Source organism: Phocoena phocoena, chromosome 4, assembly GCF_963924675.1.
Source record: "Phocoena phocoena chromosome 4, mPhoPho1.1, whole genome shotgun sequence".
Classification (NCBI taxonomy): Eukaryota; Metazoa; Chordata; class Mammalia; order Artiodactyla; family Phocoenidae; genus Phocoena; species Phocoena phocoena.
Window position 1 is genome coordinate 17,334,395 of NC_089222.1, and position 126,990 is coordinate 17,461,384.

The 126,990-nt window shown below is 40.5% G+C and overlaps 2 protein-coding genes and 1 non-coding gene across 7 annotated transcripts; 1 reads left to right on the plus strand and 2 right to left on the minus strand.

The window, feature by feature from the left end:
- Positions 1-18,407: 18,407 nt before the first annotated feature.
- Positions 18,408-22,648, minus strand: ANAPC13 (anaphase promoting complex subunit 13). Its single transcript, XM_065876790.1, has 2 exons — positions 22,529-22,648; positions 18,408-18,547 (listed from the first exon to the last, which is right to left on the minus strand). Exons 1-2 carry the CDS (start codon positions 22,625-22,627, stop codon positions 18,422-18,424), a joined length of 225 nt encoding a protein of 74 aa, XP_065732862.1. The 5' UTR covers positions 22,628-22,648; the 3' UTR covers positions 18,408-18,421.
- Positions 22,649-32,335: 9,687 nt separating this feature from the next.
- On the plus strand, positions 32,336-107,991 carry CEP63 (centrosomal protein 63). Of its 5 annotated transcripts, XM_065876209.1 has the most exons (14): positions 32,337-32,398; positions 33,336-33,513; positions 50,391-50,486; positions 51,334-51,456; positions 56,855-56,968; positions 85,830-86,063; positions 86,339-86,478; positions 87,324-87,461; positions 97,607-97,721; positions 98,598-98,795; positions 100,499-100,585; positions 104,449-104,654; positions 105,431-105,710; positions 107,488-107,646. In XM_065876209.1, the coding sequence occupies exons 1-14, from the start codon at positions 32,355-32,357 to the stop codon at positions 107,644-107,646; spliced, it is 2,112 nt and encodes a 703-aa protein (XP_065732281.1). In that variant the 5' UTR covers positions 32,337-32,354. The 5 variants fall into 5 exon arrangements, with proteins under 5 accessions (XP_065732285.1, XP_065732281.1, XP_065732284.1 ...); XM_065876208.1 differs by lacking the exon at positions 87,324-87,461 and having other exon boundaries at positions 32,355-32,398; XM_065876212.1 differs by lacking the exons at positions 104,449-104,654; positions 105,431-105,710 and having other exon boundaries at positions 107,488-107,991.
- On the minus strand, positions 49,925-50,115 carry LOC136122960 (U2 spliceosomal RNA). Its single transcript, XR_010655851.1, has one exon. It is a non-coding gene; the product is annotated as a U2 spliceosomal RNA (small nuclear RNA).
- Positions 107,992-126,990: the final 18,999 nt, after the last annotated feature.

Here is a 126,990-nt window from a genome sequence, read left to right on the forward strand (position 1 = left end):
AAGTGGTCAGCCCGCTATGCTTTCCAGTGAGGCCTCTGACTTCCACGTTAACTCTCTTATTATGCAGCATCAGGCTGCAGACCAAAGCGGATTCAGAGAGTTGACGCCAAAGCTTCTCAATGATCAAGCCAGGACCTTGCAGAGTTTTGCAGTACCTTCATTCATCTTCCCTAGTTATTGTATCTTCTCCGACTTTCTGTTGACTGCTAGGGTCAGAAGAGTCATTTGAGATTCATGTTTCCCACCCAGTGAAGGGATCTCAGTGCCAACAGCCTTGTCAGGAAGCCATCCATCCTTGACTGGATTGCTCCTCTGATAAGGAGGTCACCTCCATCTGAAGGAGTTGGTCCCTTTGTTGCACAACTTTAATTATTAGAAAACTCATCTACCTGCTGAATGGACACTAACACCCATCGACATGGTATTTGAAGACTTATTCTGTAGTATTAGAATCTTCTCTTCTCCGGATTACATCACCAGTTCCTCAGCTGCTCTCCTTGGTGAAATTTCCAGATCCTTCCAAGCACTCAGATGCACTTGTATCAGTTAGGATACAAGTTTGTTACCCTTTTGGTAACAAATGACTGAAAATCCAAATCAAATAGATTTAAGCCCCAAAGAGAAATTATTGGCTCAACTAACTGAAAAGTCCAGGAAATGCTCCAGGACTGCCATGGTCCAGGGGCTGGTTTTCTCCCTGTCTAGCTGACAGGTTCAGCCTTCCTTTGTGTTTGGTTCATTCTAGCACCCCATGTGATGGCCTTCAGAGCTCCAGGCTCCAGAGTTTACAAGTGATGCTCTGACTGGCTGGTCCTGATCACAGTCCGGCAGGTAGAGAAGGGGTAGGAATCCATGGCACTAGGAACAGGTGCACTGACCATGGAGGAGAGGTGGTCTCCCAGAAGAGAAGTGATGTACAGCTACCTGGTAAAAAGAGTGAATAGATGCTTTGGGGACAAAACAATAGCACTCCAACTAAACCACAGATTTTAAAGTAACCAGGAGGGGCTATGGGGATATATATATGCATATGGCTGATTCACTCTGGTGTACAACAGAAACTAACATAGCATTGTGAAGCAATTATACTCCAATAAAGATCTATTAAAAAAAAAAGTAACCAATATGTTCCACTTCATCTGCTTGGGGTACAATTGAGGTCATATCTCTCTTTGCAGTATTCCAATTAAACATCTTGTGCCCCCAATCTCAACTCATGTTTTCTCTCTTCCTGGCGTCTACCCTGCCAGGGTAAACTGAGAAGTGTCCAAGTTGTTAACTTGTGTTTGTTGCATCCTGCCTCACGGTGGAGAAGAACCCAGACCTGTCCCAGAAGCCAGGAATCAGGCATCACAGCTGATGCCTCTGATGTCCCTGGAGACCTCTGCTGCTGTTGGGACCCTCACCACAGAAGGATGTCACACCACTGGTCACAGGTGAAAATCAGTGGCCAGCTGGGACTGAGTCTCCTATTCGGGTGCAGCCTCTGGCAGAGGCGGAGGGTCTGCAGGTGGGGATGGAGGCTGACTTCCCTTTCCTCCCCCTTCCCACACCCTCATCTGAGGCTCATATTTTGGTGTCCTCAACAAAGTATGGCCTGAACTCTAAGCATGTACGTAAACAATTCTTTAATGGTTGAGGGCTTTTGAGGATGGAGAATTACTACTCCTGCACTTTGTTTAATGGTTCATTCATCAATCTTCCAAATTTATCAAATGATTAACATTCCATTAATTTTAAATGTTCCATATTTCTCTACATATTCACACAGCACTTACACAATTATAAGTCAAAACTCATTGACTTACAAATTAAATTTTCCCAGTCATTTTTTCCCACTGATGGAAAATTATTTAATTTTCTAAACACTTAGCATATTCTAAAATTACAAATTCATTATATTAGACTTTCTTAAATACTTTAAGAAGGAATAACACTCCAAATATCAGTCATCATAAAACTGATTATTAGATTTCTATTAAAATCATTTACAAAAGTGCTAGTACCTAGATTTAATTATTATTATTTGTTCTTATCCTAATTCTTACTCTTATTCTAATATCTCATTGAAGTTCTCTTCCTAGGGTTTACAATGGTTTTAAAGGTTTTATTTTAAAATAGAAACCATCTATGTTTCTAACTTTCTCATTGTAAATAGACTGCTTGTACCAAAGGACGCTTCTAGCAAATTCAGCTTCAAACTTGGTAAAGTCCAATTTACTTCACAATGTTAATATATCTTACATCTGGGGAGTGGCAGTGGGAGGAAAAAGGAGAAACTTTAAATTTTACTGTATATACTTGTGTATCGTTGGAATTTTTAATCAAGCATTTACAATTTGTAATAATAAATGCAATTCTAAGCGCTCTGAATAATAAAAACTAAACAAACCATGGTAAACACTGTTAATACTTTTTGTGGTTTCTTCTAGTCTTTTATTTCTCTGAGGCATCTATTCCATTTTGCACAATTAGAATCATAATTCATATTTGATTTTTTTCATCCTACTTTTAATTTTAACTTAACATCATGTCAAAAGCACTTCCTCACCTTAGATATTTTTGGGAAACAAAGGGATTGTAACAGCTGCATGATACTCTATCATGAGGACGCACCATAATTCATTGAGTCATCCTCCTATTGTTGGCAAAAAATTGCTTCAAATCTGGGACGTACAGGAAAGAGCATCCCATTTTTCTTATTTTCCAGATGAGAACACTGCATTCCCCGAAGCTAGTAACTTGTCCAAGCACAGCCAGCTGGCCAGAGGCTCTGCTGGGACCTGGCACTCCTAGGCCCAGCCCTCTTCCCTGGCTGTCACCACACGCTGCCACCTGGGCCTCTGCAAGGCACTTTCTGGAACCTAACTGTAGGGCACTGCCTACATTCTTTCTAAATTACATTTTCTCATTTGGGGCCCGTTATTCTTGCCTGTCAAGCTCATTTTTTATCTTCTGTCATATAACCATTAGGTAATGAGGGACACCATAGCCAACATTGGAAATTATGGCTTTTCCCTCTATCAAGATGTGCTTCCTGAATCATCTCTGTGCCAACGAAGGGGGACTATTGTCATCACTTTTATCAGATAATTCCAATAGTCACCAGCAATTATGGGGAAGGGTGCTAATGAGCTTACCTCTGTCCATGTTTCTCAGGGATCTCCTGGGTTCTCACCTTCTGTGATCAATACACCAGCAGATGCCTGAGCTCTGCCTAAGGGCCGATGCTCACAAGGTGGAAGAGGAGTAATAATTGGGCGGGAAAAGAGGGGAGGAGGGAACTAACATCCGTGGCCGGCTCCTTGTCCAGCTCTGGGTACCAGGGTGTGGATGCCACAAGCATCACAGGAGGGGGACCGTGGAGGACGGGACAGGTGTGTCTGGGGGGAAGCAGGTGAACCAGGGTAGCTCCCTTTTACTCAGTCTCATTTTGAGGCTGTATTATTCAGTTCTACATGGAGGAACTCAGCATGGTACAGGAGACTGCTCTAGGAGGGCTGAGCCTTATTCTGCTTCTTCCTTCACATGGTATGAAACACATTTTATCCAAGCTTTACAGACGAGTCTTTGACATCAGTGTCTGTCATCACTAGAACCACTTTTTGAGTCACCTAATGTTGTATTTTTCCAGGATTCCATGCTCCCTCCCACCTAATTTCTTGGAGATATGGCCCCGTTAAAAATCCGTCTTTGGAAATGTAGTGGCTTGGGCTTATCCTGAATTAATATTTTTTGTGTGTATTGCTTTTCAGAAAATGCTTAATTCGTGTGAATGTGATTGGCAGGCGCCACAGAATGTGATCGTTTCTATTTATGGTTGATGTTAATCCCTTGACCTTATGGTAGCTTAAATTTCTGGTACAGATTCCTTTTCCACGATGTTATAGCTCCTTCCTGGACTGCTGTAATTGTGTCATTTATCAATGTGAAAAATGGACTTTGAAATGTAATAGTCCAGAGCTAATATGGGGAGCAGCAAGGGAATTTAGTATGCTTAGAGAAGAGCTGTTTCCATGGAAACTAATTCCTTTGAGCAAGGTCCCTGGGTCCCCTGGCTGCAGGGTGATTTGTGTGTCCAGGTGATACGACCTGGATTCCAGGCTTAGCTCTGACATGAATCACCAAGTGAGGTAGGCAAGTCCCTTAACCTCTCTGGGACTTAATGTGCTTATCTGTGACTTGAAGAAGGCAGACAAGTTCAGTGTTTACTAGACTTTGGAGTATTAGGGACTGGTAATATATCTTTTAAAAGTTTTTATTTTGGAATCATTTTAGATTCATAGAGAATTTGCAGTGATAATACAGAGAGTTCCCACACCTTTCACCCAGCTTCCCCTAATGTTAACGCATTACTAACCACAGCATATTTAAGAAATTAACACAGGTACAATATTATGGACTAATCTACAGACTTTATTTGGATTTTTCTAGTTTTTTCACTAATATCTTTTTCTCGCCCAGGATCTGATCCAGAATTCCACTTTGCATTTGGTTTTCATGTCTCCTTAGTCTCCTCTGATCTGAGGCCATTTCTCAGTCTTTGTTTATCACACCTCATCAGTTTTAATGAGTACCGGCCAGCTATATTGTAGGACGTCCCAACCAGTAATGCTTTTAGAAAGCAAAACAAAATTGGAGGACCAGTTCAGGGCTGGAAAAGTTAGACAAGAGTGGTGTATGAGTGAGGTCTCTATGTTGCAAGTGACAGGCTCTCATTGGCTCTGATTCTGCCATCAGCCCATTCTCGAACCAGAGGGAAAAGATAAATGGTTTTCTGCTTCACATGTGAGGATGTGTTGCCCAGAGTTGTGGCCGCCATCTTGTGACCAGAGCAGAGCAAGCTGACAGCTGAGGAGGACACAAGAACCTTAACAATGGACAGGAACCTGGGTTCTGGATGATGTCATTTAGCTGTGGAATTAACCAACCTTGGATCTGGGTTGGTTATATGAAATAATAAATCCCCTTGATTTAGCTTCTGTTAGTTGAGTCTCGTATTACTTCCAGCCAAAAGCATACTAAATAACACACAGATATTGCAGGTTTCCTTGTTGGATATAGGATATTACCGTGATACAGGCTTGTCTGTGGACATGCATTTGACAGCACAATACAAACCTGAGTTCAATATATTCTGATTCATAGTTTTTTTTAATCAGAGTTATTGTTGAAAAATCCAGCTTCACGTAGGCATTTTGGCAAAAACAGAAGTGATGCTCTTCAATTTTACATAACATAGAACATCTAAGTAATAGCTCTAATGTTTCTGGTGGTTTGTCCCCATGAAGGCTGGAAGCAAGCCATTGGTGACAGGCCAGGGAGGGGACAGGAAAGGGTCTGCAGGGTGTTCCTCACTCAGAACACGCCCAATACTTAAGCTTCTGCTCATCCAATGGGTACAATCTGGAGTCGGTCAGAAAGGGACACCTTGCCTGGAGAACACTTTCTCATGACAAATAATTGGGCACCCTGGGCTGAGATGATCTCGTCTAAGGCCCTTTCAAATCAGTCAGGCTAGTACTGCGTGCTGTAATGGTGTGGAGACCACCATGCCAACAGCAGTGGGGACCTTTCAGTGTAATTATCCGTGAGATAATGAAAAGCTGAGTGATAAAGGGTTTTTTTTAATACCATTTTTATAAAAGGATAAAAAGTGATTTTTAAAATCCTATTTAAACCCCCTTTTTAGAATCACTGGGATTAAAAAACAACAGTAACAGTGTAATTATCACTGAGAAAACAAACACCAGCCCATGATTTCCCATTAAGGAGTCATCATTTCAAGAGCTAAAGGAATGACAATTTGGAAATGCATTGGCTTCTCCCATCTTTATGTCCTATACACTCACTTTTGTAATGATGTATATAAATAGTTTTTGCTTGCCCTCTAAGCTTTTAAAAATTAAAGCAGTTTCTACTCCTTCCCTCCATCCCACACACACTTTCTCACGAGCAGACACATACTTATGTGAATACACTCAGACCTCTTGTGGATCCACATATTTTGGGCATGTACATGAAACCATTTTTGGGGGTTTAATCCATGAATCATAAACAGAAGATTCTCATTAAGAACGGGCAGTGGCTTCTTCAAGCTTGCACAGTACTTATGGTATTATGTACTCTCAACACTTTATGGGACTCTCAGAGATTCACAGCAGACTCTGCATCGTAATATTAACTCAGATACGGTATTAAGCCCAAGAGGCAAAAATCTGATACAGTAGCAGCCCTTTATTCAGGGCCTGGCATAGAGTACGTTGTTAAAAATATTTGCTGAGAAAATGAATGATATTCCACCCCCCCCCCGCCATTTTTCACAACTAAATAAGGGAAATAGGGGTGTCAGGATAGAAAGTTATAAGGCAGAGCTTTAGGGAAAAACCAGTGACTTCAGGATAAATAGCAGCTATTCCTGGATTACTCACTGAAACAATTTTTAAGTTTCTATATAAATTTCAACATGGCTGTGGACAGTTGGGCAGATTCGTCACTTTCCTGTGAATGAAATTTCATCTTTAGTGTAAAACTGGCTCTGTTTCTTGAGCCCATGTTTTGGGGGTAGCTGCTGCTCTCTGCAGCCCACACAAAGCCATCAGGGCCTGGCTCTCAAACTGCTGAGAGGCCAACACTTTCCTTCTTGGCCTCAAATTAGTTTCACTGAAACCCTATCTTTATGTGGGTCAGGGCTTCCTTTTTCCTTAAAAACTTTTTTTTCCCGTTTTGAAAACAAACAAAAAAAACACTCTCCTATTTCCAGAAATTCCTTGCAATTCTTTATTTCCTGTTGGCTTCTTCAGGGGCATTTTTTGCTAATGAAGTTTCAAGACGATTTCTTGAAACTGTTATAAAGTTATGTAACTTTGCTCATTTAAAACGATCTTCTTTGCTAAATTCTTAACTGTTGAGTCTCTCTTTTCAGAACGGAGACTCGCTCTTAACTATTGATGGTCACGACGGTGAAACTAGGGAGGATTTTATACCATATTGATCTCAGTTGTGAAGAATATGAAGTTAAGCTTTTTTTCCCCTTTTCTGCAACTGCCCTCTGCTCTGTAACAGTTGTATTGCCTACTATTTTAACCCTGCTGATTCACACTATTTCACCAAAACCCACTTTTGGACTCCAGGGTCAACCATGGGCTTGTTTCTGGGGTCCTGGGACATGCTGTCCAGAAGACAACCTTGTACCAGGAAGCAGGACATGGGGCCCAGCCCCCAATTCTGCCTTGGTTTCCCTGTCTGCAAAGCACAGAGCCCGCAGTGAGTGTCTTTACGGTTCCTTCAGTCTCAGGCGTGCGTCTGTCTAGAGATTCTGCCAGGCATTCTCTTTCTAAAGGTCTCAGAGAAGAAAATTCTAGAGTTCATGGGTTCTTTTTTTAATTTTATTTTTAATTGAAGTATAGCTGATTTACAATGTTTCAGGTGTACAGCAAAGTGATACTTATGTGTATATATATATATATATATATATATTCTTTTTCAGATTCTTTCCATTGTAGGTTATTACAAGATATTGAATATAGTTCCCTGTGCTATACAGTAGGACCTTGTTGTTTATATCATGAGTTCTTTTCTTTAATTTTTTCTGCCTGTTAGCTCTAAAAATTTCTTCCTTCCATCATATAGATCTTTTCCCATTCAGTCAAGATCCACATCTTCAGCCACAGGGATAGCTGGCATTTGTGTGCCGATGGATGTAGAACAGTTGACTTTTCTTCATAAATGTTGACTACCGTAATTATTCATTTGTTTCAGAATAACGATTACAGGTGGGATGGCCTGGTGCGAGGAGGATGGGCTGGGTTGGGAAGACCGCCCTCCGACCTTGGCTCTCTGAATTTCCTGACCCCCTGTGTCTTTGGGGACCTGGCCACCCTGGCCGCAGTGCTGTTGTGAGGCTGAATTGAGACGATGCGGAGGGGGCCGTCCTCAGGCTCTGCGATTTTGGGGCCGCCCGTCTCCCGCTGAGGCAAGGATCGGCTGTGCACCGCCACCCTTCAGGAGCGGCTTTAGACCCGGTGCAATGCTTGGTGGAACGCGGGGGGCTATAAATAATAAAAGGAATAAGGTGAAGACAGAGACTCCGAGAGAATCTGGCTCGCTGTGATTCCGTTGGGGTGCCGGGCAGGGAGCGTTTATTCGGAGCACCGCCGCTCCCTCCTGTGCTTCCCCCGCAACCCCGGGTAAAAAACAAACAGAAAAACTTTCCCGAACTTTCCCATTCCTCCGTGGCCTGGCTGCGAACGCTGAAATTCCAACCCGTGTTTGTTTTCACCCGCGGGCCCGTTTCCATGGTTACCCAGATTCCAGGCGCTGGCCCAGAGCCCACCACAACGCATCCCCCAAAGTCTCCTTGACAGAGGAGAACCAGAGCGAAGAAGGGCCCTCTCCTTCTCCCCGCAGCCCTGCCTCACCCCCGGTCATGTGTGATGTGCGTGTTATAGGTGGCTCTGTTCAGCATCAGTTTTGGGGGGTAAGCACGATATAACAATTTCCTTCTCTTCTCGTTTCCTCTTTGAAGCTGAGGAATTACTTTCTTATACCAAACATTACACCCTTGGCAAACACTCCAGATGGTTCTCATTAAAATTCCAATTCCTTTTTTTGCAATTCCTTTTCCCCCCATTCTTCTCACATTGCTATCTCAAAAATAAACACCAGGTGGAAGACTGATGAAGGGTCCTGTGGCCATGAAGGAGCCCCCAGGTCCTCTTCTTACCAGTGGCCACCTCTACCCTTCATGGGGTTGGCTGGCATAAATACACACCTGGGGTGGGGCACATTTCATGTTAAAGGTGCCCTTGGCTTTGGTCTCTGTAGGAAGAGGGGCAGAGAGACAGCTAGGTCCCTGCTCCCCACTAGGCCCTGGTCCAGACTCTGCCTGCAGAGGGACTGGGGAGGGGGCTGCTGACCACCCCAATTAGTGTACACTGAGACCTCTGCAGCCTACTCAAGACACAGGAGTGAGACACACTCGCTTTAAGAAGCCAGGGGGAAGGATTGCCAATGCTTTTTGGCCATAATTGAAGCCGAGCAAGCCACAGGCTTTGCTCACACATCTGGAAAAATTTGCTTGCGCAGGAAAAGTGTGTATGTGTCCAAGGATGTGTATTTGATGTGTTTTTATTTCCAACTTTATGAGAAAAATTTTAAAATAGTTGAAAAAATAATACAATGATACCCATATCCCTCCACCTAGATCCAACAAGTATTACATTTTGTCATATTTGCTTTCTCTCTCTCTCTCTCTCTCTCACTGCGTCTTTCTAGATAGATGGAGAGATGATAGATAGATCAATCTCTATGTCAAATGTCTAGGTATTTGGAAGTTGGAATCTTGCCCCTGTATTGTTTTATAATATCTTATGTATTATAATTATGTAATATATGAGTACATTCTTATTGTAAAATATTCATATGTTCAAATAAAACAGAAGATTAGAGAGTAGAAGCAAAAGCCCTGTGCTGGTCCCTCCTCACCCTTCAGGGTAGTTTGGTTTGTGTCCTTCTTGACCTTTGTCTGATTTTTGCAGACATATGCATGTTTAAATAGAAACATATACTTTTGTTATATGTGTTTTTTGTTTTTGTTTTTGTTTTTGTTTTGCGGTACGTGGGCCTCTCTCTGTTGTGGCCTCTCCCGTTGCGGAGCACAGGCTCCGGACGCGCAGGCTCAGCGGCCATGGCTCACGGGCCCAGCCGCTCCACGGCATGTAGGATCTTCCTGGACCGGGGCATGAACCCATGTCCCCTGCATCAGCAGGCGGACTCTCAACCACTGCGCCACCAGGGAAGCCCAGCACTTTCTTTATGACATTGTAATAATCGTTTATGATGCTTCTCTCACCAACTGGTATTTCTCAATGTGGTCACCATCAATATTTTAGAATAATTCTTTACTGAAGTATATTTAACAGCTCTGCCCAAAATACCACTAAATACAGCAGTAGCCTTTGACACCTCCCTTCCCCACCACCCCAGTCACTGTAACACCAAAATTTCTCACATGTTTCCAAACATACCAGCTCTGCCTCTTAGTTGGAAGGAAGTGAGAGAGGGAAGGAAAAACCGGGATTGAATCAGGAATGAAAGGATATCATCACTAAGGGACTTTCCCAATTCCCCTTTTCATCTCTAGATGTCCAAAACCAGCCTGTCTTTCAAAGGCTATCTTTTCTGCAAAGCTTTTCTAAATTCCCTCAGCTCTAGACCTATTCCTCTTCTGCCTTCCTTCTTTCATGCCATTATCTTTATATCTCCATCCATCCATCCATCCACCCCTCCCTGTGTCTATCTATCCAGAAAGTATTTACTGAGCACTTATAGTACACCAAGCACACTGACCACTTTCTTCTTAGATTATGACTCTTTGCCTAAGTGTCTTATCTGATCTGTTGTAATCTCAGGTAAAATTCCACATGTGATTTACTTCTGCATATCCCAGGGTGCTTCGCACAGAGCTGGTGTTCCTGCTGAACGTCAGTAGAATGAGTTACTGAATTCTGACACAAGTTTTAATGTACGTTCCAAATCTTTATTCAAAGGCAGTGGAAATACTTTTTTTAAAAGCAATGCCGGGCTTCCCTGGTGGCGCAGTGGTTGAGAATCTGCCTGCTGATGCAGGGGACACGGGTTCGAGCCCTGGTCTGGGAAGATCCCACATGCCGCGGAGCAACTAGGCCCGTGAGCCACAACTACTGAGCCTGCGCATCTGGAGCCTGTGCTCCTCAACAAGAGAGGCCGCGACAGTGAGAGGCCCGCGCACCGCGATGAAGAGTGGCCCCCACTCGCCGCAATTGGAGAAAGCCCTCGCACAGAAACGAAGACCCAACACAGCCAAAAATAAATAAATAAATTTATAAAAAAAAAAAAAAAAAAAAAAAGCAATGCCATTCTGATTTTCACAATATCTACATTATAATTTTCAAAAGTTACCCATAACCCCAACACTATCCTTTTCCAGAAGAAGATAGAGTAAGATGTGACAATTTCCTTCTTGGCCAGTCTAATCTTGTTCCAAGAGGCAACCACTGCCAATAATTTGCTGTCTTTCCATCCAGACTTATAAAAACATGTTTATGTACATTCACATACAGATATACCTACATGTACATTTATTATGTTTAAATTAGCACATATGTTAAGAGCTCTATGAAACATGAATTTTAGAATAAATTGTGAATTTATGAAGTAAATAAAGATGTCTAATGTAAATGTATACAGTTCTTTATAACTACAAAACAGTTTTGAATTTATTGTACTCATTTTATTCCCTAACCCTGTGATGTAGGCTCAGAGAGGTTGACAGGCAGGCTCCTGGTCACACAGCTGGTAAGTAATAGAGCTAGAACTTGAACCCAGGTGTTTTGCCTTCTAATTCATTGCTAGTTCTATTATATAAAATAATCCCCGAGGCTTTGGGGGGAATAATTATCTACATAATAAAATGGATTATTCTTTGCTTTACTTCTGAGTATCAGTGTAGAATTATTTTGGAAACGCTTATTTTATTATATTGAAAACAAATAAAAGCTAATGTTTATCAAGTGCTTCCCACGTGCCAGAAACTGTTCTAAGTACTTTACTTGCATTGTCTCATTTAGTCCTCCAATAAGCCATCACGTAAGCAATATTGTCAACCCAATTTCCAATATGGAAACTCAGGTTCAGAAAGGTAAATAACTTATTTGAGGATGGGCACCAGATGTGCTACGCTGGCTTTTTTTTTTTTTTTTCTACGCTGGGTTTGCAACCTAGGTCTTTCTGCCTCCAAAGTCTGTACTTTTAGCCCCTATACTTTGCAGCAGCCTATATACGCTTTACTTATATGTAATTTCATATAAGTAACTATTATGTAAAATAAAACAAGATGCAAATGTGATGTGAGTTCTACTTTAAAGGAATTTGCAACATGAAAGAAGAAAGATAAGTCTAATGTATAGAGGAAGATATTTAGATAAATGCTTGAATAAGAGAAAGGGAGAAAAATAGCAAGAAAGAGAAATAGGAACATACACAGAGAAAGACTGATTCCTTGATTGATTTTAGAGAAAGACTGAAACCTGGTGAAAGAGGCAGGAAGCAGTCAACGGGGGGAGGGGGGACCAGAGCCACAGCCCTTCCACTCCTGTCTTGAGTCCAGTCCATCAGGAACCCTCCAGTCCGGCCTGGGGCTCATTTTTCTTGTACTCCTGAAGCCTCTGCTGCCTGTACTCCCTGGCTAAGAGCTTGGATTTGTCAGCACTGAATCTCTTAGAGGACAGCCCTGGCTGAACAGCAGCTGTAAGTGGGGCAGAAGGAGTATCTCCCAACATCTGCATAGCCCTGGGAGTTGAGAGCCTGAGCTGGGAGGAGAGTGGCTGGGAAGGCGAAAGCCAGGAAGATGGGCCTGAAGAGAAGGGCCTCACCAGGCAGGCCTGTTCCCATCTGTGTGGGCTGAGCTGGGGTAGGCTGCGGAGGGTCTTACTGGATGACAGATGTAAGGGTGTCCCCACTGGCAAAGAGGCAGGGAAGCTGCCACCTCACTCTTCCTCAAGCAGACCTTACAGTTAGACTGCCTGCCTGTTAGAGTGAGCACCAATCTGTGAGCACGGTGGTGGGGGCAACGGGTAGTGCTTGAGACTGAGCTGCATGGGCAGAGGTGTCAGGAGAATGGAGGCAGTACCATGGCAAGGGCGGAGGAAAACCTCTTTGGCCTTGGGTGGTGGCGCGACGATAAAGGGGAGCTGAGTCACTAGGGGAGGCGTGGAATCACTGGGATGGGTTTATGCATCAACCTCCCTCACTTCCTTTCCAGTCATTTGGCTGTTTTCACATTCTCCGCCCTTTGCCAACTCCTCACCTCCCCCATTAAACCTGGTTTGTGTGCGCTGTGTGTGTATGAGTCTTTGGGTGTATTCACACACAGTTGGCTCTAGGTAAGAATATTAGCTAAAGACAGAGGAAATTGTGACTGATGACTTTGACCTATAAAAGCAGCTTTTTCATATGGCTCAACACAGAAGGGTAAACTAAATAAAAACCTAGGTAGAACTCGTCATGAAGGAATGTGTTGACCGTGTTTCCCAGCTCTGTAGTTGTGCTTCTCCTCTTACTTGGTCAGAGGCTATATCGTGAGCCAGCTACATTGCTGTACCCAGGGCGACAGAGTGCACATCCATATAGTAGTTGGCTGAGCTCCAGATGAAACTTGGGCAAGAACACGCCTGGGATTGGGTGATCATCTCTCTTCAGGTTCTCTTAGCCATCCACAAAAATCTGTCTTGCTGCACTTCTAGGATTTCTATACATACCCCTCACCCCAGGGTCAGCTATCAGGCAGCAAGAATGACAGAGGAGCTCAGGAAACAATTTCAGCAACTGCACTTGTAGGATTTGCTGAGGAGCCAGAATACATTTCAGGACTCCGCAGCAAGCCTGGAGGTCTGCACCAGCTTTTCTCTTCCTTTTCCCGGACCTTCCTGCTTTTCTGTCACCCCAAAGGCCGATACTCATGGTGTCTTGAATTCTCACTAACAAGGTGGAACCCCTACAGATGACTGCCAAGGACCAGCTACAGAATTTACAGAGCCCAGTACAAAATGAAAATGTGGGCTACTTGTTCAAAAATGATTACTGGTTTCAACAGAGCCACAGCAGGGCCTTCTGCGTGCAGGGCCTGTATGTCTGCACAGGTTGTGTGCTCACGAAGCCAGTCCTGGTTGGCTCAGGTGCAGAGGCCAAGGCCAGGAAGGCCACAGACGTGAAGTCCTCTCAAGAGATGGCACAGCTGCTTTTCCCCGCCAGCCCCTAACCTCCCCCAGTACTTCCCAGAGGAGCCCCTGGATGAGGTGCAGAGTGGCAATGGACTGGGGGATGAATTTAACCGTGGCAGGGCCACATCAAGGAGGAAGATTTGGGAAACAAACAGTCTTTCTAGAGTCTAATAGATCATTCCAGGATGGTACCTAACATCTCCAAATAACTTAACACAAAGAGCTGGGAAACGGCATAGTAAAGAGTCCCCAGGCCGGACTATGTCTATAAGCTGGGGTCACAGGTGGGCAAAACCCCTGATTCTGGCTACCTTTTTCTGTAACCCAAATTCTGAACTCCCCGCACCTTCCATGTGCCCTCTTGGCCCCCCACAGAGTGGGAGTGAGAAGCCCACTAGGTGAGCTGTCCAGTCCGTGTGTGGCCAGCCAAAATTCCGGGGACTCACACAAACCCTTACCCAACACACTGGGAATCCAGATATGCAGAATCGCTCCCAAGCAAAACACCACATTTATTCAGGACCTTGAGTTAGAGTTTACTTAAAGTTCCGCCAGCAATTCTGACTTTCTTAAAGGAATTGAGCGCCTCCTGCTGGGTACTAAGTAGCATTGACATCAAACTGTCAAAGCACCAAAATCTGAAAACACATCTTAGGGATTTGACCTTGTACACAAACCAGTGACAACAACATGACTCATGGTGGTAAAATTATGAGTTATATGAATTATATATAGGTTTGGTAATAGGTTGAATTTTTAAATGTTTCATGACTCCTAGGTTCCTAGCAAAAATTTTTCAGTTTTTTTAAATCTCAATTGTAAAAGAAGGTAAACATTTGGAAGTTCTAAATGATCCAATAGGATTTTCTTCCCATTTCAGAATGCAGTGGTCACAGAAGGTTTTTCAGGGGACATCACGTGGTCCAGGAAGAGGACACAGATTTTAGGATCAGACAGCCTAGGATGGAACCCATTTACTATTTGAGTGACTTTAACTTGGAATGAATTATTCAATTTTAAGCTGCCATCACTTGATCAATGAGGACAATAATATCCACCTTAAAAAGTGGACATGAGGGCTGGAGTTCACGCGTCTAAAACACAAAGAAGCACTCAATTAACTGTATTATTGTTACTATATTATTAAGAAGTGGGTTTAAGTTGGACTTCAAAGGATGGGCAGCTCCTGGACCAGATTCTCCGTTGCTAGAGGACAGAAGCTGCACCCAGAGTCGTGTGTCTGGCTCAGAGAATTTCCCCCTTGGTCACAGGTTAGCACTCACACTGGGCACCCGAGTCTCTTTTGAACCACACAACCACCATCCGGGGTGCTGGCTTCCTGACACACACCTCTCACCTGGCACTTGTGGGCAATGACCTCTAAGGTATTCCAAGTCCCTCTACTGCCACCCCCATATTGCTGGTTCAAGCCATCATCATCCCTCACTTGAGCCAAGGCAAAGCTCTTCTGTCTTTCCACTTCTGTTCTTACCTGCTCAAACCCAGAGTGACTTAGGTTAAAAAAAAAAAAGGTTAAAAAAAATAAAACCTGATTAGGCCACTCCTCTACCTCCTTCTGCCTCCCCACCCACCTTGTTCGGGATGCCAGCTCCACCTCTGAGCTTTATGCAATTTGCTCTTGGCCATCAATCCTCACCCCCTAATTCTTCCCCTGGCTACTCCTACCCATCCATCAGGTGTTGGCCCACAAACTCAAGGAGGCTCCATTCTGCTGTGCTGCAGCAGAAATTAGATCTGTGGTCCCTGAGGCATCCTTTCCTCTTTCAGGGTCTCACAAGCATTTAGGATGTCCATAAATGAGCTTGAAAATGGGCGAGGACCTCTACTCTCCACTCCATCTGCGTTTCTGCTGCTATCCTCACCGTCAACTCTGAGGGGCCCTTGAAGGAGGTGGTTCCAGCGCTAGGGTGTCTTTGCCCAAGCTGGGAGACTCAGGTTGACTTCAGGTATCCTTTGGGGCACCCCCAAACCACGAGCTTCTGAAGTTCACTATCTCCCTGGGTATCACCAGCCACTGGGGCACAGACTTCCACTACTCCTAAGAGGATCCTCCTCTTCCTCCCTCCCCTGCTCCCCTAAAGGGGGTAGGGTTGGTTTTGAGCACATGCTCTCTGCTGTGAACAGGAAGCACTAAGGACCTGGCTGCTTCCTTGGACAATGGAAAAAATTCAAATACAATATATTTGAAATTATGTGCTATAAAAGCTACTTATCACAAAGTTTTGCTGTGATTATCTAATCTAAATCAGGTCCCCAGTCATACTCCCTATACCCTGCAGTAGTCACTGCTGGGGCCCAGATCCCCTTTGCCCCGTCTGTCTGTGCACCCATTCCCTGACTGTGTTGGCTGCCAGGAGATACACTGTTCCCTGGAGAGCCCTGGCCCCTGGCAATGCCTGGTTATGCCCTCCCTGGGGGACAGAGGGAGGGCAGAGCCAATGGCTGACCACCACATACTCAACACGAAGGCCTAGGATCTTGCTTCAAGGTGGGAAGACTCTTGGTAACATCGTGCTCTGCAGCTCCTGTGGGACCAGGCAGAGGCCAGACTCCAGCTGAAGCCACATCTTTGCTCAGGTTCTTCCCCTGCCCTACCCTGCTTCCCTCACAGATTTCTCCTGAGCGCACAATCTCAATAAATTCCTTGCACAAGAAACTGCTTCAGGTTTTGCTTCCAGGAACCTAAGGGGCATCTTCTATTTTTTCTTCCTAGCATGTGTCACAATTTAAAATCAGAGATTTGTATGCCTATTGGTTTAATGCTTGTTTCCCTCACTAAATGAAGGCAGAAGCCATACTTATTTTGTTCACTGCCATATTCTCAGCAACAAGTGAGGCGCCTCCCATAGAGGAGAGCAACACACATGCTTTGAACTCAAAAGTTACGGGAACAAAGGCGCAGGAACCAGCTGGAAAGCTACAGGGACACAGCCTCTGAGCCTCCCTCTGCAGACACTTTCCTCCTTGGGTATTCTGGCACATAAGGTTGAAAAGGCACCCTACAATGGCAGCCTAGCATCTCTTGTGCCCATGATCCTCAAGCCAGTCCCAGATGGGCAGATTCCAAAGCTGCAGTTGACAATTTGGCCCAGAATTTGTCACCTAATTCCTCACATGAGCTATGGCTGTCACCACATCACAGGTCACAAACTTGGCATGGGGGCAGTTCTCAGATAAGGGTCACAAGCCAAGCAGATAAACCAACAGCTGCCTGTCTTACAAGCCTAATTCTGATTCAGCTGAAATCCAGACAGCTTTCATATTTCACTGTTCCACCAATACCCCTGGGAAAGGCTGGGTCCACAAGCATGGGTGGATTCATATGAACATCTCCTAATATCCAGATGTCAGTGTTTTACGTATTATACACCACAAATAAAGTTGTAGTAAAGCCCTCATTTAACTAGAACATGGAAGAACTGTGGAATTTTACTTTAATTTTTTGAAAAGCTTTGTTCTCTTTCGGTATGTTTTTTTTGCACATCGTAATTCTCTTTTCTACTGGGTTGTCTGTCTTCAGTTATTGAGGGACTGCTGACTTGGGGTCTTTATTCTGAGATAAATGACTTCTAGGCAAGTCACTGATCCACAGGGAGATCAGCCTGGGTGTGTCTGGATGTCAGGTGAGTTGTTACAACCATGTTTCTGATCGAAACCCTAAAATCGGCTCATTTGTTTTGTGGTACACTTCCTACTCCTAAAAGGTATGTAAATAAAATGACCCAGTTAAAAAAACGACGAGAAGAGAAATTTCAATTATTCAGTGTTGCCAGTTTTTCAGTGAGGGATACAGATGTAAAAGCCAGGGCCTCTTCCCACAGAATTTACAATCTGGGGAGAGAATAAAAGAGATACCACATAAAACAGGCAAAGAATTCTAGGAGATAATGTCCATCAAGGCGTTTTCCAAAATACAAGTTATTTCACAAATGTGCAACTAAATATTGATTCCATGGTGCTTCAGTTATATCTGGAAAGGCTTTGAGAAAATAAGAAATCCTGTTACTGGATAAAACTAACGGTCTATCTCGCCTTTCTAGCGGCACCAAAGGAAGCTGTAGGGAGATCAGGGGTTAACGGTCAAGATAGCTTTTAATTTGTAAATTTATCCAAAGTTTGAAAATCTCATGGGGAATCTTAGGAATCCCAGTAGTCAGTGAATGGGCCATCTATACGTCCATTACATCTACAGACTCCACACACACCCACTCAGATGATTCTCAGAATGGGGGTACATGAGAAGTTAATTCTCATGTCTGGCTTTGTTGTTCTTCGCCTTTCCCTCTCATATCTTCAATCACCTGTGTCACAGGACATATATAAGTAGTTGGGAAGTGTTAAACTCTGACAGTAAAGCAAAATCAGAGTTAAAGGCAAATGTTTAATCAATCATGCTCAAATACTAGCTAGTCAATGAAGAACTTTAGGTTCAAAGGGCCAGATATTCTGCAATCCCAAGAAATCGCAATCAGCTTCTGGTTCGGGTTGAGTATTTTCACACTGCATTTTGTGGCCACAAAATTAGTTGTACATTTTTGAGCACTGATCTAACACTGAAAGACTCAAATTAGGAGGCTGAAAGAAAACATTTTGTATCTGTGTATTTAAAAAAAATCTGTGGATGAACAAGGAGCCAGGCGTCAGTTTCCAATGGGGGGAACGTTCTCATGGAGGTACTGTAAGGCCAAGTCAGTCCACTTCATTTCTTGTTCTTTAACAGATTCTGTGGTGCCGCCATTGTCCTGTTCAGGTTCAGGAAGCTCATTCTGAAAAGGTACAATGGACATTCAGGACGATGTCACACTCTATGTTAACAAACCCCTTAAAACTCAAAAGCACTTGGAATTAAAACCTGTGAGTTCCTAGAAACAGGCAGCATAGAAGCATATCCTATGGAAATAGCTAGAAAATAAAAAATGTGAGGAAACATCACAAGCCTCGCTCAAACGTGCCTCATCCGTCTCCAGCCGGGAGTGATGGCATTATGACTCTGGTACTTGTGTGGCAGGCAGCGTGGCAGAAGGCTCAGGACACAGGCTTCTGGGAGCCACTGGGATCCAAGGCCATGACTCCACCATTTGTTGGGTTACTCAGGCAAGGTATTCAGACCCTTGCAGCCTTTGCTTCCTCTTAGGCAACGAGAGAAAAAAGTAGTCACCATCTCACAGGACTGCTGTGAGGGCTAAATGAGGAAATGCAGGTCAGGTGCCCAGCACTGCATGGGGTATCCAGTGCAAGGACTAACTGTCATCCTTACTAGTGGCTAGGAACACTGAAAAGAGCCAGTACTATATCTTTTTTGGGGAAGGCTGCTTTATAGAATACCACATTTGCTGGCATGTTCCTTAAGCACAAGAAAGGTATTCAACAACGATCCTGTATCCAATGTGCCTATATTATAATGGAGGTAGGAGCACTGAAAATGTAACACAATAGATGAGGCTTCCCCCTAGTGGTGGAGCAGGGCAACATAAAACAACATAGCCTACCCGCAACTTTCTTAAAATGGTAAGCCATGGGCCACACTTAGTGTAGAATCTGGGGAATTTTTTTATATATTTCGAGCTTTACTGAGATTTAATTTACATATAACATTGTGTAAGTTTAAAATGTACAATGTGATGATTTGATACACATATATATTGTGAAATGATTACTGCAATAAGGTTAACACATCCATCACCTTGCACAGTTCACCATTTTTTGGCGTGTGGTGAGAAGTTTTTGATAGTTTCCTTGTATTTTAAATTTAAATTTATTACTACTGGAACTCTGTTTCGTACGAATTCACTGATACCAATATATTTCTTTTCAGTTATCTGAATTTAGACTTTTTTTGCTGTACATGGGGCTCTCACTGCTGTGGCCTCTCCCGTTGCGGAGCACAGGCCCCGGACGCACAGGCTCACCGGCCATGGCTCACGGGCCCAGCTGCTCCGCGGCATGTGGGATCCTCCTGGACCGGGGCACGAACCCGCTTCCCCTGCATCGGCAGGCAGACTCTCAACCACTGCGCCACCATGGAAGCCCGACTTTTTTTTAAGGGTAGCAAACTGTTATTCAATATCTAGACTTATGATTTCCCACTGGACTCCAATATGCAGTATATGAATATAATAACTTTTTTCCTTCAAAGTGATGTTCAATGTGACTAAAATGACTTAATTACAATATGTACAAGTATGTTTGAATCACATCTTGCTCTACAAATACTCAGATTCAAACATACTTGTACAAATTGAAAGGAACTACCATTTTCTCTAAAGCAATAATGCAAAGAGAAAGTTTTGTTTCAGTAACTACTTACAGCTGGCAAACCATAAACAAGTCCTTGGTTAATCAATTATTTAATTCAGATATTATTTAATTTCATCTTGTTCTAAAATAACACGTTTTTCATTTGGTCACTATTGTCTCTTGCAATGAATGCCAACATATAAAATTGCATATATGCCTGGAAAACAAACACAAAGTATCATAAAGTATCGTGAACATAACAATCATCTATTGTGGGGTACTGCAAAAATGGCCACAATTCTTTGTAGCCACTCCTATGAAAAGGCACTGTCTATTTCCCCAATCTTGCATTGGGACTGATCATGTGACTTCTTGGCCTAGGCTCCATGAAGCCTTACAGTTTCCTCTCATGCTGCTCTTAGAACCCTAAAATGATTGTGAAGTCTGGGCTAATCTGCAGGATCATGAGACTGTGGCCTAGTCAGCTCATCATCCCAGCCTCCAGCCAGCCTGCTGGCCGACTGCAAAACACCACCAAGTCCAGCAGAGATCAACCGAGCTGGCAAAGATCACAAGACTCTCTCAGCTGAATGACAAAATCATGACATAAATAACGGCTGTTTTAAGCCACTATGTTTTGGGGTTATTTGTTAGGCAGCAACAAAAGCTAATGACACAAACATTGCCTTAGAATCACAAGTCCTGGGAAAAAACACAGATTAGCAACAGGGCCAGGCTACAACTTGGAAGTCAGCATGGAAATCTTCCTCTCACTCAACCCCTTCCACACAAATGGTCCCCAAATCCTGCTATTAGTATGTCCAGAATTCAGCAATTCCCTTCCACTTTCTTGCTTTTGTTTAGGTCCTCCTCCCTTGTCTAGACACTGCGTTAGCTTTCTAATTGGTCTCTTTGCTCTGTCACTGGCCCCTTTCTCCTTGACACACGTTCTCTAACAATGTTGCTAAACTGATTTTCTAATATATTTGAGCGTGGCAGATCTCTACTTTGAAGACCACTCACTCCTGGATATCCTCAGGATGAGGGCTAAGCATGGCATCAAGTGCTCCTCTCAAAATTGGGTCCAAGACCAACTTTTCTCCCTACCTTTTATGAGAAGTATATCCTCCATCCACAATGAATTGCCTCACCATCTCCCAAAGCAGTTTAAAACTCTGAGCCTTTGCACATCTGTCCCCTCTGCTGGTTGGCCCCTGTCTACCCTCACTAAACCTCTTTTCCTCCCTATGACCAGCTCAAATGTGATTTATCTCTCTGAAGTCCTTCCTGATGCCCACCAGGCAATCAGCCACTTCTTACACTACATAGCTGTTCACAACCCTCACTTAGAACACTTACTATTACAATTATTTATTGATATATGTTGCCTCTCTAGACTCCGAGGGGCAGAAACTGTACTTATGTTTACCAAGTCTTAAGGCACATAGTAGGCTTCAAGAATTGCTTGCGGAATGAAAGAACCACCACCGGACAGGATCTGGAGCCTCACAGACTTCGGTGTGAAGTCCAACTTATTGGCTACCAACCTTTGGGCAAGTTCCCCTCTTTGATTCTGTTTCCTTCCTATACAGTGGGCAGAACACAACCACCCTTGAAGGGTGTCTTAAGGATACAGATAATGTATGTCAGATTTCAACCTTGGTCTATGACACAAAACAGGTATTCAATAAATGGAACTATAATTCTCATTATGCTCTTTTGACTATTTTTCTAAACTTGAACTAAGCTGTTACTTGTTATTTGCTATGTTTATTATTCACTGAACATATTACCTCTTATTCTTAGATGAAAATGTAAATGGCAGCAGCACATGGTCTGCCTGCAAGCTCTATTTTATTAATGGCTCTTTGCAATTGGCAAGCTCTAAAGAAAGACAGTCTCTGTTCTCCTTGCTAGTCCTCTGTGACATAAATAGGATTTTTAATAAATATTTATTCAAGCAAAATGTTTAGGTCACTTATTACGTTAGGTTTAACAAACTCATTGCGGGAGAATTTTCCAGAGGTCAGGAAAGAAAAGAGTGTGATGGTCTAAATGCAAAAGAAGAAAAGCCAGTTCTCTTCCAAATATTTTCCAGGGAACCTAGAATAGGTATGTGTTCCAAAAATGTGAGTTTCTAAAAATGTCAACTGACAAACCACAGGTAGAGAAGAGATAAAGTGCATATGCCACTGCTTCTTATTCCTCCTCATTGTGTGCATTAAACTTTCATCATCCGGTTTACTAGCTTTGGTGTGGTAGACAGAACATGGCTCAGAAGACCTGGGTTCTAGTTCTGGAATGATCCCCTAACTGAGCTGGTCACGTCAGCCCTCTGAACCACATTTCTCTTCAAAGTCAAGCTAAATGTTCTCCAGAAGCTTCTAGAGTTAGAGGACTCCACAGCTTTGATTTCTTTGCCTTACTAGTTTGTCTTGATATCCTACCCCTACTAGGGTCTACCAGATCATACCTTTAACCTATCACCCTCAGCACAAATTACAGCCTACCAGTGGTATTGCAACATCCTCATAAGGCAGCTTGTCTTCTCGCCAAGCATCGTCAATCAAATCCAAGATCCTTCCATCTCTCTGTACCTCACTGTCCATTCTCCTGCAGCTTTGATCTTGCCAGATCTGTAAGCCAAAAAGATTATTTCTTAAACATGAAGACTGAGGAGATGATGTAATCTAGCAGTAGGGTTCTCCAGGCTTTTTAGCCTGGATGTGAATTGTGGCATGATATCACCCTGGGAAAGACTCATCTCATCTGGGTCAGGTTGCAGTTTATTTATAAGACCATAGTCCCTCCCAGCTGATTTTCCCGGTCACACACAGATTCCACCTTTCTGTAAAGTTTTCTCAGATCACTCCAGCTTCAGCACACATTCTGCCCTTGACCGGTTCCTTCTTGTCCTTATGATCCACTAAACAAGTTAGGTCGGCTTTATGACTGATTGCTCAGGCATTACTGTTTCCAATTGCTGTGTGTAAAATTTGTATCAATGACTCAGCATAGCCTTCCCCAATCTGGCCTCAATCTTTTCCCACCTGTCCCTCTTCCAAACACCTCTAACCCTGTCACACTTTCCAACCTTTGCACTTAAAGGTCTCTTTGCCCCATCACTAATAACTACTCTTCCTTCCAAACTCAAAGTTCGGCGTCAGCTCATCGGGGTCAATATCCCATTTCCAGAATTAGGCGCTAAGGTGCCTTCACTCTTCAGGAGCTGGAAGGGTGGATAGCATAACGCGTGCAATGACCAGGACACGGCCACCATCCCAAGCACTTTGCCACACTTGCCAGAACAAGCCATTACCACTTTCCTGAACAAAATTTTTTTTTTACACGTGTGACTATCCCAATGCTTGGAATGCACGATCTTGTTCCTTTTTTCCCTACCTAACCCTCAGTCAGTCTAAAAACTTAGCGCCCAGGTCGCCTCCTGCAGGAACTTTCTCTAAGCGCCAAGGAGAACGCGGTCCCCGCCCCTCCGCGGGCCCCATAGTTCCCTGGGCGCAGTGAATGGTCCCCATCGGGAGCTTGTTACTTTGCCCGTCACAGGGTCTTCCCAGACAGGCAGTGCGTACGTTCCCCCGGGCAGGGCAGTTTTATCCATCTCTGTTTTAGAGCTCTGCAAACGTGTAGTTACAGCAGCAAAGCTAGAACTCCTTTTCCCGCGCTAAAAATGACCCTCGCAGGCCACCGCCATCCGTACAGGTGTGGGAGGCGGCCCCACAGCCGCGGCTTCCGGCCCGAGGCAGGATATACCAAATGCGGCAGCGGGGGAGGCCCAGGACCGCCGCGCAAGTCCCTTTCCACCCCTCCCAAGGGGCGGTGAGGAGGGTGGTTATAAGGATGAGGTTAAGAGAACGGCCTCGGCCAAGAGGAGCAGCATAAGTCCGAACGCGCTTCCGCTTCTCCAAGACCTAGGCTAGGGGCGCGGGAAACCCTTACCAGCACCCGGCCCAGCGCGGCGCCCGCCTCCAGCGGACCACCCTCTCAGTGTCACGTGATCAGCACGGTCTTCTCTCCGATCCCCAGATATGGGTGAGCCCATTTGCAGGCGCGGAGGGGGAGTCAGGGAGGATGTTGCTTCAATTACAAGTGAGGGGGCAGTGGGCGGAACGAACGTGCAGACGACTGTGGCTGGACGTTAGGTTGGCGGTGACGCGCGTGCGCGCCCCCGGCCGGAGGTAACGGCGGGAAGCTTCGGGGGCGCGCTCGCGGAATCCCCATAACCGCATGTGGGAACGTCGGACGAGAGAGGCGCGGCAGTGTCCACAGGCAGCTCTGGCTGCGGTGGGGCCGCGGCCAGTGCGATCGTATGGCCTGGGGCCGGCTTCCTCAGCAGCCCGCTGGCCTCCAGGCTCGCCCGCGCCGGCCCGGGCCCGCCCCGGCGCCCCACCCATCGGCCTCGCAGCGGACGCTCTGCGGACCCGCGAAGCCAGATATGGCCTCCCCCAGCGCACTGTTCGGCCCAGCCACGTGGTCAGCCCTTCCCCGGAGGCCGGGCCGGCGGGAGGGCTGCGGGGTGGGCGAGCTGCTCATCTTCCCCGAGCGGAGTCGGCCGCGGGCCAGTCTTCCACTTCAGGGGAGAGACCCCCGGCCCAGCCCTCCCGCGTGGGCCGCCTCATCTGGTTAGCTTCCTAACATTGTTGAGACTTAGGTCTTTGATGGCAGGTGATAGCGGTTCATTTATGGGTGAGAAGTTTAGCAAGTTGTAAAAAGTGAGTTGACTTAAAAACCTTAATGTTAGTACATTAGGTACTGAAATGTGGCAGAAATCATGAAGGACTGAAGTTGGGGGACCCTGAACTTTTGGATTGCTCCATTCAAATCAGGGATGGGAAATAGATAATGAAGTAAGGGAATAAAAGGAACGGGTTCTTAGAATACTTTAATCATGAAGGTATTTGAAGGCAGTAAATCTCGGCTCATAATGTGTTGTTTTGTTTTTTTAATGACTTACAACATCAGGGTAAAGATGAGCTTGCTCTCAGCGACTAGTCATCGTTTACAGTTAACAGCACTCTTACTTGCAGAGTAGTTTTCCTTCAGCCTTACAGACGATTCTTAAGCCAGTCTTAAAATTTTTTTTCTTCCTTTAATAAAAGCAGTATTGTAGGATTTGTGCCCTTTACTTATACAGTTCCCCACATGCTTGCATTTAATTTTATTTTCAAGATACGAAGAGGAAATCATAAGGATCGTTAACTACATGTTACCTTCAAATATTTTTATTTATATTGATCATAGCTGTAGCTTAATGATATAACAAAGGGTATGTATTTTCTTATTTGGAATGCAGTATCATCTTTAGGTTGATTTTTATCCTGAGCTTCTTGCCTTTTGACTATATCATTACCAGTGATCAGTATGGTAAGAATGACTGAAATTAAAGTGGGTTAGATATTTATAAACATTCAGTTACACTGCTCTTTAAAATGTATTCAGGTTTTAACAATTATTTGTAGTTATTGTATATGTTAATTGTACTGATGCCACTTGTCTCCCATTAAAAGGTAGAACACCTTTGCTTGTTCCTTCCTGTTCTCACTTATACAGTAGTGGTGGCAGATGGTGACAGCGTCAGTGGTCCACTTTATCAGAGCTTCCTACTTTTAAACATATGTCAATTTGATTTGAAATTCAGCTAAAGCCAACATTGACCTGGGCTTCAGGAATTGAATTTTCGGTTTTTATGTTACTTTGGGTTTTTGTTCTTCAAGAACTAAGTTTGTGTTTTCAGTTTTACAAAACCACAGTATTGTCATCACATCTATGAAAATTAATAAAAATCCCATAATGTCAATATTCAGTCTGGGTTCAGGTTTCCCCACTTGTCCCATACATGTATTTTTATAAGTAGCTTGTTTGGATCAAAATCTCGTAGAGATCCACGTGTTGCATTGAGTTGATAACACTTTTTCAGTCTTTTTTAATATAGCAGTTTCATTGCCTCTCTTTTTTCCCTTAACATTCTAGATTTAGTTGATTGCATCCACATGGTATCCTTTAACTTGTACATCTATTCCCTTTATTCCCTCTAAACTGGTAGTAAGGTCTAGAAATGCACTGTCCAATATAGTAGCTATCAGCCATTGGTGGCTATTTAAATGAATTAAAATGAAATAAAGCTAAAAATTTCAGTTCCCTAGTTGCATTGGCAACATTTCAAGGGCCCAATAGTTTGGTGTATATGTAAAATATTTCCATAATTGCATAAAGTTCTGTTGAAGAGCACTGGTCTAGAAGATTGATCAGATTCAACCTTGACTTTTTTTGTGGGGGTGAGGGCAGGGCAAAATTTCATGAGTGGTGCAAAACACTCCAGAGAGGCACATGATGTCTGAGTTTTCTCTCTGTGATTTTAAAATCGAGCATCGTAGTGGGTTCAGGTGTTGTCAGCCCAGTCCATCCATCATGAAATTCTCCATGAGCCTTTCACTTAATGGTGAGATCCTTTCATGGATTTAGGTTGCCTGTATCCACTATTGCATCGATGGTTGCAATACGGTGATTTTCTGATTCTGTCATTCCTCAGCATTTATTAGCTGGAAATTTTTTATGAATAAGAACTTTTTACTTCACCAGCTATTTGACTACCCCACCAGCTATTTGAAATACAGTTTGTATAGGAAAGGCAAGAAAAATGCTTAATTCTTTCCCTCTATTTTCAGAGCACAGTAATAAGTTGGTGGCCTGGCAACCTCAAAGGTAACCATGAGGGTTTTGCCTTTTTTTTTTTTTTATCATCATGAAATTATAGACTTAAATATATTTAAACTGTTTCAACCTACTGCAGTCTTTTTGTTGGGGGGGTACTCAAGTTGTCCTGTTGTTGGCGAGTGGCAGCCTATTTAAGTTGGCTTCTGTCCACTTTGATATGACCAGTAATCTTTGAGAGTTTCCTTATTTTCTGGTAAAACATGTTCCTGGCTCATTTAAACATTTCTGGCCACCAAGAAGTCCTGGTTCCTTTCAGTGGGAGATGGTGTTTAGAGACCAGTCTGGGTACTGAAGGTACTCTTGCTACTAGATTGGTCACTGGTTTTAGGATTTACAGTGGCCAAAATTAGGAAATATGTACATTTTTTAAAAAGAGAAGTATCCAGAATTCACAGTGATATTTCCAATTTAATTTCATAGTTTTTTTAAACACTTGATTTTATATTTGTATCTTTTTCTCATTTGCCTATTAACATACTTTTTCTGTATTATATATAATGCTTTCAAATTAATGATACCAATTTTACTATTAACAATATGATTCCTGAGTGATGTTTAGGGATTCTCTGTAGTACGTTTTTGTCCTTAGTATATATCCCAGTTGGAATATGTACAGTAAAATTGTTGCATTTTAAAACCAATGAAACAATTTGTTATATGGTAAGGGTGCCAACTTGATATCTAATTGATAGTTGATTTATTTCATTTTGTTTCCAATATTTTTGTTTGTTTGTTTTTGCGGTACGCGGGCCTCTCACTGTTGTGGCCTCTCCCGTTGCAGAGCACAGGCTCCGGACGCGCAGGCTCAGCGGCCATGGCTTACGGGCCCAGCCGCTCCGCGGCATGTGGGATCTTCCCGGACCGGGGCAGGAACCCATGTCCGCTGCATCGGCAGGCGGACTCTCAACCACTGCGCCACCAGGGAAGCCCCTGTTTCCAATATTTTTCAATACTGCTTTTTTTTTTTCCAACTGGATTTCTTTCATTATATTATAAAACATTAGCATAGTGCCTATAAAACAAATAGCTGTTAAGGTATACATCCAGACAAGTTTAGCTTCCTGTTTTCTCTACCCTATTTCCCATCCTTACAGGTGTCATATTTACCAGCTTTGAGCTTGTCCTTCCAGAAGAACAAATACACTATATATGTTATATATTTATATATAATTATATATCCTTAATATATTCTGAAATTTATATTATACATAACATATATAATATATAATTTATATTTATGCAATATATATAATATATATCTATAATTTTCTCCCTTTCGTAGGTAAAAAGTAGGGTTTGCATATACTGTTTTCTATCTTGCTTTTTTCATCTAATATTATGTGCCCTGTAGATCCCACCATAGAAGTATGTAGAGATCGTTTTCCCTTTTCACAGCTTCATAGTATTATACCATTGGTGGATGAATATTCAACTAGTTCCCTGTCAATAGGCATTTGTGTTGTTTCCTACTCTTGCAAATAGTCCTGCAGTGTATATCCTGCTGCATGTATGGTTTTGTATTCTTGGCAACATATGTTTGGGATAGATTCCTAGAAGTGGCATTGTTGGATCAAAGGGTAAATGCATATATTTCAGTTGCTAAGTATTGCCAAAATTTCCTCTATAGTAGTTGTACCGTTTTGCATTCCTACCTACAGTGTATGTGAATGCCTGTTCCCATAGCCTTGTCATCAGAGTGCATTTTCAAACTTAATTTTTCATTAATCTAATACAGAAGAAAGGGTAACTCAGTGTAGTTTAAATTTGTTTCTCTTATTGTAAACAAGGTTGAGCATGTTTTCATATGTTTAAGGTCATTTGCATTTCTTTTTATGAGAACTCTTTGTTCATACCTTCTGCACATTTTTCTATAGATTTTTATTTTTCCTTCAGTTTTTAGAAGCTCTTTATGTATTTGGTTAATTAACCCCTTGTGATAAAACTTTCAAGTAATGTTGTCATCTATCTTTCAGCTTTGCTTACAGCATTTTTCCCATGTAAAAGTGTAGTTTTGTCTCCTAAGATTTCTTAGTCTTAGCCCCTTATTCTTTCTGGATTTTGAGTCATAGTTTGAACAGTGTTTTAAAATTTCATTTTTATTTTGGAAAATTTCTTTGATACTTTATCTGATAATTTTTTCCCTTAAATTTAAGCAGGAACCTTTCTGGGCAGTCATAAATGATATTGATTATTTACTGGAGCAGGCACAGTTTATCAGTCATAGTATATCTGTCATAGCCATAAATCTTTGTAATCACAGTAACACCAAGGCAGGTAAGGGACAAAGCATTGTTATCTTCCTTTAAATGAGACTTGATGAGTAGGCATATTCCTTCTCTTAGTACACATATCTAACCAGAGTTTTTATTTTCTTCCTGTGTCCATTTTGTGAGTAATTTGATCTTGGGTGCATACTCTGGATATTTTTCCTGATCTGTAAAATAAAGAGATTAAATTGGAGTCCTTTGGGTTCTTTCTAGCTCTTAAATTCCAATATGTTAATGAATATCAAAGATTTGCCCATTACTAGATACCCTCTTTGTTTTTTTTATTTTGGTTGTGCTGGGTCTTCGCTGCAGCACGTGGGCTTCTCTAGTTGTGGTGTGCAGGCTTTAGTTGCCCTGCAGTTTGTGGGATCTTAGTTTTCCGACCAGGGATTGAACCCGCATCCCCTGCATTGGAAGGCGGATTCTTAACCACTGGACCACCAGGGAAGTCCCTAGGTAACCTCTTTGGATTCTTTTTTCCTAAGGTTTAAAGTATGTTTTCCCTGCTTCCCAGACTTGGTGAAAAAGCCTGTATTTCCTTTAACCATTTTATTCTAGATTTCACTGATTTAAAGTAGCCTTCATTCGAAACGAGAGTTTTAAATATAACCTCTGTTCGTTGATATCTTGGTCTAACTGCAGAAATGACTAAGAGTGTCCTGTACCAATTGTAGAGCTACACAATTTCCATTTAACTACATTAACATTTCATGTTAGTGGCAAGGAGTAGCAGATTATCAAACAGTAATTGCTTAAATTTGTATTTATTTGGATAAAGAATAAATTTTATATACTTACCACATGGCACAGGCAAAAAAGAAAGCAAGTGGTGTAGTGCACGGAGCTGAATGAGGGTCAGGTTGGTTAGGAAATGAGTCAGTGATATAGCTATGAGAAACTCGGATGAGAAAAGTCCACAGAAGATCTGAATCCTTGATATTTACCTGATCCTCAGGAATGAGAAATGATGGTGTTGGTCAGCTGCTCGAGGAGATGGTGAAAGTATTGTTAAAAGATCATTATATATTAGTAAGATTATTTTCCACAGAGAATGTTACTGGTTCTTCCCCACCCCATCCCCACCTTTTTTTTTTTTTTTGCGTTACGCGGGCCTCTCACTGTTGTGGCCTCTCCCGTTGCGGAGCACAGGCTCCAGACGCGCAGGCTCAGCGGCCATGGCTCACGAGCCCAGCCGCTTCGCGGCACGTGGGATCTTCCCGGACCGGGGCACGAACCCATGTCCCCTGAATTGGCAGGCGGACTCTCAACCACTGCGCCACCAGGGGAGCCCCTCCCACCTTTTTTTTTTAAAAAACAGAGATCTCCTTAACTAAGTCTTAGACCATGATTTTAATTTCTGAAATGGCTATTTTCCCCTATGTGGACTATTTTCACTGTTGTGCTACTGCCACCTGGTGGCCATGGTGGTGACATCATAATTAAGTTTGTATATATTTTCCTGTGTCCAGACTTTTCAATTTGGTTTGATTTTGTTTATGCCAAGAACACATTATTAAATAAAAAGAAGATATGCTGATGTATTTTAAGATCTGGAATACTGTAAAATATATAAAGATTGCACATTGGCTGGAACTTAGGAGTCACATTGCCTAGGTTTGAATCCTAGGACTGTGGTTTGTAGTTTACCATAATCAAGTTATTTAACCTTCTGAGCCTCAGTTTCCTCAAAGTAATAGTAGTTATGTTTTAAAATTGTTATGAAGATTGAATCTGACAATATAGACAGGCAGAAGAGTTGAGCATTCAATGACTTAGCTTCTATTATAAATATTCCTAATTACTAAATAATATCATCCAGAAAATATATTAATGTATGTTACTAAATCTGTTTCTAATATATATTACTAAATGTATTTTTTAAGAATAACATGACCTAAAGGAGTATAATTTTACTAATGATAGTTTTGAATAACTGTAGTAGCTCTGTCCTTAGGAAGAGCACTTTCCTACGTATTTAATAAATATCCATGTAGAGTTGTCAGGAGCATGGTGCAGAATATATGTAATTGGCTATAAGAATCCCATTAAAAAGCTGGAAGAAACCTTGGAGATTATATAGATCATGCTTCTTACTTTATAGAGGCAAAAACTGAAGTCCAAGGACACAAAGCTACTTAGTTGCAGAGCAGGACTTTATCCTGGGTTTCCATATACATGGTACTGTGTGAACTGTGTACTGCCTCTCAGTTCCTTAGAGTGGATCAAAACACAGAATCTGCGTCCTCTTGTAATTGACTGTGTCATTGTTTGAAAGAAAGTGGAATAGACCATGAAAACATTTTTCTTTAGGTTTTTATTTTGTCTAATGTTGGTGTAATACAAAGGATAAACCAGCTGGAAAGAAATCCTCTCTGCCATATGTGTGCGTGAACAGTTATTTAGTACTCCTGTTAGTAACTTTAGAAATAGATGCAAATAACATGTAGTGGTTGTATTTTGCAGTCTTCTCATTCTCCTGTGTCTGTTTTATCTCCCTTCCCTTCTTTCTCTGCTAGACTCTTCTCTGTAGTTCTCCAGCTATGACCAGTTTGCATAGGGGGATAGGTGAAAAGGGAGGGGAATTGAGATACATTCAGCCAAAAGCATTCAGCACAGGCCAGGCTGAAATGCTACTCTAAGCCCTGGAGCTGCAGGTGTGAAAAAAACTGGTTTTCTACCCTTGACGGTTGAATAGTAGGGGAAAAAGGTGTGCAAAAGGACATTTCCAGGGTGGTGTAACTCCTATGAAAGAACCTGTTAAGGACTGGGAACAATGAAGTGCAGAGGAGGGAGGGCCCATGTAGCTGCCTCTTAGGTGAGGGAGGGTGTTCTAGGAGCTTCATGGGCCTGTCATCTAGCCGGTGAGTAGGATCTCCCGTGATGGGCCAAGAAGTTGAAGCGCAGGGCATTTAACCTTTTTACAATATCTCTTTAAAAGAAGCTACACGTTTCCTCTGACCTCTCAATTTGTTAGTGTCACCGTTCCTCTGTTGCTAGCACCCCATCTCCACCCAGGCCCACTCTTACATGAGGAAGTAGGGACGTGACAGTGAGGTATTTGATTTCAGTCGTGCAGGGGGAGTGTCAGTAGCAATTCAGATCATTTTAAATTGTTTTGTTTTAGTCTGAAATGTATTTGGTTCTAGTATTTCTTGAAGAGATATTCCTTGACTGCTTCTACAGTCATCTTAAGAAGTGCTGCATTTTCTCATTGTTATTTGTATGCTTTCATTCACATTCTTAAGTTTGTAAGTTGGAATGTTAGAACATAAAAAATGAATTTTCTCCTGACAGAGTTCTTTGCTTTCCCAGTTGCCAAAACAAAGGGGATTTGGCGATGGAGGCTTTGTTGGAAGGAATACAAAATCGGGGACATGATGGGTAAGTTTGCTTTGACCTTAAGCTTCTCACTGAGTTGAAAAAGCATGTCTGAGTTATGCCTCTGACCATTTTGTGCTTTGGGTACAGAAGCAGAAGTGTGACCAAAATATAAGCTGATCCATGTCGTGTTTGTGGACAGTCTCTCTCCTTGGGGTGTTTCCCTCATCTCAGCAGTGTGAAGCTGGATGCTTACTATCATCCCAGTTAAATTTTCTGCTTTTAAAAAGCAAAAGGCTATAGAGGTTTTGTGACACTAAGAACAAATGCTTTTTTTTTTTTAAAGTATTAAACCTTAGGAGTTATCTCTCTGTGGCCATTCCCGGAAATCTCTGAATCCAATACATCTGTGTCCACTTCTGTTTCTACCTTTGTAACATTTGGCATCTCCAGAAACATTGAAGGACATCAGTAAGTTTACAACAATAAGATAGGATGCGGTAAGTTTCTAATAATAAGTTGGAAAGAAATAGTTGGAATAAATTTGGCTCAAGGATGGAGGTTCTTAAAACAGCTCTTAAAATTGTATTGTCATTTTCCCAATAGCCTACTTGTTTCCAAAGCTTTTTATTTTGTTTGACTAGCTGAGAATGTGACATATGCTTGCCTGGATTCTTCCTGAAAGCTTCCCTAAAATGTTACAGGAGAGCTAGTTGTTGGTTGTGGAAGTCTCACTCACAAACCAGACTTCAAACATAAACCTTGCGTTTGACTAGTTGACTTAGGCTTTAGGTCGGCTACTGGAGGAAGACAAACTTCCGTGGAATAAGTGATCATCTTATGTGAGCATTAAAAGGAAAAGCTCAGAGATCCTGTTCTCTGCTTCTGATTATTTGTTCCACATCAGGTAGCTTTACATCTGCTATATTTTTACATGTGAAAGATGAAAAGCCACTTGGAGATATGTTCTATGTTCTTAAGGGTCTGTCCTTATTTATAGGGGATTTTTGACATCCTGTGAAGCAGAACTACAGGAGCTCATGAAACAGATTGACATAATGGTAGCTCATAAAAAATCTGAGTGGGAAGGACAGACACATGTTCTAGAAACTTGCTTGGACAACCGTGAACGGGAACTTAAGGCTCTCAGGAGTCAGGTGGATATGAAACACAAAGAGGTAAAGCAGATGATTTGCTACTCTTTTTGATATTTTCACCTTACCTTTTATAATAAATGTTTCTTAAATATTTGTTGAAGAAAGCATTTTAAAAATTTTGAGTTCAATTTATTTAAAACAAAACAAAACACAGTTCACCCATTTCTCCCATCCCCTGATCCAAGCCTTGTCTCTTGCAGCCACCAATCTGTTCTCTATATCTATGAGCTTATTTTTTGTTTGTTTCTGTAGATTCTACATGTAAGGGAGATCATACAATATTTGTCTTTCTTTGTCTGAATTATTTCAGTTAGCATAATGCCTTCAAGGTCTATCCATGCTGTGGCATATGGCAACTTTTTTTTAATGGCTGAATAATATTCTTTATATATGTGTATGTGTACCACAGTTTCTTTTTTTTTTTTAATAAATTTATTTATTTTATTTTTGGCTGTGTTGGGTCTTTGTTTCTGTGCGAGGGCTTTCTCTAGTTGTGGCAAGCGGGAGCCACTCTTCATCACGGTGTGCGGGCCTCTCACTGTTGCGGCCTCTCTTGTTGTGGAGCACAGGCTCCAGACGCGCAGGCTCAGTAGTGGCTCACGGGCCCAGTTGCTCCATGGCATGTGGGATCTTCCCAGACCAGGGCTCAAACCTGTGTCCCCTGCACTGGCAGGCAGACTCTGAACCACTGCGCCACCAGGGAAGCCCCCCACAGTTTCCTTATCCATTCATTCATCAGTAGATACTTAGGTTGTTTCTAAGTATCTTTGTTATTGTAAATGAAGCTGCAGTGAACAGGCGGGTGCATATATCTTTTTGAATTAATTTTTTTTTGTTTTCTTCAGATAAATACCCAGAGTGGAATTACTGGATCATATGGTAGTTCTATTTTTAATTTTTTGAGGCATCTCCATACTATTTTCCATAATGGTTGCACCAACTTAACATTCTCAACCAAGTGTACAAGGGTTCCCTTTTGTCCACACCCTTGCCAACACTTGTTATTTGTTGTCTTTTTGATACTAGCCATTCTGCAAGGTGTGAGTTGATATCTCTGTGGTTTTGATATGCATTTCCCTGATGATTAGTGATGTTGACCATCTTTTTCATGTACCTGTTGGTCATCTGTATGTCTTCTTTGGAAAAATGTCTGTTTGGATCTTCTGTCCATTTTTTCAGTGGATAGTTTGTTTTTTTGCTATTGAATTGTAAAAGTTCTTTGTATATTTTGGATATCAGCCCCTTGTCAGATACATGATGTGCAGTTATTTTCTCCCATTCAGTAAGTTGCCTTTTCATGTTGTTGATGATTTACTTTGCTGTGTAGAAGCTTTTTAGCTTGATGTAGTCCCACTTATGTAGTTTTGCTTTTGCTGCTTTTACTTTTTTTGCTTTTGCTTTTGGTGCAGATTCAAAATATCATCACTAAGACATATATCAAGGAGCTTACTGCCTATGTTTTCTTCTAGGAGTTTTATGGTTTCAGGTCTTATGTTCAAGTCTTTAATCCATTTTGAGTTAATTTTTGTGAATGGTGTAAGATAGTAGTCCAGCTTCATTCACTTGCGTGTGGCTGTCCAGTTTTCCCAACATCATTTATTGAAGAAACTGTCCTTTCCCCATCATATATTCTTGGTTTATTTGTCATAAATTAATTGACCATATATGTGTGGGTTTATTTCTGCGATCTCTATTCTCTGTTCTGTTCTATCGATCTAAGTCTCTGTTTTTATGCCAATACAGTACCATTTGTATGTAATAATAGCCTTATAATATACTTTGAAGTTAGGGAGTGTGGTGCCTCCAGCTTTGTTCTTCTTTCTCAAGATTGCTTTGGCTATTCAGTTCCATGCAAGTTTTAGGATTTTTTGTTTTATTTGTATGAGAAATGCCATTGGAATTTTGATAGGGATTGCACTGAATCTGTAGATTGCTTTGGATAGTATGGCAGTTTTAACAATATTGATTCTCTCAATCCATGAGCATAGAATATCTTTCCACTTATTTGTGTCTTTTTCAGTTTCTTTCATTAATGTCTCGTAGTTTTCAGTATACAGATCTTTCACCTCCTTGGTTAAATTTATTCCTAGGTATTTTATTCTTTTTGATGCAGTTGTATATGGGATTGTTTTCTTAATTTCTCTTTTTGATAGTTATTATTTAAAAAATAGATTTTTGTGTATTCATATCATATCCAGTAACTTTATTGAATTCATTTATTAGTTCTGTTAGTTTGTGATAGAGTCTTTAGGGTTTCCTAGCTATTTTCATGTGATCTGCAAACAGTGAGTTTTACTTCTGCCTTTTCAATTTGGATGCCTTTTATTTCTTTTTCTTGCCTAACTATTCTGGCTGGTATTTCCAATACTATGTTGAATAAAAGTGGTAAGAGTGGACATCCTTGTCCTGTTCCTGACCTTAGAGGAAAAGCTTTGAGCTTTTCAACATTGAGTATGATTTAGCTGTAGGCTTGTCATATATGACCTTAACTATGTTGAGGTATGTTTCCTCTATACCTGCTTTTTTGAGAGATTTGAGATTTTATTATAAATGGATTTACATTTTGTCAAATGCTTTTTATGCATCTGTTGAGATGATCATATGATTTTTGTCTTCATTTTGTTAATGAAGTGTATCACACTGACTGATTTACAGATATTGGACCATCCCTGTATCCTCAGAATAAATTTCACTTCATGATTGTATATGATCCTTTCAATGTGTTGCTGAATTCAGTTTGATAATATTTTGTTGAGAATTTTTGCATCTATGTTCATCAGGGATATTAGCCTGTAAAAAGAAATTTTTTTTGTTTGGTGGCACTCTTGTCTGGTTTTGGTATCAGGCTAATACTGGCCTCATAAAATGTGTTTTGAAAAGATTCCCCCTCTTATATTTTTTGGAAGAATTTGAAAAAGCTTGATATTAATTCTTCTTTGAATGTTTGGTGGAATTCACCAGTGAAGCCATTTGGTCCTGGACTTTCGTTTGTTGAGAGTTTTTGTTTAATGAATTGATCTGCTTGCTGGTAAGTGGTCTGTTCAGATTTTCTATTTCGTCATGATTCAGTCTTAGTAGCTTATACGTTTGTCAGAGTTTATCCACTTCTTCTAGTTTGTCCAGTTTGTTGGCATGTAATTTTTCATAGTAGTCTGTATGATCCTTTGTATTTCTGTGGTGTCGCTTGTAATATCTCCTCTTTCATTTCTGACTTACTTGAGTCTTTATATTTTCTTGGTGAGTCTAGCTGAGGTTTTGTCAATTTTATTTCTCTTTTCACAGAACTAACTCTTAGTTTCATTGATCTTTTCTGTTGTCTTTTTAGTCTCTATTTCATTTATTTCTGCCCTAATTTACTAACTTTGGGCTTTTTTTGTTCTTTTTCTAGTTCCTTAAGGTGTAGTTAGGTTGTTTGTCTGAGGCTTTTCTTGTTTCTAGAGGTAGGTGTTTATCACTATGCACTTCCCTCATAGAACTGTTTTTGCCGCATTCTGTAAATTTTGGCATGTTACCTTTCCATTTTGTTTTTCTCAAGGTATTTTTTAATTTCTCTTTTGATTTCTTCTTTGCCCGTTGGTTATTCAGTAGCATGTTGTTTAATCTCCACATATTTGTGTATTTCCTATTTTTCTTCGTGTAATTTCTCATTTCATGCCATTGTGGTTGGAAAAGATGCTTGATATGATTGCAGTCTTCTTAAATTTATTAAGACTTGATCTGTGGCCTAACATATGATCTATCTTGGAAGATGTTCCATATACACTTGAAAAGAATATGTATTCTGTTGCTTTTGGATAGAATAGTCTATATATATGTGTTAAGTCCATCTGGTTTAACATGTTGTTTAAGGCTGATGTCTCCTTATTGATTTTCTGTCTGGATGATCTTTCCATTGATGTAAGTGGGATATTAAAGTTCCCTACTGTTATTGTATTGCTGTCTATGTCTCCCTTTAGGTCTGTTAATAATTGTGCTACATGTTTAGGTGCTCCTATGTTGGCTGCATAAAGATTTACAAATGTTATATCCTCTAATTGGATTAACCCCTTTATCATTATGTAATGTCTTCTTTGTCTCTTATTAAAGCATTTGTATTAAAGTCTTTTTTGTGTGTGTGTGATATAAGTGTAGCTACTCCATCTTTCTTTTCCGTTTCCATTTGCATGGAATCTCTTTTACCATCCCTTCACTTTCAGTCTGTGTCCTTATATCGAAATTGTATCTATTACAGGCAGCATATATAGGTGTGTCTTGCTGTTTATTCCTTCAGCCACTCTATGTCTTTTTGTTGGAGAATTTAGTCCATTTACATTTAAAGTTATTATTGATGGGTATGTACTTATTGCCATTTTGTTAATTGTTTTCTAGCAGTTTTTGCAGTTTCTCTCTGTTCCTTTTTTCTTCTCTTGCTCTCTTCCTTTGTGGTTTGATGACTTTCTTTAGTGGTATGCTTATGTTCCTTTCTTTTTCTCTTTTGTGTATTTATTCTAGGTTTTTGCTTTGTGGTTGACGTGAGTCTTACACTTAACAACTTATATCTATAACAGTCTGTTTTAAGCTGATAGCATCTTAAGTTTGATCCTATTCTAAAGCTCAACACTTACTCTCATGTTTTATGTTTTTGATGTCACATTTTATGTATTTTTACCTTGTGTATCTTTTAGCTAATTATTGTAATCATAGTTCTGTCTTTTAACCTTTATACTAGCTTTATTAGTGATTAATCCACTACCTTCACTATATATTTATTTTTCTGGTGAGATTTATCCTTTCATATGTGTTCTTGTTACTAATTAGCATCCTTTCTTTCAGCTTAAAGAAGTTCCTTTAAAATTTGTTGTCAGGCCAGTTTAGTTTAGTGGTGGTGAATTCCTTTAACTTTTGCTTCTCTGGAAAACTTGTTATCTCTTCTTCAATTCTGAATGAAAACTTTGCTCGGTAGAGTATTCTTGGTTGGAAGTTTTCTTCTTTCAGCACTTTGAATGTATCGTGCTTTCTGGCCTGCAACGTTTGTGCTGAAAAATCTGCTGATAGTTTTATGAGGGTTCCCTTGTATAGAACTAGTTGTTTTTCTTCTGCTTCTTTTAAGATTCTCTCCTTGTCTTTAACTTTTGACATTTTAATTATAATGTGTCTTGGTGTGGGTCTCTTTGGTAGCATCTTTTTTAGGACTCTCAGGGCTTCCTGGATCTGAACGTCTGTTTCCTTCCCCAAGTTAGGGAAGTTTTCAGCCATTATATTTTCAAATAAGTTTTCTGCCCCTTTCTCTCTTCTTCTGGGAGCCCTATGAAGTAAATGTTAGTCTGTTTGATGTTGTTCCATAAATTCCTTTTTTCATTCTTTTTTCTTTCTGCTGCTCTGGTTGGGTAAGTTCCACTGCCTTGTCCTTGAGTTGACTGATATTTTCTTCTGCTTCATCTAGTCTGCTGTTGAACCCCTCTAGTGTATGTTTTTCAGTTCAGTTAATACATTCTTTGGCTCTGTGACTTCTATTTGGTACTTTCTTATATTTTTTCATCTCTTTGTTGAAGTTCTCACTGTGTTCATCTATTCTTCTCCCCATCTTTATGACCATTACTTTGAACTCTTTATCAGGTAAATTACTGATCTCCATTTCGTTAAGATTTTTTCTGAGGTTTATCTTGTTCTTTCATTTGGAACATATTCCTCTGTTTCTTCAGTGTGCTTGACTCTCTGTTGGTTTCTGTACAGTAGATGAAACAACCACTTCTTCCGGTCTTGACTGAGTGGCCTTGTGTAGGAGATGAACCTTGTTATTCAACCCTGCCTCAGCTCCTGGTTTTCTCTTAAACCTCTGTGCTTGTCCAGGCAGCCTATTATATTTTTAGTAGCTCCCAGTAGTTGAGGATGTGTCAAGGCCTGTCACTGTCCCAGAGTGGAGGATCTCAGCACCTAGATTCAGGCTGACTGGAATCTGGACCCTCAGGCAGCAGCTTTTAAAGTATGCAAATATATATAGTTCTGAGGGGCTGTGAGGGTAGGCCACATTGGTCCTCGGAGCCAGGTGATCTGGAGGTGTCCACTATGTGGGGTCCAGATGAACTATTTTCTGGGTGATACTGATGGGTTGGAGCAAGGCAGAGGGAGAGTGCCTAGATGGCGTCCACAGCCTGTGTTTCTTGATAGCAACTCCGTAGGCCACTGAATGTGAGCCAAACCTGAAGCCTGCTCCTCAGGCCGAAGGTCCAAGACAAGTAAAGAGGACTCTTTCACAGAGACCCTAGGGAGTGTGCCTCATTCTGCTTTCTGTGCAGTGCCTTGGGGTTGGTAGCCTGCCAAGAACTATCCCTCTGATTGCCATAGTCTTGTGGGATCCAGGAATGCAAATCCCTCCAGTCACCTAGAGCTAGGTAATTGAGGGGCGGCCCCTGGGCACCAGCCACGTGTATAGCTACCCTCCAGGAGACACTGGTGCACTAGAGGCAGCAGAGTGTGAGAGCAAAGGTAGTACCTGCCTCCAAGGTCTTTGGAAAGGATTACAGTCAACCCCAAGATGCATGCCTAATCAGAAGCTTGCCCCTCAGTTAGCAGTCAGGATGATCAGTTAATAGTCTCCCTTCGCACAAAGATTGAGCTCCTGGGTCTGTTGCCTTTGCTGTGCCCTTGGGGTTGTAACTGTTTAAGAACTCTTTCTCCTTGGGCTACAGCCCTGTAGGACCCATGAGTATAAGCCCCACTGACTACCAGAGCCAGTTGATGTAGAGGTGTTCCCTAGCATCAGTCACAAAAATCCAGGCACCAGACAGGGGCATGAGCTCCTTTCTGGGTGACACCAATTACTACAGTTCCTTGGGACCCAGAACACAAGCTCCCCTGGCCTCCAGAGCCAGGTAACCAAGAATCATATCCTGGGTAGCAGCTGTAAAAGTCAGGACACCTGTTGTGTGTTAAAGCTCCCTGCTGAGAGATACTGGTGCTCTGGAGCACAGCAAAGGTAGTGCCTGCCAGTCTTTGTTCCCAGAGTGTTCCAGCAGGCTCCTAGATGTGTGTGTTGAACTAGATTCCTGCCCCTCTGATGGAGGTTTTAATATAAGCAGGTGAGCCTTATTCACTTTAAGTCTAGGCATGATTGGCTGCCTCTGAGCTGGACTCTGGGGTGGGTGAGTCCAAGCACATGAGCCCTCTAAGAGGTGTTTCTCATCACTATCATTTTGTGGGTCTTGGGACACAAGACCCATTGGTTTTCAAAAATTAGATGTTTTGGGGGCTTATCTGTCAAGTGCATGTCTTAAAAGCTGGGGTGTCCAATGTGGGGTTTGAATCCTTTGCTCCTCAGGGAGTTTTGAGTTCCCTTCTGGTTGTTAGTTGCTAAATCAGGGGTGAGGTTTATGGTGAGATTGTGTCCCCATCTCCCCTACAGGCTTTTGTATGGTTTTCTTCTCTTTTACCCAGTGTGTAGTCATCACGCAGCCAGCCTTTAGGTTCTTTTTTTGAGAAGAAATTGTTCCATATTTAGCTGTAGATCCAGTGAGTCTGTCGGAGGAGGTGAGTTCAGTATCTTCCTACACTGCCATCTTGAACTGGTGATACTGTCTTTTTCATAATGCAAAGAAAGCATTTGTGTGTCAAATTCTGATGGTTTCTTTCAGAAGAAGAATCGTTGGTGAAAATGCATAAGAGTATTAATATTTATTTCAAGGATCATGTTACCTTGGTCACATGTAATACATACAATAACTTCTTTAAGAAAATGTGAAGGGTGTCACATGATCCTTGTAACCTTCATTCTATTACATGCCTATGTTAATAATCACCGAGTTTAGCGAACATTGTTTTTGGCCTCATTGTATGACTAGTGTAAAAAGTTAAGCCCCAAATTCAATAATTGGCTTCTTTTGGTTAGGTTTAAAATAAAATTCAGAAAACTCTTCTTAAAAAATTTATATTTGTGGGCTTCCCTGGTGGCACAGTGGTTGAGAGTCCGCCTGCTGATGCAGGGGACACGGGTTTGTGCCCTGGTCCGGGAGGATACCACATGCCGCCGAGCGGCTGGGCCCGTGGGCCGTGGCCACTGGGCCTGCGCGCCCGGAGCCTGTGCTCCGCAACGGGAGAGGTAAGAGGCCCGCGTCCCAGCAAAAAAAAAAAAAAATTTATATTTGCACTTGTTAACAGGGAAAAAGAAAGAAAAGAGGAAAATAAATATTATTTGTGATCTCATCACCCAATGTTATTGCTGATTTGGGGGAAAAGTTTAATAACATTTGCTAATTGATTTCTCTTTTTTTTTTTTGTGGTATGCGGGCCTCTCACTGTTGTGGCCTCTCCCGTTGCGGAGCACAGGCTCCGGATGCGCAGGCTCAGCGGCCATGGCTCATGGGCCCAGCCGCTCCAAGGGATGTGGGATCTTCTCGGATGCATCGGCAGGCAGACTCTCAACCACTGCGCCACCAGGGAAGCCCTGATGATTTCTCTTAATTTAGCTGGTACAGGGAAAAGAACATTTAATATTGAAAGGGAAGCAGAAAGCATATATAAGTGCAAGAATTGCCCCTAAATTTCTGGCATCAGTGTTGATCTCAGAAGGATTGGAAGAGTTGTAGGGAAACACTGGTCCCAAGCCCCACTTGGATGGGCTTTCCTACCAGTAGGATCACCAGTGCTGTCATTCAGCTTCTTCAGGGGTGCTTCTGTGAGTGGTAGATTCTGTTGATGATACTCACTTATCAAGAATATTTTAGAAATGTTTCATGTCACAAGGAAAGAGTTAGGCTTCATAAAGTGTTTTTTTCCTTGTCAAGAGAATCTCTCAATTGGCCATGCACACATTGGGTCAAAGCAGTACAGTTGACCCTTGAACAACGTGGGGGTTGGGGGCATCAACCCCTAATGCACTCGAAAATCCACATATAACTTTACAGTCAATCTTCCTTATCTGAGATTCCACATCCATGAATTCATGTAGTACTATAGTATTTATTGAAAAAAAATCCATATATAAGTGGACTCATGCAGTTCAACCATGTTGTTCAAGGGTCAACCATACATAGTAACATTGGCCGTGTTAGATTTAGATTCAGTGTTCTGAGAATGCCACTTGCTAAACTGGAATTTATTTTAAAATTTGGGTAGACTTTTGAGAATGTATTTTAAAATTACACCTCATGGGACTTCCCTGGTGGCGCAGTGGTTAAGAATATGCCTGCCAATGCAGGGGACATGGATTTGAGCCCTGGTCCGGGAAGATCCCACATGCCGCGGAGCAACCAAGCCCGTGTGCCACAACTGCTGAAGCCCGCGTGCCTAGAGCCTGTGCTCCGCAACAAGAGAAGCCACCGCAATGAGAAGCCTACACACCACACGAAGATTAGCCCCCGCTCGCTGCAACTAGAGAAAGCCCACGTGCAGCAGTGAAGACCCAATGCAGCCAAAAATAAATAAATAAAATTTTAAAAATTAAAAAAAATAAAATTAGACCTCATGAAAAGATATAGAAGGTGGGTAAAAAAGTGCATGGAATGATAATCATATTTGATTTTTTAAAAATCGTAATTTAGGTAGGGTCAGTGCTCCTTGGTAAATTACTTTAGTTACTACTTCTTTATTTCTCCTGGGGCAAAACAAAAGTAGTTCTGTTTAGAAAGTTAAGGTGATAGTGCTTTCCTAGTTAAAAAACACTGTACAGTTGACCCTTGAACAACCTGTGAATTAGGGACACTGATCCCCGATGCAGTTGAAAATCTACATATAACTTTACAGTTGGCCCTTGTATCTGTATCTGTTCTGAATCTGCAGATTCAACCAACTTTGGGTGGTATAGTACAGTAGTACATATTTATCGAAAAAAATCCATGTATAAGTGGATCTGCACAGTTCAAACCGTCAGCTATATATGTGGATATCTAAGTTGTTTACTTCGTTAGAAACCCATTAAAGAAATTCCTGTGTGTGTGATCATGAGAATATTCATGCCGAGGCTGTTGAAACTTACTGCTGCAGCTTAGTTTTGATGTCAAGGGCATTACTGCACTACATGCAGTAATAAAGCTACTCATTTTATTGCACTTCACTCTGTAATGCTTTGCCGATATTGTATTTTTTTACAAATTGAAGTTTTGTGGCAACCTTGTGTTGAACAAGTCTGTTGTACCTTTTTTCTAATAGCATTTGCTCACTTCATGTCTCTGAGTCACATTTTGGTGATTCTTGCAATATTTCAAATCCTCTACCAACATATAGATTATGACTCACTGAAGGCTCTGATGATGGTTAGCATTTTTTTCTTTAGCAATAAAGTGTTTTTAAATTAAGATATATACATTTTTTTAATACTCTTGCACACTTAGTTGACTACAGTACAGTGTAAACATAACATTTATATGCACTGTGAAACCAAAAAAATTCATGTGACTCATTTTATCACAGTATTTGCTTCATTGTGATCTGGAAGGAACCTGCAGTATCTCTGAAGTATGCCTGTACTTAATACCATAAAGAGGAATTAAAGAGATTGAGTAGATAGGTTCCTTGGTAAAGATTTGAAGATTACAGGTTTGGCCTGGGGACATAAAAGATGTTTAGAAATGTAGCTGTCAATGATTTGCTGCTTCATTGATTGGGTTGCTGGAAGTTGATTAAATTTCTAGAGGTAAAGTGTTTTTACCAAATACTAATTATAGGAATCTGTTCCATGGAGTTTGTCTGTGAAATTGTAATTTTACTGTGTTATTGGTAATAATATGTTTATAATCTACTTTGAAAAGCACATGATAGAAGAACTAGAATATAGAGCTTTAAGTTTTCGTCAGTTCTATTTGTTTGAAAGTTTCAGGCCTAGAAGCAGTTAGTCCTATGGTATAAACCAGTGCTACTGAAATGACAGGTCCATGGTGAGATGAAAGGATTGCACCAGGATGTAAAGTAGTACATTGCATCCTTCACTTCACAGAAAGTTTTGCTGTATAAAAATGTCAGTTGCACTAAACAGTGTGTTTTGTAACATAGTTGATTACATTCTGCTTCAAGGTTCTTATCTCACACTGGATTGCTATTGTGACCAGCTCCAACCCATCTGCAGATCATACTTGGAGGAGTACTAGTATAAACAACTTGTTTCATAAGTGAATGATCTGTTTTCTGATTACATTGTTGGGATTGGATTGGTTTTAATGGACGTTTCTGCTGCTGTTACCTTCTAATGCCCTACAGAGCAGGTAGAGCTAATGAAACAAGTAAGGAATCTGGAGTCCTGGCTGTGCCTTTTCTCAGCTGAGTGGCCTTGGACAAATAATTTAACCTCTCTGAGTCCATTTCATCATGTGTAAAATTAGGATATAATCCCTATGTTCCCGTGTTGTTGTGAAGATTGAGTTACTGTTTTAAGAAACCACTTTGAAAACTCTAAATTGTAGTTAAAACGATATCATCCATACTGACAGTTTTCAAACCTCTCTTCCATTTCTCTAATGCCATCTCTTGCTCTCAGTAATTAAGCTCTTTCTTCCTCCTCTTTTTCTTTAAGAAATTTAGATATTGTTGTGTGCCCACTAAGAACCAGACTCTGGTAAATAAATGAAATTAAACAATCTTTTTTTCACATTTTATATTTATGCTTGCCTTACATAGTAAATGAAAAGAAAAATGGTTCTACAAAGCTCGTAAGAAAAAACAGTGATCATCTGCCCTAGTCCTCTGAACCTAGGGTTCTTGCTTCTCTGAGGCAGTCATTTCAGTGTCTTTTACTCTTTTTTTGTTATTCTCTTCATATTTCTATATAACATTTTATGGCAATCTTCTTAATTTTCAGTTTTAACTATTTATCTAATAACTTGCTGCTATGAAAATTAAGGGCTTTGCTCTCATATACAATTTCCATCCCCTCATCCCGCCAGAATTGTATATCTTAATTTTTCGTTATGTCAGTGTTTAGTGTTTATATCATTAAGATGGTAATTATTATTTACAACTGAGTCAGATAGCATAATAATAATCAAGCTTATTTCTTGTGCAATGTTTTTGTTTTCTGGGGAATTAGTAACTGTCTCATTTTTATTTGCTTTTTTGAAAAGTACCTTCTCAATGATAGGAAGAATTGATAATGCCAATATCTAGATTTGCCATGGATCTCTTTCTTTTATTGCTTCTACTTTTTTTCACTTTTGTTGTCTTATCTCCTTGTATGTGTAGGGTTACTTTCTGAGTGGGTTATCAAGCACTGTATTTGTAAAATTATTTGAAGAAATAGTTTAAGACACAGAATAGTGTTTTTTTTTTTTTCCTTTGGAGAAAGTTTAGGTTGTTTTTTCCAAGTTCCTGGAATCCCTAGCACTTTGGAGATGCCTGGGGACAGATGTTAGCACTCTCTTAAGATCATCTTAAACTGATTTCAGAGATTCAGATGTCTGCAGTTGATTGGCAATTTCAAGAAGGCCTGTTCTACATCTGGCCCATTCTTACTCCTAGGGTACAGCCTTTCAGGGTACCAACTCAAAGCAAGGATGGGTTCAGAGCTGTCTTGGGCACAAAATCTTTTATTCTCTTAGTCCCTTGAAGTTATCAAAACTCCCATTCGGCCTCTTATCCTTTCAGCTGCCTTCTCTAGTTTCAGTTAATACTTGCCCCAAACTCTGGGCTCACCTCCCTCCACCTCTAGCCTAGCCCAGATGCTGACGTGGTAATTCTTCCCTATCATGTTAGCGCTTGACTTCAGGCACAGTTTTTAAGAAATCTTACTTATATAGTTGTCCTCAGTGTATGGACTGGCCCAGAATACCTAGTCTGCCATTACCAAATGTTAAAGTCTGAAAGATTCACATTTAACTAAAAACATCCTAAGTGAAATTTACTACTAAATTCTACAGCCAATCAAACTTTCAACCAGATGTGAAAAGAGAATAAAGGTATTTTCAGACATGTAAAATCTCAAAAGAATGTTCTACCAAAATGAGAAGTAAACTTACAAAGAAGATGACAGAATTTTTTAAAAAAGCAAAAAGCAGAAAAGCACAGAAAGCCTCCAGAATAATGGTGAAGGGAGTTCCCAAGATGACAGCAATACAGGTAGTCTAGAGTAACTTACCAATATTTGAGAATGGCAAGCTCCAGGAAGGATGTTTTCACAGGAAGAAAGAAAGTAAAAGAAAGAAAAGGAAAGGAAATTGCAAAGGCTATGTTTACTGTGTTCAAGGAGATAAAAGATAAGATTGAGCATTTCTTATCTTTTGAAAAAAATTGGAAACTATTAAAAGATGAGTGGAAATCATAATGTTGAAAAATAGAATAAACAAAATTAAGACCTTTAAGATTAAGAGATAATTGGTGAACTGGAAAATATGACAGAAGAAAATGTTTGGAATAAAGCACAGACAGAATGATAGAAAATATAGAAGAGAGGTTAAGAGAAAAGAGGATACAGTGAGAAGGTCAAATATGAGTGTTTTGGGGGTCCCTGAAGGAGAAAACAAAGTGAGAATGGGCTAAAGCAATATTTGAAGATAAATTGACCGAGATTTTGCCAAAAGTGAGGAAGGCCATTTACTTAAGAAATCTGAAAACCTCAAGCAAGATAAACAGAAAGAAATATTTACCTAGGTTGAAAACTAAAGACAAAGAGGACATCTGAAAAGTTATCAAAGAAAACAAAATAAAACAAAACCAGATATCTACCAAGAAAAAAAGGTGATCTACGAACAGCTTCTAACAGCTGACTTGTCAGCTAAAACAGTGAAAGCCAGAAGACAATAGAATGATGTCCACAAAGAAATGACTTTCTTCCCTGCCAAACCAGAAATAAATTCTATACCCAGAATAAAGGTGAAATCAAGACATTTTCAGATCAACAAAGATTGAGAGAATTTGTCACTAGGAGACCTGCACCAAGGAAATACTACAAGAATGTTCTTCAGGCAGAAGGAAAGTGACCCCAGATGGAAGCTCAAGAGATAAAGGAAGAAACGAAAGGCGACAGTAAATATGTGGGTAAATCTAAACGAATATTTACTGTATATAACAACAAGAGCCTTCATTTGAACATATATGTGGAATTATGATGGCATTTCAGTCAAGTTGGTGGGGGGGTAAATGGAATTAAAGTATTTCTGTAGTCCTTGGGTTGTCTGGGAATTGGTAAAACTAATGTTAATGTTAGCTAATGTTAATCTAATTAACGTTAGTTAAGTTTAGTGTTAATTAGTTAAGTTTTAATCTTGAGAGAACCATTAAAAGTATATAGTAATATGTTAATAGAGTATATGTCTTCTAAGCCAACAGAAGGAGAAAAATGAAGTAAGAAGTTATCAGCCCCAAAGAAGGCAAGAAAGGAGAGAAAAAGGAACATAGGAACGTAGAGCTTATTAAGTACAAATAGCACTTAGTAAGACAATAGATATAAATCGAAAGAGGTCCCGTAAATGTAAATATACTAAATGACTTAATTAAAAGATAAAAATTGTCCAACTGGGTAAAGATAATTGAACTCAATTATTTGATGTTTATAAAGATACAGCAAAGTTGAAAGTAAAATGTAAAAAATATATACCATACAAACACTTTGAATAGAGAGATGGTGTAGCTAAACTGTACTTGAAGCAGAAGCAGTGAACGTTACCAAAGGTGAAGAGAAACACTTCATAATGATAAAATATGAAACCTCCGTATATGTAACTGTAGCAGATATTCTTATTGGCCTGTATCACATCCTCCTTGCCCCCTCATTTCACCTGGATATTACATACAGCTCACTGTGTACTGCCAGCATCTCACTACACTGTGCTTCTCTTTCTGGAAACTTAAAAGCTGCTCAGGTGAAACCTGGGATTGTGGGGGCAGTTAACACTCCTGGGGCAAGCCTCAAGCAGTGGAGGGACTGGAATCGGTGGATAAACTCTCCAACTTCCCATCCCTTAGAGGGACAATTCTGAAACACATTCTGTTTGTTTCCTTGGTGAGTTCCCTGTGGGAGCGGCTCCAGCACTTACTGCAGAAATCAGCTCAGTAACACACTTTATTGGCTTTCTTTCCTTCTCTGGATCTCTCTCTTCATTTCCTTACTGTGTTTCCTGGGATCACCTCCATTACCTAACTGCCCTAAAATCTACACTTTTGGGAGAACTCAAATTAAGACAAAAAAAAATCTGAATTTGTAAGTTTCTAATTAATTTTAAATTTCTCTCTGTTTCTCTTATCTGTATGCAAAGAGTGGCAGAACTACAAGGAGGAATAGATGAAGCCACAATTGTAGTTGGGGATTTTAACCCAATTTTCTTAGTAACTGATGGAACAAGAGACAGATATCAGTAAGGATGTAGATTTGAGCACCGTGATCAACAAACTTGACCTAATTTATATATACAGAACATTGCACAAGAGAACTGTGGTGTACTTTTTTTCTAGCACAAGCAACTCTTTCCAAAATCTTGACACAACTCAGAGTCTTGAAATAATGGGGTATGTTCTTTGAACATAGTGGAAACAAGTTACGAAAAGATACCTAAATACTAAAAACCCTTTGACATACTTTTGTAAATGTTTTTCTCAGTTTATTGATTTTTAATTTTAATGGAATTTTTTCAAATATAGAAGTTTCATATTTTGCAGAGTCAAATCTGTCATTCTCAAATGACTCATTAGTTTTAAGCTCAGTTTCTCTCTATCCAGGAATTCAGTAAATACTCATTTAAATAAAAAAAATTAAGTAGTTTTTTCTATTTTATTGGCTATATTTAATCATTCCTCTGGTTTGAACTTCAGAATCACTTTTTTGTTCCAAAAAAGAATTCTAGAATTTTTAATTGCAATTGCATTAACTCCTTGTTCTTATAAGAATTTTATTTTTGCATTTTTTTATTCAGGTATAATTGAGATATAACATTATATTAGTTTAGTTATACAATGTAATGATTCGATATTTGTATATATTGTGAAATGATCACCACAGTAAGTCTAGTAACATCTGTCACCATACATAGTCACAAAATTTTTTTTTCTTGTGATGAGAACTTTTAAGATCTACAGTTTTTTTATTTTCAAATTACCATTCTGTATTGTGATTGAGATTACTACTTACTGTTCCCAGTTCTTCCTTTCCCTTCTAGCTATTAGTAGATGAAATGCTAACTGGTTATTGAGAGATGTAGAGAAATGCTGATGGATATTGATGGAAGTGAGGGCTGGGCATGAGCTAGCAGTGGCTGGCATCAAACCACTGGAAAATGGGTTAGGATAACATGCTCACTCTGGCTGGTGAAACTGGTTTTCTTTGAAGTGGGGTAAATGGTAAAGCAGGTACAAGTCTCCTGCTATCTTTCTGTCTGATGTTACTATTCTGTACTTTGATTTATAGAATTTATTCTTGAAGTCTTATAGATTTTGTTCCATATTTTTAGATTCCAAGGTTCTTGTAACTTTATCTCTCTTAATTTTTTGTGAGGTTTTTTTTTTTTTTTTTTTTTTTTCTTTCTTTTCTGGTCCCCGTAAGGGGAGGTGCACCGTCCCTGGAGATACTGCAATACCAGGCCGATGCGTGGAGCGGACGGAGCAAGCTCCTATTCCAACTCCCAGCTCCAAAAATCCATTTAATATATTGTCCTCGGATAGAGGACGTATCAGATATTAAACTGATAAGAACAGATACTACACTTGATCTTAGCCAAAAGGCCGAGAAGCGATGTGAGGTTTTTTTTGATAAAAAGGGTTGGGGAGAATAAATGAGACAGAGGAAGTTTCCCTCTAAACCTAGCAATTCTAGAACAATTGCTCATTTTCCATTTTTTGGCATTGTTATGGATTATTAAATAATTAGATATTTGACTTCCTGAGAAATTGTACAGTTGAGAATGTGTATTCACAGATAAGTGCAAAGGTTATTTCCTATTTTTGTGTTTCAGGGTTATTGTTTCAATGCTAATAGTAAATGAAAAATGCTACCACCTCTCTGCTTTTAGGTTGGAATGTTGCGTCAGCAGGTTGAAGAACATGAAAAAGTCAAGCAAGAGATGGCCATAGAGTATAAGCTGGAGTTAAAGAAACTACATGAAGAAGTAAGATTTTAATTCTGTTATGTGTTGTATAATTCTGTCTCTTCAACCCATGAGAATTTTGTTAACGAGCCAGTTTCTACTTCATAGAGTGGATGTATGTATACTAAGGGAGGTGCAGGGGTGGAAATCTATTTCTCTGTTCTTAAACCCAGGTAAAGAATCTTGCCTGTTTATATGTTTGATACTACCTACAACAGCGATTCTAAAATGTGTTTGTTGGTTGAGTACCTGAAAGAAATCGAGCTATTTTTGTATAATACCATGAAATACTGATACCAAAAGCTTATATTAAATGTTTTAATTTTTAAGTTGAATCAGTTACTAGATTTTAAATAATGGAGGATCCAAAGGTTTCAGAAGCATTTTGGGATAGATAAGGAAAGTAAGAAAATTCTATCAGTTAACTCAATTTTATTCTTCAGATTGGGAAAAAACTGCTTTTATTTTCATTTAATTCCACAGTACTCCTCTCTTGCTTACTTACTCAGTGTTCCGCAGGAGAATGGTTCAAGAACCACAGGCCTAGAGAAGAGAGACAGGGTTTTTATTTGCTGCTTTTATTGTGGGGGTGGGTTTAGGGGCCCCTAAGTGCAAGGCGATTGTACATTGTAAGAAAAATTAAACTTCTGTTTATAAAATATTTTCCCTTTATTTTTCTTTGACTCAATATATTTCTTTTCTGGTGTTTATTTTTTATATGTAGTTTTGAGTTGTTATTTTATCTGACATGCTGTCTATTTTCAGGGATACTAGTTAGCTCTATGCGTGCTTTCATAATGCCAGTTTGTTGTATCAGCACTGTTTACACATTCTTAAATTTTAAGTCTAGAAATAACTGTGTCTACAGTTAGGCAGACTGAAGAGAAGCTATGAAAAGCTACAGAGAAAGCATGTAAGAGACTTCAGAGGAAATGCCAGAAATCACAGGGAAGATCGGTCTGAAATTGAGAGATTAACTGGAAAAATAGAGGTATGTTCATAGTACTGATTTGCTCATAGTGATTGTCAGCCTTCATGTAGGAAAATGCTGTTTCTAATAGTGCTATTTCCTGAAACCAATTTTCTCTCATCTCCAGGACTACTACTGAGCTGTTGCAAAGGTGGGAGGGTGATCCACTGTGCATCCTGTCACCAGGATGGTTACTAGCTATCAGTAACTCTCAACAGGGCAGTACCCTCCTTTGAGGGCATTGGAAATGTATGGAGACATTGTTTCGGTTGTCAGAATGGCTGGGAGTGAAACTGGTGTGTAGGGCACAGGGACCAGGGACACTAAACATGGCTGGGACTTTTCCACACAGGAAGGAGTATTGAACCCAAAATGCCAATATTGAGGAACATTGACTACCAGTTACTAGCTGTCCTCCATGGGCAGTGTCCTTGTCTTATTTATCACCTAACAGAGTAGGGGCTTAGTAAGTGTTGAAGGTACTAAGTGTTGAAGCTTTTTTGTACGGAGTACTCTGCATATCAGATTGTTTATTGTCAGTTCCCATTTAGATATGGTAAGTCACTTACCTCCCCCTTTGCTGACTTTGTTTTTATTGAGACTGAATAACTCCATTATTATTATTATTAATTTTTCATTATTATTGTATATATTGATTCCCTAGAGGAGTTAAGGGAGTGGTGGATTAACACCACCAAGAGTAGATGAAAGAGCAGCACGAGGCTCACTTTCTCCCCTTGGATCCCCTCTGTCTGTGCTCTTGGTTCTCAGCGGTACCTAAGGGTCACCCAGGGCCCTCTTGAGGCTCTCAGAGATTTTGATCCAGTTGTATGGCATGCAAGCTAGGACTCTGCATTTTATCTAGCTTCCCTAGCCAATGCTAATTTGAGAAACATTGTTCAACATCTTTGTGTGATTACTTACAATTTTTCTACTCAGTGACCTGTCACCCACAAATGCCAGTATATTATTACTACCTAGAATTTTAATTTCTGCATTTAATATTTTTTATATCTCAATATTTTTATACATTTGAAGAGCTTAGAATGAGATACTGCTTTCCCTCCAGCCCTCTTCAGTGAAATCTGGGTCTTTTTTGAAAAACCCCTCATGTTCTTGTTCCCCATTACCACTTCCTGATGATTGTCTTTTCTTTGTACCTCAGAAACTCCATCTTATTCTTTTTTAACATCCTTATTAGAGTATAATTGCTTTACAATGGTGTGTTAGTTTCTGCTTTGTAACAAAGTGAATCAGTTATACATATACATATGTCCCCATATCTCTTGCCTCTTGTGTCTCCCTCCCTCCCACCCTCCGTATCCCACCCCTCTAGGTGGTCACAAAGCACCAAGCTGATCTCCCTGTGCTGTGCGGCTGCTTCCCACTAACTATTTTACGTTTGGTAATGTATATATGTGCATGCCACTCTCTCACTTTGTCCCAGCTTACCCTTCCCCCTCCCCGTATCCTCAAGTTCATTCTCTAGTAGGTCTGCACCTTTATTCCTGTCTGGCCCCTAGGTTCTTCTGACCATTTTTTTTTTTTTTAGATTCCATATATATGTGTTAGCATACGGTATTTGTTTTTCTCTTTCTGACTTACTTCACTCTGTATGACAGACTCTAGGTCCATCCACCTCATTACAGATAATTCAATTTCGTTTCTTTTTATGGCTAATATTCCATTGTATATATGTGCCACATCTTCTTTATCCATTCATCCAGTGATGGACACTTAGGTTGCTTCCATGTCCTGGCTATTGTAAATAGAGCTGCAATGAACATTGTGGTACGTGACTCTTTTTGAATTATGGTTTTCTCAGGGTATGTGCCCAGTAGTGGGATTGCTGTGTCGTATGGTAGTTCTATTTTTAGTTTTTTAAGGAACCTCCATACTGTTCTCCATAGTGGCTGTATCAATTTACATTCCCACCAACAAGAAAATCCATCTTTGATTTTCATGTCATCAGCATATACCACCAACCAGTGTACATACAGCCAGAGTTAGTCATCTTCTGATCCCTGGTTACTCCCCTGTTCAAAGACTTCAGCTCCCAGTTCACTGTCATTCTCTCCAACCTTGCTTTTATCATAATTCTTGAGGATTTCAGTATCCACAGTGATGCTGATAATACTGTGGTCTTTGAGTTCCTTGGTGTTCTTTCCTCCACAGATATTTTGATCTCCTATCTGTCTCTTCTCCCTTTTCCCATTGTCCTACCTTAGGTGTTATCATTACCAATACTTGCAACCCTCCTAGAATCACATTTTTAAGCATCGCATTCTCCAACTACCATCCCTGTCTTTTCAGCTCTCTCCCTCTGGCTCCTGATGCTCAATACTCACCTGACCCCCCATCCCTTAAAGTGCTTGGATCCTGCCACTTGTCACTGCTTTCTCTCTACCTTGTGTCCTCAGTTACAAGTCCTTACCCAGCTTCCATCCCATGGTTACACTCCTTATATTCCCCTTCAATTCTGTGCTCTCTCTTACTTCATCGCCTTTGCTTGGCAAAACTGTAACTCTCGGTAAATCCAGCTTTCTCCCCACTTTCTACCTGTCATGTGTGACAGAACATGGCTGGAGAAAAATATAATCGTGCTGACTGGCCTCATTTTAAATTCATGGTCACTCACCTCAAATGGGTCCTCATGCTGCCCAGAATCATATATTTCCCCTCGCTCTCCTACTTTCCATAATGACTGTTTCATACTTTCTCTTTTTTTGAATTTTCAACACTTTTCCCCACATCCTCACTTTTGGATGATGATCTTTCTTTCTATTTCATTGAGAAAGTAGAAGATAATTTTCACAAACTTCCAACCTTGTGTCTACCTGCCTATTTGCAACTGCACCCATATACTCTGCCTTCCTGCTGGAGGGACTGTCCATGCCCTCCCTATTCCCTACCCACATCACTCTAGAAATGCTCCTCTCTTCTGCATCATCAGGTTTTTCCTCCCTACTAGATATTTTCCACCAACATGCAAACTTCCCCCCTCTTAAATATCCTTTCTTGACCTCTCTCTTCATCCTCTGGATACTGCCCCATTTTTCTTCTTCATTTTATAACTAAACTACTTTAAGTACCTATACTTGTCTCCAGTTCCTTTACTTCCATTTTTCTTACACCCACTCAGTAAGGCTTTTGCCCCCTCTCTCTGCAGAAGCTATTTGCATGGAGGTCACCAGTGACTTCCCCATTACTCAAGCGTGTGGTCAGCCCTCATCTTCCCCATCCTGTCTGCAGCACTGGACCCAGCTGGTCTCCGTCCTCCTTACACCTCTTTCTGGATTTGGCTTGGAGAACGATTGCACTTTCCTGGGTTTTCTCCTAACTTGTTTGCCACTCTTTCTCAGTCTCTTTTGTTCCCCAACCTTTTAGCATTGGAACACCTTACGGTTGTGTCATTGGACTCTTCTTTTTTCTGTCTAGGCCCACTCCCTTGGTGATATCATTCAGTCTCATAGTTTTAAGCATTGTGTATATGTTGATAATTCCCACATTTGTATATCTAGTCCTGACCTCTCCTTTTTGCTACAGAATAATTTCCAACCTCCTGTTTCACATCTCCAATGTCTAAAGCTGTCTCAAACTTGACATGTCCAAAATAAAGGTCCTGATTTTTTTGTCTCCTATCTTCCAGCACCATTTCTGTTTCAGTTAATGGCAACTCCATGCCTCAGATTGCTCAAGCCTAAAAACCTTGGAGTCACCCTTGATTTCTCTTTTCCCAGCACAATAGCCAGAATGATTCTGTTTTAATGTAAGTTAAATCATGTCCTCTCCTGTACATAAACCTTCCAGTAGCTTCTCTTAAAAGACAAAGTTATCATAATGACTATGTAGTCTCACCGCCTGTTAACTCTGACCTTTCCCTTCCATTTTTTCCTTTTACTCACTCATTCCAGCCACACCAACCTCCTTGCTCATCCTTGAACATACCAGGATGCTTCCACTTCAAGGCCTTGTACTTGCTGTTCCCTCTTCCCAGAACAGTATAACTTCATCCCTGTCTCCCTTGGTGTTTACTTAAATGTTACTCAATGTGGCCACTCCTTTTTAAAATTGCAGCCCCCAACTCTGAGCACTTCATGCTCTATTTTCCCCAAAACAGGTACAGTTGGCTTTCTGTATCTGTGGGTTCCGCATCCATGGATTCAACCAACCATGGATCTAAAATATTCTGGGGAAAAAAATACCAGAAAGTTCCAGAAAGCAAACCTTGAATCTGTCATGCACAAGCAACTATTTTCACAGCATTTACATTGTATTTACAACTATTTACATAGCATTTACATTGTATTAGGTATTATAAGTAATCTAGAAATGATTTCAAGTATATGGGAGGATGTGCATTGGTTATATGCAAATGATACACCATTTTATATAAGGGACGTGAGCATCTGTGGATTTTAGAATCTGCAGAGGCCTGGAACTAGTCCCCCACAGATACTGAGGGGTGACTGTATTACTATCTACTGTACTGTACAATGAATGTGTTGCCTATCTCCCTCCAATTGAGTGGGGCTAGAATTTTTGTGTTGTTACATAGTGTATCCCCAGCACCTAGAACAGTACCTGGCATGTATATGGTAGAAATAATGAATAAGTGAGTATCAGCTGGTGAACAGTAATTACCCTAAGCTAGCATGAGACTTCTGGAGTTAAGGCTCCTGGAGGACAGTGATGGAAAGACTGAGTTTCCTTTCTCTTTGGTTTGCCTCATTTTCATAAATACTGGGCTCATTTTCTTGATCATGCAACTTGAAGTTACTATTGATCCATCATTGATTTTGAACTGTTTGGCTTTGGGTTACAGATATCTGTTAAAATTTAATACAGATATTTCTTGTTATTCATGTCTTTGCAGTTCTGTTGAGATAATAAAAATTTGGATATCAAAGGATACTGTGTTAACTGAATCTATTTGGTTCCTGAGTTTTAGACAGTGATAAGAATTGGGCTACCCAGGGATTTACCTGAAAATTCATATCAAGAATATCCCAAATTGGATATCAAGAATTTGGGCAGTGAGGGGTATCTGTAATCATATTTTGAAATTTTCATTATCTTAGCATCAGTTTTCTGAAAAATCACTAAAAAAAATTATTAGCAGCCCTTAGGTGGCAGCAGATCTTTGAAAATCATGAATCCAGTATTTAGTGTCTGTATTTCATACTCTTCACCATTAGGGTGTTAAATTTAGAAAGACAGATCTCCAGAGGCACAGTATGTAAGGAATTTAGTATTACTCTATAGTTCTATCAGCTAAGTGAGTAATGGGGCTCCTGCTGTGGAGAAAGGTGCATGTGTACCCAGGGACCTGGGGAACAATTAAAGTAAAAGTGAATCTGGAAAGTAGTGACAGCAAGGGGACGCACTTAGAAGTTAAGTACCTTAATTGCTTCTTCAGGAATTTCGTCAGAAATCACTGGACTGGGAGAAGCAGCGCTTGATTTATCAGCAACAGGTATCTTCTCTGGAGGCTCAAAGGAAGGCTCTGGCTGAACAATCAGAGATAATTCAGGTAAGTTTAAGACATTTTGGGATAATGAGAGGCAGAGAGGTTTTGATTAAGTTTGAGCTGGCTTAATGCAGTGCGCATGTGCTCACCGTGTCCACCCACGTCCCCACTCCCTCTTGCTCCCTTGCTTGCTGCTTTTCTCAGCGGTCCCTAACTCCTCACTCGTGCTCTTTCTTGCTCTCTCACTCTGTCACTGTCTTACGTCCTCATGCTCACTCCACACTCACATTTGTTTCACTCTCCTAATCTTGGTCTCTCCCTCTCTCCTTTTCTCTTTCTACCTCTGCTCTCTTTGTCTCCCTTTCCATTTCTTTCTGGCTCTGGCTTACTTATTCTGGCTGTTTCTGGCTCTTGCCTTGGTTCCACTTCTGTCTGTGCCTTGTTCCATCTCTGATAGTTCGGGGTGCCTTGGCTGAGGTCCCTCAGCCAGGGAGCTTCGGCCAGTCCACCTGTTTGGACACAAATATTGAAAGATTTACACTAACTAAAAGCAGTATCTTTGTGGCAACAGAAACACTTCTTAGGACACTACTAGAAACTGTTTTTTAATGAAAAAGCAATGGCTTAAACAAAACAAAAAATTAGCTACCTAATTTAGGAACTTTCTTCTTAGAACGTATTCAGTTTGTTTGCTTTTTCAATTAAAAACCAAGATCAAAAGGGAAATGAGAATAGAGGGTAGTGAATATTTGTGACCATCTTCTGTGTGCTAGACACTGTCTCAGTGCTTCCTCTAAATGTAGTTATCTAGAATATATAGTTATATGTTATCTGTTTAATACCATGATAATTTGTCAAGGTTGGTAGTTATCTCAGTTTTATAGAAGAGAGAATTACTGGAGAAGTTAAGAGAGCTAGAGAGAAGCTCTAAAAAAATTTTTTAAAGAAACAATCTGTATTATTTGCTGCTCTAAGTTTCAGTAATATATTGGCTTTTAATCATCCCCCCTGAAATATCAGCAGGCTAGTAAACTACCACAAATGGCTCTGCTGTTAGTGAGTCTACTCAGAATGGCAAGAGGGGCCCACAACAATCTCAAGGAACAAAATTATTTACTAGACTGCAGCAAGCTATGCAGCCAGAGTGGGCCAGTAAAATCCTGGATGTCTAGACCAGCGTTTTTTGGCCTGAATGCTAAAGCACTGTATAAACATAAATAGCTGTAAGATATTGTAGGCCTCAGATTGGCAAAATAGAAAATTGAGTCCTGGTTTTTAAGTTCTCAATTATTCATCTATGTAGTATGCTTATTGTTGATTGTAGATCCTTTTTTCAAATTACTATTGTGATTACTCAGCATAATTAAAGCGTCATTGTTAGTAAAAATGAGATTTTTATGTACCATAATTTAGCTGGGGCTAGAGTAAGATGCCTTTAAAAAGCCAACGTTTGTTTTCCCTACTTAAAGGTATTTGAATTATTCTTCTGATAGTTTTCTTTAAACTAAAACTGCTCTGATTAAGTAAAAAATGTTACTTATATTTCTTTCTCCCTTGTGGTCCTCATTTAAAATTTTTTTAAAAAATGAATTTCTGTATACTCATTACCCAGCAATAATAGTTATCATTTTGCCAATCTTTTAAAAAATTGTGGTAAAAAGCATTAAAGCTTACCATCTTAACCATTTTAAAGAGTACAGTAGTGTTAACTATATGCCCCTTGTTGTGTAACAAATCTCTAGAACTTTTTCAGCTTTCAAGACTAAGACTCTTTGAGCAACAATTCATTTTGCCAATTTTGTTTCATCCTTCCCTACTTTTTACTTTTGGCTGGAATATTACAGAGCAAATCACAGACATTGTCTTATTTCCCAACAGATAGGACTTAAAAAAAATAGACATACCAGAGTCACATTAACAGACTAAATAACTTCTTAAATAATTTAATATCTAGTCTGTTCAAATTTCCTGAGTTGTGTGAAATAATGTGTTGGACTCCAGTTAAGGTTGAAACATTGCATTTTGTTGATATGTGAATCACCATTGAACAATAAAGGTAGAAAGTCTTGCAGATTGGATAAATGGATATCAACATCCACACTTCCCCTCAATTTAAAAAAAATTTTGATGTAAAGTTTTTTCTTCTGTATTTTTTAACATCTAAAAGTGGAGTTCAGGGAATTCCCTGGTGGTCCAGTGTTTAGGACTGAGTGATTTCACTGCTGTGGGCCCAGGTTCAATCCCTGGTCGGGGAACTAAGATCCCTGAAGCCACATAACCAAAAAAAAAAAAGTGGAGTTCAGAATAACTTCTCACTCTTTGAGTCATATATTTGCTTGATTTTTTTCTTTTAGTCAGCTATTAAAATGACATAATACATGTTCATTTTAGAAAAATGAGAAAATGTAGATGAAATGAGAATTAAATAAAATTACTCATAATTCCATCCTTTAGAGATTTACCATGGTTAACATTTGCATGTAAGTTTCTTCTGACTTTTTCTGTGCTTGTATGCTGTGTACATTGCATTCATGTACATTTGGTAGGAAAAACACTGTATGTGTGTGTATGGGAAGAGAGGAATAGTCCAAACTTAAAAAATTCCTAAGAATGGCAAAATGTTGATAATTGTTGAAGCTAGGTGATGAATATGTAGGGGTTCATCATCTTACTCTTTCCATATTGTATACGTTTGAAATTTTCCATAAAACATAATGTGAAAATGTAAATTTTATGCTTACAATGTGACAGGCAGTATGCTAAGCACTTTATAATGCAATATTTTATTTAATTTTCACAAGTTAAAAATTTTCCTTTTTAAATACATGTCAACAAATGTGAGTCATAATGATTGTATAGAAGTTCAATCTACCATTAAATGTCTTCATTTATATAACTAATCTTTTGTTGTGGAACATTTAGTTTTTTTATTTTTTCACTCTTATAAGTAGTGCATGGGTGAACATCCTTATTTAAATATTTAGGAGTATATGTCCATTTATTTTCTTAGGAAATGACCCTAGAAGTGAGATTGCTGCATCAGAGTAGTCATACATTCTTAAAGATTTTAATATATATTGTCAAAGTACTCTTCAAAGGTGCATTGATACACACTTTCACCAGCAGTGTTTGGGAATGTCCATTTCCTCACACTTTCTCAATATTGTCCATTTCCTCCCACTCTCAGTATTGGGCACTATTATTTATTTTATTATTTTTTAAAATTTCTCCTACTTTTAGGCTTGTCTTTGTCAATCTGATAGGTGGAAAAAATGGTATCTGATTATTTGTTTTAATTTGTATTTCTTTAATTATGAATGAGATTGAGCATTTTTTTCATCTACTTATGGCTATTTCCATTCTTTTGTAAATTATTTATGTTCTTTTCTTTGCTCTTTTTTTTCTGGTTATTTTATTTATCTGTTGTAATTTTAATCAGTAGAGATAATATTTTAAACTTTGTTAATTAGAATACTTTCTATAAACTCAGTATATTTTTTCTTTCAGAACAATAAAATAAAAATGACTAAATGTACAAAGCACTAATGACTCTGACATATTGTGTGGAAGAATGTATAGCAGTTCAAGTCACAATACACTGATTTTCAAAAACCAATATATTTTTTTCTATTTCAGTCAAGCATTAGAGCCTGAGACCCAGAAGAGGTCATAATGAAACCTTATCCAACCAAATCAGAACTAAAAAAAAAAAAATTTTAAACCAGTAATGCACTTTTGTAGCCTCTTAGCACAGTTACCAAATGCTGCTTACATACGTTCAACATCTAGCTTATTGGCATGATTTTTTATAAAAATGAGAAAATTTTGCAGATATATGATTAGAAGGTACACAGATTACATTACATTAAACACAAAGGCAGTGTGGTCCTTGTAGGAGAAATCAAGTCAGTACCCCCTGGTAGAAATGTTCTATAAAAATGTGTCACATTGAAGCATCAGTGTTTTCAGCCAATTATCTGTCCCTGATGTATTTCCTTGGAGTATATGATCTGTCAGGACTTCAGATATCCAAAATATCTGACTGAATTTAGGTACATCTGGAAAGCAGCTGAATGGGTTTCTCCAATAGTCTGACATCACAGAAAGTGGGTTGAGAAATCCCTCTCTTTACCTGAAGACGTGCTTGTTCTACTTTAGGCGTCAACAGCTCACAGAAGAAAAGAAAAAAAAACAATCAAAACTTCCCCTCCCACACAATCCCACACAAGCTAAACAAAAACTACCCCCTCCCCCCATAAAACCCCAGCACCAAAGTGTCAATCATTCCTGGGAAATAGAACATACCCCTTGGATTCTCTGATTTATTAACTGTTCAAACTTGAAGGACAGAAATGACCTTATGTCCTTGTGGGGAGGAAGGAAGACATGTTAATAATGACTGTAGAGCCATTGAGATAGTGCATTATCTATTACACAATCAACTTAGAGCCCTGTCCTCCAACAGAGGTGGCCACAACTTCATTTAAATTCTTTGCTCATTTTTTTAAGGATATTTATATTTTATAAATATAAATATTTATATTTATATTTTGAAAGAGCTCTTCCTACATTAAATATATTAACTCTTTGCTGTTTCATTGCAATTGTGTGTGTTTTCCCAGTTTACCTTAATTCTGCTTAGTAATTTTTATGGAAATACAATTGTTTTATAAACAGTTGTTTAGAGTGGCTTAATTCTATTAGTTTTTTTCTTTAAGGTTTTTATCTTGGTTGTCATACTATAAATCCTGACTAAGCCAAGATTTCTTCTATGCTTTGTAATTTCTTCTTAAGATATTTGATCTGAAAATTATTTTGGTATAAGGAATTTGGTAGGAATCTATATTTGTCTTTTTCCAAATGGTTATCCACATAATTTGTTGACTGTTACATTTTGAGAACTTTACAGAATGATTCTAAAATTCATATGGAAGGATAAATGAATGGTACTAGGCAACATTTTTAAAAAGAGTAAAGGTGATGTTTCTTTTATCAAATATTAAAATGTATTAAATTTAAAAGTACAGTTGTTAAACAACATGACAATTATTAGATGCAAAGACAGAATGATGGTTATTATAAGCATAGGAAAAGATCAGTATAGTCACTAAAACATAAGGTCTTTTCTGTTTAGAGGTCAAAGAATCACTTGCTCCTTTCCCTCCTGCTCAAATAGTATAAGAGTGAAAAGGAAACATTCAGGGAAATCTTAGAGAACATAAGAACATTTGAAAAAAAAATTAAAAGTATTAAGCCAACACAGAGTGTAAAATATTTAGCTTATTCATAGTATGTGAGAAAAGTAAAGGCTGCATTGTATATGTTTTCGTTTTGAAATATTTAGATGAGCTATGTGATATTGTTCAAGTTAGTTTTAGATCCTCTGTTCAATTATATATGTGTATTTATAGGTTTGAATATATGTTATATTTTTAAAAGCACCATTTTCCTTATGAGGAAAAGATGATCCTAACTCAGATATTAATCTGTTGTCTTGGTAGAATTATCACAGAGTTAATTGAATTGGCTCAGACCTACTGTTTAAAAGTTTATGGTGACAGAGACACAACAGTGATAAGAAGGTCTTACTGGGAGCTGTACTGTTAATGGGCTGGCTCTTCAAGCTGCTACTTAGTGGAAATACTGCAGAGCTGTGGCCTGCACTGACACATTTGGAGTTGACTCTGATGGGGAGCCTAGTAAAAATTGATGCCTCAGTGGCCATAACTTCATGTTGAGATCCTTTGGAAAATAAAAAACCCTGTTGCTTTGTATCATATTCTTTTCAGTAATCTCACTATATGGAAAAGTTATTTTCTTGAAGTCCCAGGATTACATACCACAAAGTCAGGGGAGGATTTGTGTTCAACCCCCAATCCCCAGCCCTTCCAAACTATTTTCACACTTTCGCTGCCCACCCTCGGTTTTTGTTTTTATCTCCATGGCATAAATTTCTTTCTTAACTATTTCTTTACTTTTAACCACCTCTGTTGTGATTTATGTTGTTGAAATAATTCTACCCACTCCACTAGAATAGTTAGGATGCTATATATTATATTAGTAAGAGGAAACTCTGGTTTCTGTTTCAAAAAATTAGTGGCAGTGGTTAGTGGGAAAAAAAAGGTTTAAAAATATATTAGCCTTACGATACCTCTAACACCAGATATTTAAGAGAAATAATATTATTTTATAACGTTTACATTTTTATTTCTGACTCTCTTCATATTGGAAAGAGGTAGTCTTGAGATATTGTAGTGTAGCTTTGTCCAATAGAAATGAGTCACCTATGTATAAAATTTTCTAGCAGTCACATTAAAAAAGTAAAAAGAAACAAAATTAATATATTCTGTTTATCTGAGTTTGTCAAAAATATTATTACATTCTCGTTTTTAAAAAATTGAGTCTTTGAAATTCAGTATGTACTTCACGCTTTGAGTACATCTCAATTTGGACTAACCACGATGCAGGTGCTCAGTGGCTACATGTGGCTAGTGACTGCTGTATTGGCCTAGTGTATTCATTCTAGTTAATGAAAATTTAGAATTTGTTCTTGCAATAATTATGTAATTTTCACTATGCTTAAAAATGGTGTATTTGTATGTGATTGAAATATTGAATAATTAAAGATAGTCTATGCCTGCCCACAGCAGTCATGGCCAGGCTTTACAGTCAGCTGGCCTGGGGACCAATCCCACCTACCAGTATGCCTGCAGTAATTGTGGTCCAACCAAAACAGGAGGGCACACCCACACAGGGGATACCCCCAGAGCCCTTGCCTGAAGATGTAGCTGATATACCTCATACATAGAAACAAACATAGAGTTAGGCAAACACAGAGGAGACAAAGGAATATCTTCCAAATGAAAGCTAAGACCAAACCTCAGGGAAAGAAAACTATATGAAGCAGAGATAAGCAATTTAACAGATAAAGAGTTCAAAGTAATAGTCATAAAGAGTCTCCAGACTTGGGACAAGAGTGGATGAACTCAGTAAGAGCTCAAAGTGATAGAAAATATAAAGATCTAGTCAGAACTGAAGAATACAATAACTGAAATGAAAAATGCACTAGAGAGGATCAAAAGCAGATTAGAGAATGTAAGAGAATGGATCAGCAATCTGGAAGACAGGGTAGTAGAAATTATCCAATCAAAACAGCAAAAAGAACAAAGGATTTAAAAAAATGAGGATAGTTTAAGGGATCCCTGAGATAACATCAAGCATACTATCATTGGCATTATAGGGGTCCTGGAAGGAGAAGAGAGAGAGAAAGGGTCAGAAAGCCTATCTGAAGAAATAATGACTGAAAACTTCCGTAACCTGGTGAAGGAAACAGGCATGAAAGTCCAGGAAGCCCAGGAGTTCCAAACAAGATGAATCCAAAGAGGCTCACATAAAGACACAATATAATTAGATGTTAAAAGTTAAAAATAAAGAGAATCTTAAAAGCATCAACATGTGTGCGGACGCACACACACACAGGAGCTAGTTACGTAAAAAGGAATCCCCCATAGGTTGTCAGCTGATTTTTAAGCAGAAACTTTACAGGCCAGAAGGGACTGGCATGATATATTCAAAGTGCTGAAAGAAAAAAACTTAACATCCAAGAGTACTCTAACTGACAAGGTTAGAGCTTCGAAGGCTCAGAGGAGAGTACAGCAGCTGGCTTGTGGCAGCGAGAACAGAGAGAGAGCAACCCAGACAATCCTGGCCACCTCACTGCTCCCCAGCTGGAGACATGTATCTGGTGGTGCACATGGGGGCTGGGTGCTGAAACTTGGGCTTCAGAGGACAGACTTGGGGAGAGGACTGGGGTTGGCTGCATGGAGATAGCCTGAAGGGGCTGGAGTGTTGGCCAGGCCACAACTGGGAGTGTATGCAGGACAGAGCCCAGGTCCACTTTAGAAGCCCCATGGTTAACATGCATGCAAAGGGATACGTGGGGCCCCACAGTGGGAGCCTCATTTTCAGTGCGCTTGCAGTGGGTATGGCTCTGCTTCTATGAGCTCTGGGAGTGTGCAGTTGCGGGAGGGTTGCCCACATACGGAAGCCCACACACGGAAGCGGGGCTGGAATTTGAGCAGATCCCCAGGGGCCACATGACTTTAGAAGCAGGGCTGAAATCTGAGCCATGTCTGGTGGCTTTGCAACTTAAGTGGATTTATGCTGAGGTGCCTTTGTAAGCTCATTGTTATCAGGACATCAGAGCAGATTACTGTGCTCCTGTGGTTGGGGTGGGTCTGGAGTTAGCAGCTGTGGGCTTTGTGGGCAGGCACTCGTGGAGCCAGGGCCAGGGTCTGCACTGATACTGTAGCTCCCATGGTGGGTCCAGGTGCACAACTACTCGTGACTATGGTGGGTCCCAGTGCCTGATATAAGTAGATCTGTGCCAGTGGATCTGTGCTGGTGACTTTGTGAGCACAGTGCCTGAGGACACCTGGTCCTACATTCCCACAGCTGAGGTGGGCCTGAAGGCAGTGTCAACAACAGTGTACTTTGTGAGCATGCACAATGGGTGATGGACAACACCACAGAGCATACTTCCTGGTGGACAGCTCGGGTGGAGGAATACTCAGTGACTCCTCTCCCAGTGGAAGTTCTCCAGTCCCACCTACCCCACACTGAAGCTCACAAATAGATCTGGGGGCTTCTACTCCAACAACTGGGGAGAGACCCTGTTCCTGACAGGGCTTTGACAACCACAGAGCAAAGAGGAGATGGCCCCGCTCAACATCCAGTGCAGGCTCTGGTCACTACAACAGCAATCACACCCTGTATCAAGGGGATAACAGCCAGCACACCCTGAGGAAAGACATGGCAGGCACCCATTCTAAAAAAAAACCCTTGCACCAAAAATATTAGACTCTCGCAGGCCACACAGGGATGCTCTCATATAAAAACAGCCCTTCAAGACCACAGTAGATAACTATTTCTCCTAAATTTATAGAGTCAGAGAAATATAAGGATAATGGAGAAGCAGAGGAACCACTCCCAATTAAAAGAACAAGAGAAATCCCCTGAAAGAATAAACAATGAAACAGATCTCTCCAATCTACCAGACCCCAAGTTCAAAAAGGAGGTGATAAAAATACTGAAGGAATTAAGAAAGGCTATCAATAGAAATGTAGATCACTGTAACAAGGTACTAGAAACTATAAAGAGGAGCCAATTAAAATTAGAAAACTCATTTGCCAAGATGAGAGCTGAACTAAAGGCAATAAATAGCAAACTAAATAATGCAGAAAAATGAATAAGTGATCTGAAAGATAGAATAATGGAAATCACCCAATCAGAACAGCAGACAGAAAGACAAATGAAAAAAAAATGAAAGCAATGTATGAGACCTATGGGGTAATATAAAGCATCCCGACCAATGCATAATACAGATCCCAGAAGGAGAAGAAAGAGAAAAGGGGATCGAAAGTTTATTTGAAAAAATTATGGCTGAAAACTTTCCAAATGGAAAAGAAACAAGAATCTATAGGGAAGAGAAAATCACAATTGGAAAGCAAATCACTTAAATAAGCCAGTACATAGGTTAAAATTTTTTAGTGTGTGTGAAAGTGATGATAACTACAATGAACAGCAGAAGGATAAACATGAAGATATAAAAGAGGACATCAGAATCATAAGGTGTCGGGGAGGGGAGTAAGAAAATGTAGATTTTTGTTTTTTCAAGAATGTGTTTAAGCCTATATGACTATCAGTCTAAAGCAAGTATATATAGTAGTGGGTTAACTACTTGAAAAACGGGTAACAACAAATAAAAAGCATACAGTAGATTCATAAAAACCAAACAGAAGAGAACTCAAGTATAATACAAAAGAAAACCATCAAACCACAAAAGGAAAAACAAAAAGAGAGGAACAAAGAAGAAATACAAAATCAACTGGAAAATAAGTTTTAAGATGGCAGTAAGTACATATCAATCAATAATTACTTTAAATGTTAGTGAACTAAATAGTCCAGTCAAAAGACAGAGTGTCAGACTGGATAATAAAACAAGAGCCTACAGTATGCTGCCTACAAAAGACCCACTTTAGGGTGAAGGACGCACATAGATTGAAAGTGAGAGGATGGAAGAAGATATTTCATGCAAACAGAATGACAAGAAAGCAGAGGTAACAATACTCAGACAAAATTTAAAGGTCATAAAGATACTATATAATGAGAAAAAGATAAATACAAGAAGTTATTACACTCGTTAACATATATGCACCCAATATAGGAGCACCTAAATACATAAATACTAACAGACATAAAGGGAGAAATTGACAGGAATGTAATAATAGTAGGAGACTTTAACACCCCACTTATATCAATGGACAAGTCTTCCAGACAGAAAATCAATAAGGCAACAGAGACCCTAATTGACACAATAGAACAGTTAGACTTAATTGACATTTTCAGGACATTTCATTCAAAAAAAAAAAAAAAAAAAAGACTTAAAATACAAACTTTTCAACTGCACATGTAACATTCTCTAGGATAGACCACATACTAGGATGCAAAACAAGCCTCAGCAAATTTAAGAGAATAGAAGTTATTTCAAGCATCTTTTCTGATCACAATGGCATGAAACTAGAAATCAACCACAGAAAGAGAAACAAGAAAAAGAAAAAACGATTATGTGGAGACTAAACAACATGCTACTAAAAAAACACTGGGTCAATGATGAAATCAAAGAGGAAATTTAAAAATACCTTGAGACAAATGAAAATGAAAACACAAACATGTGAAATCCTTGGGATGCAGCAAAAGCAGTTCTTAGAGGGAAGTTCATAGTGATACAGGCCTTCCTCAAAAAATGAGAAAAATCTCAAATAAACAACCTAACCTACCACCTAATAGAATTAGAAAAAGAAGAACAAACAAAACCTAAAGTCAAAAGGAAGGAAATAATAAAGATCAGAGAGGAAATAAATAAAATAGAGATTAAAAAAACAATAGAAAAATAATAAAACCAAGAGCTGGTTTTCTGAAAGGGTAAACAAAATCAATAGACCTCTTGCCAGGCTCACCAAGAAGAAAAGAGAGAGGACCCAAATAAATAATATAATGTAAGAAATGAAGGAGGAGAAATAACCAATACTGCAGAAATACCAAAAAAAACCCCATAAGGTAATACTGTGAACAATTATATGCTAACACATTAGACCACCTAGAAGAAATGGACAAGGTTCTAGAAACATACAGCCCACCAAAACTGAATCAAGAAGAAATAGATAATTTGAAAACCCTGATCACTAGAAGTGAAATAGAATCTGTAATAAGCAAAAAAACAAAAACACCCTGCAAACAAATGTCCAGGACTGGATGCCTTCAATGGGGAATCTACCAGACATACAAAGAAGAACTTATATAGATTTTTCTCAAACTATTCCAAAATAGAGGAGGCAACACTCCCAATGTCATTCTGTGAAGCCATTATCACCCCAATACCAAAACCAAAGACAGTACCAAAAAGAAAATTACAGGCCAATATCTTTGATGAATATAGATGCAGATATTCTCAATAAAGTATTAGCAAGCTGAATCCACCAACACATAAAGAAGGTGATACACCACAGTCATGTTGGATTCATCCCAGGGTCACAAGGATGGTTCAGCATATGCAAATCAATCAATGTGATACACCACATCAACAAAAGAGAAGACAAAAAACACAGAATCATCTCAATAGGTGCAGAAAAAGCATTTGATAAAATTCAATACCCATTCATGATAAGGACTCTTACCAAAGTGGGTATAGAAGGAACATATTTCTATATAATAAAAGCTATTTATGACAAACCCACAGCCAATATAATACTCAATGGTGAAAAGCTGAAAGCCTTCCTGCCAAAATCTGGAACAAGATAAGGATGCCCACTGTCACCACTTCTATTCAATATAGTACTGGAAGTCGTAGTCAAAGCAGTCAGACAAGAAAAAGAAATAAAAGATATTCAAATTGGGAGGGAAGAGGTAAAATTGTCATTATATGCAGATGACACAATACTATATATAGAAAGCCCTAAAGACTCCATACAAAAACTACTAGAACTGATAAATTCAGCAAGGTAGCAGGGTACAAGATTAGCATACAGAAACTTGCCACGTTTCTTTACACAAACAATGAAATATCAGAAAGGGAAAGTAAAAAAAAAAAAAAAATCCCTTTAAAAATTGTATCCAAAAAAATAAAATACTTACAGATAAACCTGACCAAGGAAATGAATGACTTATTTTCTGAGAACTATAAAACTTTGATAAAGGAAATTGAAGGTGATCCAAAAAATGGGAAGGTATCCCAGGCTCTTGGATTGGAAGAATTAATATTGTTAAAATGGCCATACTACCCAAAGCAGTCTACAGATTTAATGCTATCTCTATCAAATTACCCGTGACATTTTTCACAGAACTAGAACAAATAGTCCTAAAATATATGTGGAACCATAAAAGACCCAGAATTGCCAAAGCAGTGTTGAGGGAAAAGAACAAAGCTGGAGCCATAACCCTCCCAGACTTCAGGCAATACTACAAAACTACAGTAATCAAAACAGTGTGGGGCTTCCCTGGTGGCGCAGTTGGTTTATAGTCCACCTGCTGATGCAGGGGACGTGGGTTCGTGCCCCGGTCCAGGAGGGTCCCACGTGCTGCGGAGTGGCTGGGACCGTGAGCCATGGCCACTGAGCCTGCACATCCGGAGCGCTCCGCAACGGGAGAGGCCACAGCAGTGGGAGGCCCGTGTACCGCCAAAAAACAAGAGTGTGGTATTGGCACAAAAAAGGACATATGGATCAATGGAACAGAATAGAGAACCCAGAAATAAACCTCACACACCCACAATCAGTTAATCTTTGTTAAAGGAGGCAAGAATATACAGTGGAGAAAAGACAGTCTCTTCAGCAGCTGGTGTTGGGAAAGTTGGGCAGCTGCAGGTAAATCAATGAAGTTAGAATACCCCCTCACACCATACACAAAAGTAAACTCACAGTGGCTTAAAGATTTAAATATAAGAAAATGACACCATAAAATGCCTAGAAGAGAACATAGGCAAAACATTATCTGACATAAATCGTAGCAGTGTTTGCTTAGGTCAGCCTCCCAAGGCAGTAGATAAAATAAAAAATAATCAAATGGGACCTAATCAAACTCAGAAGCTTTTGCACAGCTAAGGAAATGATAAACAAAATGAAAAGACAACCTATAGATGGGGAGAAAATATTTGCAAACAATGTAATCAGCAAGGCCTTAGTTTTAAATATATAGAAACAGCTCATAAAACTCAGTAACAAAAAGGCAACATAATCCAAAAATGGGCAGATGACATAAATAGACATTTCTCCAGAGGCCAATAAGCACATGAAAAGGTGCTCAACATTGCTAATTATTAGAGAAATGCAAATAAAAACTACAGTGAGGTATTACCTCACACTGGTCAGAATGGCCATCATTAAAAGGTCTACAAATAATAAATGCTGGAGAGGATGTGGAGAAAAAGGGACCTTCCTACACTGTTGGCAGGAATGTAAATTGGTGCAGCCACTATGGAAAGCAGTATGGAGGTTTCCTTAAATACTAAAAATAGAGTTACCATATGACCCAGCTATCCCACTCCTGGGCATATATCAGGAGATAACTCTAATTCAAAAAGACACATACCCCAAATGTTCATAGCAGCACTATTTACAACAGCCAAGACATGGAAGCAACCTAAGTGTCCATTGGCAGATGAACGGCTAAAGAAGATATGGTATATATATACAATGGAATGATATAATGCCATTTGCAGCAGCATGCCATTTGCAGCAACATGGATGGACCTAGAGATTATCATACTAAGTGAAGTCAGACAGAAGAAGACAAATATCACATGGTATCACTTATATGTGGAATCTAAAATATGATACAAGTGAACTTATTTACAAAACAGAAACAGACATAGAAAACAAACTTATGGTCACCAAATGGGAAAGCAGGGGTGAGGGGAGGGATAAATTAGGGTTTTGGGATTGGTAGCTGGAAGCTACTGTGTATAAAATAAACAGCAAGGACCTACTGTACATCACAGTGAACTCTATTCAATATTGTGTAATAAATTATAATGGAAAAGAATATGAGAAACTATATATATATATATATATATACACACACACATATATATATATATGTATAACCAAATCACCTTGCTGTACACCAGAAGCTAAGACAACATTGTAAATTAACTATCTTCATTAAAAAAAATTGAAAAAGTAATAAAATAATAAAATTAGGTAAGTGATACACAAAATAAACGTAAAATATGCCATCAAAAACAAAATAGGGAGTAAAAATTTAGTGCTTTTAAATGCACTCAAATTTAAGCAACCATTAAGTTAAAATAGGTAAGTTGTTACATATGAACCTCATGGTAACCACAAACCAAAAACCTGTAACAGATACACAAAAAATAAAGACAAAGGAATCCAAACATAACACTAAAGAAAGTCATCAAATTCCAAGGGAAGAGACCATGAGAAGAAGAAAGGAATGGAGAAGAAGTACAAAACAACCAGGAATTAACAAAGTGGCAATTAGTACATACCTATCGATAGTTACTTTAAATGTAAATGGACTAAGTGTTCCAAAAAACAAAGGGTGGCTGAATGGATAAAAAAGGAAGAGATTCGGGGCTTCCCTGGTGGCACAGTGGTTGAGAGTCCGCCTGCCGACGCAGGGGACGCGGGTTCGTGCCCCGGTCCGGGAGGATCCCACATGCCGCGGAGCGGCTGGGCCCGTGAGCCATGGCCGCTGGGCCTGCGCGTCTGGAGCCTGTGCTCCGCAATGGGAGGGGCCGCAACGCTGAGAAGCCCGCGTACCGCCAAAAAAAAAAAAAAAAGGAAGAGATTCACCTACAAGATCTCACTTCAAATCTAAAGTCTTACACAGACTGAAAGTGAAGGGATGTAAAAATATATTCCATGCAAATGGAAACTGGAGCAGCAATACTAATATCATACAAAATAGACTTTTTTTAATAGGTTAATTTATTCATTAATGAAAAATTTAATGTTTATTAGGCATAATAGGAGAAAGTGTTATAGAGGTGGATATAACTCAATCCCATTAAAAAATTTGAATGTACATTTTATTATTTATTTATTTTATTAGTCATCGGTTTTATGCACATCCTTGTATACATGTCAATCCCAGTAGCCCAATTCATCACACCCTCACCCCCACACCCCCTGCGCCTTTCTGACTTTCGTGACCATACGTTTGTTCTCTACATCTGTGTCTCAATTTCTGCCCTGCAAACTGGTTCATCTGTACCATTTTTCTAGGTTCCACATATATGTGTTAATATACGATATTTGTTTTTCTCTTTCTGACTTACTTCACTCTGTATGAGTCTCTAGATCCATCCACGTCTCAGCAAGTGACCCAATTTCGTTCCTTTTTATGGCTGAGTAATATTTGCTTGATCTGTCAATGGGCGTTTAGGTTGCTACCGTGACCTGGCTATTGTAAATACTGCTGCAGTGAACATTGAGGTGCACGTGTCTTTTTGAATTATGGTTTTCTCTGGGTATATGCCCAGTACTGGGATTGCTGGATCATATGGTAATTCTACTTTTAGTTTTTTAAGGAACCTCCATACTGTTCTTCATAGTGGCTGTATCAATTTACATTCCCACCAACAGTGCAAGAGGGTTCCCTTTTCTCCACACCCTCTCCAGCATTTGTTGTTTGTAGATTTTCTGATGATGCCCATTCTAACTGGTGTGAGGTGATACCTCATAGTCTGATTTGCATTTCTCTAATAATTAGTGATGTGGGGCAGCTTTTCATGTGCTTCTTGGCCATCTGTATGTCTTCTTTGGAGAAATGTCTATTTAGGTCTTCTGTCTAGTTTTGGATTGGGTTGTTTGTTTTTTTAATGTTGAGCTGCATGAGCTGTTTATATATTTTGGAGATTAATCCTATGTCCGATGATTTGTTTGCAAATATTTCTCCCATTCTGAGGGTTGTTTTTTCATCTTGTTTATGGTTTCCTTTGCTGTGCAAAAGCTTTTAAGTTTCATTAGGTCCCATTTGTTTCTTTTTGTTTTTATTTCCATTACTCTAGGAGGTGGATCAAAAAAGATCGTGCTGTGATTTATATCAAAGAGTGTTCTTCCTATGTTTTTGTCTAAGAGTTTTATAGTGTCTGGTCTTACATTTAGGTCTCTAATCCATTTTGAGTTTATTTTTGTGTATGGTGTTAAGGAGTTTTCTAATTTCATTCTTTTACATGTAGCTGTCCAGTTTTCCCAGCACCACTTATTGAAGAGACTGTCTTTTCTCCATTATATATCCTTGCCTCCTTTGTCATAGATTAGTTGACCATAGGTGCATGGGTTTATCTCTGAGCTTTCTATCTTGTTCCATTGATCTATGTTTCTGTTTTTGTGCCAGTACCATATTGTCTTGATTACTGTAGCTTTCTAGTATAGTCTGAAGTCAGAGAGTCTGATTCCTCCAGCTCTGTTTTTTTCCCTCAAGACTCCTTTGGCTATTCGGGGTCTTTTGTGACTCCATACAAATTTTAAGATATTTTGTTCTAGTTCCGTAAAATGTGCCATTGATAATTTGATAGGATTGCATTGAATCTGTAGATTACTTTGGGTAGTATAGTAATTTTCACAATATTAATTCTTCCAATCCAAGAACATGGTATATCTCTCCATCTGTTGGTATCATCTTTAATTTCTTTCATCAGTGTCTTATAGTTTTCTGCATACAGGTCTTTTGTCTCCCTAGGTAGGTTTATTCCTAGGTATTTTATTCTTTTTGTTGCAGTGGTAAATGGGAGTGTTTCCTTAATTTCTTGTTCAGATTTTTCATCATTAGTGTATAGGAATGCAAGATATTTCTGTGCATTAATTTTGTATCCTATAACTTTACCAAATTCATTGATTAGCTCTAGTAGTTTTCTGGTGGCATCTTTAGGGTTCTCTATGTGTAGTATCATGTCGTCTGCAAACAGTGACAGTTTTACTTCTTCTTTTCCAATTTGTATTCCTTTTCGTTCTTTTTCTTCTCTTAATGCTGTGGCTAGGACTTCCAAAACTATGTTGAATAATAGTGGTGAGAGTGGACATCCTTGTCTCATTCCTGATCTCAGAGGAAATGCTTTCAGTTTTTTTCCATTGAGAATGATGTTTGCTGTGGGTTTGTAGTATATGGCCTTTATTATGTTGAGGTAGGTTCCCTCTATGCCCACTTTCTGGTGAGTTTTTATTATAAATGGGTGTTGAATTTTGTCAAAAGCTTTTTCTGCATCTATTGAGATGATCATATGGTTTTTATTCTTCAGTTTGTTAATGTGGTGTATCACATTGATTGATTTGCGTTTATTGAAGAATCCTTGCATCCCTGGGTTAAGTCCCACTTGATCATGGTGTATGATCCTTTTAATGTGTTGTTGGATTCTGTTTGCTAGTATTTTGTTGAGGATTTTTGCATCTATATTCATCAGTGATATTGGTCTGTAATTTTCTTGTTTTGTAGTATCTTTGGTTTTGGTATCAGGGTGATGGTGGCCTCATAGAATGAGTTTGGGAGTTTTCCTTCCTCCACAATTTTTTCGAAGAGTTTGAGAAGGACGGGTGTTAGCTCTTCTCTAAATGTTTGATAGAATTCACCTGTGAAGCCATCTGGTCCTGGACTTTTGTTTGTTGGAAGATTTTTAATCACAGTTTCAATTTCAATACCGGTGATTGGTCTGTTCATATTTTCTATTTCTTCCTGGTTCAGTCTTGGAAGGCTATAACTTTCTAAGAATTTGTGCATTTCTTCCAGGTTGTACATTTTATTGGCATAGAGTTTCTTATAGTAGTCTCTTAGGATGGTTTGTATTTCTGCGGTATCTGTTGTAGCTTCTCCTTTTTCATTTCTAATTTTAATGATTTGAGTCCTCTCCCTCTTTTTCTTGATGAGTCTGACTAATGGTTTATCAATTTCAGAATAGACTTTAAAACAAAGACTGTAACAAGAGACAAAGAAGGTCATTACATAATGATTAAGGAACCAGTTCATCAAGAGGACGTAATACCTGTAAATATGCACCAAACATAGGAGCACCTAAATACATAAAGCAGACATAAAGGGAGATATTGACAGTAATGCAGTAATAGTAGGGGGCTGTAACACCTCATTTAATGAATAGATATGTCATCCATACAGAAAATCAATGACACAACATTGGCCTTAAATGATACATTAGACCAGATGGACTTAATAAATATATAAAGAATATTTCACCCCAAAACAGCAGAATGCAGATTCTTTGTAAGTCCATATGGAACATTCTCCAGAGTAGATCACATGTTAGGTCACAAAACAAGTCTCAATAACTTTAAGAAATTTGAAGTTGTATCAAGCATCATTTTAATACCACAGTGGTATGAAACTAGAAATCAAGCACAAGAAGAAAAGTGGAAAAAACCACAAACGTGGTGGCTAAAGAACATGCTTTTTGACAACCAGTAGATCAATGAAGAAATGAAAGAGGAAATTTAAAAAATACTTTGAGAGAAATGAAACTGTAAACACAACATTCCAAAATCTGTGGAACACAGGAAAAGCAGTTCTAAAAGGAAAATTCATCGTGATACAGGCCTACCTCATGAGACAAGGAAAATCTCAAATAAACAGTGTAACCTTGCACCTATAGTACTAGAAAAAGAAGAACAAATATAGCCCAAAATTAGTAGAAAGAAGGGAATGATAAAGATCAGAGCAGAAATAAATGAAATAGAGACTAAAAGGACAATAGAAAAGATTAATGATACTAAGAGAAGGTTCTGTGAGAAGATAACCAATTTGATAAACCTTTAGCCAGGTTTATCAAGAAAAGAAGAAAGGGCCCAAATAAATAAAATGAGAAACAAAAGAGGTTACAACAGACACCACAGAAATACAAAGGATCATAAGAGACTGCTATGAACAACTTTATGCCAACAGTTTGGAAAACCTAGGAGAAATGGATACATTCCTAGAAGATTTCAATTTTCTAAGGGTGAATCAGGAAGAAATAGGAATTCTGAACAGACTAATCACTAGTAATGAAACTGTAATCAAAAAACTTCAAAAAAAAAAAAAAGAAGTCCAGGACCACAGCTTCACAAGTGAATTCTATCAAACATTTAAAGAAGAGTTAATACCTGTCCTTCTCAAACTGTTCCCAAAAAATTGAAGAGAAAGTCTTCCTACACTTCCAAACTCATTCTGCAAGGCCAGCATTACACTGATACAAAACCAGATGGAGATGCAACAAACAGAAAATTATAGGCCAATATCCCTGATGAACATACATGCAAAAGTCCTCAACAAAATATTATTAATCCGAATTCAATAATGCAATAAAAGGACCATATACTATGATTAAGTGGAACTTATTCCAGGGATAAAAGGATGGGTCAATTTCTGCAAATCAATTAGTATTATACACCACATTTAAAAATGATAAAAGATCATATGGTCATCTCAATAGATGCAGGAAAATCATTTGACAACATTCAACATTCATTTATGATAAGAACTCTCAAGAAAGCAGGTGTAGAGGGAACATACCTCAATATAATAAAGGCCATATTTGACAAACCCACAGCTAGCGTAATACTCAACTGTGAAAAGCTGAAAGCTTTTCTTCTAAGATCAGGAACAAGACAAGAATGCCCATTCTCACTACTTTTATTCAGCATGATACTAGAAGTCCTAGGCATTGCAGGCAGACAAGGAAAAGAGATGAAAGCCATCCAATTGGAAAGGAAGAAGTAACTGTCACTATTTGCAGATGGTATGTTACTATATGTAGAAAACTAAAGCCTCCATCAAAAAACACTATTAAAACTAATTAATTCAGGGGTTCCCTGGTGGCGTAGTGGTTGAGAGTCTGCCTGCCAATGCAGGAGACATGGGTTCGTGCCCTGGTCCGGGAAGATCCCACATGCCGTGGAGCGGCTGGGCCCGTGAGCCATGACTGCTGAGCCTGCACGTCCGGAGCCTGTGCTCCGCAATGGGAGAGGCCACAACAGTGAGAGGCCCGCGTACCGCAAAAAAAAAAAAAACACAAAAAACTAATTAATTCAGTAAAGTTGAAGGCTACAAAATCAATATACAGAAATCTGTTGCTTTTTTATATACTAATGATGAACTATCAGAAAGATAAATTAAGACTTCAGTCCCATTTACAAGTGCATCAAAAAGTATAAAATACCTAGGAGTAAGTTTAACCAAAAAGGTGAAACACGTATACTTTGAAAACTATTAAGATGTTTATGAAAGAAGATGAAGATGACACAAATAAATGGAAAGATGTACCATACTCATGGATTAGAAGAATAAATATTGTTAGAATGGCCATACTACCTAAAGCAATCTACACATTCAGTGCAGTCCCTATCAAAATTCCAATGACATTTTTCACAGAACTGGAACAGATAAATCTAAAGTTTGTATAGAACCACACACACACAAAACCAAACCCCAAATAGTTAAAGCAATCTTAAGAAAGAAAAATAAAGCTGGAGGTGTCATATTCCCTGATTTCAAACTATACTATAAGTCTATAGTAATCAAAACTATATGGGGCTTCCCTGGTGGTGCAGTGGTTGATAGTCCGCCTGCCGATGCAGGGGACACGGGTTCGTGCCCCAGTCTGGGAGGATCCCACATGCCGTGGAGCAGCTGGGCCCGTGCGCGTCCAGAGCCTGTGCTCCACAACGGGAGAGGCTACAATAGTGAGAGGCCCGTGTACCGCAAAACAAAAACAAAAACAAAAACTATATGGTACTGGCAAAAAAACAGACACATAGATCAATGCACCAGAATAGAGAGTCCAGAAATAAACCCACGCTTATATGGTCAATTAATTTATGACAAGGGAGCCAAGAATATACAATGGGGAAAAGACAGTCTCTTCAGTAAATGGTGTTGGGAGAACTATACATCTATAGACAAAAGAATGAAACTGGATCACTTTCTTATACCCTGTACAAAAATAAACTCAAAATGGATTAAAGACTTAAATGTGAGACCTGAAAGCATAAAACTCCTAGAAGAAAACATAGGCAATATGTTCTTTGACATCATTCTTAGCAATAGTCTTTTGGATCTGTGTCCTCAGGCAAGGAAAACAACAGCAAAGATAAACAAGTGGGACTATATCAAACTAAAATGTCTTTGAAGAGCAAAGGAAACTATCCACAAAATGAAAAGGTAGACTACTGAATGGGAGAACATATTTGCAAATGATTTATTTGATAAGAAGTTAATATCAAAAATATACAAAGAACTTAAACAGCTCAACATCAAAAAACAACTTGAGTAAAAAATTGGCAGAGGACCTGAATAGACGTTTTTCCAGAGAAGACATACAGATGGCCAACAGACATGAGAAAAGATGCTCAGCATCACTAATCATCAGGGAAATGCAAATTAAAACCACACTGAGCTTCCACCTCCCACCTGTCAGACTGGCTATTATCAAAAAGGTAACAAATAACAAGTGTTGGTGAGGATGTGGAGAAAAGGGAACCCTCAAGCACTGTTGGTGGGAATGTAAATTGGTGCAGCCACTACGGAGAGCAGCATGGAGATTCCTCAAAAATTAAAAATAGAACTACCATATGACCTAGCAATTATACTTCTGGGCATTCCCCCCCCCCAAAAAAAATCAAAAAGATATATGCACCCTTCTATTCATTGCAGCATTATTCACAGTAGCCAAGATATAGAAGCAACCTAAGTGCCCAGTGATAGATGAATGGATAAACAAGATGTGGTATATGTATACAGTGGAATATTAGTCAAGAAAAAGAATGAAATTTTTACCATTTGCAACAACATGGATGAACCTAGAGAGTACTACTCTAAGTGAAAGACAAAGACAAATTCCATATGACCTCACTTACATGTGGAATCTAAAAGACGAAACAAACAACAAAACAGAGACAGACTCATAGATACAGAGAACAACTGTAGTTGCCATGGGTTTGGGGTTGAGGAGTTGGGCAAAATAGGCTAAGGGAATTAAGAGGTACAGACTTCCAGTTATAAAATAATTAAGTAATGGGGATGAAATGTGCAGCATAGGGAATATAGTCTATAATATTGTAATAACTTTGTATAGTGATATATGGCTACTAGACTTATCATGGAGATCAATATGTAATGTATATGTGTAGAATCACTATGCTGTAAGCCTGAAACTAACATAATATTGTATGTCAACTATACTTCAGTTTAAAAACATAAAGAAAAAAGTAAACCTATGTTCTTCTAGAACAAAAAATTTCACAATTTGCATGGAAACACTAAAGACCCTGAATAGCCAAAGCAATCTTGAGAAAGAAAAACAGAGCTGGAGGAATCAGGCTCCCGGACTTCAGACTATACTACAAAGCTACAGTAATACAGACAGTATGGTACTGGCACAAAAACAGAAATATAGCTCAATGGAATAGGAGAGAAAGCCCAGAGATAAACCCACTCACGTGTGGTCACCTTATCTTTGATAAAGGAAGCAAGAATATACAATAGAGAAAAGACAGCCTCTACAATAAGTGGTGCTGGGAAAACTGGACAGCTACATGTAAAAGAATGAAATTAGAACATTCCCTAACACCATACACAAAAATAAACTCAAAATGGATTAAAGACCTAAATGTAAGGCCAGACACTATAAAACTCTTAGAGTAAAACATAGGCATAACACTCTGTGATATAAATCACAGCAAGATCCTTTTTGACCCACCTCCTAGAGAAAGGGAAATAAAACCAAAAATAAACAAATGAAACCTAATGAAACTTAAAAGCTTTTGCACAGCAAAGGAAACCATAAACAAGATGAAAAGGCTACTCTCAGAATGGGAGAAAATATTTACAAACGAAGCAACTGACAAAGGATTAATCTCCAAAATATACAAGCAGCTCATGCAGCTCAATAACAAAACAAACAACCCAATCCAAAAATGGGCAGAAGACCTAAACAGACATTTCTCCAAAGAAGATATACAGACTGCCCACAAACACATGAAAGGATGCTGAACATCACTAATCATTAGAGAAATGCAAATCCAAACCACGAGGTATCATGTCACACTGGTCAGAATGGCCATCATCAAAAAGTCTACAAACAATAAATGCTGGAGAGGGTGTGGAGAAAAGGGAACCCTCTTGCACTGTTGGTGGGAATGTAAATTGATACAGCCACTATGAAGAACAGTATGGAGGTTCCTTAAAAAACTAAAAATAGAACTACTGTATGACCCAGCAATCCCACTACTGGGCATATGCCCTGAAAAAACCATAATTCAAAAAGAGTCATGTACCACAATGTTCATTGCAGCACTATTTACAGTAGCCAGGACATGGAAGCATCCCCAGTGTCCATCGACAGATGAATGGATAAAGAAGATGTGGCACATATACACAGTGCAATATTACTCAGCCATAAAAAGAAACAAAATTGAGTTATTTGTAGTGAGGTGGTTGGATCTAGAGTCTGTCACACAGACTGAAGTAAGTCAGAAAGAGAAATGCTAACACATATATATGGAATCTAAAAAAAAGAAAAAAAAGTTTCTGAAGAACATAGGGGCAGATCAGGATTAAAGACACAGACATAGAGAATGGACTTGACATGGGGAGGGGGAATGGTAAGCTGTGACGCAGTGAGAGAGTGGCATTGACATCTATACACTACCAAATGTAAAATAGATAGCTAGTGGGAAGCAGCCGCATAGCACAGGGAGATCAGCTAGGTGCTTTGAGACCACTTAGAGGGTGGGATAGGGAGGGTGGGAGGGAGATGCAAGAGGGAGGGTATATGTGGATATAGCAGATTCACTTTATTATACAGCAGAAACTAACACACCATTGTAAAGCAATTATACTCCAATTAGGATGTTAAAAAAAAAAAAGCTATGTTCTTGATGCCACAAAACTAGTTGTTTAGTTTTTAAGTATCAAATCTTGGCCAGCTGGTTAAACTGTAGCTTAGTTAAACTATAACTTCAATACCAGTTTACTTTAAGGTCACAGATCTGAACTGAATAATGTTAAATAGCTGTTAACAGTGTTAAAAAGACAATGCTAGTGTTTTGCAGTTATGTATTGTTTTTCATCTGGAGCATCCAGTTGAACAGTAGTTTTCTAGCTATGTTCTGTCAAGCCCCAGGGCTGCTGTGCAGTTTAAAGTAGGGTTGGGGAGGTTCAGCATGTTGGGCTCTTTCTTATCATCCTCATCCAATGTCTTCAGTTATATATTCTGTACAGAATTCTATGTAAGATTTCCCCTTGTTGGGGGTGGGTAGTTTATATTGTATTTTAAAAGTTTGGAGACAGTTGCATCCTGGCAGTTATTCTTGTGCATTTAAACCTATTTGATGTTCTTTTTTCACACTGTTGCAGGAATCTGGTAAAATTTTTTGAATCTTTGTGCTGGAATCTTGGATCTGTAATTTATATAAACACTATTTATCTGCCTCTTTGCCTTTCTCCTCCCACCCTTTTTCTGGCTTATGGGCATTGTTGAGCGTCTACTTTATGTGCCCACAATATAGGATTTTGGCCCTGTACTATTCACACTAAAATCCTTAAATCCACAGCAGATAGATTTCCCAGAGACATTTCCACTTAAATTTCTAAAAATAAAATTGTGTGCTTTACCTTTTTTTTTGCGGTACGCAGGCCTCTCACTGTTGTGGCCTCTCCCGTTGCGGAGCACAGGCTCCGGACGCGCAGGCTCAGCGGCCATGGCTCACGGGCCCAGCCGCTCCGCGGCATGTGGGATCCTCCCGGACCGGGGCACGAACCTGTGTCCCCTGCATTGGCAGGCGGACTCTCAACCGCTGCGCCACCAGGGAAGCCCTGCTTTACCTTTTAAAAATATTTAGAATAAGGGAAGTTTTACTTACACAAATGATTTATGCTTATCTTCAGTGTGAAGATGAAGTACTTTTCAGGATGCTGGATTAAAATTTCTGAAAACTAGAAAGTTGGGAGCTAAAAAACAGTATAGCTGGGATACATAGCCTAAAAAATCATCCAGGTTCTAGGAACTGTGTACTGCAGGTCCATGAGACAGTTGCTAAAGTGGTCTTATTGGTATGTAACTCAGTAGATAAAGCATAGAAGGAAACTTTGAGATTCACTATATTTAGTTGAGTCTTTTAGCTCAGGGAGTGTCCAAAAGTTGATGACAGAACAAATCCTTCCTCCCCTCCACGCACCTTTTTCCTGAAGGAACAAAATTCTACAATTCTCTTCTCCCCACTTCTTTCCTCCCACAGGTGAACATTTTTGTGGTCAATTTGAATCATTGGAATGTGTGTGATTTTCATGAAAAGAATGTTAAAACACAATAATTAACTACATGAAACATGTTTGGGGGTGGGGAGAGAGGAAAATTTGACCTGGAAATTTAAGTGGTTTAGTGACTTTTAAAAAATTTTAATTTCTGCACTTCTGTAAGAAATAAAATAAGGCACTATAGTTCCTTTTTCCTATGTTTTAAATAAGAGATAAATCCAGTTTTCCTATATGATGAGTCATGGATATAGTTAAACTTCTGTACAAGTAGGTAGAATAATGCAGCTGTCTTTTCAGTAGGTAGGCAGCGTCTCTTCTCCATCCATCCATAAACATATCCATCATTATAATATCATACAGATTATTTTCACTGCCATAAATTTCCTCTGTGCTCTGCCTATTCATCACTCCCCTGCCTACCCTCCCCATAATCACTGACCTTTTTATTTTCTCTATTGTTTTCCCTTTTCCAGAATGTTGTATAGTTGGAATCATACAGTATGTAGCCTTTTCAGACTGGTTTCTTTCACTTAGTAATATGAGTTTAAGACTCCTTCATGTGTTTTCATGGCTTGATAGCTTATTCCTTTTTAGCATTGAATAATATTCCATTGTCTGGATATAGCACAGTTTACTTATCCCCACACGTACTTGGTTGCTTCCAAGTTTTGGCAATTATGAATAAAACTGCTTTAAACATCCATATTCAGGTTTTTGTGTGGACATACATTTTCAAACTTCTTTGGGTAAATGCCAAGAAACACAATTGCTGGATTATATGGTAAGAATATGTTTTGTAAGAAAACATCAGACTGTCTTCCAAAATGGCTGTAATATTTTGCATTCTCACCAGCAATGAATGAGAGTTCCTGTTGCTCCTTATCCTCGCCAGAATTTACTATTATCAGTGTTCCAGATTTTGGCCATTCTAATAGATATGTAATTGTTGTTTTAATTTGCGTTTCCTTGATGATATATGATATAGATCATCTTTTCATATATAATATTTGTTTGCCATCTGTATTCAAGTCTTTGGCCTATTTTTTAATGGAGTTGTTTGTTTTCTTGTTGAATTTTAAGAGTTCTTTTTATATGTTGTATAACAGTCCTTTTATCAGGTGTGTCTTTTGCAAATATTTTCTCCCAGACCTGGCTTGTCTTCTCAATCTCTTGACATTGTCTTTCATAGAGTAAAAGTTTTCAATTTTAATGAATTTCAGCTTATCAGTTATTTCTTTCAGGGATTGTGTCTTTGGTGTTGTGTCTACAAAGATATTGATCTCGGAGAGATAGTGGTGAGTGGTCCTGAAGAGAGATCTTAGTTTCCTGGCCAGGAATTGAACCTGGGTAGTCTGGATGAAAACCAGGAATCCTAGCTGCTAGACCACCAGGGACTAGAGGATAGAAGCATTGTGGCCCTGGCTGTAACCCCCATTGAAGGCAAGAATGTTTCAAGGAGGCAAAAACTGTAAAAACAGGTACAAAGTTTATTATTAGAGAAACAGCATATCATGTAGGAGAGCACACAGAGAAGCAGTTTATTTAAGACAGAAGCAAGGCAGAAATACATACCAGGAGAGGAGTGTGGTCATCCTGAATGAGGAGTGCAGTAAGTCAGAAGCTAGGCATAAATACACACCCAGAGAGAAAGAGTATGTGCGTCCTGTCTAATGAGGAGGAGTGCAGTGAAGAGTTGATTTAAATCCTTTATGTAGGACAGTTCTTCCAGGTCTTTGTTTACCTTTGGCCAGTTATCTTGTTTCTTTTTTCACACCTGACTGGTCCTAGGACCCTCCCCAAGATGTGTGCACAACTTTTTGCAAAGATGGATCCCACTGCAGAGGCCTGTGGGAATATGTCCACACTTATGGGGTGGCGCCCCCTCTCTTTTGGACCCCCAAGGAGCCTTCCTGCACATATGCAGACAGGGAAGTCTTCCTTGACCTCAGGACTGGTCATCTTTTTACTTCAGCAGAGCTCAGCTTCTGCCACTAGCTTTCTCCTTGGAGTGGCTGGGTGAGAACAAAGCTTCAATTTTACTTCACTTGCAGACACCAGCTGTCCAGCCCAGGGGTCCATCTATCTCCTACCTCAGTAGGTCCCCTATCTCCTACTGTCCCCAAAGTCATCTATGTTGTCTCCTATGTTATCTTCTAAGAGTTTTATAGTTTTCATTTTATATTTATGTCTATGATCCATTTTAGTTAATTTTTGTGGAGAGTGTAAGGCCTTTGTCTGGATTCATTTTTTTGCATGTGGATGTCCAGTTATTCCAGCACCATTTGTTGAAGAGACTATCTTTGCTCCATTGTATCACCTTTGCTCTTTTATCAAAGATCAGTTGACTATATTTATAAAGGTCTATTTCTGGGCTCTGTATTCTGTTACATTAATCTGTTTGTCTGTTCTTTTGCCAGTACTACACTGTCTTGATTACTGTAGCTTTATAGTAAATCTTGAAGTTAGGTAACATCAGTCATCCAACTTTGTTCTTCTCTTTTGATATTGTATTGGCTATTCTTAGTCTTTGCCTCTGCATATAAACTGTAGTTTGTTGATATCCATAAAATAACTTGCTGATGTTTTGATTGGGATTGTTTTGAATTCATAGATAATATTGGGAAGAACTGACATCTTGACAGGATTGATTCTTTCCATGAACATGGAATATCTCATTTATTTAGTTTTTTAATTTCATTCATCAGAGTTTTATAGTTTTTCTCATATAGATCTTGTACATATTTTGTTAGATTTATACTTAAGTGATTTATTTAGGTGTTCTATAAATAGTATTGTGAGGTTTTTTTTTTTTTTTTTTTTGGCAGTATGCGGGCCTCTCACTGTTGTGACCTCTCCGTTGCGGAGCACAGGCTCCGGACGCGCAGGCTCAGTGGCCATGGCTCACGGGCCCAGCCGCTCCGCGGCATGTGGGATCTTCCCAGACCGGGGCACGAACCCGTGTCCCCTGCATCGGCAGGCGGACTCTCAACCACTGCGCCACCAGGGAAGCCCATAGTATTGTGTTTTTAATTTAAATTCCACATGTTTATTGTTGACATATAGGAAAGTGATTGACTTTTATATATTAACCTTATATCCTGCAACCTTGCTATAATTGCTTACTAACTCCAGGAGATTTTTTTTTTTTTGGTTGATTCTTTCAGATTTTCTACATAGATGATCATGTTATCTGTGGACAAAGACAGTTTTATGACTTCTTTCCTGATCTGTATACCTTTTATTTCCTTTTCTTGCCTTATTGCATTAACAAGGATATCCAGTGTGACATTGAAAAGGAGTGGTGTGAGGAGACATCCTTGCCTTGTACCTGATCTTAGTGGGAAAGTATCAAGTTTCCCCTCTTTAAGTATAATGTTGGCTGTAAGGTTTCTGTAGATTGTCTTTACCAAATTGAGAAAGTTCGCCTCTATTCCTAGTTTTTATTATGGAAATTGTTTTTATCATGAATGGATTATATATTTTTAATGAGCTAATGCTATATGTATTTATGGAAGTAAAACTCAGTTTCATTTTAGTTTTCCTTATTCATTGATTATTCTTTTACCTTTTCACTTTTACCAGTTGTTAATTTATGTGTTTCTAGGCTCAGCTTGCCAATCGGAAACAAAAATTAGAGTCTGTGGAACTGTCCAGCCAGTCGGAAATTCAGCACCTGAGCAGTAAGCTGGAGCGGGCCAATGACACCATCTGTGCCAATGAGTTGGAAATAGAGCGCCTCACCATGAGGGTCAATGACTTGGTTGGAACCAATATGACTATTATGCAAGACCAGCAGCAAAAAGAAGAAAAATTGAGGGAATCTGAAAAACTGTTAGAGGTATGTTTTTAAATTGTAATATACTGTAACAGAGGACATGTGTGTATGTGTGTTTTAAGAGAGACTAATGAACCTGGAACTAGGTTCCAAAATCTATGGTTTCTTCCCTACTCTGTAGCCAATATATAGATATTAATAACAGGATCAGATATTAATAACAGGCCTTATTAATATGGTGCCTGTTATATAACTTACAGTTTGATTCCCTGGCTACGTTTTCTCATGAAATAGAAAAATTTAATAACATCTGACTTTTTTTCTGAGTATTTTTGCAGGTTCTGCAAGAAGAAAAGAGAGAATTGAAGGCAGCTCTTCAGACTCAAGAAAATTTCATGTGTGAGACAAGAATACAAAAGGAGAAGCTACAAGCAAAATTAAAGGCAACTGACACTCAACACACAGTAGAGACCATAAGGTATATTTAATCTTAAATATTATTAATCTTAGCCACAGGGTGGTTTAGTATGAAGCACCATTTTTAATATTGCATATTCATAATTTTGTGTTTGATCATATTATGGGTTTTCTTATTCAGTTTTAATTTCTGAGTTAAATTTTTATATCTTTAGAAAAAATTGTATGATTAGTTTTTTCTGCCTACAGTTTGGGTCCCCTAACCAAGAGACTCTGATGTTTAGAAAGTTAGGAACCCTTTTGTCAATCCCTAACCAAGAGACTCTGATGTTTAGAAAGTTAGGAACCCTTTTGTCAATCCATACCCTTGCCAAAACTGCAAACGTGAAAGGAATTATAGTCTACGTCTCCTGGGAGGCCTCCCTTCCTTGGTAGAACAGGTCATGTTTAGTAGCTGCTTATCATCAATAAGCCAGCTAGTGAGATAGCCCTTTAAAAAATTCCTAAAGTTAATTTTATTTCTGTGTATGAACTGTTGCTCTGAAGTTTGTAATTTAAGTCTGGTGCACATTTCTGTTTTTGTCTATAACTTTTCAGTTTCTTTGACTCAAGGTATCAAGTGTCAACAAGGTGATTTTTGCCATTTTGTCTTTTTCCCTTGAAAAACAGGCCAAATCCCAGTTGAGAAAGGAGTAAACTGTTGCTGACTTTTTTAGAAGCATCATCTCTGCCTCTTTACTCACCCAGTTTTTTGTTTTGTTTTGTTTTTTTGTAAATCAGGAAACAGACTGAAGAGTTCTGAAGAGTTTCATTACCAAAAAGAGTTGGGAAATATGAACTGGCTGTGTGTTGCTTTTGTTTGCAAAGATACAAGGCGTTTAACAGTCCTCCTGTATCTTCCCATAGGTCACTGGAGGAGTCTCAGGCAGAAAGGAGGTATGCCTCTCAAGGGCAGGGAGACTTAGAGAATGTGCTCTTCCGACTGGATTTTACCCACACTAGTGAAGAACTTCTGCAGGCAGAAGTGACTCGTCTGGAAGGCAGGTAGGTAATTACATACATTTCAGAAACACTCAAATTGTTAGAAACTATTTTCAATCATCGTGTTGATAAAGTAAGCTAATATAACAAGTGAAAAAAATTTTTTTTCTCTATCATTCACAAATGACCTAACTTCTTATTTCATTGAGATTAAAGGAGAACTGTAAATCTCAGTTAAAGGAGAACTTCCTAATATTCTTACCACCAAACCTACCAGTCAGCCTGCAATCTATCTGTGTCCTTAATCTGTTAGAGTGAATGAATCAATGGATGATGTCTGTGCTCCTAAGACTCCACTTACATACTGATTCTACAGCTTCTCCTTTTCTCTTTTACATCATCAAGTTTTTAATCTCTGCTAAATCATTTCCACTAGTATAAAATATGTTTTAATATTCCTCATCTTGGGAAAAAAATGAAAATCCTCCTTTAATTCTATACCCGTCAAGTTACTTCTGTATTTGTCTGCTGTCCTTTAAAACCAAATTCTTCAAAAGAGGTGTCTCTATTGACTGACTGTACGTCTTCACATTTCTCCTGTGCAGAAGGCCTTCAGTTAGGCAGCCTTTCCCCTCTACCAGCCACATCAGTGGAGCTGCTCTTGGGAAGATCTCCCTGGACACATGGTGCTCCTTCCTTCTGTGCTGAAATGCTGTTGATATTTCCTAGTGTGTTGATTGAATCCTGACTTATGCTATACCATGCCCAGTTCACTTGTATCACCATACTGTGAACTTTTTTTATCATCCCGCTGAACTTGCTGATTGGGAAGAGTTTGATATTTTGTTTAAACGTAAATCATGGTCATTTGTACAGTAGTATTTTCTGCTGTGTAGAAGATAAAAATAAAATAAATAAACTGTTAGCCTTTAGGCAAACAGATAACCAAAAAATTGCTGTTTTACCCTTTTAAGTACACTAATAAGTTTTTTGTCCTATCTTTAAGTAATATATCTTTTATTTCTGTTTTTGCAAACCACTAAATATTTTCTTTACATATTAAATATACATGTATACACACACAGAGTTTTTGCTTTATTTCTTTTTTTTCTTTTTTTTTTTTTAAACATCTTTATTGGGGTATAATTGCTTTACAATGGTGTGTTAGTTTCTGCTTTATAACAAAGTGAATCAGCTATACATATACATATGTTCCCATATGTCTTCCCTCTTGCGTCTCCCTCCCACTCTCCCCATCCCACCCCTCCAGGCTGTCACAAAGCACCGAGCTAATATCCCTGTGCCTTGCGGCTGCTTCCCCCAGCTATCTACCTTACTACGTTTGTTAGTGTGTATATGTCCATGACTCTCTCTCGCCCTGTCAAAACTCACCCTTCCCCCTCCCCATATCCTCAAGTCCGTTCTCCAGTAGGTCTGCGTCTTTATTCCTGTCTTACCCCTAGGTTCTTCATGACATTTTTTTTCCCTTAAATTCCATATATATGTGTTAGCATACGGTATTTGTCTTTTTCTTTCTGACTTACTTCACTCTGTATGACAGACTCTAGGTCTATCCATCTCATTACAAATAGCTCAATTTCATTTCTTTTTAAGGCTGAGTAATATTCCATTGTGTATATGTGCCACATCTTCTTTATCCATTCATCCGATGATGGGCGCTTAGGTTGTTTCCATCTCCGGGCTATTGTAAATAGAGCTGCAATGAACATTTTGGTACATGACTCTTTTTGAATTTTGGTTTTCTCAGGGTATGTGCCCAGTAGTGGGATTGCTGGGTCATATGGTAATTCTATTTGTAGTTTTTTAAGGAACCTCCATACTGTTCTCCATAGTGGCTGAACCAATTCACAATCCCACCAGCAGTGCAAGAGTGTCCCCTTTTCTCCACACCCTCTCCAGCATTTATTGTTTCTAGATTTTTTGATGATGGCCATTCTGACTGGTGTGAGATGATATCTCATTGTAGTTTTGATTTGCATTTCTCTAATGATTAATGATGTTGAGCATTCTTTCATGTGTTTGTTGGCATTCTGTATATCTTCTTTGGAGAAATGTCTATTTAGGTCTTCTGCCCATTTTTGGATGGGGTTGTTTGTTTTTTTGTTATTGAGCTGCATGAGCTGCTTGTAAATTTTGGAGATTAATCCTTTGTAAGTTGCTTCATTTGCAAATGTTTTCTCCCATTCTGAGGGTTGTCTTTTGGTCTTGATTATGGTTTCCTTTGCTGTGCAAAAGCTTTGAAGTTTCATTAGGTCCCATTTGTTTATTTTTGTTTTTATTTCCATTACTCTAGGAGGTGGGTCAGAAAGGATCTTGCTGTGATTTATGTCATAGAGTGTTCTGCCTATGTTTTCCTCTAAGAGTTTGATAGTTTCTGGCCTTACATTTAGGTCTTTAATCCATTTTGAGCTTATTTTTGTGTATGGTGTTAGGGAGTGATCTAATCTCATACTTTTACATGTACCTGTCCAGTTTTCCCAGCACCACTTATTGAAGAGGCTGTCCTTTCTCCACTGTACATTCCTGCCAGCTTTATCAAAGATAAGGTGTCCATATGTGCGTGGGTTTATCTCTGGGCTTTCTATCCTGTTCCACTGATCTATCTTTCTGTTTTTGTGCCAGTACCATACTGTCTTGATTACTGTTGCTTTGAAGTATAGTCTGAAGTCAGGGAGCCTGATTCCTCCAGCTCCTTTTTTCGTTCTCAAGATTGCTTTGGCTATTCGGGGTCTTTTGTGTTTCCATACAAATTGCAAAATTTTTTGTTCTAGTTCTGTGAAAAATGCCAGTGGTAGTTTGATAGGGATTGCATTGAATCTGTAGATTGCTTTGGGTAGTACAGTCATTTTCACAATGTTGGTTCTTCCCATCCAAGAACATGGTATATCTCTCCATCTATTTGTATCATCTTTAATTTCTTTCATCTTTAATTTTCTGCATACAGGTCTTTCGTCTCCTTAGGTAGGTTTATTCCTAGATCTTTTTTTCTTTTTGTTGCAATGGTAAATGGGAGTGTTTTCTTGATTTCACTTTCAGATTTTTCATCATTAGTATATAGGAATGCCAGAGATTTCTGTGCATTAATTTTGTATCCTGCTACTTTACCAAATTCATTGATTAGCTCTAGTAGTTTTCTGGTAGCATCTTTAGGATTCTCTATGTATAGTATCATGTCATCTGCAAACAGTGACAGCTTTACTTCTTCTTTTCCGATTTGGATTCCTTTTATTTCCTTTTCTTCTCTGATTGCTGTGGCTAAAACTTCCAAAACTATGTTGAATAAGAGTGGTGAGAGTGGGCAACCTTGTCTTGTTCCTGATCTTAGTGGAAATGCTTTCAGTTTTTCACCATTGAGGATGATGTTTGCTGTGGGCTTGTCATATATGGCCTTTATTACGTTGAGGAAAGTTCCCTCTATGCCTACTTTCTGGAGGGTTTTTATCATAAATGGGTGTTGAATTTTGTCAAAAGCCTTCTCTGCATCTATTGAGATGATCATATAGTTTTTCTCCTTCAATTTGTTAATATGGTTTATCACATTGATAGATTTGCGTATATTGAAGAATCCTTGCATTCCTGGAATAAACCCCACTTGATCATGGTGTATGATCCTTTTAATGTGCTGTTGGATTCTGTTTGCTAGTATTTTGTTGAGGATTTTTGCATCTATGTTCATCAGTGATATTGACCTGTAGTTTTCTTTGTTTGTGACATCCTTGTCTGGTTTTGGTATCGAGGTGATGGTGGCCTCGTAGAAGGAATTTGGGAGTGTTCCTCCCTCTGCTATATTTTGGAAGAGCTCGAGAAGGATAGGTGTTAGCTCTTCTCTAAACGTTTGATAGAATTCACCTGTGAAGCCATCTGGTCCTGGGCTTTTGTTTGTTGGAAGATTTTTAATCACAGTTTCAATTTCAGTGCCTGTGATTGGTCTATTCATATTTTGTATTTCTTCCTCATTCAGTCTTGGCAGGTTGTGCATTTCTAAGAATTTGTCCATTTCTTCCAGATTGTCCATTTTATTGGCATAGAGTTGCTTGTAGTAATCTCTCATGATTTTTTTTATTTCTGCAGTGTTAGTTGTTACTTCTCCTTTTTCATTTCTAATTCTATTGATTTGAGTCTTCTCCCTTTTTTTCTTGATGAGTCTGGCTAGTGGTTTATCTATTTTGTTTATCTTCTCAAAGAACCAGCTTTTAGTTTCATTGATCTTTTTTATCGTTTCCTTCATTTCTTTTTCATTTATTTCTGTTCTGATTTTTATGATTTCTTTCCTTCTGCTAGCTTTGGCGTTTTTTTCTTCTTTCTCTTATTGCTTGAGGTGCAAGGTTAGGTTGTTTATTCGAGATGTTTCCTGCTTCTTAAGGTGGGCTTGTATTGCTATAAACTTCCCCCTTAGAACTGCTTTTGCTGCATCCCATAGGTTTTGGGTCGTTGTGTCTCCATTGTCATTTGTTTCTAGGTATTTTTTTATTTCCTCTTTGATTTCTTCAGTGATCACTTCATTATTAAGTAGTGTATTGCTTAGCCTCCATGTGTTTGTATTTTTTCCAGATCTTTTCCTGTAATTGATATCTAGTCTCATGGCGTTGTGGTCAGAAAAGATACTTGATACAATTTCAGTTTTCTTAAATTTACCAAGGCTTGATTTGTGACCCAAGATATGATCTATCCTGGAGAATGTTCCATGAGCACTTGAGAAAAATGTGTATTCTGTTGTTTTGGGATGGAGTGTCCTATAAATAACAATTAAGTCCATCTTGTTTAATGTATCATTTAAAGCTTGTATTTCCTTATTTATTTTCATTTTGGATGATCTGTCCATGGGTGAAAGTGGGGTGTTAAAGTCCCCTACTATGAATGTGTTACTGTCGATCTCCCCTTTTATGGCTGTTAGTATTTGCCTTATGTATTGAGGTGCTCCTATGTTGGGTGCATAAATATTTACAATTGTTATATCTTCTTCTTGGATCGATCCCTTGATCATTATGTAGTGTCCTTCTTTGTCCCTTTTAATAGTCCTTATTTTAAAGTCTATTTTGTCTGATATGAGAATTGCTACTCCAGCTTTCTTTTGGTTTCCATTTGCATGGAATATCTTTTTCCATCCCCTTACTTTCAGTCTGTATGTGTCTCTAGGTCTGAAGTGGGTCTCTTGTAGACAGCATATATAAGGGTCTTGTTTTTGTATCCATTCAGCCAATCTGTGTCTTTTGGTGGGAGCATTTAGTCCATTTACATTTAAGGTAATTATCGATATGTATGTTCCTATTCCCATTTTCTATATTGTTTTGAGTTCGTTATTATAGGTTGTTTCCTTCTCTTGTGTTTCTTGTCTAGAGAAGTTCCTTTAGCATTTGTTGTAAAGCTTATTTGGTGGTGCTGAACTCTCTCAGCTTTTGCTTGTCTGTAAAGGTTTTAATTTCTCCATCAAATCTGAATGAGATCCTTGCTGGGTAGAGTAGTCTTGGTTGCAGGTTTTTCTCCTTCATCACTTTCAGTATGTCCTGCCACTCCCTTCTGGCTTGTAGGGTTTCTGCTGAGAGATCAGCTGTTAACCTTATGGGGATTCCCTTGTGTGTTATTTGTTGTTTTTCCCTTGCTGCTTTTAATATGCTTTCTTTGTATTTAATTTTTGACAGTTTGATTAATATGTGTCTTGGCGTATTTCTCCTTGTCTTTATCCTGTATGGGACTCTCTGTGCTTCCTGGACTTGATTAACTATTTCCTTTCCCATATTAGGGAAGTTTTCAACTATAATCTCTTCAAATATTTTCTCAGTCCCTTTCTTTTTTTCTTCTTCTTCTGGAACCCCTATAATTCGAATGTTGGTGCGTTTAATGTTATCCCAGAGGTCTCTGAGACTGTCCTCAGTTCTTTTCATTCTTTTTTCTTTATTCTGCTCTGCAGTAGTTATTTCCACTACTTTATCTTCCAGGTCACTTATCCGTTCTTCTGCCTCAGTTATTCTGCTATTGATCCCATCTAGAGTACTTTTAATTTCAATTATTGCGTTGTTCATCGTTGCTTGTTTCATCTTTAGTTCTTGTAGGTCCTTGTTAACTGTTTCTTGCATTTTGCCCATTCTACTTCCAAGATTTAGGATCATCCTTACTATCATTATTCTGAATTCTTTTTCAGGTAGACTGCCTATTTCCTCTTCATTTGTTAGGTCTGGTGGGTTTTTATCTTGCTCCTTCATCTGCTGTGTGTTTTTCTGTCTTCTCATTTTGCTTATCTTACTGTGTTTGGGGTCTCCTTTTTGCAGGCTGCACGTTCCTAGTTCCTGTTGTTTTTGATGTCTGTCTCCAGTGGCTAAGGTTGTTTCAGTGGGTTGTGTAGGCTTCCTGGTGGAGGGGACTAGTGCCTGTGTTGTGCTGGATGAGGCTGGATCTTGTCTCTCTAGTGGGCAGGTTCACGTCTGGTGGTGTGTTTTGGGGTGTCTGTGGCCTTATTATGATTTTAGGCAGCCTCTCTGCTAATGGGTGAGGTTGTGTTCCTGTTTTGCTAGTTGTTTGGCATAGGTTGTCCAGCACTGTGGCTTGCTGGTCGTTGAGTGAAGCTGGGTGCTGGTGTTAAGATGGAGGTCTCTGGGAGATTTCCACCGTTTAATATTATGTGGAGCTGGGAGGTCTCTTGTTGACCAGTGTCCTGAAGTTGGCTCTCCTACCTCAGAGGCAGAGCCCTGACTCCTGGGCTGGAGCACCAAGAGCCTTTCATCCACACGGCTCAGAATAAAAGGGAGAAAAAGTAGCGAGAATTAGTAGAAGTATGAGGAAAGAAAGAAGGAAAGGAGGAAAGGAAGGAAGGAAGAAAGAAGCAAAGAAGGAAAGAAAGGAGGGAGGGAGGGAGGAAGGAAGGAAGGAAGGAGAGAAAGAAGGAAAAAAGACAGAAAGAAAGAAGATACAGTAAAAATAAAAGTATAATATAGTTATTGAATTAAAAAATATTTAGAAAAAAAAAAGGGATGGATAGAACCTTAGGACAAATGTTGGAAGCAAAGCTATACAGAGAAAATCTTACACAGAAGCATACACATACACGTTCACAAAAAGAGGTAAAGGGGGAAAAATCATAAATCTTGCTCTCAGAGACCACCTCCTCAATTTGGGGTGATTCGTTGTCTAAAGGAGGGAAGGAAGGAAAGAAAGAAAGAAAGAATGAAGGTAAAGTATAATAAAGTTATTACGATTAAAATTACTTATTAAGAAAAAAATTTTTTTAAAAAACCATGGACGGATAGAGCCCTAGGACAAATGGTGGAAGCAAGAGTATACAGACAAGATCTCACACAGAAGCATACACGTACACATTCACAAAAAGAGGAAAAGGGAAAAAAATCATAGATCTCGCTCCTAAATTCCACCTCTTCAATTTGGGATCATTCCTTGTCTATTCAGGTATTCCACAGATGCAGGGTACATCAAGTTGATTGTGGAGCTTTAATCCGCTGCTTCTGAGGCTGCTGGGAGAGATTTCCCTTTCTCTTCTTTGTTCTCACAGCTCACAGGAGCTCAGCTTTGGATTTGGCCCCGCCTCTGCGTGTAGGTCGCTGGAGGGCGTCTCTTTTTTGCTCAGACAGGACGGGGTTAAAGGAGCCGCTGATTCGGGGGCTCCGGCTCACTCAGGCCGGGGGTTGGGGGATGGGGGAAGGAGGGGCACTGCGTGCGGGGCCGGCCTGCGGCGGCAGAGGCGGCGTGACGTTGCGGCAGAGGCCGGCGTGACGCTGCACCAGCCTGAGGCCCGCCGTGCGTACTCCCAGGGAAGTTGTCCCTGGATCCCGGGAACCTGGCAGTGGCGGGCTGCACAGGCTCTGCGGAAGAGGGGTGTGGAGAGTGACCTGTGCTCGCACACAGGCCCCTTGGTGGCGGCAGCAGCAGCCCCAGCGTCTCCCGCCCGTCTCTGGGGTTCGCGCTTTTAGCCGCGGCTCGCGCCCGTCTCTGGAGTTCCTTTAAGCAGCGCTCTTAAACCCCTCTCCTCGTGCACCAGGAAACAAAGAGGGAAGAAAAAGTCTCTTGCCTCTTCGGCAGGTGCAGGCTTTTCCCCGAACTCCCTCCCGGCTAGTCGTGGTGCACTAACCCCTTCAGGCTATGTTCAAGCCGCCAACCCCAGTCCTCTCCCTGCGCTCCGTCCAAAACCGAAACCCGAGCCTCAGCTCGCAGCCCCGCCCGCCCCGGCGGGTGAGCAGACAAGCCTCTCGGGTTGGTGAGTGCCGGTCGGCACCGATCGTCTGTTTAGGAATCTCCCCGCTTTGCCCTCCGCACCCGTCGCTGTGCACTACTCCGCGGTCCCGAAGCTCCCCCCTCCGCCTCCCGTAGTCTCCGCCCGCGGAGGGGCTTCCTAGTGTGTGGAAACTTTTCCTCCTTCACAGCTCCCTCCCACTGGTGCAGGTGCCGTCCTTATTCTTTTGTCTCTGTTTTTTCTTTCTTTCTTTTGCCCTACCCAGGTACGTGGGGAGTTTCTTGCCTTTTGGGGGGTGTGAGGTCTTCTGCCAGCGTTCAGTAGGTGTTCTGTAGGAGTTGTTCCACGTGTAGATGTATTTCTGGTGTATCCGTGGGGTGGAAGGCGATCTCCGCGTCTTACTCTTCCGCCATCTTCAAGGTCCCCCCTGCTTTATTTCTTTCTCACCTTGGAATACTTAAGATATTCTTAGTTGTCATTACTGAGGTATATTTGCATACTTTAGATTGAATAAAAGCTTAGTATTCTTATTGACATTAGAACTAATATTTACATTTTTTATCCTGATTTTCCATTGATAGACTTTTTAGTGATCTTTTACATGTTTTGCTGTGCTCTCAGCAGGCTCTGAAGGCTTGCCTCTTGTTTCTGACACACTGCCTCTTGCGTTGTGACCTGGTACACTTTAGTCTCTTTAGGCCTCGATTTTCCCATCTGTAGATAGGACAAGATTATCTGATTTTCTTCTCGCTCTACCTCAATGTTTGACACACTGTAGTCACATTCTAAGTACCAAATAAATAAGCATTCTAGGATTTTTAGAAATAGGTAAAGTTGGAATAAATGGATAGAAATACCAGTGTTCAGTAGTAAAACAAAGACTTTCAAAATTATTTTTCTGTATCAAAAGACAAGTAGAAAAATGAACCCTTTTAGACAGCTTATTTGTGTTGTTCAGTTTGAACAGAATATTCCCTGAAACAGGAACTGTAGGAATTTAAGTGATTGTTTTTGTGTTGTTGTATTGTAGAGATGGTATTTTTGAACGATAGCTTATTTGGTAAGTTGGCTGTGTGGGTGAAACAACCTAGATAGTTATTAAGCCTGTATTGAACAGTCTGGAACCAAATGATGCAGGGCATAAGGGTATGGTGGGCAAGGTTAGAGGGAGATAAGAAGTAAAAGACATTATTTTAATCATAGAATTTGTAGTTCGAGAAACATAATATGCACATTCAAGGACCTAAGAGCAATTTAAAGTGAAAATTCTAGAAAATGTCTACATTCAAGCTCTAACAATTGAAAATAGACTGTTTTTAAGGTAATTAAGGAATGAGGGTCAGTGTGGCTCTATCCAGGTAAATGTTGATCTGACTCTTGAAAGGGTGTTGACTATCCATTGCCTGGTAGGAGGGGAAGGCGCTGTGTGGTCAAGGGGATGGTGTGTGAAGAGACAAGAAGTCAGGCTTAGCAAATGGCACATGGCAGACAGTAAAGCCCAGCAATTTAGCAGCAAAAAGACTTTATTAGTATGAGCTGTGAGATAAGAGAGGTATGGTGCCCCTGAGGTTCTTGTATCTGATGAGTGATTTTTTCTTAAGTAAGGGTAACAAGTTGGAAACTCTTTGAAGAAGATTCTTTTGGCAGCTGTGTGTAGGATGGGATTGTAATTAAGTTGGTGAAGACTGAGATTATGATATAGCTCCTGTACAACTAGAGAGAAAAAAGCTACCTAAGTTGCTATAATCTTTAGAATTTTATAACCAGGAATATTCTAAGCAGAGAGAAAGAATATAGGTAAACACAGAACTCAAAAATATCTCCAGAAGTGTGAATTGGATTTAGCTGCCTCCAGTGATAAGGAAATCGGAAATTAGTTTTATTTTGGGGTGGGAGGTGATGTTTAAGGGTATTTCTTGGACATCAAGAAGGTAGGTTAGATAACTCAATTTTTGGGTTCCAGGGTTTTGTTTTATTTTAAATATGTGACCTTTATTTTGTCATACAGCTTGGAATCTGTGAGTACAACATGTAAACAGCTGAGCCAAGAGCTAATGGAAAAATATGAAGAACTGAAGAAGATGGAAGTGCATAACAATGAGTACAGGGCCGAGATTAAGAAGGTAAAGGTCCGCATGCCTGGGATCGCAAAGCCCTTTGTGTGTATGGACTGAGCTGTGGGTTGAGAGGTTACAGGAATTATTTTTAATGAGAGAAAAGTGTAACCCAGAGGCCATTTGATGCTCACAAGTAGAGAGTACCTGGAAGGTGCTTAGGAGAGTGTCTTTCTGTGTCATCCCCAGGGATGCCATGTAAGTAGTTTCAAGAGAGTTGAAGCCTGCCCCTTTGAACTCTACAACGTTATTTTAAATGTGCCTTGAGGAAAAGTTTTCTAGAAGCTACGCACCTTCTTGCTTGCACAAGCACATGAACATGTTATATGAGCTGGCATTTAATATTTTCTTACTGACCAAAGGTGGTGATGGATGTGTATTCTCTCCTGTGCTGTGGGTAGTTATATCCTCATTGGCATTTGAGGTGTGCAGAGTTTGTCTCTATGTTAGTGGGCCCTGGCTGTCCTGTTTGTTGACTCATATTTTTTATCACTTCTTTGAGATTACTTCTAGCCCCTTTCTTCCTCTTGCCTTTCTGTTGTCTTCTGTGGACCAGGAAACTATATAAGCAAAATTTTTAGATTTGCAACTAGAAAAAGAACGAAGGTGACAGGCGCTGTCCTCTAAACAATGTGGCTTTGACTTTGATACTGGTTCTCAGCATTTGAGTAGGGCATCTCTCCCTGTTTTGAAATCTAATAGGTAATTGTGGGTATAACCACCTGACCTTCAGTACAGATATGCAGCTTGGTAAATTGCTAATTTTCTGCAGATTTAATCAGGGAAAAATTCATGTCTTGAGGTAAGGTAAAAATTACTTTATTATTATATTTTTCTATCTAACATGTCTTCTCTTAATTTTTAATGCCTTCTATTTCTTTGTAGTTGAAAGAACAGATTTTGCAGGCTGAACAGAGTTACAGTTCTGTACTAGAGGGAATGAAAATGGAGATCTCCCAGCTAACTCGAGAGTTACATCAGCGAGATATCACTATTGCTTCCACCAAAAGTTCTTCCTCTGACATGGAGAGGCAACTCAAAGCAGAGATACAAAAGGCAGAAGAAAAAGCAGTAGAGCACAAGGTGAAACTCAAACAAAAATTCTCTTTATTTGGAGTTTGTTTTGTTTTTGTTTTTAAAATTTATTTATTTATTTTTGGCTGCATTGGGTCTTTGTTGCTGTGTGCAGGCTTTCTCTAGTTGTGGTGAGCGGGGGCTACTCTTCATTGCTGTACACGGGCTTCTCATTGCAGTGGCTTCTCTTGTTGCGGAGCACAGGCTCTAGGCGTGCAGGCTTCAGTAGTTGTGGCACACGGGCTCAGTAGTTGTGGCTCGTGGGCTCTAGAGCTCAGGCTCGGTAGTTGTGGCGCATGAGCTTAGTTGCTCTGCGGCATGTGGGATCTTCCCGGACCAGGGCTTGAACCCATGTCCCCTGCATTGGCAGGTGGATTCCCAACAACTGTGCCACCAGGGAAGCCCCTGAAGTTTGTTTTTGAAGATTCAATTTATTAAAGGTATAATTTCCATAGTAGTTAATTTAGTAAATTTTTATTAGCCCTCTCCTTCAGGCTAAGGGTAGACTGGTTAACAAGCAGTCTAGTGGAGATTGGTGGGAGGTGAGAGTAGATGAGACAAGTGAAGAGACCCTCTCTGTGGTGTGTAGGGTGTGTATTAAGGCTGTGCCACGTTCGCTGTGACAGACCAGAGTTCAGACAGGGCGAGTGGTCAGGGATGAGACTGGAAAGCAGTGACCTGCTCCTGAAGGGCCTGCCCACCCTGTGCAGGAGTAAAAGGTCTCTGTGGTTATCGTGTGGAGAATAAGTGAGGAGGCAAAGAGACCACTCGGATGCTGTCACAGCAGCGGGACTGTGGCCCGAGCACTGCGCCAGGGAGGCAGAGGGAAATGGATGCATTCTGGAGAAAATCGACTGGACTTTGTATTTGATTGGACCAGGAGAATGAGTTAGACAGAGTTAGGAAAAGATGTCACTCAGGATTCTGGCTTGGGCAACTGAAAAGGAAGTGATGCTCTTTAGTGAAATACAGAAAAGATAGGGAGCAGGTTTGAGGAGGATAATGAGTTTGTATAAAGGGTACATAAAATAGGCAAGCTGGGACACTGGTTTGAGATAAAGGCTGGACTTCCATATGGAAATATCTAGTAGTCAATTCCACAGAAGGCCTGGAGTTCAAGATTAAAATCAAGGTAAGACATTTAGCTGTGGAAATCTTTGCATGAAGTTGGCATTTGAAACCCTGAGAGACTTTGATATTATAGCGAGAAGGCATAGAGTATGAAGAGGAGAGACTTGCACCAAACTTAGGAATCTACTCATTTAGGGTAAAAAGGTGTTGGAATGGAGCTAAAAAGAAAAGTAGCAATAAGGAAGGAAATCAGGTAGTTTTCACAAAGGAAGTAGGAAGGCAGGGAAGGAAGGAATCTTTTCAAGTAGGAATGGCTAAGCAGAAAAGCTAAGGAGAATGAGGACTGAAAATAAGTTTTACTACCTTGTGAAAGGAGTGCAGTCCACGTGATGCTGGAGGTGGAGGCCAGTAAGAGGAGTGCTGGGGGTTACCAGTGCCTGATTCATCTTCTTAGAATAGTATTCTAATTGCATGCATATGAATTCATGTTGAAACACCTTTTCAACAACCTTTCAGAAAGTATTTGTATATATGAATGAAGAATGTGACCTCGCCTAATGAAAATTACATGTGGAAAAATTTTATAAGATGCGTTTGATTTATTTGTTACATTTATTTGTTTTTTGCTTTTCCCTTCTCAGGAGATTTTGGCTCAGTTGGAGTCACTCAAGTTAGAAAATCATCGTCTTTCTGAAATGGTGATGAAATTGGAATTGGGTTTACATGAGGTACATAAATAGAAACTTAAGTTTTTCTACTATCCAAGCCTTTAAAGAAATCACTTTGTAAATACTGATATTGTAAAGAGAAAGTTAAGATCAAACTATGAAACAATCCTTCTGCAAAAACTTTCTCAAATGAAAAGAAGTCAAGACAGTGACGGGAGTGAGCAAAATATGACTCTCCACTCCAGCAATTGGAAGATTTAAAAAAATATTATGTATGTGATAAAATACATAATGTGTTCTTAATAGGGAGAATGTATGTAAAGGGCTTAGCATAGTGTCTGGCATTTAGTAAATACACAATAAATGTTTGATGCTGTTATTATTATTACTGAAATTATTGTGTTCACAATATCTTTTCATTATAAAGTATATGATCTTTTAAATAGTTTGGTTTTAGTTATATTTCTACAAGATATAGTTCATTTCATCAAATATTCTAGAATCTTTTATGTTCAGAGTATTTTAGTAGACAGTGTAATGGACACAAAGATGAATTAAGATAAGATTCTTGCCTTTACAAGATTGAGGGTAATCTAGTAGGGAGGATAAGAAATGTAAACAAACTGCTGTGAAACCAGAGAACATGATCAGCTAACAGTGAGTTATAAACTGTATGGATGCTCTTTGAACTATTTTGTTATAAAATCTATATAATTTTCAAAATGACCCATCTGTTCTGACCCATCTTTTCTTGATGTACATCAAATGCCCAGAGATTGTAGAAATTCTTTTTTTCTGTATTTCCAGAGAGTGTGTGCCTCCAAAGATTCATGGTCACACAATGCCCCTATTTGCTCCTAAGTAGTTTTAGTTTCACACTCATGGATTATGGAGGCTGGGGTGGCAGAACATGCAAAAAACTACATGAATACGTTATTTCAGCTAAAAGAAAATACGGGGGACCATTTTTATAATATTTTGAGAGGGTGAGACTCTCTTAGCATCACAAAACCGTAAAGAATTTTACAACATAAGGAATTTTACAGCATAAAAATATAAAATTTCTGGATGACAAAAGACCCCATTAAAAAAGACTAATAGACTAGAGGAAAATAATCTATTAACAGATAAAAGGTTAATATAAAATATTAATATATAAGGATTTCCTGTAAAGATAATAAAAAGATTGGAATCCAGTAGAAAAATGGGTAAAGGACATAAATAGATAATTCATAGAAGTAATGCAAAAATCCAGTAATGAAGAAAAGCAGTTACACCCCTCTAATAATCAAGACAAAAGAAATAAATAAATAAATATAGAGGAACAGGCTCTTCAGTGCTCTGTTAATGAGAAAGTGAATTGACATAACTATTCTAGAGGGCAATTTAGCAATATCCATTTAACTGTATGTAAATACATGTAGCCTATAAAGTCCTGAGTCATGTGCTTTTCTGATTTTGATCATCATTGTTTTCCAGAAAGGTCATATCAGTTTGCATTCCCAAAGAACCCATCCTGTAGGAGCAAAGGCATAAAAATGGTCATTTCAGTGTTGTTTGCAATATCCAAAATTTTGAAAAAAACTCAATGTTAATCTATAGAGGGATGGTTAATCATGACTTCCTACACTAGGAAATATGCCATCATTTAAGGTGGCAGATGAGTGTGCACATCTAATCTTGCTCCCTCCCCAAATCCCTCTAAAACTATAATGAAAGGATTTTTTTTTTTTTTTTAAACACAAACCTACAAGGATGGAAAAAGTGGGAGAGGAGACAACAGCTAAACATTTTGTAAGGGGGAAGAAGGAAGGGAGGAAGGAAGGGAGGGAGGGAGGGAGGGAGGGAGGGAGGGAGGGAAGGAGGGAGGAAAATGACTTTATATGCCCTGATTTAACCCAATACTAAGCTGGTGGTGGAGAAAACCTAGAACCAATCTGATTTGTACCACAGAATCTTCAGAAGTCTCAGGATTTGGCAATAGCTGATTGACAGAATCTTATCTTATGCAGAGATTACCTATTCATATTTAAGAGTTGGGAACTCTCAGGGGTGCGTAAGCCAGACTATGACCAGAGAATCTGTTCAGCTTAATTTCTCCTGAAACCTCTATCTAACAGTGGTGGTAATGTCCTTTCTTTACACAGCAAGGTGTGTGCTTGCTATGCACTTTTTATATTACCTTCCACATTCATTTATCTGTAATTGTTGATAATAAAATAATAAATCTGAGAAAAATTTAAAAGATGCCTGCCTGGCAAAAGCAAACATTATCTTCTTTTAAAAAGTATATTTAATGACATCAGACATCAAACTCTGGCTGGTGAGAATCCTGTTAGCAGTTTATACTTCCTCTGGTTTTGAAGTTACACACAGTGTAAACATGGTGTATGGATTAAGAACAATTATTAGAAAGTGCCGTTTTGCATTTTACCTTGGAGGAAGGTGATATTACTTTTACAAATGAATATTTTAGCTAAATAACTGTTTTAATAAAAGTATCTAATTATCTTAATAGTAAAAGCAATAGCTCTGATAAAGTATTTACCACAGTAAAAAAAAAAATTGACAGTAGTTTATAGTTTAGCTCCTATGTCCTGCAAATTCTTTTTTGAGATTTTAGCATTTTGTAACTTACTGTCACTGCTAGAACAGATAGTTAAATGGTTTCATTTTAAGATTTATTTTTGTGTTAGGTAAATTCTGTTTGTCACACCACTGTTTACCAGCTTATTTTTGGAAAGTTCTTTATAGAAAAGACCAAGCTAAACATTGAATTAAATTCCAAAGAAGATAACCATAATTTTTCAGAATGCTAATGAAAATATTTTGTCATTAGAAGAAAATGGTCCAGACCTATGTTTTTTTAGGTACTGTATTACCAGGAAACACCTAGAATTGAAGAACAATAAATAATCACAGAATTCAGACCAGATCAGAGTAGTCATACCTACCTTATCCTTGAATACTGCCTTATCACGTCCAAATTTATTTCACATACCAGAATAGGTGCCAACATTATGTAAAACTCTTTAAGACCAGAGAGTTGTTTATTTAAAAGTTGTCCCTGCCAGCCAGAATTCCTTTTCAGAGCCTTATGTCCAAATTTCTTTCTTTGAAATAGGTCTTTTGATTTTCTTCCACAGGTGTTCTGGGGCTATTCAACCTTCTCTTCCCTTTTTTTTTTTTTTTAATCAGTAGCTTTTTTTTTAAGTTAATGCATAGTTGTATAATTGTATAGTATAGTTACAATATTATATTAAAGTATACAACATGATTCAGTATTTTTATAGATTATAGCCCATTTAGAGTTATTGTAAAATAATGGCTTTATTCCCTGTGCTGTACAATATATCCTTGTGGCTTATTTATTTATACATATACATGCATTTGTATCTCTTAAACCCCTACCCCTATCTGGTCCTCCCCCTCCCCTCTCCCCATTGGTAAACCGCTAGTTTGTTCTGTTTCTGTTTTGTAATATTCATTTGTTGGTTTTATTTTTTAGATTCCACATCTAAGTGATAACATACAGTATCTGGATTTCTCTTTCTGACTTATTTCACTGAGCTCAACGTTCTCTTTCTTGAGGAAGAATCCATGGCTGCTATTTTCTTTCTTTTTCCCTGTTTTTGATTCTCATCCGTAGCTTTCTTCCATCCTAGTTCCAGCTTTCCTCCAGTTCCTTGGATATTCCTTGGCACATCAGGGAAACCCACTGTGCTCCTTGTTTTCTGCCCCTATTTACTGTAAGAAACAGAACGTTGTTTCTCTTTTAGGGGACCAAAACCAAATCTTCACTTTTTCCTGAGTAAAGCCATAGATTAACTAGTCACAGCTGAAAGTAATTTTCCAACAGCAGTATCACAGATTACAAGTTATTCTTGTATAAAGTAAGTGACTCTAGTATTCTTTTTTATTAGGCAAAAGAGGTTTCACTAGCAGACCTCCAGGAGAATTATACTGAGGCATTAAATAAATTAGTGTCTGAAAATCAACAACTACAGAAAGATTTGATGGATACCAAAGCTCAGCTGGAGATTTCTACTCAGATTTGCAAAAAAAACCAGGACAGGATCTTTAAACCAACACACAGCAGAGTACCTGAGTTCAAGAACACGGAGTTCAAGTAAAATTTCTTCATAGCTTATTTAAAATATATATCTTTATAATATAATTCTCATTTCTTTGAGAATAATTTCCAATTTACAGAAATTAAACCTTCATCAAAGGACTCTGTTTAATCCTGAAGTACACCGTGCACAAGTAAAGCTGTTAGGTTAAGAGGTGCAGGGGTTCTGAGCACTTTCATCGAGGCTTCTGGACGTAGGTGTAAATGGCAGCCTGTTCCACTGAGCCTCCTCATGCCGCCTCCTACCTCTCCAGCCCCACTTGCCCCATAAGAAGTAGAAGTTGGCTTTTTGTAAAAAGCTTCTTTTGTATTTTTGGTCAACTAATGATAGACTGTTACCTAAGAAGTCAGCATTCAGTGAAAAACCACCTGGCTTCAGCTCCTACGGTACGGTTTACACGTTTTCCTACCGGCAGCCTTTGCTGACACCCTCACCCCCACTCCCACCTCTTCCCCAGATGAAGATAAGGGCCTTCTCTCTGCACAGTGCTTCCCTCTATCCTAAGCACCAACCACACGGGGTCACCCTGGCAGCTTGCTTATCTTCCTTGCTGTATTGTAAGTGTGTGGGGGCGGGGGCCTGGCGATGGGGATCGGGGACTGGGGCCAGAGTGAGGGAAGGACCATCTGGTGGGAGCTGGCTGCTCGTTTGGTAAATTACAGCCTTCTTAGCCTGGTCCTGTGAGTTTAAGTGAACTTCAACAACAAGTATGTTTTAAAAGAGGAAAGTTGCTACAATGTTTATCTGTTTGATTTTCTAATCTGCTATCCAGGCCAGCCAGTGGCCAGCGCAAGCATGATGGGATGGAGGCTGAGCACTACAAAGCAGGTCTTCATTCTACGCAAGGACAAGCGTTGGATAGCGTAGAGCCTGTGTCCTGGGGCCTCAGCCCCCCGAGTCATCAGATCAGCCCTTGCTGCTCCACCATGTCTCTGCCTTCTAACTTTCTGTGCAAAACTCACTCTTTGCCTTCAGTGCTAGATGCAAATGAAACCAATTTTTCTGACACTGTCTCTGAAAGTATAAACGACCAAGAAGACTTTATATTTTCGGTATGGAGACTTGCTGAGCTTACTAGTGTATTAAGTTTATTTAGTTTGATTTTATTTTTTATTTTAAGGTGGAGCAGTATTCCCCCTCCCACCCCCCTTACTGGTTCTCTCTCTTAAGCAGCCTTTGTTATCCTCAATTATTTCTGTCTTAAGGTTTTGCTTGTGAAGACACTGTCGTCCACGACTACTTTTCAAAATGCATCTTAAGAAATATAACATAAGTTATAGGTATTCATTTCTTTTTAGCCTGAATGGGAAATTCCATTCCTGCCTTTTTCAGAGAGGGTCAATTTTGTGTTGGGATGATTGGTTCAAGGAATATCTCTACCTGCCAAGATAGTCCTGGGGCATAGACAGTGGGGAAGGAGAAAAGGAACGGTCGGAAAGGGAAAGAGGTGGGTAGAGGCGGGGGAAGGAGTCGCATCTGACGTGTCTAGAACATGGACTGGGTGCCACACAGTGGTGGCCCTGGTGTCAGAGGCTGCCTTTCCACGTGGACTGGCCCCTTGTTCTCGCAGCTGCTGTGAGGACTCCACTCCACCGTCTTTTCTTTACCTTCTGTGCTGAAGCACTCGCCTCTGGCCATTCATTCCCATCAACCTCCCGTGGTCGTATACCTGAGAAGGTTCAGTATTTTTGACTTTTTAATGTGCCAACAAGTCCATGGGAAGGTTTTCTTTTAGTTGTCAAAATGTAATATATGTATTTCTGAAATCCAAAGAAGTCCTGACAAGTAACTTTCTTCCTAAGTTTGTCAGCAAAACTTACTTGGCGCTGAAACCTCACCTGGCCTGAACTGAACTGATGTGATAGTATGTGTAGACTTTATTGATCCCACTTAGCATTTTACTTCAGAAATATCAGTGTGTTTGATTATGGGAGTTACCTCTGACCCCTCATGAGTCTGTATTTGCGAATTCGTCTACTCACTAAACTGTAAGCCCTGAGCAGTACTCATGAGCACTTCCACAGTCATTCGTGAACGTGTGCAGAGGTGCACAAAATTTGAGTCACTGGACTTGCATGTTTCCAGCTGAGGTCAGTCAGGGTGGCACTTTGCCCTCTTGTTTCAGCTCTTGTGCTGAGTTGAGGTACCCAGAGGATGGAGCCCCTGGGGGACAGCACAGTGCAGCGCAAGAAGCTCGGATGCTGGCGTTGAACAGGTTTTGAACCCCAGCTCTGGCACCCTTTAGTGGGGTGGCCTCGGGCAGGTCACTAAACACTCTCAACCATATTTTCTCTTTTGTAAAATAAAGAAAATAGAATCTACTGGATGAGTTGTTTTTAGGAGTTAGGATTATAGTCTATGTGAAGTGTGTGTGTGTGTGTTTCCCATAAGAGCAGTGTTTCAATATTCATTAATTCAGTGTTTGAGATGACTTTCTTAGAAAATAACTACTGCAAATGAGGATTGACTGAACTTGGTACATGTGACCTTTCTAAAATCTAAATTCTGAAACCAGTGGTTTCAGATAAAGCACTGTGGACTCGAAATTTGGAAGAAGGAAAGTATTGATTTTAACTGATATCTAATTTATTATAGGTAGCTTTTTTATGCTTTAAAACAAAAGTAACATTCATATTTTAAAAGTGTGTTTGAAATAATAGGCGTTAAGTATTTCTCTTCTGGGGTGTAGAAGGGTATTCAAATGCTTTCAGAGGAAAGCATTTTTTAAAACATCACCTTTTAATATTGCTAGTTAGAAAATATCATGAATAATGTGTCTTAGAAATATACTATTCAACTTATGTATGTCAAAATGTGTTTCTCTTCTAGCGCCCCTTGCCTCTGTCTCCTCTTGGTTCAATAGCCACAAGATTTTTGGAAGAGGAGGAACTGAGGTCTCATCACATTCTAGAGCGCCTGGATGCGCATATTGAAGAACTAAAAAGAGAGAGTGAAAAGACAGTGAAACAATTCACAGCCCGAAAGTAGCCTCTTAAAAAATCACCACCTTGGAAATAAAAATAAACACCGAAGAGTCACTGTCATCATGAAGTAGCGGCTCTTTGAAAGGCTGAACATACAGACACCATAAAAATGAGATGTACTAATAAAGCTGCCATGAGGAGTCTGAGAAACTGATATTAGCTCTAAGGTGTTTTCACTGCACTGGTTTGTTCGAAGGACTTTTTCCAGCAATAACTTGTAAATAAACCACTTTGCTAGACTTTTTCTCATGTTAATATTTATTATCGTAAAGTGATACTTTCTCATGCTGACTTAAATGTCAATAGCTGTAGACTAACTAAAGATTTTATGATTCGTGTTGAAAATAAAGTAACTATAGGAACTTCCTCTGAGAGCAGTAGCGTTGTATGTAGTGGAAGCATGGATCTCGGACTCAGAGTGATCCAGGTTGGTGTACTGGTTTTGCTTCTCATTAGCCATGATTAGATCCAGCAGAGGAGCTGGAATGTGTGACTAGAGACCAGAAGGTGAGGTGTAGGGCTCTTGCCACCAAGGATGGGGCTTCTGTGATCTGACCCTTTCGGTGGATCTTTCCCGTCAGCATGGAAACATCCTGTTATTCTTTCTTTAAAGCAAAACAAAACCTCGGTTCCATATCCTCCCTATCTACTGCTGCATACATTTGCTCCCCTTCACGCAGACACCTCTGGTGAGAATTGTCTGCAGTGACTGTTCCCATTGTCTTCCTAACCCTCTCCATCCCCACTTCCCTCCCTGAAACTGCTCTCCTGCTCTAGAGGTTGCCAGTGACCTCCTTAGTCCCGAGCATCATTTCACACACTTGGCTCCTCCCTCTTCCACTCCTGGCTTCTTTGACCTGACACTCCTGCCCACTGGCCACTCCATCTCATTCTACTCTTGTGGCTTTTCCTCTTCTAAAGCCCCCACCCCCCGGGACTTCCATGTGGGTTTTCTCACTCAACATGCTCTTCCTTAGACTGTTCCATTCAACTTCAAGCTTTTAGTACCATCTGTAGACCAGTGACCCCTGCATTCAGAACTGATCTTGACCTCTCCCCAGAGCTGCTGCCTTACATATTGAACTGCTTATGGAATGGCTTCACTTGAATGTCTGATAAGCATCTCAGGTTGAACATTTCCAAGAGAGAACTCTCGATTCTCCCTCTTGCTTAGGTTCCGTGTCAGGACAGCGTCATGTGTGCCGATTGCTAGGAGTTATACTTAATTCCTTCCTACCCACACGTCTGTATCCAAGCCATCGGGAGGGCCTGTCCATGCTGCCGCCTATCTCAGGTCCAACCATTTCTCCTTCTCACGGCTGCCGGCCAGTCACTCACCTAGGTTCTGGCAGTAGCCTCCTAATTGGTACGACGACTCCTACTCTTGACCCCACTAATTCATTCTCCACAGCGCCTCTGGAGATATCCTTTAGAAATGTAAGTTAAACACCTCAAGCCCTCAAAGGCTCCTTACTGCTCTCAGTTTAAATCTGAATTGCTTGTCATCGCCTACAAGGCCCTCAGTACCCCGTGCCCGCCTCCGTCACCCGCGGCATCATCGTCCTTCCCTCGTGCTCCAGCCACGCTGGCCTCCTTTCTGCCTCTCGAGTGCTGCCAGCTGTAACCTGTGAGGGTTGCTGCACTTGCCGTTTACCTGGTGTCCCTTTCTCTCACCGTGCCTGCCATAGGCGCTTTCTCCAAAGCCTCCCTGACTGCTGTCTCCAAAACCCGCTTCTCCCAGCTTCTCTCGCTCCCTGCCCTGAGTTATTTCCTTCATAGTACTCGCCACTGTGCAGTCATTTTGTTACTTGATTTACGTTTTTATTGTCTATTCTGCCTTTAGAATTAAGCTCCTTGAGGGGAAGGACTTGGCAGTCTGGTGGGGCCCTCATCTCTCCACACAGGCCCAGCACTTGGAGGTGCTCAGTTCAAAGAGCAGTGAATAAATGTCCTTCCTCAGAGGCAATACATTTTCCCTGTGAGCCTTTGTGCATGCCGTCCCTTCAGCCAGCCCCTCTTCCCACACGCTGCCACCCCCACACCCCCACACACCCCCGTGACCTTAGCACCTCGACTGGCAAGGCTTTCGTACATCCCAGGAGGAGTTCCTCGTTTCTCACAGCGCCCTGTGTGTGCGTCTCTCAAAGCGCTGAGCACCCTGTGCTTCCTCTTACAATTTGTCTCTCCCACTGAACCGAAAACTCCTCAAAAGCAGGGGCCATCCTCAGTCAGCAGGCTGCCTAACACATAATAGATACTAAGCAAACACGAGGTAGATGAAAATCACCACCATTCTAGCTTTCATTGTACTGACCTCTAAAACGGGGATAATACTTCATGGGGTTGAGAGGATTTACTGAAAAGGTATTTCTTGGAGGGCTTTGCAGACTCTGAAAATACTGTACCAGTGTGGACTGGTGTGAGGAGATGCTGAGTTTAAGACTGTCCCAAGCTTCCACTTAGAATATATAGGGTACAACCCCTGCTTCTGGACTGCTCATGGTACTTGTTGACTAGGAGGAACGATGGCAGACTCTGTAGTCACTGGAAGCACTTAAGGGACCATGAGGTGCTATGTATTTCCTTAAATTTATACTGTGTTGTTTAAAGTTGAAGTAGTTAATGATGGTCTGAATTTGCCAGAACATCTGATTGTAATTTCATCTCTCAACTTCATTCTTCAGAAAGATATGCCAGGGGCTTCCCTGGTGGCGCAGTGGTTGAGAGTCCGCCTGCTGATGCAGGGGACGTGGGTTTGTGCCCCGGTCCGGGAAGATCCCACATGCCGTGGAGCGGCTGGGCCCGTGAGCCATGGCCGCTGAGCCTGCGCGTCCGGAGCCTGTGCTCCGCAACGGGAGAGGCCACAGCAGTGGGAGGCTGGCGTACCGCAAAAAAAAAAAAAAAAAAAAAAAAAAAAAAAGATATGCCAAATATTAAAATGTGTCAAAATTCAATTTGAGTTCGTTTCTTCATATACAATACATTTTACAAAACCTCTCAGTGATCAGGGTGCCCAAATTAGCTGAAAAGATAAGGGTGCTGTTGTCTACTTTTGGGTTTTCGGATGATGTTTTGTTGGGTGAGTTATTCTCCTTGGCCTGGATTCTAGTGAAGTTGTGTTTGGATTTCTACACAGATTTTAGCCAAAGAAGACACAGATGAGTTCCCACTATGGGATGGACATGACCCTCCCATGGAGCCTCATTTGATTTCAACAAGTCTAGGAGGCAGTGAGTGTCATTGTCCCATGTGACAGGGAGGATTTAAGTGGCTTGCCCAGGGTCCCAAAGCCCCAGCTCTTTCTAGCAGCTCCTGGGGATAGAGAGTGTGGACTCTGCAGGCACACAACCCTGTTCCTAATCCTAGCTCTGCCACTTATTAGCCCTGTGACCTTGAGCAAAATAATTAACCTCTCCATGACTTCATTTTCTCATCTGTAATGTGGGGGAAATAAAAATTGTACTTACCTCATAGGATTTGTGAAGATAAGTATTTGTAAAGCACTTAGAACAGTGCCTGGCCTAGTAAACATGGAAGTATCTTGTTGAATGGAAACAATACAATGCTATGTGTTTCTATTATGTCTGCTTAGCTGCAAAAAATTCTACCTTCCTTTTCATACACAGACATGTAACACCTGGTGAACTATAGGTGATGGTTGTCTGTTTGCAAAATATCCTTGAGTCCAGAACCTAAACGTTACATGTGAGAAAAATAACTACAAGATAAGCTCTACCTGTCATTGAGAACGTACATTAAGCAAACAGCTGTCATGCATGGCGTTTCATGAAGTGCACTACATGAGGTGCAGAATGGCAAGGTTAGAAAAAGAAATGTGTTGACTTGTTCTAGAAACAGCTTGAAATAGTATACAAAAATGCTTTAAAAAGGAACTGACAGTGGGGTTGGGCCAAAGGACAGGTGAGGGCTATAAACGCTGGTCCCAAACAAACAGCTAGTCTAGTCCAGTTGCCAGAGGCAGGCAGCAATGCTGCTCTGAGCTTCTTAAGGGCCAGAGTAGAGAAGAAAACATTATTACTTACTTAAGTACATAATTAAATTATTGTTTATTAACTAATTATTACAAAATCAAAACACCATGGGTTCAAGGGAAGCACTCTCTTTCTCAGTGTGTGTATGAGCCGTCGGAGCGGGACATAGCATTTTTGTAACTGACTAATAAGAGGATCGGTACAGCTTCCTTACCGGGGGCTTCAGTGTGGACTGCTGGCGTAAGGCTGAAGTGCAATTCAGAGGAACCGGTTCCCAGAAGTCCCCAGCATGACGATGTGAAGCTCTCATGGCCTGGCTTGATCAAAGGGGAACATTTAGAAGAATGATGGACAGCAATCTTCTACAAAAGCCATTTCTCCACAGTGTGATTTTAGTAACTTTAACAACACGGTTCACTCTTTCTCTCTGTGGGAGCTTAGAATTTGGGAAACTTATGTTGCCCATTAAGGCCACATTCAAATGATTTGACAATCCAATCAGAAGTAGGTTTATACTCCTCTTATGAAAAGAAGGATCCTAGTCAAGGCAAAGCTTGAATGGTGGAAAGTCCAGGAATTCCCTGATACTAAATGCAGGGAGAAGATCCATAGTTCCCACCAGACTCTCAAAGATATCTGTGAGACAAAAATAGATTAAGAACCACAACTTTAGGGGCTGGAATTCTCCCAGAATGGTGTTCCATTTCCTGGGGAGAGATACAAAATTGGAGGAGCCCAACGAATTCCTATTGGGGCTGAGTTTTAAAGTGCAGTTGAATAGTCATGAAAAATTCAAGCTTTTCAATAATAAAAAGACAAATAACCCAATTTAAAAGAGGGGAAAAGATCTGAATGAACATTTCTCTAAAGAAGTTATACAAATGGCTAATAAGCACATGAAAATGTGCTCTCAGGGAAATGCAACTCAAAACCCTTCACACCCACGTGTAATAAAAAAAGATGGAAAATAACAAATGTTGACAAGGATGTGGAGAAATTGGAATACTCATACATTGCCGATGAGAATGTAAAATGGTTGTTACTTTGGAAAACAATTTGGCAGTTCCTCAAAAAGTTAAATTTAGATTTACCATATTACCCAGCAATACCGAGCCTAGGTATATACCCAAGATCAGTGAAAACATATGTCCAAAGGGTTGCACACGAATGCTCATAGCGACATTATTCATAATAGCCCCCAAATGGAGAAAACATAAATGTCCACCAACTGGTGAATGGATAAACAAAACACGGTATATCTATACAACGGAATATTGTTTGGGAATAAAAAGGAATGAAATACTGATGCTACAATGTGGATGAAACCTGAAAGCATTACGCTAAGTGAAAGAAGCCAGTCACAAAAGAACACATATGTGTGATTCCATTTATTTGAAAAGTCCATGATGTGCAAATCTGTAGAGACAGGAAGTAGTTGCTGATTGCCTTGGGCTGGGGGGTATGGCAGGATTGGGACTAAAGGGTAAGGGTTACTTTGGGGGTTGTGAAAATGTTCAAAAATTTGATTGTGGTGATGGATGCACAACTCTGAATATAGCACAACTGAAAACCATTGAACTGTACACTTTAAATGGATGACTTATATGGCATGTGAATTATATTTTAATGAAGCTCTTTCCAAAAAAAGCCTCTGATGCACAGCAACACCTAAAAAAGTCAAGTTTATATTCAGAAAACATTACAGCACATACAGCACATGCTATTCTAAAATTTCATATTTTCCACTTTCACACTCGGGAGTAACAGTGGCACCCCTCTTTAGAGGGTGGTGATCAAGCTCTGTCTGAATAACTGCTTGTGTGGGGACAAGATTACACACTGAGAAACCGTGGGTAAGGGCTTTGCCGGGATCCGGGTCACCGAGGTCTCCTGCTCTCCCCGCAGTGGAGCGCAGGCTTCTGCTGCCGCTAGCGGGGCAGCTTCCAGGATGACTGAGGGCCCTGGCAGCAACGTCCGTGGTCATCAACCAGGCAGAGCTTCTTGGCCAAGTATATTGTCTGGAGGGGCTACGGGAATGCTCGACGCTCTCTCAGTGGTTAGAGGAGGGCTGATTACAGAACGTTTTAGATGGAGTTCCAGACCACTGCTGGGAAGTGTGGGAATACGAGACTGTGCCCTAAGACTGCTTGGCCAGTCCCCAGTGTCTTTACAAGCGTGACAGCAAAACAGAGGAAGAAAAGCCAGGTACACACCATACACCCGCTCATTTCTTCAGCTAGAGGATAGAAGATCAACTAGGACACTGGTCGACACCCCTTTGCCCGGTGCTGTTATGGACCCGCCACGCTCTGGGAGGCATCCGGTGTGGATAAGCTGGCTGCTAGCTCTGGGAGCTGTCCTGAGGCCCGAAGCACTGGCTTGGGGAAGCGGCATGGGCCTCTCGCTGGGCCATCTCTTGGATGTGTCTTGCCCCTAATGTGTAATATGGACTAAAACAACTCACCAGTCTGAATCTTTCTGCAACCTAGGACATGCATTTCAGATCCTCAGCCTAAAATTCAATGCCACAAACAAGGCAACAAGTGTTTTCTACCAGTTAGTCCCTTCAGCCATGGCTGAGCACAGCCCTTGCTCCCAGCAGGAGCATGTGCTACAATGTGCAGGTCCCCGTGTAACCCGACAGAGTGGTGGCTGAGGCAGGAGCCCTGTGGCTTCCCTAGTGATTCTCCTCTGGGCTGACAGGCGCCTCAGCCCCGCGTGGAACGCTGGCAGCAGCCTGTTCTTATTAATAAGAGTTGGACCGTGAGCAAAGGATGGGGAAGGTTCTAGAAGGGTGATGTGTCCAACCTGCTACCTCCTGCATGAGCTGCCGCTTGTGGACTAAGAAGGCATCCCCTGATCTCTTTAATTTGCTTCAAGTTTTAACACTAACACATGGTTTAGCAACACCACTCAATTCCAGTATATCCCCAGGTTAAGTCATTCCTTAAATCCACATTTCTCAAACTGTGTTCCAGACACCTGAAATTTTTCAAAATGTTAATAAGAGCTCCTTAGAAATGTACCAAAGCAGAATGGGAAATGCTGCATGTCATCCCCCCAGAGCGGGGATGGAATTGGGAGAGCTGCCTCTCTTCCTCCCACTGGCCACGACCCCTGCATCCCTCTCCCTGATGGTCTCCCCTGTGCTTTCCAAATCACTGGGAGCTGGGGGCCTTAGGCACTTAGACGTTCTTAACATTTTGTGTGCCAGGGACTTCTTTGGCAGAGGGATGAAGCCTATGAACTCCTCAGAACAGTGACTAAGTCCACAAAATGAAATATATAATGTTAAAAAGAAAACCAATTACATTGACATTCAGTTATCAAAACCTGAGAAAAAACAAATTTGTGATTAAAGTATGACATGCACCTCTTTATTAACTCATTCAATAATGAGACCCAGTGACAGGTCTATTGCCCACTATGTTTCGAAGCAATGATGTATGAAGGTACTATTTTGAGGTGTCTGCAACAACTGTAGTGAGAGGTGAAAATACCTGTGATTTCTCTTGGAATAAAGCCCCAGGTACTACTAGTATTGCTGTAGTTTATAGCCAATATTCCTAATAGAATGGAAACTAAATTTCAGTTAGAGCTTATTGAGAATAAGGATGTTGGGTTTTCCCCCTCAAGTTCATGGAGGCTTAAATTCTCTCCTTGGACCCCTTGGTAGGGGGTCCATGGACTCCAGGTTAAGAATTTAGAGGCTTAGAGCTTATTTATGCTTCACCTTGTCCCTGGTCAGTCTGTTTCTCTGTGAACATTCACTTGTGTAGTGGGGGCAGTATTTGTGCTTAGTGTCACCTGTGATTCTAAGAACTCAGTCTTTAAACGGATGAGATCACAAACCAATTTATGCAAGAGGAACCTTATTTTTTATTATTCGTGGAGTGACTTTGGGCATCTTGGAGAACTAGTGTTAGGCACTCGACAGCTCAGAGCATTCCCCTGAGTTACAGGGGACCCTGGGCTGTGGATGCTCTCAGCATTTAGGGCAGCCAGGTCAAGCCTGGGAGGGTCAGAGCTCCTGGCCTGGGGCTCCTCGGAGGAAAGCTAAGTTTGGCCAAGCATCCCACAGTCCCTGTAGGTGACAAACCCAGTGGGTGACAAGTGGCATCTTAGGCTTGCTGCATGTGATCAGGGAGAAGCTGGACCACTCGGATGTCTCCTCCAACAGAGCTGCAGAGGGTGCCACCGTCCACTGTGGACAAGGAGCTATGAAACACGGGGGTAGCTGGGGCTCTGTGTACCCAAGCAGAATTCTGTAGCCCAAGGGCAGCCACCCGGGGACTGTGGGGCAAGGGACAGGAGGAGGGTAGCTGGTGCAGGTGAGACAGGCTGGGACCTGGGAGCCTTTGCTGCAGTGCTTGCACCTGGACACGCCTATCCTCCAACAATGGAATACAAAGAACGATAAGGGACTAAAAATAACTGCATGCATGTGCAGTAGGGGCAAATTATGAACAACAAAATACAAAAAGACCAAAAACCCACACAACACCCCCAAGGGGGTGGGCAGACTACCTAAGCCGCCCCTCCGGCCCAACCCTTGGACCAAACCCTACACTCACCCCATATAATTAACCAGCTAACCAAACCCCCGCCCCTTGGGGATCGAGGAAGGGAGCCTGTTGTTTGTTCTCGCTCCCTCCTGCTGCAGCAGGGGGCCCAGTAAAGCCTTGCCTGAATTTCTTGTCTGGCCTCTGATCAATTTCTATTGATTAAGGAGGCCAAGAACCCTGGTTGGTAACACAGGGAGGCCAGTCGGAGTTCCTGTGGGTACAACTCTAGATGGCAGTCCTGAATCTCTGTCTTCACAAAACAATCCAGTAGTCTCTGAATCTCAGGACATGCATTTTGGACCCTTGGCCTAAAATTAAATCCTACAAACAGAGCAAATGTTTTATCCAGCAATGGTCAGATAATCATAGCTCTCTGTTGTGTACCCTTGCCTCTCACCCCGAGCCAGCTACAAGATGACTCTACTCCAATGAGAAACAGAAGTTCCCTAAACTAGTGTTTCTCATAACTAAACAGTTGACTTAAAAATGCTTCATTGGATTCAAAATCTCTCCATAAATTACTAGAAACTTCAACAATAAATTTGTCAGTTAAAGAAGAGGAATTGCAATGAGTCTTTAAATACATTTTGTAGTATGGTAGTTTTCAAATTAATGTTGTAAAGAAAATTATCACTACTTTGTAAAGTTTCTCATCAAGGTGGACTAGAAGGAATTTAAAGACACTGTTAGCTAAAAATATCTTAATTAAGAATTGTTTGTAACAATTTCCAGTATAAATCCTGATATAAAAAGTTAAGGTCATTAATCATACTTAAAAGCTTTTGCACAGCAAAGGAAACCATCAACCAAATAAATGAATAGACAACCTACAGAAAGGGAGAAAATACTTGCAAATGATATGACCAACAAGGGGTTAACTTCCAAAATATACAAATAGCTCATACAACTCAATATCAAAAAAAAACAAACAACCCAGTCAAAAAATGGGCAGAAAACCTAAACAGACATTTCTCCAAAGACATACAGATGGCCAACAGGCACATGAAAAGATACTCAACATTGTTAATTATTAGAGAAATGCAAATCAAAACCACAATGAGGTATCACCTCACATTGGTCAGAATGGCCATCATCAAAAAGAATACAAATAAATGCTGGAGAGGGTGTGCAGAAAAGGGAACCCTCATACACTGTTGTTGGGAATGTAAGTTGGTACATCCACTGTGGAGAGCAGTGTGGAGGTTTCTTAGAAAACTAAAAATAGAGCTACCATATGATCCAGCAATCCTACTCCTGGGCATATACCTGGAAAAGACAAAAACTCTAATTCCAAAAGATACATGAACCGCAATGTTCATTGCCAGCACTATCTACAATAGCCAAGACATGGAAGCAACGTAAGTGTCCGTCAATAGAGGAATGGGTAAAGAAGATGTGGTACATATATACAATGGAATACTACTCAGCCATAAAAATGAATGAAATAATGCCATTTGCAGTAACATGGATGGACCTAGAGATTATCCTACTAAGTCAGACAGAGAAAGACAAATATCATATGATATCACTTATATGTGAAATCTAAAAAATAATACAAATGAATTTATTTACAAAACAGAAACAGACTTACAGATATAAAACAAACCTATGGTTACCAAAAGGGAAAGGGGAGGGGGGAGGGATAAATTAGGAGTATGGGATTAATAGAAACAAACTACTACATATAAAATAGATAAGAAACAAGAATTTATTGTGTAACACAGGGAACAATATTCAATATTTTGTATTAACCTATAATGAAAAAAATCTGAAAAAATATATATGTAACTGAATCACTTTGCTGTACACCTGAAACTAACACAATATGGTGAATCAACTATATTGCAATAAAAAAAGTTAAGGTCATGAAAGAAAGCTCAGGGTTTTCATTAAAAATTTTGAAAAGATCATATTGGAAGTTTTATATAAATTCAATGTCTTTCCTAATACTTGCATTTTATTTTTATCATCAAAATTACATATTGCAGAGAAAATGTAATGAATTTTGTCTCATATAGACACCCTTAAATCCTCTCCAGTTTACCCCAGAGGGTTGTGCAAATATTATTGTCTATGCTTTTCATGGGAAGTCTTCCCTTAAATGAGAAGGAGGCCTCGGGGGCGAGGGAGGGTTTGGCATGGGTGCATTGTAGGCTACCCTTCCTCCTCTTCTTTTATGCCTGAGCTAAAATATTTCTGCAGTTAAAATGTGTTGTGATTAATAGTTAAACCTATGTGGGCTACTCAGATGACAGTTCATCCATTTATTAATTCATTCATCAAATATTTAATCAAGCAAACTCCTCATCTTAGAAGCCCGAGCTCCTGTGATTCCCTGAAGATGCCGGCGACACAGACCCCAGCTCCCAGAACCTCTGACAAGTGTGCGTGACGGGTCTAGTAACACACCTGCGCCCTTAGCAATTTGCATCACCAATGCTTAAAGAAGGCCCTAGTGCCCAGCGGGATGGGCCGAGTGAAATGAGTCTGAGAGCAGAGAGGGAAACCTCAAAGCTGGGTCTCCACTTACCAGCTGTATGCCCTTGGGCAGTTTCTTCATATGCAGAATGTGGACTCTGATACTCGCTCAGTGAGGTTGTCCTGAGGCCAGGTGAGATGCTGAATAGGGAAGAGAATCAAAAAGCTGTTGATGGGGCCTCACAGGTAATATCCGTCACTGAAGGGGGCAGCTGTAGGAAAGCATCCACTCAGGGGCGGGTAGCTGACCCTGGCTTCAGGGTCTGGGAGATGGTCAGAGGGAGAGGACCATCTGACCTGGGCAGCCAGACCGTCCAAAGGGGGCGCTGCAACTCCGTTCCCTGTGGAGCTGTTCACAGGCTTCTCGGGAAAAGTTGCCAGTCAGATTTTACTGTGATTTTCCGGATTTTTAAATGGTGGCTGCGGTTAACACTGTGCAGTCTGAACAGTAAGGTTTGTAACCTCTACCCACACCAGTGTGGAGGTGATAAGGATGACCTGGGGCCAGGCTGCATCACCACAGCCAAGGCCTCTAGGACAGGGGTTGGGGAGGGCCGCAGGAGGACAGGCCACCTTCCCTTGTCTGCAGAGCTCCGAGGGACACTGAGGCCACAGCAGCTGGCTGTCTGCCATGTGCTCCTTCCATCCTCCAGGGAGAACGGAGCTCATAGAAGAGAGTGACTTCCATTTAGAGCTAAAACTATAAAACCTCTAGAAGAAAACAGGAGAAGATCTTCGTGATCCTGGGTTAGGCAAAGATTCTTTTTCTTAGATGGTGGTATTGGGTGATTTGTTTTCCCCTGGATTTAACAAATGCCAGCATTTCATCATATATGCTTCAAAACTTACCTAGCATCAAAGATTACCGAAAACTTTTCTGTGATCCTTTCTAATTTCTTGCCCTTTCTTCTATCCCCAGAAGCAAGTGCTATCCTGGTGATAGTGTTAACATTTCACAACCATATTTTTGTATTTGTACACATCCACAAAGAACACACTGCATGATTTCAGGTACTATAATTGTTATTTCTGTACACTAGAAAAAAACAAGTAGAAAATGAACTTAAAAATTGATACCATTTACTGCATCATGAAAAATACATCTGTGCTTACTTAGAAGTATATCTAATAAAAGATATGCAAGGCTCTAAAAAAGTTTCCTAAACATTACTGAGATAAAGCAAGAATTTCCACCCTCATCCTCTGAAGAGGGAGACGGTGAAGGGAAAGTGGGGTTGGGATGCATCAGATGGGTCTTGTACTGGTGGCTCAGGGCTCCTGCCACATGGTGGTCCTGGAATATAACAGATATATCCACCAGCCAGTGGGCGGATTGGTCAACTGCTCTCACTTAATGCCCCTTTCAGCAGAAGTGCCCAGCAATGTAATAGCTGCCTTGTGGAGTGCAGAGCTCCTGGTCTCTGGAAGATTCTAGGACAAGCAAGGTAGCCAAGTGTTGGAGACAGGATTTCTTTTTATTAGGCTGGAATCAGTGACTGGTATGATTTTATGAGGGGCCTGCGACCTTCGGATTCTTCAGGGAACAACACACAGCACATCAGTATCATCCTCGTGATGCTGGTGACAACTGTGGCGTGGTGATGATGACAGCTGAGTCTCACTGAGCCCTTCCTATGTGCCAGGGACTTTGTTCACTGTGTTCTTTTTCACTCATTCAAACCCTATAAGGAGCTTACATGGTGGGTGCTATGATTATCCCCATTTTAGTGATGACAAAACTGAGACAGGAGGCTTGGTAACTGGCCAACAGCAGTGGCAGGTGGCCGCGCTGGGTTGGAATCCGGGTGGCTGACTGCATGGTTGGTACCATCCTCGTGTCATCCATGGATCCGGCCTCAGGAGCTCTGCGAGGAGGGGTCCCTGGGGATCCTCAGGCCCCGCCCCCCTCTACCCTGAGTCAAGCCAATGTTTACAGAGCGAAACTGAGGTTTCAGTCGTGCATTAATGGCTCCTGACCGCACAAGGCAACTTTTGCTCAAACAGTGACCAGCGACTAAGAGGCCATCTTTCCTTTGAACACTCTTGTTGAGCTTTAAAAATGTCAAGTGAAGCTTTCACAGACAAAGTCGATTTCCAAGATCAGGTTCTCTCCACTGCATTTCTCCTGGGAGGTGGGGAAGGGGATCTGAGGCTGATGAAACAGACACGAGAGGGTTCACAGTGCCCAGGCTCATCATCCAGTCCTGAGGGCAAGGTGGGGAACAGCCTCCAGATGCCTACGGTATCTTGGCTACATTTAATTTTTTGTCATATAATGAAATGACCAATGTTAACTTTCAGATCCCCTTGGTGTTCACATACACACTAATACATATGCAGACCGGCAGAGCGCTCACCAGACAATTTGTCATCCCGCAGTCATTTCTTTTACATAAACGTTCCTCGTCTTCCCTCATCACCACTCCTTGTCCATATGGGAGCTGCCAGGGGCCCCTCACTCCTAACATCTGTTCTCCATTAATCGTGTGGCCCAATTCCTCCTGGTTATTCTCGGTGTGGCTGCCCCTCTGCCCTCATGGCACAATCCTCCCCACCGTCCTCCCTGCCACCCTAGAGGGGGCGTCCTCACCCGGTCCCCGCACAGCTGGGGTGGAATTATGTCTGATTCCTCGTGTCACGGAGGCATTCAGCCGTCCCCCCCAGTGGAAACAGAGCAATCTCAGACAAGCCTAGGGCGGCAGTTCCCCCGGGAAGAAGGGCACTCCTCTGATCGACCGGTTGCCCTGGTTGCTCTTTGGAGGTGAACACCAGGAGTACGCCCAGCCAGGTGGCAACCTTTGTGTCCCTTAAATCCACATTTCCCACAGGGGCAAAGGAGCTCGTCGCCCAGCATATAGCTTTCAGTTAGTTGGGAAAAAGAAGATGACTCAACAGTCTTTCCGGTCAACAGCCATGTAAATAAATCCAGTGATTTATAATTTCGCTTTTGAAAGGACAAACTGATGTTCACTTCAAACACGTACTGATTGCTTATTCTAAATGCAAGGTACTGTTTCATCATGAGATGAAATAACACACAAGTTCGGGGTGCTTCCTCCTTCCTGGAGCATTATGTCTGCGCGCGTGTGTGTGCTCCACGCGGGTGGGTGGGGTGGTGACCTCCTGGAGCCCAGAGGTGGTCAGGACACCTCCAGAGCAACAACCTCGGGTCTATGGTGGGAGGTGGCTGGTTGTCCGTCCGTGGGCAGAGTTGCCGGGAAGCCAGCGCTCACCCACTGGTCTGAATAATCTCCTGTATCATTTGGTCTTGGCTTGAGTTTGGCTGCCTTTCGGTCAGAATTGGCAAATGCGTGGTGCACCTCACCCTTCAGTCCAGTGTCTATGGATCACTAGCTAATCACAATACTCTTTCCTACTGAGCCCGATGTGACCTCAGAATCCTTCTTAACCCAATGCTCCAGGCAGTAATGACCAAACATGTGGAGAGCCAGTTTAAGTCCAGGTTTCCTTCTCATTCTCAAACCCTTGTGACTCAGCTTTGCCACTGGATACACAAGGACCTTGAGGCATTTTGTCTCTTCTATATCTCATCCTATAAGCGCTTCTCTTTAGAGGATCGGCCTTGGGGACAGTAATGCTCAAAGAACCAGGAGCTCTGAGTGTTCACTGGACCATTGTTCTCTGAGACATCAACCTTCCCTCCTGAAGATAGGCCTGAAAATACTCAGGCTTTGTCAGTAAAAAATGTTTATGCTTTTTGGTCTTAAATAACAAAAGATGTGTCATTTTTGCAGCTCTTTCCTAAGGTAACAGGTTTTCCTGGGGTTTTAGAGCTTTCCTGTAGGAAGGTTTACTCGCTGGGCTTGTTTGGGTGGGACTGGCAGGTGCCTCCAAGGGTATCTGTGTTCCTGAACGGAAGCACCAAGCTTAGGTTATAGAGCCTCCTTCAGACTGGGCCCTGGGGGAAAAGCTGGGGCAGGAAACACCGTTAGATGAAGGAAAGGCAACTCCATTAGACTATTCATGGCCAGAGGGTCCCTGACCATCCTCTACCATCACCCTTACCAGCAGGGTGACCACTTGCAGCCACCACCGCTGCACCTGTCAGAGGTCTCCCCTGGCTGTGGTGCTAACAGCTATCCTCCACACTGTCTCCTAGAGACGTCCTCAGCACCTTGCCTCTTCAGAGTCCAGGAAAAGGAGGAGACTCTGGGATTTTACCTGCCTCCCTATTAAAACCAGGTTTTGTTTGAAGACCTACATTTTCCACCAACACCTGACCAAATTATGCCTTCTCCAGAGGTGGCGAACTTCTGGAAGGTTTTCATGGACACCTTGTCTTAACCAACACACTAGTCCTGGTACTCAAGTAAGAGGAAGCATGGAGAGTCACAGGGCAGGTGGAGGTTCATGTCATCAGAGGAAGCAAGCACACAGTGTCACCGGGAGACGAGAAGGGCCAGAATTATGGCAAAGGCTGCTCAAAGGAACGCGCACGCCGTTGGACTGTTCCCAATATGGAACACGGCAGAATGGACCAGATTTCCTCACTGAAGGGGATGCTGGGGTTACTAGTGGCCACCATGAGTTTGACTTAGGGGATGGGGATGCATTTGTTGGGGGTGCAGGAGGAGGTGGAGGTAATCTGGGGGAGAGAAGTGACTTTGGTTCAGTATCTTTTGACTCAGGGATGCGGGTGGGACATTCCAAGATACGGCATCCCAGTTGCCGCCTGACTTTTAGTTTTCTTTAGTTCTGCTCACAAAATCAGAGATCCTGTCAGGGGCTGCTGCTTCCCCTTTGGTCCCTCAGGCAAGAGAGGAGCCAGCAGCGCAGTCTGCTGGGGGCTGCAGGGCGGGCTCTTAACCCAGCAGGGCCCTTCAGATGTTCCGTCACTGACAATCCCAGGCCTACTGCCTGCCAGCATCTGTTCACGGAGACACAGCATCACAAACTCTCCGGACTGGAAGGGATTTTAGAGGTCATCCACTGCAGCCTCGGGGCTGGCATTTTCAAACTGGTCTAAGAATTTGAGAGTCCCCCCTTCTATCATGTGGAAAGTGTGTCTTCTGACTTTCCCTTATCGTGCTGTTAAAGATCACCCATGGGCCTCCTTCGTAAGGAGAAGCGTGCTGGGGCTTGTGTTTGTGGGTCTAGCAGTGAGGGGCGTGACAAGGCCAGATTTGGGAACATGAATTCTTTTTGTCCTTCACACGACAGCTATGAGAATGGTCTCCATGGTTACGGCAGCTTCTTAGAGGTGTCTAGATTTTCATTTTCTATATTTCCCTAAATGTCTAATTTATGAATAATCTGTTTAGATAACCTGGAAAGTTTCTGCAAGTATACGTATATCAAGGAATATATATTTATATATATTCACAACGACAACAAAAAGTAGGCTGATAGGCATTTTTGGAACATTTTTTTTTTCTCCCACTAAAAACAGAAATTAGGATCGAATTAAAAAATTTCAAGTTAAACAAGATTCAATGAAACCAACACTGCCTTTATGTTCTTCAAAGGCACGTGTGCCGGAGAGGGGCTGGAGCTAACCTAATTATGCTTGCTTTAATGTGAAATAGCTATTTGCCTGACATTCTATTTGCATCTCACCATCACATTCAAATATCTGGGACATTGATTTTTTTTTCCTAGCGTTCCCTTTGAACATCAAAGTGTTTTTTCCTGTTCTTTACCCCCCTTGTGAGAACAGTGATAAGAATGGGTCGATAATTACATTGTTGGATAAAAATGAATATAAATTTTATTGAAAAACAACACGAGCAACAATGTGGGGGAAAGCATACTCAACAGCCAGTGGCCCACACAACTCAATGCACACGTTATGAAAACTAATCACCTCTTCAGAGCTCCAACTACTCATCCAAATGAAAAGAAATGATCGACCTCAGATAAACGGACGGGGGACACAGATGCCGACAACCTCTGAATGCTTAGCCAACAGCAAAGGACGCGACCATACCATTCTGGTCCCCTGTTTGCTGTGGGTGATCGAGCATATTTCAAGAATTAAACTGGTTTGGAAAGAACCTAGTCCTTCCGATTAGTGTGGCATCAAAGACCCCAGACCACTGGGAAAACTTTTCTATTTTTCCCGTCCTTTAAGAAGAGGATTTCACAAACTTTCTTGGCAACTTGTCCCTCCTGCTTAACAACAGGAAATACTTTATGTCTAGCCTAAATCTTTCATGCTTCAGTTAATCTATTTATTTCCTTTTAATCTCAGCAGGCTGTGAGGGGTTCGCCCTGGTGGGACAATGTAACATATGGGGAACACACAATGATCACAATCAGATTGAAAACGGAGTCCAGCTGTGCTGGTGGCGCTTCCGAAACAAGCTGAAAAGAAGTTAATTGCGGTTGTGTTTGTAGCCCATTTGCCCCATCCTACTCCCCCCACCCTCCACGATCCTCCATGCCCTTCTGGGGACTTGCAGCAAAAGCTCTCTGAGTTCGATCAGTTCCAATCCTTCACTGGCGCAGGAATGAGTGTGGTCAAACTGTTCCATCCACTCCAACGGGAAGGGATTTCCGGGCAAAACACTCCCCAATCCTATTACATTCACGTCGTCTCACCATGCCAGGAAGGGCCCCAGTCTCGCCTCACAACTTGTGCGTGGCAACGACGTGCTCCACGTATACACGAGGAAGCGCTGAGAATCCACGAGAAAGCACTCGTGAATTTAACATAAACATCTCAGCTGCATTTTTCAAATTCTGCGTAAAAACCCCGGTGATAGAGTCAGCCTCAAGGGGACTTGCAGCGCCCGCAGCTCCGCACATCGGGCACCAGGGGGCGCCCGTGCCATTCCGCTGGCCGCTGGAACGCCTCGACCGGGAAACAAAGATAGGGATTTGAATAAAAGACTTCGAAATGCAACCCCGAATTCTACCCTGAGCAGCGTGCGTGTAAAAATTCATGAAGATTGGATTTCATTTCATGTATTTTTACTTTAGTGGGAAGAAATGCACGTGTCGTCTGACTGTGCCTACAGCTGTCTTTACAAGGGGCGGGGGCGCCTGTTGAAATGCGCAGGGAGGGCCGCTGATACTCCCCAGCGCTTTGAGAGGCTGGGCCTCCGTCTCCGTCTAGGGACAGCTCGTATTTTTCTGGGTGGCATCCTTTGTGTGCTCTAGAATGTATAGATTAATTGTATTGTTTTGTAAAGGATGCATGCTGTTCCCGGCAGGACTAGCAGCCAGCTCTGGGTCCAGGGAGTGACATGAGTCATAGAAGGCACTTATTATTTTGATGAAACACAGCACAATTCTTTCAGCCCATAAAATCAAAGGGGTGAGAAAAGGCTGTTTTCAGGGTGTAGAAACTCCCCTTGTTTCCCTGTTGTGGTGCACAGCGGTTCCACGTCTGCGGCCTTTGTGCATTTTCTAGACATGAGTGACACGGTGCTGAATGCCTGCGTGGCAGAGCCTATCAGAGGATGGCTGGACACAGGCCAGGGCAGCTTGGCCCTCCACGGTGTACTGCCCTTGAGTTCCAGGGCCCCCCGCCTGGTGGAGGATGGGCACCCCATAGTGACATGTCTCTGGACTGGGCCCATACTGGGTGACAGTGGGGTTTTTTGGGGCAGAGATCCTAGGGGGATGATGGACTGAAGTGTTAGGAGCCTGGAACTTGAAACAGGCCTGGGCAAGAGAGGCTGCTGCCACCCACCCTGAGCTCTGGGATGGCAAGGGCAGGGCCCCTTGGTTTCCTCTGTAACCCCAGCATGAAAGGTCAACCGACGCCGTACCTGGTGCTTATTAAGTGCTCCACGAACATTTGTTGAATATACAAACGTGAGGATGAAGGCTCAGGAGGCTGTGAGGATCCCCGGGGGCCCTGGCTGTAGCTGAGCCCGGGCATGTGGAGCATGTGTGGGGAGGAGAGTGCTGGGCAGTGCTGGCTCTCAGGGGCTGAGGCACTGATAGGCAGGGGCTGCAGAGCTGGAGAAGCCAGGAGGGCAGGCGGAACCACCTCCAGTGTCTCCATGAGCTGGGATGGTGCTGCAGTGGCCACGCAGGGCCTCTTGGGGCCTCTCCATCCTTCCCTTCCTGCTGCCCTTGCTGGAGCCAGCCTTTCTGCTGTTGCCATGGCAACGCTGGCCCGAGGTGCTGCTAAGGGCCGGCTGGGCAACGATGCTTCTCAGGCCTGAGCAAGTAAGGGGCTCCGGACTGTCCCTACGGAAGGCGGGCCCTGGGGGTCTCTCTTGTCTGAGAAAGGGAGGAGGGAGCATAGGATAGCGATCAGCACAGAAACTCCTCCCAAGACAGGTCCAGGTCCCCCCAGGTGTGGCTTTGGTGGTAGGGATCTTGGGGCTAGCAGGGCCC

What these genes read in the sequence shown, in the direction of transcription:
- ANAPC13 (XM_065876790.1), bottom strand. Translation starts at nt 22,627, where the DNA reads ATGGACAGTGAGGTACAGAGAGATGGAAGGATCTTGGATTTGATTGAC. An exon ending in AGGATGTTGCAATACCACTG is followed by an intron (nt 18,548 to 22,528) that starts GTAGGCTGTAAT and finishes GTACCTTTTCAG; the next exon opens with AATGAGCTTCCTGAACCTGA.
- CEP63 (XM_065876209.1), top strand. Translation starts at nt 32,355, where the DNA reads ATGGAGGCTTTGTTGGAAGGAATACAAAATCGGGGACATGATGG. An exon ending in CAAAATCGGGGACATGATGG is followed by an intron (nt 32,399 to 33,335) that starts GTAAGTTTGCTT and finishes CCTTATTTATAG; the next exon opens with GGGATTTTTGACATCCTGTG. An exon ending in CACACAGTAGAGACCATAAG is followed by an intron (nt 86,479 to 87,323) that starts GTATATTTAATC and finishes ATCTTCCCATAG; the next exon opens with GTCACTGGAGGAGTCTCAGG.